This window comes from Rhineura floridana, chromosome 8 (assembly GCF_030035675.1).
Source record: "Rhineura floridana isolate rRhiFlo1 chromosome 8, rRhiFlo1.hap2, whole genome shotgun sequence".
Taxonomy (NCBI): Eukaryota; Metazoa; Chordata; class Lepidosauria; order Squamata; family Rhineuridae; genus Rhineura; species Rhineura floridana.
In genome coordinates this window covers 72,724,721-72,837,822 of record NC_084487.1, presented here as the reverse complement: position 1 = coordinate 72,837,822, position 113,102 = coordinate 72,724,721, and the positions used below count along the sequence as shown (strand labels likewise).

The 113,102-nt window shown below is 42.0% G+C and overlaps 1 protein-coding gene across 1 annotated transcript; it reads left to right on the top strand.

Annotated features, from left to right (window-relative positions):
- The first annotated feature begins 3,888 nt into the window (after positions 1 to 3,888).
- Positions 3,889 to 76,157, top strand: MYRFL (myelin regulatory factor like). Its single transcript, XM_061582740.1, has 25 exons — positions 3,889 to 3,934; positions 9,025 to 9,118; positions 10,548 to 10,615; positions 10,723 to 10,975; positions 12,874 to 12,962; positions 17,555 to 17,699; positions 22,134 to 22,329; positions 26,044 to 26,120; positions 30,204 to 30,314; positions 31,558 to 31,648; positions 43,598 to 43,798; positions 47,096 to 47,204; positions 48,036 to 48,145; positions 57,369 to 57,535; positions 58,429 to 58,483; positions 60,138 to 60,226; positions 61,406 to 61,474; positions 61,790 to 61,836; positions 63,164 to 63,325; positions 66,919 to 66,981; positions 70,514 to 70,601; positions 71,535 to 71,609; positions 73,950 to 74,064; positions 75,791 to 75,865; positions 75,962 to 76,157. The coding sequence occupies exons 1-25, from the start codon at positions 3,889 to 3,891 to the stop codon at positions 76,046 to 76,048; spliced, it is 2,682 nt and encodes an 893-aa protein (XP_061438724.1). The 3' UTR covers positions 76,049 to 76,157.
- Positions 76,158 to 113,102: the final 36,945 nt, after the last annotated feature.

Here is a 113,102-nt window from a genome sequence, read left to right as displayed (position 1 = left end):
CCTAGGGAGGTAAGAATGACCCCCTCCTTGCAGTTCTTCCACCGACAAGCAAAGACCTTCTTATTCCAACATAGTTTTGAACTCTTAGCTATATGTGTGTATGGTTTTAATATTGGAAATAGTTTAATTTTATTTTAATGTAGACTTTGTATGTTTTTAATTATATGTATTTTTATCTGGAAGCCGCCGTGAGTTCCAGTTTTGGAAAAATGGCGGGTATAAATAAAGACACTAATACTAATACTAATACTAATAATAAACTGCTCTGGAGCAGTTCCCACATGGCTGCTTAGCAGGCATCATAGTACTGGCTGTATGTGAATAGGGCTTTAGCATACAGTGTCTCCTGAAATAACTGGTACTCTTGATATTTTTTCATTATTTTTTCACTGGTTCATATATGCTATAAAAACCTCTGTGAAGATATTCTTATGGGGTGCTTTGGCAAGAAAAATTGGACAGTTGTCCTACTCATTTTTGCTATTTTGGCAGAAAATGTATCCATCAGGTTGTCTGTATTGTACATAAAGATACTTACATATCGTAATCTGTTATGAAACATGAGATAGGACAGTAAAGTTTAAATGATTGAAATACACTATAGGTTTAAATAGATTGAAATACATTATAGAAATGGTTTAAAAGAAACCTTTTAATTTTTGAACCATTTTCAGTCATGTAAATTAGAGAGTATTTCTTTCCGCAGCAAACTGTTGAGGGGAGGATGTGTTATCCATCGTGTGACAGAGCAAAAGTTGTGACATTTTCTACATCTGCATGTATGCCATATAAAGAGCAATACAGAAATTTCAGACATGATCATCAGTTACTAACTGCTTCTCTGTTACAGTTCAGTTTTGCACTGGAAGCATGTACCAGACTGAATTGTAAGGATACGCATTGCCAGACCATTGGAACTTTTCCATACAATTGTGTGTGTGGTGGTGGTGGCGGCGGCAGCATTGTGCAACATTGTGTTGCTGTTGTTTCTCCCACAGAGCCAGTGGATGTGTGCTGTAGTTGTGATTGAGGTGAGAGCAATGTTATTGTTTTTACTAAACCATGGCTCGTGGAATGCCAAGACATGCAGTGGGGAGGGCATTGCCATATTACTGTTTTGTTAGGGAATTTTTTTTTTCATGGAAGAGTGGAACTTCTCTAAAGGAATTTTGCAAGAAGATGTGGAGCGGGATAGATAAAAAGGGGAATGGTCACCCACCAGTAATTTAGCATTTCCAAAATAACCAATAGGTGCCTGTGGTTTCTCTCATTGGTGCCTTGTAGTAGAAGGATTTCACTTGTCTCTGTTACAATATTTGATTCTTTGGGAAAGATTCTTTGGCAACAGAAGCACAGCCTCAAAGCAAGATGGCAGGCTGTGCATAGCCAATGAATGAAAGGAAAGGAGCTGCTGTTGAGGGAAATATGTCTAGTGTTCCCACCTTGATTAAAGAGCAGGGATGTATGTGAAAAATGGAAATGGACTGCCTTCAAATCAATTCCAACTTATGGTGACCCTATGAATAGGGTTTGCCTGGTAAGCGCTATTCAGAGGGGGTTTACCATTGCCGTCCTCTGAGGCTGAGAGGCAGTGACTGGCCCAAGGTCACCCAGTGAGCTTCATGGCTGTGTGGGGATTTGAACCCTGGTCTCCCAGATCATAGTCCAACACCTTAACCACTACACCACACTGGCTCTCAGGGGGGTATGTACTATTGTGCTAAACTGAGATTCTGCACCACAAAAACTAAATTCTAATCTAAATACATTGCATGAAGTTGTTGGATTTGTCTAATTTATATTACCGATTGGAGTTTCTTTTTTGCCCTCACCACTACTAAGCTCCTTGATTCTTATTCCTGGCTGTTAAAATGTCTCCTTCAGAATATATTCACCTGAATAAAGAATCTACATGGTTAACAGATTTTTTCTGTTTCCAGTGAGAAATTACAGTGGACTGTAGAGCTGCAGGGTTTTGAGAAGTATTTGGCATTAAATGGTCTCCCTTTCTCTCTGCCTTGAGCATTTTTATGTTGCAATGACATGGTGTCAGCTTTCCCCTTCCTGTTCCAGTTTGTCATTGCCACTGTTTGTGGTACTCCCCCTCCCCACTTTTTGATATTAGTCCTCACTGGGGCTTTCTCAGGGATAGACTTAAAATCTTGCTGGCACAGAGGAGTCCCTTGCTGCCTCTCCAGTGTGACTTGCACAGCTTTCTGTTTACCATACTTGCCTTTCTCTTCCCTTGCCCTCCAAGGGTCTGTCTAGATTGGGGGAGGGAGATTCTTTTCAGCCGGAGGGCCACATGCCGATGGTGGGCAGGGCTAGAGGCAAAAGTCGGCAGAGTCATGAATGTGGATTTTACCTTCGTACAGTAGGCTAGCTTCTACAAACATCTGCACATCCCTCTCTGTTCTCCAGCGAGGGTGCCAAGAAGTATGATCAGAACTCAGGGATGCATTCCAGCCAGGCAAAAAGGGGAAGGTAAAAAGACGGGACTGGTAACGAGCATGTCCTGGGGAGAGGCCCAAGGGCCAGCTTGAGAGGCCTGGTGGGCTGCAGTTTGCCCCTGGACCTCAGGTTCTTTATCCGTACGCTAGGGGTGCTTCCTAGTAAAGCTGGGTTTGGTTCTTTGGAGTTCCCTTCCTTGACAGAAACGTTTAACTGTTCTGTGTAGCCATGATTATTAAAACAAGAAACAAAATTGCAAAGTTAAAAGTTGAGCTCATGTCGTGCATGCATATACGAAAAGTGCGCAGGAATTAAAGCCACCTGCTGCTTTGTTGACTGTTTTCACCAAAGTCAGGGACATTTCTCTCTCTCCCCCCCCCCGATATTTTGAAGTCATAAAGTAAATATGAACTAAATATGGATGGAGAAGAAATTAGTTTGGTCTGCATTTTTAAGCAAACACACAAACTGGAATGTAACTATCAGAGTTCACACTTGCTTTAAGATACAATTATTAACTCAAAAGATGTACCAAAATATGTTAAAAACAAAAATGTCCACAATTGTAGTTTAAGGTAAAATATGAATGGAAATGTGCATATATAGAGATGTTTATTTAAATTTTCATGCAGATTTTTTAAAAATTCTGATTAATACAGGGGTCAAAATGGATGAATGAATCAATTTATTATTACATTATATCCCACCTGTTCTCCAAGGACTTCAAGGTGACATACGTACCTCTCCATGTTATCCTCACAATAGACCTGTGTGGTAGGTTAGGCTGAGAGATAATGACTGGCTCAAAGTCACCCAGCGAGCTTAATGTAAGACCAGGATTTGAACCTTGGTCTCCCAGGTCCTAGTCCAACACTCTAACTATTACACCAGAGTGCTGTAGCTGGTGACATTCCTAACTGACTGATAGTCAAGGAATAGCTGTATCTTTAGACTTTAAAAAAAAAAACAGTGAAAGGAAAAAAAAATCCACCCATACATTCGTTGATAGCGTTTATCTAGTTATACATAAATGCATGAGGAAGAACGAGAGTCAAGAGATAAGCAACCTTTGTTGCCTTCTTAATTGCATGCATGTTGCATAGTAAATTGAATTTGGGGGTAAAGGTCCTTAAGGAAGGAACCCCTTGCTGTGATCTACAGCCGTAGTGAAGAGAAAATGCTGTGTGTAATTTTTGTCCTAAAGTTGTGACAGGATCTTTCCATGTAGGCCCTCAGATCTAACCAGGAGCTTATTTGTAAAAGTATTGGATTCACTGTGGCACATAGTGTGCTTGGACAAAAATGAGGGCAAGGATTTTTGGATGTATTGGCAGCCCTCTGAAAAAGTGTGAGTTGTCCATAGCTAGTTGAGTAAGTGTGAACACTCCCAAGGTGGTGTTTTCTGTTTGGGTGCAAGCTCCTCTCTCCTCCTTGCCCATGGATGTGGTGGGTGAAAATGAGGCTCTTCAACAGTTTTTTGAAGGTAAGCAGCTGGTGGCTAAAGAAAGACAGCATTTTGTTGGCACGTACAGTTTGTTTCATTTTTCATATGCCCCTTTGTCTCATCACTCCTTATTTACATGCACCAAAATATGAATCTAGTTGAATACTTATTTATTTATTATTTGATTTATATCCCACCCTTCCTCCCAGCAGGAGCTATTCAGCCATTTTGCTTCTGAAGTGGTTACTTATACTGAGTGGATGGGCCTATGTGAATTGACAGAAAAGAATGCGCATTTAATAAATTGATATCCTGCCTTATCTCCAAGGAATTTGAGATTTCTTTATTTGAGACAAGACAATGATATACCACTTTCTCATTGGACTGCATGGGGTGTGTGTGTACAAAGCATGAAAACAAACAATCCAAACAAATGCAGACCAAAATGTTTGGGTAAATTAACAATGCCTTTGCCTGGTACCTAAAGAATAGTAGTGTTGGTACCAGCAAATGCCTTTGGGGAGGATATTCTATAGCTAGTGCTCCATGCGGCTGTACAACATAACAGTCCTGTGAGGTAGGTTAGGCTGAGAGATAGTGACTGGTGCAAGCCCAGTCAGTGAACTTCATGACTGAGTGGGGATTTGAACATGAGTCTCATCAGGTGTGCATGCTCATCATAATGTCTGCAGCTACAAGCAATGACTTGATCCAGTAGTGCATGTGTGGAAGAACCAAACTGATGTAAGGGATTTTATATTTTAAATTTTTTTACTACTTGCAAAAAATATTTAAATCAACAATGATATTAAACAAGGCAATCAACTCAAATGTTCATCCTTCTCAGAAAGCCTACAATTTTCTTCCAGCGTCTTATAACATCTCTCTGAAATATAATTGCATATCAACTTTATAACAGCCACATCCTATATATTCCAAGCTGAAAATAGATATGGGATAATTAAGTTGTTTTGAATACTGGGCAACTAATGTTTTTGAGCTGCCAATAAATAAAAGGCAACTTCTTTATGTATCCAGAAGGATTACTTCCAGATTTCAGCTAGTAGTATTATATTGTCTACATATCTTAAATTATTGATATTTCTCCCTCCAATTTTCACACCTCCTTCGTCTTGGTCCAATTAAGTTGCCTTTCACACGATTCTTTTCAATAAAGTGCATAAGTTTTATTGTAAGTCAGGGATGGGGAATCTGTGGCCCTCCAAATGTTGTTGGACTCCAACTCCCATCAGCCCCGGCCAGTGTAGTCAATGGTCAAGAATGATGGGAGTAGAGGAGGTAATACCATCTGGAAGGCCACAGAGTCTCCATTCCTGTTAAAAGTGAATGGCCTTGTTTTAGACATTAAAACAAAGTAAAAATAGATAGAAAAGGAACCAAGCTACCAAGCTTTACAGAGTGGAGTAATATGGAATACCTTTATTTTTTCCTGTCTATTTTTAAAAAATGGAATTCAGTTTGTCACCTGTTCTTCAAACACTTAAGATGGCTAACATCATGTTAATAATAACAAAAAGTAAAAGCATAAAGCAGGGGTCATAATGAGAAGACATGATTCATTAGGAAAGATAATAATGCTGGGAAAAACAGAAAGGAGTAGAAAAAGAGGAAGGCCAAACAAGAGATGGATTGATTCCATAATGGAAGCCACAGAGCTGAACGTACAGGATCTGAACACGGTGGTTCATGACAGATGCTCTTGGAGGTCGCTGATTCATAGGGTTGCCATAAGTCGCAGTCGACTTGGAGGCACAAGAATTTAGCCTTGAAGTTACAGGGCTATGAGAAATGATTGGTAGGTCCACACTGGAGAAGACCACAGACTTCTTACACAATAGAGCGAAGAGGAGGGGGGAGTACCCCTGCCTGCTACTGCACTTTGACCATCCAGGAACAGTGGCGGTACAGAAACACTGGAAGGCTGGGAGCTTATGTGATCAGAGAAATCTAAAACTCCGCAATGGTAGGAGCTGTAATCACTCTTCGTCTTGCAAGTCTAAAGTGGAGGTCATGCATATTGGTTAGTTTGTTTCAGTTGGCTTGCAGTTCATCTGTGCTTCCTTGATTGTGGCCAGAATTGATAAAAATTTAACAGGATTTTCTAAAAAGGAAAGATTATGAAGAGGTCAGGGCTATGCTGTCATGGAGTTTAAAGGATTTGGGAATTATTTTTATTTATTTATTATTTGATTTATATCTTGCCCTTCCTCCCAGCAGGAGCCCAGGGCGGCAAACAAAAGCGCTAAAAACACATCAAAACATCATAAAAACAAAACAACGTTAAAAACATTTTTTAAAAATGCCAATAGTCAGGGATGGTGGGAGTTGTAGTCCAGTGACATCTGGAAGGCCACAAGTTTCTCACCCGTCATAAAGGGAAGGAGTGTCCAGACTTGCTATTTTCAGGTGGGTTTCAACCATATACCAGTTGCACAATTAATGATGATTTGGAGGTCTTGTGATTCGGAATCTTGTGATAAAGGGCAGGTGATACATATGACAATAACTCACTTCCATAAAATATTGGATTTTTGTTGATCAGGAAAGTGGTGGGAAAAGTGTGGGATAACACTTGACAAAACATCGTCTAACCCAGCCTTTCCCAACTAGTGGACCACCAGATGTTGTTGGACCACAATTCCCATCTTTCCTGACCATTGGCAATGCTGGCTGAGGCTGATGGGAGTTGTGGTCCAACAACACCTGGTGGCTCACTTGTTGGGAAAGGCTGGTCTAACCTCTCTGCAAACAAATCAGGACGAATGCTTAATAAACAGGTTGCCTGGAAGCCACCAGAGACTCAAAATCCACCTAAAGTTTATTAGGACTAACCAAAATGTCACAAAATAGTGAACAAATTGGAAAAAATCAGGGTCAGTGTTAAGCATGGGGGGATGAGAGAGAGAAAAAATGGCATGATGATGTAGATCCTAAATCTGCCTTAGTCACAGTCTTTAAATGGAGCGCAGGAGAATGCAAACTTCTTTGGATTAGGCTCTCTGAGGCCCATTTGCACTATACATTTAAAGCACTATCATTATTATTGTTACATTTATATCCCTCCTTCCCTCCCAAAGGAGCTCAGGGGGAAAAGATATCAACAAAACAATTTTTTAAAAAAGCATTATAAAATATTCTAAAACACAGTTACAGTTAAAAATGTTCTTTCATCAGTGATCTTTGGGTTGCCAGGAACAGTCCCAATTTTTTCAAATTCCTCCTTGAAAGTCAATAGTGACAGAGATGGATGCACCTCACTGGAGAGGACATTCCACAAATGGGAAGCCACCACTGAAAAGGCCCTGTCACGGGTCAGCGCCAACAGGACAGCCTTAAGCAGTCATGGCTTCCCCTAAAGAATCCTGGGAACTGTAGTTTGTTAAGAGTACTGACAGTTGTTAGGAGACCCCTATTTCCATCACAGGACTACAATTCCCAGAGCTCTGTGGGAAGAGGGGCTGATTGTTAAACAACTTTGAGCTACGTGTGTACATATACACATAAGTTCCACATGAGTTTTCAAAGGAGAATAACAACCCAAATAAGTAAGTAAGTGTCCTCCTTCTGACACAACAAATGTGGCTTTGTTTGAGACATTCTACTAATCCAAAAAAGAATGGAATTTGGCTTATGGGTAGTAAAATGTCTCACTAAATATATGTGTTAATTTCTGTTGAAAAATTCCTTTAAAGCTATGTGACATGAATTTGAGAATAACTGATTTTATGTTGGAGATGTACATCTTCTAGTGCAGATGATCTTCAGATGTGGTGGTGGCTCCTCCGAATTCGGTCATTTTGGGAGTAAATTGCAAAGATTAAGATTGCTTCATATATAACTCCACTGAGATTTCTTCTGGAGTGTATATTAATGCCATAATTCCATTGGAAACCATGTATTAGATGGCAATCTAATTATCACAGCTTGGACTTAGCAAGCAAGTAAATTGAAAAAATGCCACCACACACAAACTAAAATACTAGAGTATGGACCACATAAAAATGGTTGAGAGAAGGAAGGGGCAGTCAGGAGAATTATTTTAAGGTAGAATTTATTTGGCAGTCTTCGGAACCTGAATTTTATATAGCTATGGGGGACTTAAACAAAATGATGCAGTGTAGAATAGTCAAGTTCAGTTTTATAGCCAGCCATGCCCTCTTTTAGGGTGTTCCAATCCATCCCCAAGTTTTCCATCTCTCTCTTCCTCAACAGTCAGTCAGCATTCTATGCCTGCTGAATATGCTCAGTCTTCCATTTGGATATTTTTGTGGTTTCTCCCCTTAGAATTTTTCCCTAAAGTTTTTTTTTACTTCTGCTAACTTCCCAGGAACACAGGAAGCTGCCTTATACCAAATCAGACCATTGGTCCATCTAAATTGTTATTGTCTAGAATGTCTACACTGACTGGCAGCGACTCTACAGGATTTCAGACAGGGAATCTCTCCCAGTCTTACCTGGAGATGCTCAGGCTTGAACCTGGGACCTCATGCGTGCACAGCAGATGCTCTACCACTGAACAATGGCCCTTTTCCAGGCCTCTTGATACCTCCCTCTTAGGTGTGGATGGTGCTGTTTTGGCTACGTAAGGCCCTGTGCTTGGAGAATTGAGTTTGCTGTTAGGATAAGTGGATGTATTTCATTTTTGAGGAGGTAGGACACTGGTGTACACAGAAGACTATATTTTAACAGCTGAAAAAAACGAGGAGAGGATTGACGGTGAAGCCCAAAGAAAGCCAAATGTACAATGGGAAGTGTTAGAAAAGGGGTCATCATGGACAAGCTAGGGAAGGGGCACTGAAAGCATTTCCAGGGCAAAAAAGGGCTCAGGGAGTAAAATTATGACCTGTGTGTAGGATGTCCTGAAGTGTTCTGGGCATACACACACAAGGCAGACTATTTGAGTAATGGGTTTGTGGGGTTGCCAGGATCCGGCAAAGAGCAGACCATGAGAACTTCCTCTGCTGATGATATCATAGCCTTACCTTGCCATTTGGTACTATGATGCCAGAAATCTTTGATGCTAGAATTTATGCAGTTCCCAAATGAAAGAATGCCCAGCAGCATTTCAACCTAAAACCAGAGCCCTATTCTTCATTTTTAATATTTAGGGCAAGATGTGCACAGAGCATTGGAGAATGCAATGGTGGATACACGTATGTTGGAAGAATTCATAGACAGTGACCTTGAGTCATTTGGAAGTCTGTAAGTATGAAAAGCCCACCATATTCTTCAGCATTTTCCTCCTCCAGCTATTTATTATAATTGTGCTGTGGCAATGATAACATTCCTGAAACAGTGAACTAAAGTTCTGTGCCTTACTGAAAACAGGCTTTTCAGGGACAAATTACGGTTTATTGGCAGGATAGCATGAAAATAAGTTAAGCAGGAGGAACGAGATTTCTTTTACTCCTGCCCCATGTACTCTATCCCACATAGTTTCGGAGGGCCCCATACCTTCTGGAGAGAGTTTTTTTTGGGGGGGGGAAATGAGACAATATCTTCAAAGGCACAAGTGATGCTTAAAATAGCAAGACTGACCAGAGAGCTGTGGACTGGAAGAGAGAGCGATGGGATAATTTGCTCTGAGCTTCTGTTTAATAGGGTCTTGCTAATGATGAGATAATGGCAACGTTATCAGTTTTGGATGATGCCTTCCTCTTCAATAGGCAACACTTGGAGAACATTAATTCATCATATAACTCAGGTAAATGGATTGTAATTAATATAAAGGTGACAGCAGTCCTCATAATAGTAATCTCACTTTGGAGGGAGATTGAAGGAAAGAAAACAAACATTGCTATCTTAATTTCTCATGAATCACCTGCAGTTCTTAACCGTACAGTGTTTATAATTTCTCTCCATTACTTGTTATATTATGGGGTAGGGCTGTGCACTGGAATCACCCGAGTCCTGAATCAAATTGGGATGTTTTTGGGCCTGGGCCAGGTTGGGATCAGACTGCCACGAATCGCCATAGGTCAGACTGGGTCTGACGGGGGCGTGGCATCAGACAGGAAGAAGAGGTAGCCATGGCAGTCCTGCCTACCTGAGCGTTTCCTAACAGGATTGCTGCTTCAGCTCATCAGCTGATGAGCAGAGGCAGTGGTCCTGTAGGAGTGCGGGTGCTAGTTTGCAAGCGGCTTTCCTTGCAAACCAGCAACATGCAGGATCACGATTGAGCCCCGCTCTTGGTTAGAAGGGGGAAAGGAGACACAATGTGGCTGTATGTTTAATTACATTTTTTAAACATTAATTAAACATTAGCTCCATCTCTGAGTGACTCCTAGCCAGGGAGGATGGTCCCCGGGTCAACCCAGGGTGGGGTGGCCTGATGTCCCCCACATACTGGAGCCACAGGGTGGATCTGGAGATCTGTGCACAGACCTACTATGGGGTTTTTGTGTGGCGGTGGTGGCAGGGAGCAGGGTAAGATGTCCTACACATTTATTGGGCCTACCTGGCATCCTTACAGAATGAGACTTCAGTGGCTCATGTCCATGTAGATCTGCATTAAAAGCTATACACATGGCCTTGAAATATCGAACAATAGCTTTTTGTAACATGGAGATGCTACATTTTTGTTACTGGTGTAATGGCTTTCTTCCCCTGCTTATCTTGATTCCAATTCTAGGCAAAACAAGCTACCAGACTCCCCACCAGATTCAGGATCAGAGCCATGTTCCCCACCACAATCCAAAGGTTGGTTGGATGATGATGTGTCCTGATTTCTTGGCATTCTACATGGGCATTAGATGTTCTAGTGAAGTGGTAACACTAATGACACTTTCTCTATCTTTCCCCCACAGTTCCATCTTACGATATTTCATGCCCTCCTGGATTGCGACCTCCAACCTCTTTCCCTTCCTTAGGGCCTGCCAATACGTTTCCTTGCAACATTTTGGAGACTTCTGCTATGACGAATACTACGGGACAAGTCTGTGGTACACTTCAAGACTTCAGTTTGAAGACAGGCAATACTGCAACTCCCTGGAATAACTCTACACTATCAAATAGCTGTGCTTCAAATTGTTCCCTTTTAAAAACCTCTCCTAACCCTAGGTAATTTATAATGTATATTGCTATAACTGAAAGAAAGACACCATTGTTGGGATTATTCACCGGTTAGCAAGAAAAAGCCTGCAGAAAAATGAGTAGGAGTTAAATTCCAGCAGCAGGAAGGGGGGGTAGGGAAACTACCACTTCAACTTTTAATAATAATACATGTATTTTTGTTGTTTGCCTCTTATCTGGAATGCGGGTCCGGAGGCAGACTGCATAGATTTAAAAATGCAAGCATACATAAAACCATGCAGAAATTTAAAAATCCAAAAACATGCAAAGAACTATACATAAACAAAGCCATAAAATCCTTAAAAACATCAGTATGAAGGGGTTAAAACTTAACCAAATGCTCGAATAAAAAGATGGGACTTCAGCAGCCCTCTAAAAATGAGAAGAGAGGGGACTGATCTTACCTCACAGGGGAGGGCGTTCCATAGTCTAGGGGCCAGGCTTCAGATGTAGTAGGCACTCGCAACAGGCCCTCTTTCCTCGCTCTTGTGCGATGGGACTGACTAATGAGGGGAAGGTGGGCAGACAGATACCTAGGTCCCAAACCATTTAGGGCTTTAAAGGTTTTAGAAATTCAAATACTGGCATTTACTTTTGTAGGTGAGAGACAGCTTCATCAGACTTATGACATTAAAGCATGAGAAGTAATATTTAAATTTATCCAGAAGATGGCAGTATTTAAATGTTTAACAGCTCAGTCTTGTGCATGTTTTACTCAGAGAGGTTAATTCCATTGCATTTGGTAGAACTTACTCCCAAGCAAGTGTGCACAGCAATGAAGAAGCCTAAGGGTCTGTGTGGCCTCTTGGTTCTTTGTCTCTGGTTAAGATATAAATACAGATTTTTTTAAAAAATGGACTATTCCCATTTTAGGATTCCATTACGTTTAAGCAAGTAGTGTATTTCATTGAGTGGTGGGAGTTCTGGCTGTATACAGGTGATTATTTATGCATAGAAATGGGAGACAGGAATGCCCTCCTTAGCACTACTGTGGCCCTGGGAAGGTGGTGTTGTGGAGAAGACCTTGGTTGCACGAGAAAACCCTGGTTTGCTCTGTCTTTGTTTCCTAAAGACTAACTTCAGGCTCTCCTTGGTGCCAATCAAGTGGTGAGAGTTTTGCAGTGTAAAATAGTTAGCTATTTAGTTTCAAATCCTGTTCCCAACATTTTAGGTATTATATTATATTATATTATATTATATTATATTATATTATATTATATTATATTATATTATATTATATTATATTATATTATATTATATTATATTATATTATATTATATTATATTAGTTGCCTCATAAAAAATCTGTGTGTGTGCCAGCAGTGTGCACCATGCATAGATGAAGTAAAACAGCTGGGAAACTTTAACTACTTTCAAAATAGTGGCCTGGTTCAACTTCTCATGCAGCGCCAAAGCCAAACCATAGCCCAGCACCACATGCACAAACGGGAAGGAGACCCATCTCCCTAGCTGGATTCTTCAGAGTCCTTTAGCTGAGTCCTAGTCATGGATGTCTGTAGGAATATTTTGTTGGGGGGGGGACGTAAAACACTGAAAGGGGGAGAGGCTAGTTTCTCTCACACACAAACTGACTGTACATTTTGCCTGATATCCCAGGTGCTACAAATGCTGGAAACTTTTTAAAAAATGAGAGGTGGGAATATGGGGATTAAGGTTCATCTGGGAAGGCTCTCAAGTGTGGCACAAGTCTGCTGAGTGTCCCTCCATATGTTAATCTGAGCCACATTTTATACTGTTGGCATTAATTTGAATTGATCCATCAATGCCCTTTTAAAGAAACTAGGATTGCTTTTGTCACATGATCTGTCTTGGCGACATTGTATTCCTGTTTTAATTAATTGATAATACTTTCATGTTTCCCTCTAGTCTTTCCTTGGTATCTAAAAAGAGAAAGCTCTCTGAGATTTTGGAGGACCCTCTAGAATTTCAAACATGGTTTGGCAATGCTGGACAAAGTGAGTAAAATCAGACTTCAGGGCAGACACACAGAACATACCTATGTAAACCTCCTTACATCTGAGACTTTAAAATGATCATATAGTAGTGTTGGAAGGTGAAAACCACAAAACTCAGAATTCCTTGCCTTGAGGAAAGATGTATCTATCTACCTGTCTAATTGATCACCAACATTCCTGAGGTGCCTGTATGGCATGGCTTAGATTTGTTGGCTTAATTTTATCATTTGCTGAGTTTTGTTGGCTAGAGATGGGCATAGCACACACATGTCATGTGTAATGCATATGGATGTGCATTATTACACGAAAATAGAGACCAGTATTAACCTTGGCTAGCCAAATGGCAGCCCTGCCCTTATACAACAAGGCAGTGCATCGCTTCCTTCCAGAAGATGCTTGTCCTGAGTCTGGGCCGTCATTTCACTCTGATTGAAATGACAGGTTACCACAGTAAAGCTGTTTTTAACATTAGCCACACAGCCACTTCTCTGCTGCAAAGTGTCCTTGTGGGAAGCAATCTTCACTGGAGAAGTGGTGGAAATGAAGGAGGTGTGTCACGTTCTTCCTCTGCTTGCCAGTTCTTCTCCTTCTGGTGGGGTTCCAGACCCATATTTGTGCACTAAGCAATACTGTTTGCGATCCAGGAGGGAGTTGAAGTGGCAGTTTCAGGGGGAAACCAGTGGATGGATGCTCCCCTCCCTCCCTCTACTATTTCTCTGTTGCAAATGGCTCCCTCCAGAGGATGTTTTTGCACTGGGGAAGCAGGTGTCAGTCTGACACTGCACAAGGCTGTGTTGATAATGCAGAGTTGGACTCAGGGACGACCAAGCATCTGGCTTTAGAAATTCCAATGGCACATAGGGAAGAATACAGCCCTTGGGGTTATGGAGAGACAGGTTCACTGTGAGCTTCTTAGGTGAGGATCAGCACCTTGAGCTGGGACCTGACAGCTCAAATCCATGAATACAGACAAAGCTTTTGTCATTCAGGGCAGCTCTGTGTGTGTGTGTATCTAAAGTTCAGTTCCTGGGAATATGTGTGTGTGTGTGTGTGTGTGTGTGTGTGTGTGTGTGTGTGTGTGTGTGTGTGTGTGTGTGAGAGAGAGAGAGAGAGAGAGAGAGAGAGAAATATATCTGTACCCTATGTTAGTGTCATGAGAACATAAAAAGAATGCAAGTCTGGAGAGGTGGATTCATTTATGACCATGTAAGTGATTGCATTGTTTGTCCATCTTTCTGTACCTCTGAGGTGCTCCAGTGATGCTGCAGTGTGGTACTCTCATACCCTTGGGCCATGTAAAGCCCTTGAGCTTTCCTGTTAGCTCCTCTTGTCTGACTGAGAGACCTGCCCTTTCTGAAACCTGCCAAGCCATATCTTCTGGCATGGGTCACTGTGGGTCTTTGACCCATTTTCTAGTAATGTGCCCAGAGGTCTGAGAGACTTCTGATTCTATAGCATTATTCTGTGATTGCAGTTTAGTTCTGAAGGGCAGAACAAGTTTTTTTGGCCTTCAAAGCTGTTTCTCCTAGACAGAGAGGAGTATATGCATTCACGCTTTCTCACTCAAGTGGCACCTGGATTTGAAGAACTGCCAGTGAATGACAGTACTCTGAGTTGGCTTGGCAATCCTATGGCTGTGATTAGTGAAAGTGCGTCCATGGCTTTAAAGCAGAATGAGAGAAGTGCTTTTTAGATCGTTTCCACATGTGTGAAGCTTACATTTGCTCAGTCAAAGGTGTCATTTTAGGGGGTGGGGACAGTCCCCGTATGCTCAGCCACGGTTCAGATGACATATGATTATGCTTTAGAATCTGATCACCTTGCTGGTTCTGTACACTAAGAGACTATTCTTAGGAATGACTCAGTAGGATTGTGTACTTAATATACATGCCAAAGATGCATATCCTTACCCTCCCCCTTGTTATTGACAAATACTCTTGTGGCCTTTGAATATTGTTGGGAAATTATAGCACTCATAATTTTAAAGCTGTACCTAACTTTAATATTCAACATTTATACTGGTAAGGATGTGCATTACATTTTTCATCTAATTTCCCCCCCATAATAACACCATTCATCCATGGCACCACAAACATATGAAGAGGCTTAAAAGTCCTTTTTTTAATGCTGCATGTGAAAACTAAATAGTATGCTAAATGCACGACTGAATTTCACATTTTATTATAAGTGATAGCCACGGAGGTGGCAGGGATGGACAAAGCAGCTTCACTTCTCCACATTTCTTCATTAGTATGCCATTTTTTAAAAGAAGTGTCCTTATGAAAGTTCACCAGCATTTTAGTGCAAGTGTCTCCTAATATACACACTTTTTCAAACTATTTCCTCCAATATAATGCATTTTTACATGCTATTTTCACTAATGTATGCATTTTTATGCACAGTTTATCACATCTTCTGCAGCAGAGGAGAGTGCTCTTGTGCTTAGGTCCTGCTTGTGGGCTTCTCACGGGCATCTGGTTGGCCACAGAACAGGATGCTGGACTAGATAGGCCACTGGCCTGCTCCAGCATGCTCTTCTTTTGTTCCGTGCACATTCTTTGGTTGGAGAACTGAATCTCAAAATTTGGAAAAGAGTGAATTTTGAAGGATGGCTGTGTTTCAGTTTGCATATTGTTTTGGAAAGTACAGATTATGTATTATTTATTTATTAATTTAATGAATTTTATCCCGCCCTTCTTCCTGAAGGAGCCCAGGATGGTGAACATAAACAAAACAATTTAAAAAGAAAAAGAAAAGCAAACTAAAAATAGTTTTAAAATATGCCAAACACAATTACAATTAAAAACATTCTAAAACACAGTAAAAATATTCTAAAACACAGTTTAAAAAATTCTTTCATCAGTGATCTGGTTGCCAGGAACAGTCCCCTTCAGCCATCAAATGCTTGGGTAAGCAGGAATATTTTGACATTCCTCCTGAGAGTCAATAGTGATGGAGAGAGACACACCTCACTAGGGAGGGCATTCCACAGATGGGGAGCCACCACTAAAAAGACCTTGTCATGGGTCAGCACCAGTTGGGCAATGCTCTGTGGTGGCAACACTCACAAGTCCTCGCCAGCTGATCATAGGGTCTGCGATGGTTGATACTGGGGAAGGTGCTCTTTTAGGGCTTTATATGCTAGTACCAACACCTTGAATTGGGCCCAGTAGCTCACTGGCAGCCAGTGCAGTGCTTTTAGGACCCGTAATGTATAGTCCCATTGGGCTGCCCCACTTACTAGCCTAGGAGCTGCATTCTGCACAAGTTGCAGCCTCCAGACTGTCCTTGAGAGCAGCCCCACGTACAGTGCATTACAATAGTACAGATGGAGAAAACCCCAGAGCAGGGACAATTGAGGCCAGGCTATCCTGTAGCTGGCAAATCATTCTAAGATGGGCATAAACACTCCTAGCCACAGAAGCCACTTGGGCTCTAGTGACAAGTTGGAATCCATGAGTATTCCCAGACTATTAACCTGTTCCTTCAGGGGGAGTACAACCCCTCCCAGAACAGGTTCCTGGACACAGGAACCATCCACCCACAGTACTGCTGTCTTATGAGCATTCAGTCTCAGTTTCTTGGCCTCTATTCAACCCATTACTGCCTCCAGACACCTGCCCAACACTTTCACAGCCTCTCCTGATTCAGATGGAATGGAGAGAGAGAGTGCTGTGTGTCATCAGCATACTATTAACACCATGCTCCAAATCTCCAGATAACAGCTCCCAGCGGTTTCATATAGATATTAAATAGCATCAGAGACAGAATGGACCCTGTTGGTGTCAAAAGCTGCTGAGAGATCAAGGAGAACAGGGCTGCATTGCCCCTGTCTCTCTCCTGATAAAAGTCATTAGTCAGGGCCACCAAAGCTATTTCTGTGCCAAAACAGGGCCAGAAACCAGACTGGAATGGATCTAGATAATCTGCTTCCTCCAGGCATGCCTGCAGCTGGCTGCACCATCTTCTTGATCACCTGGCCCAGGAAGGGAATATTAGAGACTGTAGTTTTCTAAAACCTCTGGATCCAGGAAGGACCTCTTCAAGAGGCGTCCCACCACCGCCTCTCTCAAGACAGTAGGCATAACTCCCTCCCTTCATGAGGCATTGACCACTCCCTGGACCCTTCCAAGTAGGTTTGCATTAAAACCCAGATTGAACTGAATTTCTCTCTCATCCCTATGAGGGTGGGGAATCATGATTAGGACATAGGGAGGGGAGCTAACCTTTCTCCCCTGATCCAGACAAAAATTGCTTCCTGAAGCTGGTGTTTGCTCCAGGAGGGAAGCTGTCATTGTTGCCAATGATCCTGTCCTTGAGCAGCTATTGTTTAAAAGGAAAGAAAAAATAAACTAGACACATTGAATGCAATCACACATTTAATGTGTCATCTAGTTTGCTTCCAAGATCCTGCTCTTCCAATCCCATAAGCTGCAGTCCAAACATAATAAGCGAGAGATGGCACAAAAGTGTCTCTCTGGTTCAATATGCCACAAGTGGAGGCATTGTGCTTCTAGTCTGACTCGAGCCCCAGACCCATAATATGATGCCGTCGCTTTGACAAGTGAGCTGATCAGCTGATCTCCTTCCAGGCCCTGTTAAGGATTCTTCTCCTGATGTGCAAGAGTATGATGGACAAAATACAGTATCTGCTGAAAAATTCTGTCAGTCCCTCACATGGCAACCGCATCGGGTATCTCCCTGGAGCAGCCTGTTCGACCATAATTATGAAAAACTGTAAGTGCTGTTCATGTCTAGTACTTTTCATTAGGATGCTGAGATTGGTTCAAAAGGTTACAGAAAGAAACAGGCAACATAGGCTTTCTTGAGAAAGCGACTGAACATATGTTTGCACTACAAATTTAAATTGGTTTGATTGTTTTGTTAGGCTGCCCTTAGGAACGCAGAAAGCTGCCTTATCCCGAGTCAGACCAATAGTCCAGCTAGTTCAGCACTGTCTACACCGACTGGCAGTGTCTCTCCCGGGTTTCAGACAGGGGTCTCTCCCAGCCCTTCCTAGAAATGTGGGGATTGAACAGGGGACTTCTGCATGCAAAGCAGAAGCTTAGCCACTGTTTCGGTCTTCGCTTTCCTGAGAATTGTAAAACAAGATAGTTACAGATTGTTAGCAGAAATTCTCAGTGGCCTCACAAAGGGACTCTGACCCCCATGTTCATTTAATGCAGTGGTTCTTAACCTTTTCCACTGCCAGCACCCCTTGGATTTCCAAAATATGCTCTCGTACCCCCTGAAAAAATACCGTTCATTTTTAATTTTAATTTAATTTTAATGTGCATTTTAGCCCAACTTAGCTAAGATAAATGAATTTTTAAAATCTCTTGAACAACACCTTGCACCCCTAGAAAAAGTGTCTCGTACCCCTGGGGGTGCATGCACCCCGGATTAAGAACCACTGATTTAATGTGTATCATCTGAATGTGTATTTTGTTTTGTTTTATGATTTTTAAAAACTGAATTGCTGCTAGCCATCTTGCAAAGACCCATTGCTGGCCAGAAAGTACGCACTAGAAATATTTTAATAAATAAATAGTTTGCATCCTTCCTTATGGTTACTGCTATCATTTCTTCTCTTTCCAATGTTCAAGTGGTGAGTGTCATCGCTTATGTAGCTAAAATGACACCACCCATGCACAAGAGGAAGGTATCTGCAGGCCAGGGGAAGCTCCAAGATTTGCAGAAGTACAAAAATCTTTAAGGGAAGCCCCCCCCAAGAGCCTAATGAGGACTGAGCATGCTCAGTCAGAATGCTGAGTGACTGTTGGGGGTGGTGGAGGAAATAGAATGGAGTGGCTGAATTCCTGAACAGCAACTTTCCACGCTGCAATTTTTGTTTGCAGACCCCACCTGTACACAGCTCTGAATGCAGTAAGCCCTCTTGAGATGTTGCTCCCCAGCAAATGATATATAGAGACAAATGGGTTCTGAACCTGCAGGCATTCAGCATGGAGGCTGAATTGCCTTTCTGGTTTGCCTCTGTATATCATGTGTGGGGAGCAACATCTGGGGAGGGCTAGTGCCTTCCTGCTTCCTTGTGCACTTCTCAGAAGCATCTGTGGGAAACAGGATGTTGGACTAAACACACCTCTCATGTGATCCAGCAGTGCTAATCTTAGTTTGTTTGAAAATAAACATTTTTCATCTAAAAATGTTTGAGGGCTTGAGCTCTATTTTGTAGTATTGTGCAAATCACAGAAAATCATCACCCAGAGGTTTATTGGAGTTATAAAAATGAAGTACAATATTATCACTCTGATGCTCTTGCATCCTGTTAGAAATCAAATGGCTGTCAATGCAGCTATGGTTAAGCATAGTTTACAGTTTCATTGCTTCACACATATTATAGTCCTATTTTTTTGAACATTTTATTTCTTGGAAATCTACTGTATTTCAAAGTCATTCATATCCATTTCTTGATTTTCTGTTTTCTAGCTTTATCTTCTTTTTAGGAATCCCACAATATGAATATCTTAGGAGGGATATGAGACTGGGGTGGGGTGGGGGGTCAACAAATGCAAAGGAGAAGTAATTAATATTGTCTGTCCATACTGTTTCTTTGTTGTCCAAAGCCAAAAATATCTCCTCTTGCATAAGCAGGGTAATATTGGGATTATCAAATATTTACTGTCCAACATAGAAGAAACATTTAAAAATAAAGCCTAATTTTCACAAATGTTTATCTGTTTGAAACTTGATATCCTCTTTATTGTGTGCTTTACAAATCCAGAAGTGATTGGAAGTTATTTATGAGCAAGTTCTTTTCTCTTCTGTAGATCAAAATCTTGTGAAGAAAGTGATGGGTCTCAAAAGGGACCCTTTGCTCTTTATTCACCATCTTGAGAGACTATAAAGTTAAGATAAATCTTTTGCAGAAGTCTATACATCAAGCCCCTTCTAACCTCTATTGGCCAAATGAAAGGATGAATCCTGAAGAGCTGCCTTTTATTTGCTGTGAAGAAAGAGGGTTTCCACAGTACCATATGACAAGGGATCATTGTTCAGTCCTTCTTTAATGAACAAAATGACTCTATATAATGGAGACTTGAAGTCTTGTGCTGCAGCTTTGGAATGATATATTTCTTACACAAACAGAGAGCCATGATTGTCTTAGATAGCTAATTCATTACTTCTTTCTAGAAGATCTTTGAGACCTCTGCCCTGTATAGGAAAGCAGAATATAAGTGAAGTAAATTCATTATCTGTCACATATTTGATATTAATACACTTTTAAATACTGTGTGATAATAGCACTCCTCATGGTGAATCTGTAAATGTCAATAAGAGTGTGTGTGTTTCCCCCCCCAAAATCCACAGTTGGGCAATACTTTCATTAGGACTAACCAAAACGCCACAGAATAGGATATAAGCTTTTGTTCTCCAGAGTTCTTCATCAGGCTGGATGCTGGGGTGGGATGGGGAGTAGGAAACTAATAAACAAAGAACAAAAGTGAGCTTGATGTTATTGCCATAAGTCTGTGTCTAGATTAGGGAATCATGGGAGAATCTATCCATTTTGGTTTCTCTCATTTTCTCTTTTCCAGTCATAAGTTCACTTTTCCACATTTCTACATCAGTTTGTAATTTTTTAGGAAAAAGGTCCTCACAAAAATGCATCAGCGTTTTAGTGTGAATTTCTCCTAATATATACATTTTTGTATGCAGTTTTGTCTAATATATTATTATTTATTCATTTAAAAGTATAATGCTGGTTTTCCATATAAATATGCTCAAAGCAGCTCACAACAAAACAAAAATGCAATTACTACATCAATAACAATCAAATACGAAATCATTGCAAAACGTAACGATCCAACAAATAACTCGGTTGGATTACACAAACATTCTAATATTTCAAGTCACTGTGAGACAAGCCATCAATTGATTAAAACATATCAGTTAATAACAAACATAATAAACATTCCAATACAGAAATGCAAGAAAACAGTTTTGTCACCCCAGCAGCCTCTGCTGACTGCTGTCGCTGTCGTCGTTGCTGTCGCTGCCAGGAAAACAACGGTGCTAAGAGGGTACTGCAGGAACATCCTGCTCCTGAACTTAATTTAACCTGGAGTCCATGTTGAGGTGGATATGAACAATGAAATGTTTTCCTCGTCAGTCTTCAGAGTATCTTCCTTGAGGGGACCAATACACTTATTACTGAGCAGGTGGCAAAATATGTGGATGTTGTCTGTCTCTTAGACCTGTGGTTGTTAGTTCTTAGCTGGCTTTTCTTTTTTTCCCCACAAATGGTTGTAAAAAGCTGTGATTTTGTATTTTGTCTTTCTGGTCAATTGATTGTTATGAACATCTGAATGAGTATTTTACAATGGGGGTTATATGAGAAAATTGGGTAGTCTTTCTCAGTGGTGACTAGGGATGGAAACATATGTCAATTTCAGTTCTCTCAGTTTCTCACTTTCCAATCTTCAATTCAGTTCTGCAGTAATTTGTGAAAATTCTCCAGCATTTTAGTGTGAATATCTGCCACTAATCACGTTTTGCAAGCAATTTTTCCTGATATAATGTATTTTTGTATGTTATTTTTAAGAAATGCATTTTTGTGTGTTATTTTCAGTTACATATTCATGTTATATACATTTCCTCCTAATTTTTATAAACATTGGTTGGCTGGAGAACTGCATCGCAAAATTTGGATAGGTGCGAATTTTGAAGGCTGGCTGCGTTTGGGTTCTCTTATTGTTTCAGAATCTGATAAATTCTGCTTTAAATGTGGACTTAATTGAATTTCTGTGGCTCTGGTGCCTATTGGGACTGGTAGGGCAGAGGGCAGGAAGGACAACAGTAGGTGGAACCGAAGCCAATGACAGGCAGAGACAACTAATACTAGTTCTGTCCTCCTCCTCCTCCCTCTTTCTCCGCACTGTCTCATAGAGGCATTGTGAGCACCAGTGCCCCCTTCTACTTTCTCTCCCTTGAACTATACTTGAGATGCTTAGGTATCTCCATCTATTTCCTCTATGGCACTGAAAGACAGTTGAAAAATGATTGCCTCAAATGTACATATTTATATTTAAAAGGCGTGAGTAATTTGTTACTGGGGTATCCAGTTTTTATCTGGGTGATGCGATTTGCTTGCCAGTGCTGAACTATTACTCCACTCACAGGTATCTTTTGTTTCCTGTTTTTTTCCAGCCCAGATGTGGGATATTACATTGTTACAAACAAAGGATTTAATTTTTCAACAGCAGACGATGCTTTTGTCTGTCAGAAGAAAAACCATTTCCAGATAACAGTCTACATTCAAGTGGTGGGACATCCAAAATTTGTCAAAACCCATTTGGGGTTGAAGCCAGCAGAAGCATTTTACTTGAAGGTTTTTGGTATTAAGGCAAGTGTTTCTTTTTTGCTTTCCCTTCTGTTCTCCTAATTGACTTACTTCAAATTATTACTATAGTCAGCATGGATTTTTTGCATTCCGTAATGTTAAATTGAAAATACTCCCCCATGCCATTCTGATCCTTCACATAAACTCATTTCAAAACACAACCTTACAAAATGTATAGTCTTATAACTTATACAACTCAGAAATGCTTGCTTAACAACCCTCTAAATTTTCATGGTGATACACAAAACAGTCAGAGAGAATTGAGAGTTCAAAGTGTAAAAAGAGAGAAAAAACCAGACCCCTTTTGGACTTTTTTCTGTCTCATAATCTGTTGAAATTAATTAAAAATCAGCCATGTTCACAGAGTACCTGTAATCCTATTACTCACCTTGTCCCATACTCTGACCTTCATCTTCTGCAGTTAAAAAGTTAAAAAAAATGCCTGGCTGATTTTTAATTAATTTAAGAAATTTTGGCTTGAACTCAATTATCATCAGGCATGCTCAGTAAGAACCAACTGTCAGTGTTCTAAAAGCCAGACTCACAGATGCTTGGCTTGGCTAATCGGGGCCACACCCACACCAGACCTTTATTTCACTTGAGACAGTCATGGCTTCCCCCAAAGAATCCTGGGAAGTGTAGTTAATGAAGGGGGCTGAGAAGAGACTCTTATTTCCCTGACATAGCTCCAGTGGCCAGAGTGGTTCAACAGTCAGCTGCTCTGATTGAAGCTCTGTTAGTGGAACAGGACACCTCCTAGCAACTCTCAGCACCCTTCAATAACTGCACTTCCCAGGATTCTTTGGGAGAAGCCATGACAGCCTAAAGTGAAAAAACAGTCTGGTGTGGATGTGGCCAGGGACAGCTTTGGTTTAAATTTGGGTGGGAGGCTACATGTGGCTGCTGTAGAATAAAAAGGTGGGGGAAACCCTGAAAAATAATGATACTGTTCACAATGTTTTCCTTTTGGAAAGGAAGTGCCCACCCAACCAATCTCCTCCCCTCCCCTCCCCCTCCCCTTCCACATGTTACCAAATTCTTCCAAGCTACACAAGAAGTGGATTGGACTGTGAAAGACCAACCCAAATTGTTTGCATTTTGACAAATTTGTAGGTCAGTACAATATCTCAGAGACAAGGTCAGGCCCCCTCTCCCCTGCTGCATTTACTATAGCTGCCCAATTTCCCTGCTTTTGAAAGTTTGATAGAAATATTTGTTGGCCATAGGTACATTCTTAAACCGCAAGGTTTTTTGCCTATTAGTGAATATATCTATGCCACCTTTTAGGTCTGGGAGCCTCAGGTCCAGGGACCATGCAGTCACCCAGGTCCTTGGGATTCTCCCTAGGCCAGACCCCTTCCCAGCATCGCCTCTCCCCAGCCACCTCTCTTCCCAGTCTTGATTTGCAACCTCCTTGAGTGTTCTTAGAGAGCCAGTGTGACGTAGTGGTTAGAGTGTTGGACTACAACCTGGGAGACCATCCCCACACAGCCATGAAGCTCACTGGGTGACCTTGGGCCAGTCACTGCCTCTCAGCCTCAGAGGAAGACAATGGTAAACCCCCTCTGAGTACCGCTTATCATGAAAACCCTATTCATAGGGTCACCATAAGTCGGGATTGACTTGAGGGCAATCCATTTCCATTTTGAGTGTTCTTGCCTGGCTGGAATGTGTTCTTGAACTGTGATAATGCTTCTTGCTTGTCTGGATGGAAGATAGAGAGGTGTGTAGACACTATCAGTGGTAAAATTTACATTCATTGCTTCACTTACTTTTGCCTCTGGCCCCATCCACCACTGGTATGTGCCCCGTGGTAGATTGTTCAGAAGGGAACACAGCCCTCGCAACCTTTTGCAGAGTGGAAAAGGTTCCCCACCTCTATTTTAGGACCAAGTCCTCATAAAGCAGCATAAACATAAAAGTACAATATTCCGTTCCAATAAAATGCATATTATCACCTCAGTAATTATGGTTGCCCCCTTATTAGCGAGCTGAGAAATGGTCAACAGGACTATCTTCTATTTCCACAGCACTATAACTGCTTAGCTATTGTTTTAACTCCCACTCATCACAAGGAATAGGACAAAAAAAAGGATGTAAGCAAAATAAACCCAAAATGTCACCAATAGTCAAGCTGTGTCTTGTGCTATAGGGGATGTTGCTGTCCCTTCCCCTTCCTTAGCCTTTTCTTCTGAAATTATAAGCTCAAATGACTTATTTACTTACTAACTACGCTTCTATACCCCCAATAACGGAAGTTCTCTGAGATCTATTGAAACCAATGAATCTACTCTGATTATAGACCCATCTGCGCTATACATTTAAAGCAGAATTGCCAGAATGGTTTAACAATCAACCCCTCATTCCAGGGAACTCTGGAAATTGCAGCTCTGTGAGGGGAACGGGTCTCCTAACAACTCTCTTCACCCTTAACAAACTACAGTTCCCAGGATTCTTTGGGAAGCCATGAATGTTTAAAGTGGTATGATAGTGCTGTAAATGTATAGTGCAGATGGGGCCTGTGACTAACATGGGATGTCACCCATGAAATCTGAAACAGCACAATATTAAGCCAGAATAATCTGGAGCAAACTCTCAACCTCAATTCTGGGGGAAGACAAATATAACATATATCTGGGCCTTGCACCACTTGGAGGCTGACTTTGCAAAACGTATAGGCAACATATCAGGCTTATCTCTTCCGCAGTCTACTCTCTCCTTGGCATCTCCATATCCTGGTTCAGCTGAGGAAATTTCACAACAGTCCATCAAGCTGAGAGCTTTGGGTGCTTCATTTATTTTCCCAGCCAGAGAAGGAGAGTGTCATGGAAGGTATGAGGTCACACAGTCAGGATGCTAAACAAGAACTTTTAAACATGAACAGAACAGTAATGGGAAGCTCCTGATTCGATCACGAAACAGCTAAGTTCAGTGCCACCTAGTGACTAAGATATTTAATGACACTATCCACACTGAAAAGGTGAAAGAGAGGCTGGCTTCAATGAGCATTCTATTTGTTAGAATGTTTATCTGTCAGTTCCTTTCCAAAAGTGGTCTTGAAGTGAGGTTGAAGGTAAAACACTCTGATCTCTCTTTTATATTATGTCTTGTCTTCCTATGATCTTGGGCGGACCCAGTGTGATGTAATAGCTAGAATGTTTAGCTTGAATGTGGGGAACCTAGGTTCACATCTGCTCACCTATGAAGCTCTCTGGCTGACTATGGACCAATCAGTCAGCCTAACCAACTTTACTGGGTGGTTGTGAACTTTTCGCAAGGCGAGTGGGATTCAAATGTAAAAAATACATTGTAGTCTTTGAGTTCACACATAGATCAAAACCTCATGACTGTATTTCTAGAAAAGATCTCTTATCTAGAAAATGATAAGCTTATATATTTGAGTCCCCAATAATGGATGGAAACCCAATTTGCTCTAATATTATCAGGCCAACTCTCTTTTCACCACTCTTTTTAAAGGGAAGTGCCATGTCTCGGTCACATATTTTCAAGTAGAAGATACCAGGTTTCATTCGTGGCATATCCAGGTAAGCCTGGGAAAACCTGCCTGAGACCCTGGAGAACTTTGATCAACTGAGGTGGCTTCCTAATAGTCCATCCAAAAGCATAAGCTGATGTCAGATAAGCTTACTGTTCATGAATCTTCTTGTACTTAAAAAAGATGTCATAAACTTCTTTTGCTCATTATTCCATATATAGATGGAAGCTCCCAATCAAGTCATCATCGCTGAGCAATCACAATCTGATCGAAGCAAAAAACCTTTCTATCCTGTTAAGTAAGTAACCCTCTCCCCCCACCAGAAACACCAACAAGCCACAGTGTCCTTGGCTAGTATGTATATGTGTACATTCAATTATTTATTGGACATATTGCACTTTTCCTTTTAGAAATATCATAGTCGCTCCTGTTGATCTCCAGTCTAGGAACTTCACCATTCGTGCACACATCCCAGCTTAGTCATTGTAACAGGGTGCTTCCATGTGGCAATTTATTGTGGACTAAGTGCTACTCGTGCATGGCAGGTTTTTGCAGTATCCTCACATGACATTGTCCTCAACAAAATGCGATCCCATGTTTTATCCTCCCCATTTAATCTGGACTTTGTGTGTATGTGTGTAATTTTTACTTAACAAAAATGTATGTGCTGCTTGATTGTAACAAAACCTCTAAGCCAGTGTTTCTCATCTGATACGGCATGCCCCCCTCCAAGGGGTGGGATGTATTTCCAAAAAACCCAACAATATAAGTAAGATTTGAATAAAAATTTTAAAAAATTATAAGTACTTTGATTCATTTTTATTATTAAGCCCAAAATTTAATTTATCATTAAAAGTTACAATATTTTAATCCTCTTGAAAATTAAATAAAATTATTAGGGGAGCCAACTTTAGAGGGATATGTGTGTGGGATTTTCATGTTAGCTAAAAGTGCACATGGCTTGAAAAAGGTTGAGAAACACTGCTCTAAATGATTTACAAGAAATATTAAAATTATCAATAAATCAGTGAAAAACAAGTAATTAAAGCATCTAAAAGACTGTTAAAATTGGCAGTAAATTAAAAAGAGAAAACACATTAACAACTACATATCTGGATAGGCTTGCCTAAACAGAATATATTTTCTGCCTCAGGCATTCTAACTGTTCCTTTCCCACTAAACTGCTTCAGCTGTACACTGCTGTGCAATAAAATAGGTAAAGAACCAGAAAAGCTTCTTGTACTTAGTACTGTGGAACAGACAGAATTCAAATATTCTTAAATTTAACTTCTTCAGGTCCTACATGCTTGCATTTGCAAATAATCCATGGTGTTGGCAGTACTGCTTTTAGGATTTAGGGTGCAAGTGTGTGTACTGATGAACTCAACCCTTTTACAACCTCTTGTGTGTGGATATATTGAGATCCTGCATGAGTAATCTGGAAGCCAAATTAGATGTGACACCATTTCATGCTATTCACAAATGTGCAAGTGGTTGTTAAAAAGTGAATAGCAGGGATGTCCCCCTCTCCCAATCCAGATTTGGACTTCAATGGGAACAGGACTCCCTGTCAAGGTCCCGATCAGATCCCCCCGCACCTGCTGTTTAATTGAAGAAGTCATTCACACAATTGCTAATCATGTGAATGCTGTAATGTCTAATTTGGCTCCAAAACTCTGTTGCAGTTGCTGCCTCTTGAACAGCTTCAGTGCTGTTGCCATGTTTCTCTGCCCATGTCATTGTGATAAGGCCTGGTTACACTTCCACTATGTAGCCTGGAATGAGATACACATCTTTTGCCCAGGGGTATTTAGAATGAGGGAGGCGTTGTTTGGGTGACAGAAAGTAGAAGGGAAGGAATCCAGAACTGCGATATATAGGGCCATTTGAACGTAAGAAGATTAGGAACACATTTGTCACAAAGGAGTTTTCACAAGTTGCCTTGACAATTATTTATTGATAACCTGGCATTATTCTTGCAGTACATCTTCTCACAAATGTAAATGAGTGAACGCTTGAGAGACAGAAATTTATGGCTGACTTCCGGGAAGGGTGACTTAGCCTGTGCCTGCTTTTGAGACGGGCTCCTGCCTCAAAAGAAGCTTATTCAGATATATCAGTCAGTTTTTTCTTTTTTTTTTGACTGATTAAACTTCTCCCGGGTAGGGAGAAACGAAGAGATTAACCTCAAAGCCTATTTTTGTTGGGACGACCAGATCTCATTAATTTATGGGACGAGGTCCAGCCGACGAAGGTGGGACGGATTTTCAACAGCAAGCTCTATCTGTTAAAGCGAACGTTCATCTTATCTTCTAAGAGAGAACGCACTAACAGGCAAGCACCCTTCTTTCTATATTTTTCTTTTACTTGACTTAAATTGTTGCTGTTTAAAAGAGATTTGCCAGATTGATCGGTTTTTGACATCTCACTGGGGAGCCGTAACTTCTCTCTGCTACGCACTAATTAATAGCTTATCTCTGTTTTTGTTGCAAAAAGCTGTCCTGGATTTGCATTCTAAAGATACACACAGAAGAGGGATTTCTATTCCAGATTTTTATTTTGAAAAATATTATACTGTTTTGAGACTACTCTCTTTTTGGTCTATTTTATTTTGACGAATCTGTTTCTTGACGATTGCCATTAATTGCTTCGATCCTGGGAACTGCATTTTGTTTACTTAACTATTGGAGAGATAAGGCTGTCTGCTCTGTTTATACTGTGATGTCACCAAGTTTGGAGTATTAACCCAATTGTTGCTGAAATAAGAAGTGGTTTTCCTATATTTTTCTTTTAAAATGGCAATTAAGAAAGTGGCTGAGAATCTGGAAATAACTATGTTTCAGAGAATAATGAATGAGATTGAGATAACGAAAATTGAATTGAGTAAAATGAAGCAGGAGATTAAAGATATAAGGGTCCCTGTGAGAGAGGTGACCCTGGAAGGGGTCCCTGTGAGAGAGGAGACCCCGGAGATTGGAATAGGGGTCCCTGTGAGAGAGGAGACCCTGGAGACTGGAATAGGGGTCCCTGTGAGAGAGGAGATCCCGGAGATTGGAACAAACGTGGAACAGGAACAAGATTTGGAGTCTATGGACTTTAGAAATAAAATCTATTGTTTGGAACTCAATGTTATCTCTGAAGAAATTAATGAAGACTCTAGAGATAAAGTTATCAATGGCATGGATTATCTTCTGGACTGGAATGATGTGATGGAGCCCAATATAGAGAAAATCTATGGAATTAACTGCAGCCATGTGACAATGGAAAAACTTTTAAGAGATGACCCAGTGTATTTTGAAAAAAAGAACAGAGATATGATTTTACAGCAGTATTTCAGCAACTTATTCAGAATGGATGGCAAGAAAATATTTGGGATAGAGGTAATTCCCATCAGACTCTTATTATATGACTATGGCTTTGACAGCAAGATTATTATGGAATACTGATAATGGAAGATTGGATATTGAAATTACTGGACTTAACAAGACTACTGAAGATGGAAGATGGAAAATGGAACTAATAGAGATAATAGAACAATGGCTACTGAAATTACTGAACCTAACAGATTCTGATGTGATGGATTAATTGAAATGTTTATTTTGACTATGGTTATGACAATAAGATTATCATAATTAGTAATGAGATGGATTAATCGATATGCTTATCTGGAAAAAAAAAATTGATAGATATATTTCTTAAAGAATTGAAACCTCTCTTTGACTTTTTGTGGAAAGAATAAAGTAATGTTTATGAGATTTGATGATTAAGTAAGATAACTACTGGAGGAAAGTGATTTTATAATATGACTTAAGAGACAGGATTGCTATATATTATAGACTTATAACTGATTTGATCTTTGACAAATGGGAAGTCAATATTTTACTCTTTATTTTTTATTTTTGTTTTTTTTTTTTTCTTCTTTTCTTTTTTTCTTTTTGTTTAACTATTTTTGATTTTGTTTTTTGTCTTTGAATGTTTTATGATTTTGTCTTGTATGTTTTATGAAAATCTGAATAAAAATTATTGAAAAAAAAAAAAAGAGAGACAGAAATTTATTTATTTAATTATTTGTTTTATTTCATTTCATTTATAAACCGCCCATAGCCAATGGCTCCCTGGGCGGTGTACAACATACAAATTGGGATGGGGGGAGCAAAGTGGAGAGCCAAGTCACCTCTTATTACTGTCAGCTCAAATCAGGGGTTACTTACCTTGAAGTAGGGAAAAGGTTCAGTTACAAGTAGTGAACTATAGTCTGTGCACCATATGGATTCTGAACACTTATCTCAGTTCAGGTCAACCTAATAGGCACCTTGTGGATAATTTGACAAGAGCTGATAGTTCAGCTAAAATCTGTCTGCTTTCCCCTTTTGTGTTACAGAGTCAATCTGCCAGCTGACCAGGTCACCACAGTAACCCTGGCAAGATTACACTTTAGTGAAACAACGGCCAATAATATGAGGAAGAAAGGAAAACCTAATCCTGATCAAAGGTATTGTGTTTAACAGCAAGTGTTTCACACATTATATCCAGTCCTTACATTTTCAGGCTCTTTCCTCTTCATCTCCCTTGTCATCTCCCCTCCTCTTCCTCTGTTCTAAGAAATTTAATCTACCCTTACCCTGCTTATTGAGAAACAGTGTGGTGTAGTGGTTAAGGTGCTGGACTATGACTGAGAGACCAGGGTTTGAATCCCCACAGAGCCATGAAGCTCACTGGGTGACCTTGGGCCAGTCACTGCTTCTAAGCCTCAGAGGGAGGCAATGGTAAACCCCTCTGAATACTGCTTCCCATGAAAACTCTATTCGTAGGGTCGCCATAAGTCAGAATCAACTTGAAGGCAGTACGTTTACATTTACACTGCTTATGAAAATCTGGGGGGGGGGAGTGTATGTGTAACAACCCTCTAATAATCTCTCACTTCTGCTATGTCACTGGTAGTGGCAACAAGTAACTCCTTTTCTGTTTGCACAGGCAGGGATTGGCGCAGTCCTCATATAGGATGCAGATAGGGATGGATGGATTTGTCAGTTTTGGTTTCTCTCACTCTCTCATTTTCCAGTCTTCAGTTCTCCATACTTCTACATCAGCTTGCTTTTTTTAAAAGCATGAAAATTCATCAGCATTTTAGCATACTTTTCTCCTAATCTACACAATTTTGTAAGCACATTTTCTTAATATAATGCATTTTTTGCATGTTATGTTCACCAATATATGCATTTTAATGCATACTTTACCCTAATCTATGCATTTTTGTACACATTATTTGGCTGGAGAACTGTATCCCAAAATGCGGAGAAGTGTGAATTTTGAAGGAAAGCTGTGTTTCAATTTGCCTATTCTTTCGGAAAGTGCAAACTAGATATGTTCTTGTTAAAATTTGCACTGAATTTCTCTCCCGTCCCTATTTGCAGGTACTGGATTTTCAAACTCAACGTGCCTTGCACTCAAAAATCCTTTCTCAGGCTTCTGGCTATATCACTTCTACATTTTGTACTGCACCTAGTCCCATTGCTAGTACAAATTAAATATTGGGCAGTAGCCATCAACATATCTAGAAACCTTTTGAGCTGAATCTGAATGTTGCCAGGAGTGAATGAAGCAAAATTCATATTAAATACATATGGGGAGAGTCCGGTTTTAAAAAATGAGGAGAAATGGAGTTCCTTTTGTAGCTATGTCTGTGATTTTTATGTTTGAAATGATTGTCTAACTTTTAAAACAATTCAATTTAGATACTTCATGTTAGTGGCTGGATTATATGCTGTCAGTCAAGGCCAGTCTTATTTGGTGACTGCTCATGTCTCGGAAAGGATCATTGTCAGGGTAGGTCCAACTAGCTTCTATTACCTCAAGTTTTTTAAAAAAATTCTAGAACATGAGTTGATGGCATCTTGGAAGCGCTCTGTACTCCCAACACACTTTATCTGTGAAACAGTATCGTTAGGACTCTTTGAGATTCTGGTATTCAAAATGTTTCAGAAAAAGTTTCTCCGATGCTCTTGATAAATATAAGTGCCTTACCATTTTCATTTCAAAGGAAGCCTACTTTCCCCTTTAAATGAATAACAACAGAAGACATGCCTGGCACAGGGATAATGCCAACATGGTGGTCTAAGAGCAGGCTGCAGGCTGATTTTCCCTATGAGTCCGGCCATCACAGTGGGGTATTAGCTCCACCTATCGTGCGAAGGCAAGAATGTCTTTGAAGTCAAGACTAGGGGCGTCAGGCCCCTCCCACTCTCCAGTTCATTCTTGCCTTCGTACGAACAAGATTGAGATACTATAGCGTAGCATTTAGCTAAGTTTTTTCGTGATTTGTCTGTTTATTTGTTCTGACTGGGTGCGAACCTAGTGTTACTTGTGTGTCTCCCCAGTCCATCCTTTCCCTGTTTTTCTGTTTAACTTCATTTAAGTTTATTTCTACTTCTTTTGAGGGTTCCCTCAGAGACCGCGGCTGCGGTTCTCCAAGTTTTTTGTGTTTAGCCTTCCATTTACTTTAATTTCCTTTGCTTGTCTGAGGGTCCCCACAGAGACCGCGGCTGCAGTTCTCTACCTTTTTTGGCTGTTTTGGAGCCTTTCATTTACTTTTATTTCCCTTGCTTGTCTGAGGGTCCCCACAGAGACCGCGGCTGCGGTTCTCTACCTTTTTTGGCTGTTTTTGAGCCTTTCATTTACTTTTATTTCCCTTGCTTGTCTGAGGGTCCCCACAGAGACCGCGGCTGCGGTTCTCTACCTTTTTTGGCTGTTTTTGAGCCTTTCCCTCCCTGGCTTTGCCATCCATCGGATCAAGCCGCGCTCTGTGGAGTTTTTGAAGGGACCGCGGCTGCGGTTCTCTTCCAGGCGGGAGCTTGCGGCTGCGGCTCCCTGCCCTTTTCAGCCTGCCGCCTTAATTCAGCCTGCCGGGGTTCTGCCTCTCCGGAGCCTCTATCTCCGTGATTTTAATTTTCGCCGTGGAGAGCTCTGTAGCCGGCGGCGGCAGCGGCTTGCCTTCCTGCTCCTCTCGGCAGTCTCCTTCTTGGGGTTTTTTAGAGCCGCAAGCGCAGCTATCGCCCCGCGGCTCCCCCAGCGAGACTGTGCTGGGCTACCCTTCCCCCAGTTCGTTATCAGACGGCTGCCATTGCTCCGTCTATCTCCGCCATTTTTAGATCATTTTTCCCGCCCTTTCTTTTCCGGGCGCCATTTTTGTGGGATTCAAATTTCCCGCCTTTTTTGTTAACCCCTTTATTAACCAACGAATACCTTCTCTGCAAGCTATCTGTATGTGTGTTGTCTGTGTGTTGTAGACAGACTTACACAGGGCTTCCTCACACACAAATTTACTGTGACTGTATCATCAAGGCTGGAGTTTTAATACAGTGGCTGCCTTGTACTAAAGTCGAATGATATTCAGTACCATCAAGGCTGGAGCTTTAATATCAGTGGCTGACTTGTACTAAATCTGACTTGTACTAAATCTGAATTATATTCAGTATCATCAAGGCTGGAGCTTTAATATCAGTGGCTGATTTGTACTAAATCTGAATTATATTCAGTATTATCAAGGCTGGAGCTTTAATATCAGTGGCTGACTTGTACTAAATCTGAATTATATTCAGTATTATCAAGGCTGGAGCTTTAATATCAGTGGCTGACTTGTACTGAATCTGAACTATATTCAGTATTATCAAGGCTGGAGCTGACTTATACTAAATCTGAATTATATTCAGTATTATCAAGGCTGGAGCTTTAATATCAGTGGCTGACTTGTACTAAATTTGAATTATATTCAGTATCATCAAGGCTGGAGCTTTAATATCAGCGCCTGACTTGTACTAAATCTGAATTATATTCAGTATTATCAAGGCTGGAGCTTTAATATCAGTGCCTGACTTGTACTAAATCTGAATTATATTCAGTATTATCAAGGCTGGAGCTTTAATATCAGTGGCTGACTTGTACTAAATCTGAATTATATTCAGTACATCCTGCCCCCTCTGTGGCCGTGTACCACGCCTGAAATCCAGCCTACAGCACTAATCTGAACTATATTTTGTACATCCTGCCCCCTCTGTGGCCGTGTACCAAGCCTAAAATACAGCCTATATTATACAGCCTATATTATCCTAACGCTGATACCACAGTGCATCCTGCCCCCTCTGTGGCCGTGCACTTAGCCATCTGCCAGTGTATCCTACCCCCTCCGTGGTCATACACTGTGCCAGTTCGGATCTTTACATCCTGCCCCCTCCGTGGCCGTGTACTGCACCCAAGTTAATATAAGATGGCAGAACAGCCAGGCACGTCGCAATCAGCCAATATGATGCCAGATCAGCCAGGCATGTCACAAACAGCCCAGCCGCAACAATCTAAGGCGACTAAGTCTAAGCATGTTAAAGCAATGGCTAAGACAAAACATCTTTCAAGCCATAGCAAACCAAAGCGGCCACGCTATGCCTCTGTGCCAACCCCCACTACTACCACAGCAACTCAGGCACACATAAGCGATATACTTCATTCCCCTGCTGCTTCCTCTGACGAGGAAGGTTTTGCTGGCTTCTCCACTCAGCCTTCGCCTAACCAGCCTCCCTCCGTTTTACCGTCCCAAACATCTGCTCCAATAGCCACTCAGGCACAAATATCTACCACAACTGGGCTGCTGCCGTCCCCTGATTTCCTCTTCCAACTTCAAGCCATGCTGGCATTTTTCACCCAAATGCAGTCACCACCACAAGCTTCTGCCATACCCCAACTCAACATGGACCAACGTGCGTGTCATGAAGCTCATCCTTCCTGTTCACCTAACCCCTTTGATGTAGCCAGAGGCAGAGTTTTTGACGAAGCCTCGTATGCGGAGGAGTCATCCTTCACTGACCACGTTGAAGGAGATGACTGGAGTGACTATTCAGATCATGAGGAGGATACATCGTATCGCTTGTTTAATGCTTCAGACTATCAGCCCCTGGCACGCAGGGTAGTTAATACCCTTGGTCTCCAGACTGCGCCTTCAACTTCCTCCACCCCAGCCATCAAAGGGGCCAAGGTTCTCAAATCCCCTGCACCTACTGAACATTACATCCCGGTGCCGGACCCGATTGCCAAATTGGCCTCTAAAGAATGGGCTCACCCATTCCATTCTCGACGCTTCAAGGACCTGGCTGATAGGTTTTACGCCCTAGCTTCGGACTTTGCCACCAAGTTAGACGTCCCTGGCATAGATGAACCAATCGCTCGCCTAGTTTCACGTTCTCTCTTGCCCAGGGAAGGGGATTCCCAACTAAAGGACACTACTGAGCGACGAATACACTTCGCCCTCCGCAAAAATCACGAGGCCACTGCCCTTTCCACGCGTGCCTCCGCTTCAGCCTCCATTTTCTCCAGAGCAGCTATGATGTGGCTAGATAATCTTCTAGAGGACACTAGCCCTGATCCTGTCGCCCTCAGAAGGTCACTGGTAAAGTTGCGTAAGACAGCAGCTTTTGTGGCCGATGCCACCTTGGATACCACTCAATTGGGGGCACGAGCCATGACGGCTCAGATAGTCGCTCGACGGACCCTCTGGCTTCGCCACTGGCAAGCTGATTCAGCGGCCAGAATGAATCTGTCCAGGGCTCCTTACTCCAGATCGTTACTCTTCGGCGAGGAAGCTCTAGAGGCACTGCTGGTTGATCCCAAGGATGCCCACAAACCGGTTCTGGCCACTGTCCAGAACATCGACCACAGGCCTTTCAGGCGATCTCCTTCCTTCCGTACTAACCAGCCCTTTCGAGGAACGCGGCCAGGAGGACGAGGCCGCAACTTCAGATCCTATGACCCCAATTCATTCAGGGGCTCCTGGAACTGACGCTTCCAGGGCAGAGACCTATGGCTGGCTTGTCAACTTCGACAAAAGCCATCTCCAACCAACTCAATGCCTACTACATCTAGGGGCAATGTTGGACACCCTGCAGGCAATGGTATTCCTGGCTCCAGATCGCATCACTGCCATCACAAGCATCGCAAGGTCCCTGATGCACCAAACATTAGCTTTGTTTGTTTGTTTGTTTGTTCGTCATGCTTCTAGCCAGGGCGCTCGGAATGTTTATTTCTACAATCCATATTGTGCCATGGGCTCGAGCCCACACTCGGCATCTTCAATGGACTCTACTGCCCTTTCAACAGGACATTGCCAGCTCCAACCATCGCAAAGTTCGCTTGACCCCCGCGCTGCACCTATCATTCTGCTGGTGGACGAGGTCCCAACGCCTCTCCAAGGCCACGCCGTTCAGAGAACCACACAGAACTGTTGTAACCACAGATGCCAGCCTCATCGGCTGGGGAGCCCACTGCAACTCCCAGTACGTTCAGGGGGTTTGGTCCACCACAGAGCAGACTCAAAGCATCAACTGGCTGGAGCTAAAGGCTGTACATTTAGCTCTACTTCATTTTCAGTCTCTGTTCCCTTTGGACCATGTCCTCATTCGAACAGACAGCACGTGTGTAAAATCACATTTGAACAGACAGGGGGGCACCAGGTCTCGTCCTCTGCAGGACCTAGCCTCCCTCACCTTTGTCTAGGCAGAACATCATCTACAATCCCTGAAAGGAGAACATCTCAGAGGGATTTGGAATGTGACAGCAGACTGGCTCAGCAGACAACAGGTTTTTCCGGGGGAATGGAAACTTCACCCAGCCATTTTCCATCATTTTCAGAGTCGGTTCTGCGAATGCTCAATCGACATGTTTGCCTCCAGTCGCAATTGCCAGCTTCCCAGGTACTTTGCCCGATACCTGGATTCAACAGCGGAAGCAATGGATGCTCTGACAATACCGTGGCCAGACTGTCTCTTGTATGCTTTTCCTCCAATACCATTGTTAGCCAAAACCTTGAGGAAGGCGCGAACCGAGAGGGCACAGCTGGTTCTGATAGCACCATTTTGGCCACGTGGTTCTCACATCTTCTGGCAATGTCAATGATGGAGCCTTGGACACTTCCAGTCAGGCCAGACCTCCTATCCCAGGGTCCAGTATGGCACCAGGACCCTACTTGGCTCAATCTAACAGTGTGGCGTTTGAACGGGGACATTTGAGGTCAGCTGGACTGTCTGACGCTGTGATTGATATTATTTTGGCCTCGAGAAGACCATCTACCACTCGTATTTATCAACATACCTGGGTGGCTTTCTCCAAGTGGTGTCAGTCCCACCACCATGATCCATCCCAGGCCACTGTGCATCAGGTGCTGCATTTTCTCCATAGTGGCTTTAAGATGGGACTTCGACCCAACACTCTACGTCGACATGCGTCCACTCTGTCGTCCATTCTCTCAGTGTCCTCTCCTGGAGCTCCTATTTCCTCACATCCGTTCATCAAACGTTTTTTGAGGGGAGTCGCCCTACGCTCTCCGGCTGTTGTCCATCGGTTTCCCTCATGGAGTTTGCCGAAAGTTTTGCAGGCTTTGCAACGCCCTCCGTTTGAACCCATCAGGACTGTGCCCCTACGTATGCTGTCCTTCAAGGTCTTGTTTCTGATCACAATCACATCTGCCAGACGAGTTTCGGAGTTGGGCGCATTGTCTTCTGCTCGACACCTCTGCGTCTTCCATAAGGACTCTGTTGTGCTGAAGACTGATCCTTCCTTCCGTCCCAAGGTTGATTCGGTTTTTCATTGCAACCAGGACATTGTTTTGCCTTCCTTTTGCCCGAATCCTACCCATCCTCTCGAGAAGGCTTGGCATTCGTTAGATGTCCGGACGGCTCTCAAGACCTACCTGTCTAGGACCCAAGAGATTCGACGAACAGAGTCTCTGTTTGTATCCTTTCATCCAAGGTCTATGGGACATAAAGTATCCAATTCTACCTTATCCCGTTGGTTAAGGGCATGTATTACTTTAGCATATGAGTCTCTGAAGCTGTCAGTTCCAGCTAGTATAACTGCTCATTCTACCAGGTCAGCTGCCACTTCGGCTGCTTTTGCCACTAATGCTCCTGTTGCCGATATTTGTAGGGCTGCAGTCTGGTCTACCCCACACTCGTTTATAAGGCATTATAAAATTGATCGCTATGCCTCTGCTGACGCTTCTTTTGGCAGACGAGTGTTGCAACAGGTTCTTAATGACGATTAACACGTGGGTGGTCCCTCCCTGTATGGGCTGCTCTGGTACATCCCGCTGTGATGGCCGGACTCATAGGGAAAATGGACCATTGGTCTCACCTGAAGGGTGATTTTCCTATGAGTACGGACATCACGACCCTCCCAGTTGGAGGATGACTATATATTTTCTAATGTGTTATATATTACTGTTACGCTATTATATTTAAATGTAAGAGTGAAGTCAAGACTTCTAGTTCTGTTATACCGCTATGTTGGAGTCATGTTACTATGCATGGTACTATTGTGTTATTTTCCTGCTGCCAGGCCTGTTTGCCTTGTTCTTGTATTTTTAGATATTTCTCCTTAGACTCGCTGCGAATGAACTGGAGAGTGGGAGGGGCCTGACGCCCCTAGTCTTGACTTCAAAGACATTCTTGCCTTCGCACGATAGGTGGAGCTAATACCCCGCTGTGATGTCCGTACTCATAGGAAAATCACCCTTCAGGTGAGACCAATGGTCCAACTGCTCACCTTGCCAAGGATGGCACAGGAAAGGGAGAATGGGGCATAAACATCTGGGGAGTGGGGAGGTGCAGCAAGGGAGCAGGAAGGGGTAGTGGGGGCTGGGAGATCAGCAATGGCAGGTGTTGTGAAGGAGTGGGGATTGTGTTCTGTGTGAGGAGCTCACACTGCGCAGCTTGACTGAGGTTGGAGGTCCCCTTTAGGGACCATTGGAGCCAGATGCAGACTGGGTGCTGCTCACTGACCAAGGATAAACGAGTGTTGAATAAGGTAAAGGCAGCCCTTCTGGTTATTGTTACAGAGCTGACCCACAAGCCCAGATTCAACAAAAGGGACCAGGAATGTAGTTTTGAAACTCTGAGTGTCAGAGAAAACAATGTGTGTGTGTTCACTGAGTGCAAGTGCACATGTGTGAACCTGGATTTTTTTTTTTTAAAAAAAAGATCTTTCAGGTATCATGTCAATCCTCCTGCTTTTGACTGTGCTTCCTGGTGGCATGTAGCATGGCCTTGCATTATAAACAAGGGACTTACAACATAGTTTTCCATGCAGTGTGCCCAAGAGCAGCAATTATGTTTGCCAAAAAATCCTGTAATGTGTAACAAACACAATACTACAGGCTGCAATGTGGATCTGGCCCTTGGAACAATCATGGTGGTTGTTAGGATACAAATAGGATCATCCATGTGTTCTACTTTGAGCCCCTTGAAAGTGTCAGATACAAATGTAATTAAAAATTGAAATGCTGTGACTGTCATGTAAATAAAGCCCTGTTTAGGCATTTTTACTTAGTATCTATGGAGGGGCACAGGACCACCATTGCCAGCCCAGCCCCTTCTACCCTTGTCCTTCCTCTGTGGAGTGGGATGGTCTAAAGGGGTATTCTAAGTGCACTTAACTGAGCAGGCTTTCAATCCCCTCAGATGTTTGTCATCATCATCACATTTATATCCCACCAAGGATCTCAAGGTGGCGTACAAACATTGTTCTCCCCTTCCTGATTCTGTCCTTATAACAACCCTGTGAGGTAGGTTAAGCTGAGAGACAGTGTCTGGCCCAAGGTTACCCAGTGAGCTTCATGGCCAAGAAGGGATTTGAACGCTGCTCCTTGTCCAACATTCTAACCACTACACCACACTGGCTCACACTCAATGCGGGAAGGTCAGGAGTGGAGGGGCCAAGGATAGCATGCAGAGCCCTGCACCCTTCCATGGTTACAAATGAAAAATGCCTGAAGTGGGCTAAGAAATAAGATCTTGTGCATCTAGAATGCCTGCTTAACCTGGTATGTGTAGCAAAGACCTGTAAGGGAGTGCCTGTGATCAGCTTTAACCTACAATATTGGCAAAGTTTAGAAATCTACTCATTGAGTTGTGGTTAACAGGCTTCATGCTCTAATTGTGAGATGCTTGGCTCTGTGTACTACAGATGGCAGAACCCAGGTGAAAAGCAAGCTAGCTTTTCCTAATAAATTTAATAAAATAAAATAAATAAATAAAAATAATAAATGCCTAGTTTCTGTGTTACAGTTTTGCTTTGATACAAATTGGAATGCTTGAACTCCATGCTGATTATTCTGTCTTTTAAAATAAAAGTTAATAAATTAATAAAATCTTAGCATTTGCACCATTATGTTTTGTAAACCTGCCTGTATTATGCATTCTCATTCCTGGGCTGTAAGAAGTTCTAGGCCAATGTTACAGAGTTTACACTGTATGCATGTCTACTTAGAACTAAGTATGGCTGAATTCAGTGGGATTTATTCCCAGGTAGGTTGTGCTTTGAAGTGCTTTGAGGTGAAAGCTGCTCTTAAAATTCTTGGAAGAAACAAATCACCAGGAATAGACAGCATACCAATAGAGTTGCTACAAGCTACTGAGACTGAATCTGTCCAAATTTTGACAAAAATTTGTCAAGAAATATGGAAAACTAAACAATGGCCCACAGACTGGAAGCGTTCAATATATATCCCACTTCGAAAGAAAGGGGATCCCAGAGAATGCAGTAATTACTGAACTATTGCCTTAATATCCCATGCAAGTAAAGTAATGCTCAAGATTCTACAACAAAGGCTCTTACCATAGATGGAGCGAGAAATGCCAGACGTCCAAGCTGGATTTAGAAAGGGAAGAGACACCAGAGATCATATCACAAACATACGTTGGATAATGGAACGGAGCAAGGAATTTCAGATGAAAATCACCCTGTGCTTTATAGACTACAGCAAAGCCTTTGACTGTGTAGATCATGAAAAACTATGGAATGCTTTAAAAGAAATGGGGGTGCCACAGCATCTGATTGTCCTGATGCGCAACCTATACTCTGGACAAGAGGCTACTGTAAGGACAGAATATGGAGAAACCGATTGGTTCCCCATTGGAAAGGATGTGAGACAGGGGTGTATTTTATCACCCTATTTGTTTAATCTGTACGCAGAACATATCATACGGGATTGGACCAAGATGAAGGAGGTGTGAAAATTGGAGGGAAAAACATCAATAATTTAAGATATGCAGATGATACCATACTCTTAGCAGAAACCAGTAATGATTTGAAACGAATGCTGATGAAAGTTAAAGAGGAAAGCACAAAAGCAGGACTACAGCTGAACGTCAAGAAGACTAAAGTAATGACAACAGAAGATTTATGTAACTTTACAGTTGACAATGAGGACATTGAACTTGTCAAGGATTATCGATACCTCAGCACAGTCATTAACCAAAATGGAGACAATAGTCAAGAAATCAGAAGAAGGCTAGGACTAGCTAGGGCAGCTGTGAGAGAACTAGAAAAGGTCCTCAAATGCAAAGAAAATCAGAAGAAGGCTAGGACTGGGTAGGGCAGCTGTGAGAGAACTAGAAAAGGTCCTCAAATGCAAAGATGTATCACTGAACACCAAAGTCAGGATCATTCAGACCATGGTATTCCTGATCTCTATGTATGGATGTGAAAGTTGGACAGTGAAAAAGGCGGATAAGAGAAAAATCAACTCATTTGAAATGTGGTGCTGGAGGAGAGCTTTGTGCATACCATGGACTGTGAAAAAGACCAATAATTGGGTGTTAGAACAAATTAAACCAGAACTGTCACTAGAAGCTAAAATGATGAAACTGAGGTTATCATACTTTGGACACATCATGAGGAGACACGATTCACTAGAAAAGACCATAATGCTGGGAAAAACAGCAGGGAGTAGAAAAAGAGGAAGGCCAAACAAGAGATGGATTGATTCCATAAAGGAAGCCACAGACCTGAACTTACAAGATCTGAGCAGGGTGGTTCATAACAGATGCTCTTGGAGGTCACTGATTCACAGGGTTGCCATAAGTCGTAATCGAATTGAAGGCACACAACAACAACAACAAAGTTGTGCTTAGGACTGCAGCCTCACTTTTGTTTTGATCAGTGCTCTCAATACGCTGTGTCAGTATAATAATTGTGTTCTTTACAAATGTACAAAGAGCATAGTGAATGCAAATAGGTATTCTGATAGCAGGCAGAATATTTGCAACCCTGTTTTCAATTCCCAGAAAGAGCCCTTGCACCCCAAAGCTTCTTCATTTCTACAGCTCTCTGTCACTATCTCTAGACCAGTTCAGGCAACACAATTTTCCTCCAGGCATACAATGAACATGCACATGACAGGAGATGGCAGGTTCTGTCACCTGATGTGTGCTCAGGTGTATGTCTACCATTAAACTGAGTTTGTTGGTAGAGACTGGAGGGGGGACAGGGAGTAGTTTTGGAGGATGGAGTTGTGTGTGCCACTTGGCATGTCCTGTGCCCCCTAAGCTAGCCTGTTGCCCTTAGGATGGTGGCGGATATTGTCCCATCACCAGTGATGAAGTAAGATTCAAGTGCCAGTGTGGTTGGCTCTCCATGTGAAATGGGGGGGCACCATCTTGTCCTTTGCCTCAGGCTGCTAATCCTGCATTTTCAAAGTTCCTGATCATGGAAAGGGCTGCCTGTGTGGCCCATGAGCACCATCTCTCACCCTATCTGCATTCACCGGATATGTGGAAGATGAACCATCTGTTGTCTGAGCGGTGTTTCTGTCTCCTTTTGTTCTTCTTCTGCCCCCTCCCACTAATAGAAAGTACCATCTTCTTAAAGTATGGGAGAGATTCTCCTGCCCTCAACGTATAGTCTTTTATTAAATTTCAGAGCACACATTAAGGATATATTGAGTAATCATTTCTGACCATTAACAAGGTCATTAACAACTTAACCATCTATGGCCAGCGAGGATCCCTAATCCCATATTTTTTGGGGAAATGTGTGCTTTGGGGGAAACTACTGGAAATGACAGCTGTTTTATTGTCAGACGCAATTGTGTTGCAGATGATGATTTCTCCAGGAACTGCTGAATAAATTCATTCAGAACTCTATATTGATGCAAATATGGTATGCATTGGATTACAATGATTTTCTTGTCCTGGTGAAAAGCATAATTTGTACAGTAGGTTGAGGAACAGAGAGTCTTGTGGCATAGCTACCGCTCTAGAAGTTATTGCCATGCTTTAAAAGGTTGGGGCGGGAATAGGAATCTATATTTACATGTTACGAACAACTATGTCATTTGCTACTACTAAACAACATTTTTTTAATGAAAGTTGATTATCAGATCTATTTCCCTCCCTTTACAGATAAAGTAATAATATTTAAAATTTGAAAATACTTCTGCAGACTTACTTAAATGGGCTTAAACTAGTGATACTCCTATCTCTCAGTAGTTTAAAATGTACTATTAAACTGTTGAGCTTTATATTAAATTGTTTTTTTATTAACATGTTTAGCCATTTCCCTAACATACCTGTTATCCAACCATATTTGTTTAGTATTGTTTGCTCACTTTTAAATGCTACTTTGATTTAGTAGATAGATGCTCCAAACCATATTTTCCCCTTCCCTCTCTCGTGAGATTCAGTGATGTGATCTTGAATCTGAGGTTGCTTCAGGCCTTCTCATAAACCACCTGCCCTGTCCTCTGTTGTCCCATCAACTCAGCCAAATCTTTAAGGTATCTCAGTCAGCACATATAGACTTCTGTTGGGGGAGATTATTTTGTTCAGCAGTTAATTTTGCTGCGTCAGAAAGAAGCACAAGGTTGCATTTCTTAGGAAGGATTTTGCGTGGTGGTAATTTTTCACTTAGAAAATGAGTCTCTGCATTTGTATACTATTAACTTTAAAATGTTTTCAGGCCTCCAACCCTGGACAGTTTGAGACAGACAGCGATATGCTCTGGCAGCGAGGACAGGTTCCTGAAAGCGTCATTTGTCATGGCCGAGTAGGAATTAACACAGATGCACCAGATGAAGCCCTGGTTGTCTGCGGAAACATGAAAGTTATGGGAGCTGTCATGCATCCATCTGACATTCGAGCCAAACAGAATATCCATGAGGTGAGCGCAACAGAGAAGTAATTCACAACACAGCAGCACGTGTGTGCATGAACACTGAGACTGACAGGCGTACATACATTGTGAAATAACCAAATGTTTTTAAGCTTTTGCCTATGGCTTAAAAACCAGCAAGGTGTCAGGGTGGAGAATCAGTAGGAAAGGAAATAAGAAGATGCCTTATACCTGGTCAGAGTATTTAGGCAGATTCACACCTTACATTTAAAGCACATCCTATGCACATTTAAATCACATGACTTCCCCCAAAGAATCACGGGAGCTGTAGTTTGTTAAGGTTGCTGGGAATTTGTAGGTCTGTGAGGGGGAAACTACAGCTCCCATAATTCTTTGGGGAAAGTCATGTGATTTAAATGTGTGTTAGATGTTCTTGAAAAGTAAGGTTTTGTCCATCTAGCACAGTATTGCTAACTCAGGTTAGCAGTCGCTATCTGGGGTCTCAAGAAGGAGTCTTTCCCATCACTTACTACTTGACCCTTTTAACTGAACGTGCCAGTTAACAAAGCAGTACAATATTACAAATTCACTGATTTTTATTTAAAGATTTTCTACTTTGTCCTTTATGGTCACATCCACACCATATATTTAAAGCATGTGGTTGCTCCCCAAAGATTCCTGGGAACTTCAGTTAGTTAAGGGTGCTTGGAATTGTAGCTCTCTGAGGGGTAAACTCTCAGGATTCTTTGAGAGAAGCCATTACTGTTAAAGAGGTATAAATGTGCTTTAGATGTAAGGTGTGGAGGGATAAAAATCAAAGTACCTCAATTAACAGTGAAAGAGGAGGGGATAGACCAACCTTCCTCAACCTGGGTACCCTCCAGATGTTTTGGAGTACAACTCTAATCAACCCCAGCCCCATATTTCAGAGGAAACTATTTTGGATACTCCAGCTGAAGAGGTTATCTCCAACAGATTTTCACGAAGATCTAGATTTTTCACCACTGTTGTAGCTGAAAATATGTTTAAGCAGTAATAACAACACTGATAAGAGAATAAGATAAAAAAGAACCTTGATCCATTTTAGCAGTAGACTACTCATAGGTTTAGTTGTGCATTGGTTAAATTTCTTCTGACACCATTGTGTGCCATAATTATAATGAGAATGAAGTCGCCTGGACCAACTTACCAGGTTATTTGGAAGAGCTTCATCTTCCACTGAATTTTTTCATGAAGTTAGAAGCTTTTGTTTGCTTTGCCTTCACACTGCAAACGGATTTTAAAATACCAAGTTTTTTGTAAGATAATTTTTTTTGGGTTGCTCCTTACTTGTTATATAACATTTTGGGTTGTTCCTTTTAAGTGTTATGTTTGATTGATCAGCATTTTGTAGTATTTGGATATTTAAGAAGTTTTTATAATGGTATGTTTTATGCAATTTAGCAATATATTATAAATTTAGGAACATTTTCTATTTATATGTTTTAGTAATTTAGCCATTTTTATTTGTTACAGATTGCCCTTGAAAAAGGGTTGTTTAGACCTGAAATGTGTTGGGCTTTAATAAATATTTTCTGTTTGACTACAAAAAATATCTGCACTTCATTTTGACTGACCTTGGTATTCTTGAGGAACTGGTTTCCTTTAAAAATAAATAAATCAGTGGCTACTAGCCACAATGATTATACTCTGCATCCACTGTTGAAGGCTGTATGCCTCAATACCGGTTCCTCAGGAGAGTGCCGTTGTGCTCAGGTTCTGCTTGCAGGCTTCCCATAGGCATCTGCTTGGCCACTGTGAGAACAGGATGCTGGACTAGATGGCCCTTTTGGCCTGATCCAGCAGGGCTCTTTGTATGTTCTTATGAGGAATGTGTTATGAGTATCAGTAGCAGGAAAAACTGATCTGGACAATACTTTGAAGTTTCTCTTTAGGCTGAAACTCCATGTGTCAGACAGTTGTATCTTCCCTCCTGACCTTTTTTAAAAGCAAAAGCAGGCTCAGTAGGCTGCTGTCTTGAATGAAGGACTAGTAGGGGATTGTCTGCTTTCCCTTTTCCCTTCTGGCCATATATTTGTCTCTGTGAGTGGGAAACGCAGCTTGTTGGAGTGATATTGAGGAGTACAAAAATGTCTAGAGAGGAAAAGGTTAAACAGCCCCATCTCTGGTTCTCCACTCAATATTGCAGTCTCCTATGGCTATTTATGATGATGATGGGGATGATAAAATAAAAATGGGGAAAAGATAATAACTACCTATGATATAATATTTCAGCCTTACAGTTCTTAGGAAAAGTTACTTTTTTGAACTACAACTCCCATCAGCCCAATCCAGTGGCCATGCTGGCTGGGGCTGATGGGAGTTGTAGTTCAAAAAAGTAACTTTTCCAAGCTCTGCTTACATCACTATTAATTACACTTCCTTTTGATTCAGTGTCTGCTGTCTGAATCCTTGCTCTATCCCTCTGGTCAGTTTCCATGGGGAAAATGCAGAATGGAGTGTACCTATTGCCTAGTTCCTGTGATGTTGCCAATGCACCTGCCTTCCTGGAGCACTTTTGTAGCCATTAAAAAAAGTTTATAAACTTTAATTGGTGAAATGAATATATGAGTACTGAGCAATACATGTGCTGCTTTTAAAAAAAAAAATTAACAACTCATTGGATGCCACAGCAGCAAAACTGAAAGTCCGTCCAGCTTGTGAGCTTTTATGTTTGTAATTCAAGTTGCAAAGCTGGAATCACACAGTAGTGAAGAAGCTATCATGACTACTCTTTAAAGTCAGTGGGCTGTATTCAGCTAAGTCCTACTCAGAGTAGACCCAATGAAATTAATGAACCTAAGTTAGTCATGACTATTAACTTCAATGGGTTTACTCTGAATGGGACTAGCACTGAATACTATTCTATATCTGGGTTGCATCCAATGGAGGTTTTGCACTAGTGGAAAGCACTTTTCTGCTTGTGCAAAGCAGGGTACCTAGTTTTCATCAGTTCACCCTACTCACTGCAGTCCCTTCCCCCCTTGCTCCCCAAAAAAGCTGTTCCTGAGGGGTGGAGAACAGTTGGTAGGGGGTTTCAGCAGGTAGGGGGGAATCAGCAAAATCTGGGTACCCCACCATGCTCAAGGGGAAGTGCAAAGTGGATATACCCCTCTGCCTTCACCCCAAGACATAAATAGAAATATTGGGGTTGGGGATGTGGTGGTGGAAAACTGGTAAATAGCAACTAGGAATATTAACTGCAGCTGTCTCAGACTTCAAAAGCATGTGCACATTAAAGCCCTTTGACATGACTTGGCTCTATTAAATATTTTAACATGCTAAGCCTTGTCTTTGGTCACTCAGGTTGATACGTATGAGCAGTTGAGAAGAATAGCACAAATAAGGCTGGTTGAATATGACTACAAACCCGAGTTTGCATCTGTTATGGGAATTAACCAGCTCCATGAAACAGGTATTCAGTTAACTCATCTATTTTTAGATCTTCAGGCATAATGAACTTGAATACCCACTGGCCTCTTCATCCTTTGTAATTTCCTGACATTTGCCTTGGCGTTCAAGTATAACACATTAATCCAATTAATTAATTAATTATAATGTATTTTTAGGCTGTCCTTCAATCACTTCCTCAGAGAGATTAACAACAGAGTAAGACAACTAAAACAAGTTCAGGCAATAAACTTTTACAAACGACCACAAGATCACAAAAGTATAATAAAACAATTCAATTAAAATTGTGTCTGAAAAGCTGGGGAAAATATAAAAAATTATTTGCTGGGTACTGAAAAGGCCCTGAAGTAGGCACCAGGTGAACCTCTTTAAAGAATGTGCTCCTCAATTGTGGTGCCATCACCAAGAAGGCCCTTTCTCATATAGCTACCTCAGGAGGCCTTCCAGTAAAGAATAAGATGCATAATGTGCAAGGTGGTCAAGGCTGGGGGAATAGTCCCCTGGGCTACATGCAAGTATTATACCTAGACAAGTGGAATCTGCAACAAAATGTTGAAGTTTGGAATGCTCCTGTTCAGGATTCTGGCCAACCAGCCATGCCCTCTTTCAGGATAGTCCATTCCATCCCACCCTGTTTTCCATTCTTCCCTCCACAATAGCAAGACAGTATTCCATTGTCTATTAGTATATCTTGGATGAACAGAATTTTCAGTGCAGAATAATAAATTAATACTTGCAGTTTGTAGGCAAACCAAGAAAGAGAGACTTCAGAAGGCACCTTCTGTGGGAAACGTGCTGCTTTTGATTGCACTCCTTTCCTTATTTTTGTGAGTAGGAGTAATTGCCCAGGAAGTGCAAGAACTTTTGCCAAGAGCTGTACGAAACGCTGGACACTTTACATGTGAAAATGGAGAAAAAGTTGATAATTTCCTCATGGTTGATAAGGTAATTTTGTTTTTCATAATAGTTTTTCCACAGGACTGTGAAAAAGCTTGCTTAAAAAAAAGAGAGCTGCAAGTTCACTACAATGGTATTTTGTTCATGATCAGACATTATCTTTTATTTTCACCTTTAGGAGAAGTTTCTGCTCTTTGATTGTTCTGTGTCTTAATTAAGCAGTGATTAAAAACAGGAACTAGCCAAGCAGGGCAAGTGAGAGTGCAACACCAGAATGTTGGATTTGGGAGACTAAGGTTCAAATCCCAACTCAGCCACGAACTACACAGGAGGCCAGTCACTTTCTCTCTCTCAACCTGACCTACCTCGCAGGCTTGTGAGGAGGATAAAATGGGGGAAGAGATCCCTGTATGTCCTTTTGAGATTCTTGGAGGGAAAAGCAGGACATATATTAAACATAAATAAAGATGTAATAATGATCTAGCCCTTCTTTTCATTTGAATCCCCTTTTGACCAACCAGGATCACAACAAAATTGCCAGCTGAATGAATTATTTAATCCTGCACCATTGGCATGAAATGGTCAATTTGACAGTGACCTTCACAGGACCAAGGGCAAACTTTAATTAAATGCTATATCTCATCATGTAGATCAAGGGTGGGCAACCTTTGGCCTTCCAGATGTTGCTGAACTACAACTCCCATCAGGCCATTGGCTGTGCTTGCTGGGACTGATGGGAGTTGCAGTTCAGCAACATTTGAAGGGCCAAATGTTCCTCCACCCTGTTTGTTTATTGTATTTATTTATGTATTATTACAGCCAGTGTGGCATAGTGGTTAAGGTGCTAGACTATGGCCTGGGAGACCAGGGTTCAAATCCCCACACAGCCATGAAGCTCACTGGGTGACCTTGGGCTAGTCACTGCCTCTCAGCCTCAGAGGAAGGCAATGGTAAACCCCCTCTGAATACCGCTTACCATGAAAACCCTTTTCATAGGGTCACCATAAGTTGGAATCGACTTGAAGGCAGTCCATTTCCATTTTCATCTCACCTATCCTTGAAGGAGCTCAAGGTGGCATTCATGTTTCTCCCCATCTCCATTTTATCCTCACAACACCCCTGTGAGGTAGATTAGGCTGAGAGATAGGGACTGGCCCAAGATCACCTAGTGAGCATTGTGGCTGAGTGGTGATTTGCAGATTTTTTGGGTAGATTTTAATGTGAATTTGCACAGTGTTCCAATGAATAGGTACACTTAGCTGGCTGCAAGCTTTGGGGCTTTATGAGATCTTGTGAATAAATAAAACTCCACCTTTCCTTCCTTTCCTCATACAAACTATGCTTTTGTGAAGATCTGGGCATGACTTGAAGACTAGCTGGGAAAGGCATTGGATTCATATCTCTTATGCAGGGGACAAGAGGCCATGCCCCCAGTTGAGTGGCTTCAAGCGCATGAGTATTTTGAAGATACTCTTCCGTGAACAAATGGTGGAATGTCTTGGGTTTATTAATTGTGTGGGCTTACCTAACTGTGTAGGTTTTGTTTATGCTACATATCAATGCAGCAGTACAGTTTGGACACCATCAAAATAGAACATCTCTGTGTGGCATGTACAGTGGGGTTCTGTATGGCTTAAATGTACTGTAGCAGCTTAAGAGCATGTGGAACAATGATGCTTTATTCAAAGTCTAAATGGCAGCTTTCATGTTGCACATTAGCGTGGGAAAGCGCTGTGCTAAAATGCAGCATTATAAATAGTATAGTATAGTGTTATGGGGGCCTTGCATATACAATCACATATGAGTGGCTGCACCTCTGTACATAAATAAAAGAGAAGATGCATGTATTTTTGTGATGAGCAAGACAGAGTGAAAAACGGGAATGAAAGGCCATCTTGCACAAGGGATTACAGCCTGTTCACACAAACGACAAGCATCTATGAAGAAAGCCAGGATCCCGAGGAAGTGGACTGTGGCCCTCTCAAACTAACCACCTCACAGGGTTGTGGTGAGGATAAAATGGGGAGGGGAGAAAACCTTGTACACCAAAGTGGGATAAAAATACGTACATACATACATTAAAAATAGATTAATAGATTAAAAATAGATTAATGCAGAAACAGAACAGAATGGAGTTCTGGGTGAACACACAAGAAAGTATCATGGACTAGAAATAGACTTGTCCTAGCTCCTCTCTCCACGCCCCTGCCAATGCATTCTGATGCACTTTGAAACATGTGTGCTTTGGGTGTTCCATGATGTAGTCACATGGCCATTTCTTCACGTGTTCAAATTCAGACTATATTCCCTCAGTCCTTGTTCCCTCAGTCCTGGCAGCAGTAGCTGGGAGGAACCAGCCACACATATAAAGTCAGAGCACCCTAGCGAGGGAGCCTGCTCCATGAGCTAGAGGGAGCCCCAGCTGACAAAGCGTCAAGGTGAGTTAAGCAGCAGAGCGAAAAGAGGGTAAGTAGCTCCCATTTATTCCATTATTTAATTGAATTAAAACAGCTCGGAGCAATAAGTAATAAGGGCAGCCTAAGGTCACCCTGAGCTAGGAGCCAAATCCTGAAAGAACCTATATCTTAGGAGGCAGATCCTAGGAGAAGGAAGCCTATAGAAAGCTAGTTTTCAACACCACCCTAGCAGGAAAGCTTCAGGGGACACTGTAAACAAGGCTAAATTCCAGTCGGAGAGAAGGGGGAAAAGGAAACTCCACCGATACATACAGGGAGAGAGTCAGCTCAGTCCTTGCTAAAAAGGGCAGCTTTAGCCTTCCTGAAACACAACCACAAGCTCTGTTTCCCTAGGTTAAAGAAAGGTCAGGCTGTTCTAGGTGGGAAAACAACAAACAAAAAAGACTTGCCTGGAAGTCGCAGCCCCTTGCTTAGATTAAAAGCATCCAAAAGCTTAAACAGCCCTGCCCCTCGCTCAGGAAGGAAGCCTGCCTTCCTGCCTTCAAAGGAAGGAAGCCTGAGATAATACTAAAGAGTTAAGCCCCAGCTGATAGTTGAGCCATCAGCCTCAAGTAACACATCATTGGCTGGCAGCAGTAGCTGGGAGGAACCAGCCACACATATAAAGTCAGAGCACCTAGCGAGGGAGCCTGCTCCACGAGCTAGAGGGAGCCCCAGCTGACAAAGCGTCAAGGCGAGTTAAGCAGCAGGGCGAGGAGGCTAGGGCCCCCCACTCTGCCCGTCTGTTCCCTGACCTCAACTAAACCACAGTCTCCAACCCATTGACGTAATAAACCTTAAACAAAACTATGCAGGTAAGAAGCCAGCAGGGGTGTGGGGGCTTTCCAGTGTTTTGCACCGCCTGCAGCATGTACGACTATCTGCCTGTTGGACAGAAGTCGTGGGTGTGCTCTTGGTGCAATTTGCTCCTGGCTCTCCAGGAACGACTTCATTTCCTTGAAGCCAAGGTGGCGGACCTGGAAAAGCTGAGAGAGGCGGAGAGGTGTGTGGAAGAGGCCTTCAGGGACGTTATAGCTGTGTCCCACTCCAACGATGATAGCTCTCCTGCTATCATGGAGAATGATGGTCTCAGGGAAGGAGAGCATCCAGCTGAGGAAGAGGGAAACAATCCCTTATCAGGGACCCATTCCTTGGGGGATGAGCAGCTATCCTCTCATGCCGAGGATATATCTCCAGAGGGTAGAGGGATCCTTGTAGTGGGTGATTCGATCATTAGGAACATAGACAGTGGGGTGTGTGATGGGCGTGTAGACTGCAAGGTGTTTTGCCTGCCTGGTGCGAAGGTTGCGGATATCGCCCATCGTTTAGATAGTTTGGTAGACAGTGCTGGGGAGGAGTCAGTGGTCGTGGTGCACGTTGGCACCAACGACATGGGGAAATGCAGCCGTGAGGTCCTGGAAGCAAAATTTAGGTTGCTAGGTAGGATGCTGAAAGCCAGGACCTCCAAGGTGGCTTTCTCTGAAATGCTACCGGTTCCACACGCAGGACCAGCCAGACACAGCTTTGCAGTCTCAATGCGTGGATGAGATGATGGTGTCGGGTGGAAGGGTTTGGATTTTTTAGGCACTGGGGAACATTTTGGGACAAGCCGGTCCTGTACAAAAGGGATGGGCTCCACTTGAACCAGAATGGAACCAGACTGCTGGCACTTAAAATTAAAAAGGTAGCAGAGCAGCTTTTAAACTGACTGAGGGGGGAAACCCGACAGGAGCTGAGAAAGGTCCGGTTCGGAATTGTCAGGCCCAGGATGTGACTCAGGAACCAGACCAACGATTGTAGTTAATTCGTGTTTTATTAGGGTAATGTCCAAACAAAGACTGCGTTTTCTCATGAAGCAATACAGGGATACAGGTCCTGCGGCATTGGGAGAAAGTTGACAGAGCAAGGGACTTCTTCCCGCCTGTTCTTTAAGAAGGGGCCAAACGGGCGCGCAATCTTTCGCTCCTCCTTAACTGCCCCTCAGGTACTGCCCGCCTTCCCCCCCTTCTCTCCTGTCTTTTCAGCTGTCTGCGTGTGCGCGGTGAGGGGGGAAGCATCACCCCCTCCTCTTCTGAAGTTTCCGATTCCAGGATGGGGGATAGGGGAGGGGCTGATGGTAAACTGCCTCCCCGCTTTTCGGCTGTGAGCAGCCCTCCCTCTTCCCCCTCTTGCTCTGAGCCTGAAAGAGGGGGATGCGTGAGAATGTCCAGGGAGGGCTCAGGCTCCCCGTTGCTAAGCGACCTTATCACTGGCAGTTCCTCTGTTTCGTCTTCGCTCCAAAGGGGGGAAGTTCCTCCCCCTTCCCTCTGCCATCCATCCGAATACTCTTCTCCCAACTCTCCGGGATCCAGCTCCCCGGGATTGGGACCCCAGCTCTGCCTTCCGACAGGAATAAACCTCCCCCCTGGGATAAAAATCAAAGAAATGATGAAATTTTAAAAGGGGTAGGCCTAGAAGTAGGCATTGTGAGAGCAGGGGCACAGGATATAAATTCAGGAAAGCAAAATTACCACAGGCCAAACCACAAGTGCCAAAGACACTTGAAGAGACGAGAGACACTGCTTACAAGTGCCTGTACGCTAATGCTAGGAGCCTCCGAACCAAGATGGGAGAACTGGAGTGCTTGGTCTCAGAGGAGAGCATTGATATAGTGAGCATAACAGAGACCTGGTGGAATGGAGAAAAGCAGTGGGATACGGTTATCCCTGGATATAAACTATATCGGAAGGACAGGGAAGGACGTATTGGTGGAGGAGTTGCTCTATACGTGAAAGAAGGCGTTGAATCCAGCAAGCTCGAAACCCCAAAAGAGGCAGACTCCTCCACAGAATCGTTGTGGGTGGTGATACCATGCCCCAGGAGGGACTTAATACTGGGAACGATCTATCGTCCCCCTGATCAAAATGCTCAGGGAGACCTTGAGATGAGATATGAAATTGAGGAAGCATCCAAACTAGGAAATGTGGTAGTAATGGGTAACTTCAACTACCCGGACATAGACTGGCCGCATATGTGTTCCAGTCATGTCAAAGAAGCAAAGTTTCTAGATATTCTAAATGACTATTCCCTAGACCAGTTGGTCATGGAACCAACCAGAGGGACGGCAACCCTGGACTTAATCCTCAGTGGGGACCGGGACCTGGTGCGAGATGTAAGTGTTGTTGAACCGATTGGGAGCAGTGACCACAGTGCTATTAAATTAAATATACATGTAAATGGCCAATTGCCAAGAAAATCCAACATGGTCACATTTGACTTCAAAAGAGGAAACTTCACAAAAATGAGGGGTTTGGTAAAAAGAAAGCTGAAAAACAAAGTCCAGAGGGTCACATCACTCGAAAATGCTTGGAAGTTGTTTAAAAACACTATATTAGAAGCTCAACTGGAGTGCATACCGCAGATCAGAAAGGTACCGCCAGGGCCAAGAAGATGCCAGCATGGTTAACGAGCAAAGTCAAGGAAGCTCTTAGAGGCAAAAAGTCTTCCTTCAGAAAATGGAAGTCTTGTCCGAATGAAGAAAATAAAAAAGAACACAAACTCTGGCAAAAGAAATGCAAGAAGACAATAAGGGATGCTAAAAAAGAATTTGAGGAGCACATTGCTAAGAACATAAAAACCAACAACAAAAAATTCTATAAATACATTCAAAGCAGGAGACCATCTAGGGAGGTGATTGGACCCTTGGATGATAAGGGAGTCAAAGGTGTACTAAAGAACGATAAGGAGACTGCAGAGAAGCTAAATGAATTCTTTGCATCTGTCTTCACAGTGGAAGATATAGGGCAGATCCCTGAACCTGAACTAACATTTGCAGGAAGGGATTCTGAGGAACTGAGACAAATAGTGGTAACGAGAGAGGAAGTTCTAGGCTTAATGGACAATATAAAAACTGACAAATCACCAGGCCTGGATGGCATCCACCTGAGAGTTCTCAAAGAACTCAAATGTGAAATTGCTGATCTGCTAACTAAAATATGTAACTTGTCCCTTGGGTCCTCCTCCGTGCCTGAGGACTGGAAAGTGGCAAATGTAACGCCAATCTTCAAAAAGGGATCCAGAGGGGATCCCGGAAATTACAGGCCAGTTAGCTTAACTTCTGTCCCTGGAAAACTGGTAGAAAGTATTATTAAAGCTAGATTAACTAAGCACATAGAAGAACAAGCCTTGCTGAAGCAGAGCCAGCATGGCTTCTGCAAGGGAAAGTCCTGTCTCAGTAACCTATTAGAATTCTTTGAGAGTGTCAACAAGCATATAGATAGAGGTGATCCAGTGGACATAGTGTACGTAGACTTTCAAAAAGTGTTTGACAAGGTACCTCAACAAAGACTTCTGAGGAAGCTTAGCAGTCATGGAATAAGAGGAGAGGTCCTCTTGTGGATAAGGAATTGGTTAAGAAGCAGAAAGCAGAGAGTAGGAATAAACGGACAGTTCTCCCAATGGAGGGCTGTAGAAAGTGGAGTCCCTCAAGGATCGGTATTGGGACCTGTACTTTTCAACTTGTTCATTAATGACCTAGAATTAGGAGTGAGCAGTGAAGTGGCCAAGTTTGCTGACGACACTAAATTGTTCAGGGTTGTTAAAACAAAAAGGGATTGGGAAGAGCTCCAAAAAGACCTCTCCAAACTGAGTGAATGGGCGGAAAAATGGCAAATGCAATTCAATATAAACAAGTGTAAAATTATGCATATTGGAGCAAAAAATCTGAATTTCACATATACGCTCATGGGGTCTGAACTGGCGGTGACCGACCAGGAGAGAGACCTCAGGGTTGTAGTGGACAGCACGATGAAAATGTCGACCCAGTGTGCAGCAGCTGTGAAAAAGGCAAATTCCATGCTAGCGATAATTAGGAAAGGTATTGAAAATAAAACAGCCGATATCATAATGCCGTTGTATAAATCTATGGTGCGGCCGCATTTGGAATACTGTGTACAGTTCTGGTCGCCTCATCTCAAAAAGGATATTATAGAGTTGGAAAAGGTTCAGAGGAGGGCAACCGGAATGATAAGGGGATGGAGCGACTCCCTTACGAGGAAAGGTTGCAGCATTTGGGGCTTTTTAGTTTAGAGAAAAGGCGGGTCAGAGGAGACGTGATAGAAGTGTATAAAATTATGCATGGCATTGAGAAAGTGGATAGAGAAAAGTTCTTCTCCCTCTCTGATAATACTAGAACTCGTGGACATTCAAAGAAGCTGAATGTTGGAAGATTCAGGACAGACAAAAGGAAGTACTTCTTTACTCAGCGTATAGTTAAACTATGGAATTTGCTCCCACAAGATGCAGTAATGGCCACCAGCTTGGATGGCTTTAAAAGAAGATTAGACAAATTCATGGAGGACAGGGCTATCAATGGCTACTAGCCGTGATGGCTGTGCTGTGCCACCCTAGTCAGAGGCAGCATGCTTCTGAAAACCAGTTGCCGAAAGCCTCAGGAGGGGAGAGTGTTCTTGCACTCGGGTCCTGCTTGCGGGCTTCCCCCAGGCACCTGGTTGGCCACTGTGAGAACAGGATGCTGGACTAGATGGGCCACTGGCCTGATCCAGCAGGCTCTTCTTATGTTCTTATGTTCTTAAGTTTATGCAAATAGACCCAGTTCATAGGTAAGAGACAGCCTACAAGAGGACCTGGTGTTAGTTTATTCAGTGCTATTTATCCTGCTTAGCAAAAAATACTTTCCAAGCTCCTGTTTCAGAAACAGCATAAGGGACTCTCGTCTTCCATCTGTCTTTTTCTCCCTAGGGAAGTTGTGTTGGAGTTGCAAGATAAATGGTTCAGCTGAGCCTGTGTGCACCATCTGATCTGCACAGAATGTACTGTGTGACAGGGAATTATGGATCTGTGTATGGGAAACAGTTTGTAGAGGAAAACATTAAAAACCTCAGATGCCTGCCACGATCTATTTAGTGTTGAGGCACAACATTAATTCACAACAAATGTTTTAGCGTGATGGTGCATGCTGTCCTCTAGTTAGTCACTGCCTTTCTTGCATAAGTGCTCACCAGCAATTGCCTGCAGATGACACATAATTTTATATCTGATGCAGCAAAATGGCATTCTATTTATTTTGAATAAAGGTGTTGGTATTACATACACTTGAGCTCTCGTCAGTGTAGGACTAAAGAATGACATACCAAGGCCAGTGTCCAAAGGTCTATGCAACTAGTTCCGTATGCCCAAATGAGTTTTGTATCCATGTTTCCTGAACAACAGTCCCTTACAGCACATGGCAAAGCACTTTTGAAACTGGTGAGTCTTAAAAGCAGCTTGTGGTGTGGTGCTGAACTCTGCTCTCTCAGTTCTCAAAGGTTTTCATCCCCTTTAAAAGAGGCTCCCATCTTTCTGCCTCATACTCACAGCGTGAGGGAATTTCTTTGGAATTCTGGGGGATGAGGATTTTGAGCTTTGTTGCAAGGTGGCTGAGGGTGGTGTTTCACTTTCTAGCAAACATTTCTCCAGTACGCTGCAGCTCCCTGGCTGCCTCACTGATCAAAACACCCCTTGACTATCTCAAAAGTCAGGTAAGACCAGCAAAAACTCTGCACTCCACCCATGAGAATTTCACTGAAATTTTCTCTATCCTTTGACACTTTTTGAATGCAATTTATTTTCTCATTAATTGATGGAGTATGGTTGGAAAAAACATTGGACAAACCTTTTGGCACACCACTAGATGTGGTATACTGGGAGAGGGATTTGCAGTTTAAGCAAACAAAAAGAATGCATTCAGCAATCCTTCTAGAACGCTCAGCTAAAGTAATTTGTGTTTTTGCATCTTATTAATTGATGGGGTTCTTTGTCTCTCTGTTGCTCCCTAGGATGGTATTTTTATGGAGAATGTAGGTGCAGTGAAACAACTTTGCAAATTAACCAACAATCTGGAAGTTAGGATAGAAGAGCTGGAAGCATGGAATAAAAAACTGGCCAGACTGAAAAGGATAAATAGCTTGAAGTCAACTGCAACTAGTGAAAAGAATCCAATAAGGTATCCACGTTTCTCACCAGGCATACGGTTTGAAGAAAATTATTTAACCACAATCACTTCTGTATAGCTAAAGGTAGAGTTGAATTAATATGGTGGCAATTTCGTGTTACTACAGGAACATTTTGGGGTTTTATTGTTTAGGCTGCAAATGTTTTCACCCTGCTTTCAAAATATAAGATTAAGGGAGCATCCGGGGAGGTGTGGAGTGATGGATTCTCCAGTGCATCCATAGCCTTGCTGGCTCCTGCTGGCCAGGGAAGAACAGGGGGGACATTTAAAAAAAAAACTTTTTCTGTGCCAGTTCCAGCCTGTCACAGCACAGGGGCCCTGATGAGGCTACTCCTCAGGAAATGGACTGGCTTTGGATCCACTGGATCCATTATCAGCCTTGCTTTGCCCTCATATAGCTCCATTTTGGAGCCTTATCCACTGGCAGTAGGGTACACTCTGTCATATTTTTGGTGGGCGTAGCATAGCCCAATGGACACCTCCACAGCCTCTTGGCATACCAGCAATGAGGATTGGGCATTAGGATCTACTCATTAGTATCTTCATTGTCAGAATGGCACTACAGTACTAAAGTTTTCTGAAGAGTCTAGTATTCTGACAAAACTGTACTTAATCACATACCATTTCCAAGCAAATGGAATGCATTCCAAATGTCCGTTGCAGTGTCTATGGAGGAAATGGGGATTTGTCATTGTAAGCAATGTTCAAAAATGAAAACATTGTTTGATGGCATTCATCTGAACAAGCTAATAATAGACTTCACCACCTGAAAAGTAGACATCTATGAATCTTCAACCTTGCTGATTTCCTCCACTAACGTTCTTTTTATTACTTACTGTGATGAATTCAGAAAGTAAAGTGTTTTAAAAATCTATATATTCCAGGAAATTTAGCCAAGCTGCTTCTTGTTTACCGTCAAGGAAATCAGTTCCCATAAAGGTGAGTAAAATTAAGAATATAGATTGTGAATGATTTGACGAGGCTTAGCTAGAAAGACTATCACTTTAAAAAGAAAAAAAAGCCTATTTAATTTATTATAATATCTTAAGCTGAAAGGTAGGCACATCTGAAAATCACCTGGCTTCCAGGTAGGAACAACCATGGGGAAGGGCCATAGCTCAATGGACAGAGCACATGCTTTGTATGCAAAAGGTCAAAACCTGGCATTTCCTGATAGGGCTGGGAAAGGCACCTGTCTGAAACCCTGGGAGCAGTGGAGACCGGTGGCTCCGATGTCAGTGGAGTAGTGAATCTGCTGTGGGGTTTAGTCCAAACTTTAAAGGAGCTGCCCAAGGTGCTGGAAGTACAACTCTGCACTAAACAAACTAGTCTAATTTAAGGATTGCATTATTAATATGCTCTAGAGCTGCAGTCCTATGCACTGGGTCATACGTTGGCACTGCAGATTGCTCAAGCAAGTGAGCTATGCTGCATGCTGCAGGTGAAGTCAAAATCCAAAGAAAGAGCAATATCCTTTCTTGGAAAATGCAGACACCTCTGTCCAGCAATTGTTGGTTGTCTCAGGCAGCTGATTTTGGGTTTCATTAAAGGGCAACTAACAGTTTTTTTGTTTTTAGTGCTTTACTTACGTTTACAGTAGGTCTACTGAAATTAGACTTAAACCTCATTGATTTTGGTAGGTCTGCGCCTAAGCATGGCTTTCTGCCTCCACCCCACTATATTTTTACTCCCAGGGAGAAGTTCTTATGGGACTTTCTGTTTAGAGGTGCCAAAATAACTTGACTGACTTTGGGTGCTATGTGCCTTGCCTTTGAGATAGTGGGTAGGCTACCATTTCTTCAGGCATCAAAATATCTTGGACTATAGCAATGTGGTACCCTATAGATGTTGTTGGACTCTAATCCTCAGCAGCCCCAGTTAGCTGATGGCACCACATTGGTTACTCCTCTATAGGATCCTGTGGTTTGTGGGCAATAAAAGAATCCTAGTTTTCTCCAGAATATTTTAAGCATGTGCAAATGTTGCATTTACCGAAATTAGGGATGGAGAAGAAATTTGATTATTTGCATTTAAAGGCAAACTTACCCAGTTTGCACTTTCTGAAACACTACATGAACACAGCCATCCCTTGAGATTAGCATCTGTCTAAAGTTTGCAGTACAGTTTGCCTGTCAAGTAATGTGCACAAAAATACATACACTAGGGTAAAGTCTGGATATAACGTACAAAAATGCACTATATGACAGAAAATTTCTTTGCAGAAATGTGTATATTAGGAGAAATTAGTACTAAAACATTGGTGAATTTTCACGAGGATTTTTTTAAAAAATCGCAGACTGGAATGGATATGTGGACAACTGAATTTAAGATTAGAAAAACCAGTTAACTGAGAGAAATTGAAATTGACAGATTTGCCCATCCCAAGCAGAAATAGGCATAACAGAATTGCAGAGTAGCTAATATCTGTCATTTCAGACTGGCTATTGATATCTTAATGCAGGAGTTACATAGATTTCAGTGTTGATTTTGAGCTGCATTTGTACAAAAATATATTGCATGGTCCTAACGATGCACAGTGCCTGTTTCATGTAGGCATTCTGGATTAGGCCCACACTCCTCCCTTCTCTCTCAGGTGTGTTTTCCAGAGAAAAATCAGTCATGGTCCAGTTCCAGGATTTTCCAGATAACTGTAATTGCTTTGGTTGCTGTTATGGCACTCTGGTAAGGAAAACCATATTATTAACTAGCTGTTGGGTCCCTCAACCCTCTGAACTAGATTTTGAGGGTGCCCAGAGGGCTGCAGGGGAGAAGAAAGGTAGAAGAAATTCTGTTGTTTAAGTGGAAGTTTGTTGCACAAGTTGAATTGGATCCATCCTGTTGTTTTTCATCAGCCCACTCATAAAAGCTTTTTTAAAATGAAACATCATTTATCATTATATGGGAGAACATGTACTTAAAAATGCATTTATATGTAAGTACATCAAGCAGTAGAATAATAAAACAGAGATATCTTCTGTGATCCTAATCATAAATATTGGTTGAGTCTAATGAATTATAACTGAGGTTCTTAAGTGAGGGTCTTAAGACAACTTCAACAATGGGAAGGAGACATTTCGGGACAAATGCAGAGGCAAAGGCTGAGATCCCAAATGGGAGCTTCCCATGCTCCTAAGTTTCTGGTTTGGTAGCTTAGCGCACGAGTTGAAGTACATGAAGTACTATGGGGACTCATAATATTCAGGTCATTCAGCTACATTGATTGGCAGTAGATTCAGGACAGGCAGAAGAAAGTCCTTCACACAATACATAATTAATTTGTGGACCTCATTGCCATAGGGTAAGGTGATGGCCACTGGGCTTAGGTGGTTTTAAAAGGGGATTAGACAAATCCATGGGAGAATATCAGTGGCTATTTAGTCATGATACCTACATGGAAAATCTGGGTTTATTGGCAGTTGGGAAGCAATAGTGGGAGAGGACCGTTGCCTTTTGTGCCATGTTTGCAGACTTCCTAGAGATAGCCGAAGGAAGCAAGATGTTGCACTAGATAGACCTTTGGTCTGAGCTGGCAGGTCTCTTACTAGCGGGGATTTAGAACTCACGGAGGCCACCATTTGTGTTTCCAAATACCCTTGCACTACTGTGGATCATCAGCATTAGGTCAGCAGAGATGCCATGTGGCTTGTATGTCTGAATACAGCATCCTAAAAACAAAATCAGGTAGTTATGGCCACAGAGAAGCTTTCTTACAAAGCTTTCCCAGCCCATAGAACTTGATGCTATCAAAGGGATTTATCTTATGCATTTGTGAGGAAAAAATAGTGGAAGCCTTTCTATTTCTTCTGTACTCTCATTGTATATGATGACAGATATTAATCTATGGAATAAATGTCTTTACAGTGTTGTGACGATATCCACCCTTTATGTACTTAGTATACCAGAGCAAGGCATTGCCAGTTCTGCACACAGGCAAGTAATTGATCTGATACTCTTCTCGACTTAAATTCTTTCCTCTTTGTAATGCTCTGGGCTGGGCACATAGTGACCTATGTAAAGCATATAAGAATTTAAAGCATATAAGCATTAAATGTATAGGATTGGCAAACCCCCATGGTCATACAATTGCACTCTTGAGTAGCAGCCGCTTTTTATATGCCCTTGCCCCATTTTGGTGTCAGCATGGCATACCTGAATATGCTTATATACCCTCCTTGTAACTGCTATGCTGGAGTAATATCTGCATGTTTTTATTCAATAAAATGATTTTTTATCAACCTTTCGCAGCAATTCAACAAGTCTGATAACACTCCCTCCTTCCACCACTCTGACAGGTACCGTGCTTTAAGCTATTAACTGAAAAATGTAAACAGAGATAAAGAATAAATCTAAAATTGTACTCTACGCACATGGAATTTGGCAGGTGGCACAGAATTCTGCACCCCAAGAATCGTAACATTCTTTCTTTGGTCTTTTAAAAGCCCATGGAGTAGACCCAATGTAGTGTAAACAGGTGCCCACTCATCCAGCAGGGTTTTTCCTTCCTCTTCTCAGCCCTGAAATCTCCACATGCCCCCAAATCTGCTCCAGAGAGTCAAGGGGAGGGTAAGAGAAATGGGAAGTCTTGTTGCACAAGGGGATTTCCCCTGCGCAAGTGGCGGATATATTTGGATACCGCCCCTGTTTCTGGGCCTTATGGCTGAAGATGTACACGTAAAAACATATGGGTAGTGCTAGATCCCATTTCTGAAGCCAAAGGTGTGGGTCTGAATTACCCATTGGCATGGTGTGCATTGCTACTCCCTGTGGAGGGCAGAAGCAGAATAAATTAACCATTGAAAAGAAGCAAATCTGAGTAATTTGTTCAAGCTGTAAAACTATATTATCTTTGACATATCTAATTTGGTTTTGTTAAAACTGGTGATATGAGTGTTAGGGCTTTTCCACATGGAAGCTTTACTTTGTACTAAAGATACTGTTTTTACCTCTGTTGTTTATTTGCACTGTCTACAGTAAGGGCTCAATGCCAGCTGCAAACATGGTGTTTTCTATTCACACTGAGGGAAAGGATCAATCATGCAGTTTCCTAATGACCACACCCTCTAAGTTAACATTTCCACTCCCCCTGGTTGCTTGGCAACCAAGCACGCTGCAGTGGGTTCCTTTAAAACAAAAACCTGGAAGTGCAAATATCTGTGTTTTCCCTGATAGGATACAGCTGAAATACAAATCTTTGTTTGAGCAGTTATGCTTTTGAGCACAAGTTAGGGGAAAAAGAAAATAAAGGCACTGTTTGCAGCAACATAAAAAAGCAGGAGGAGGAGAGCAGCCAGAAGTTGCTTTTCAGCCTACAGGAAATAAAATGAAGCGAGGAGAAGGGAATGAGCATGGAGAGAGGAACGATTGACACACCCACCTAAAATCATTGGAGCAAAGTGTCTGCAAGCACTAGAGATAAAGAGTGAAGACATTTTTTCCTTCCCTTTTTGTATTATCAGAGGAATGGGTTAGTATGGATTTACTGGGGAAACTGCGTGATAGCTTCTGTTTGCTGGTAACATCATGTGAACCATGCGAATTAAAAGGACATGTGAGTAGCACTAAACACATAGTAAACCACCATGTAAATAAGCACTTACTCATGGGTTTCTTCTGTTGTAGTGACCAGATACAGTACAATGTCTTCAAGGCCTGACCCTACTGATGCCATTCCTGAAGTGAATTTCTGTGGCATTTTACCTTGTCACAAAATTTACTGTTGTCCAAGTCATCAGATAGCAAGAAAAAATCTAAATTATCAGAAGATGAAGGCCAAGGAAGAGAGTAAGTTAAATCATGAGTGGATGTTGCTACTGTTCAAGTGGAGGATGAATACTCTCTGTGGTGATTTCTGCTACTATAGTGACTGTAGTGTATTTTTTTAGTCACTGTGATTGTGAAAATGGTTGCTGAAGAGAGATTTCTCTATGTAGTTGTGTCCCTACACATGCCCAATGATGTTCATGTGGAGACAAATATAGAGCTGTGCTGAGATCTGTTCTCCAGTTTCATAAAAATTTTATTTCTCTGAAAGATGCTTCAATTTTTCCGTCTGATTTTCAGGACACTTAAAAATTCCTTCCTTTAGAATTTCAGTGGGTGGAAGGTTTTGAGCTTACCTTACTGTTACAAGGTGGTCAAAGGTGATATGTGTCTTTTTCTTTCCATTAAACATTTATACTGACCTCTGCAGCCTCCCTGGCTAGCCCATGCTTCCTGATCCTGGGCATTCAGGAAGACTGAAGAGTGCAGACTACTGTTGAGATGCTTTGAAGACTGAAAGGGCACTTACAAACACCCCTTGGACACTTCAAAAGTAAAGTAAACACGACAAAAATCCTGCACCTTGCCCATTACAATTTCACACCATTTTTCTCTCTGATAATTTTCAAATACAATTTCTTTTCTTATCAATGGATGGAGAATTGTAAACAAAAAATGCAGAATAATTCTATTGGCACAGCACTAGAAAAATAGCCACTTAAAAAGAAAGTGTGAACTGACTGAGAGTTGTAAGATGCCAAATGATCAGTCTGTTATTCTAAGAATGGGTATCCTACTGCAGTATTCGTGACTGGTCTTGCCTTTCCTTGAAAAGGATAAAATTTCCAAACCCTTGTTGTATGGTTTGCCAAATGATATGGCATTTTAAAAGGGAGCTTTTCTCTTTAATGTGGTAACATTCTAATTAAAATAACCTATGATGATAACACATGGAACACACTCCCCTTCGGTTGCACTTTGCAGGAGAAAAGTTGTAGTTGACAGTTGTCTTTTCAGAGACACTTTTGAATATGAATGATCTTCTCACTGAGGAACCCTGATAGGCCTCCAAGAAACCCCATTATTGCCCAGAGCACAATTTGAAAACTTCTGGTATAATGCACATACAATTCCAGTCCTGTATGTATATTTCTTTCAGAGTTATGAATTTTAGCTGACCAATCCCTTAATGAGTAAGAATTGTAATAACCTCAAATAATAGTCCTGGGGCCTTCTGTTTGTATTTTTAGGTTAGTTGTCTCCAAACAAATGGTAGCCATTATATATTTCAGCCAATGTTACCTCACCTTTCCATTTTTGCTGCAAAAATCACCTTATACTAGATCACAACATATCTTTAATAAAAACATAAAAGCATATACATAAAATAATAATTCCAACACTATAGTCAAACAGAATCGGAATTTGACCAAAGAAAACAGAATCAAAATATGGACTGCTTTCATCAAGGAAACACTTAAGAGAAAAGAGAGGGCGTTTCTTTTTTTCTTATAGCGTAAAAGAGAGCAAAGATGGTGCCAATTAATTTCTTTGGGCAGGGCTTTCCAAACTACTACCATTGGAACCACTGTCTCCTGTTGCTCCCTACCCTAGAAAATGGAGAACATTAGCAGGGTCTCTACATGTGATCTCACTGAACGGGCAGGTTCATACAAGAGGAGATAGTCATTCCAATTCTCTGGTCTTATTCCATTTAGGGCTTCAACACTGCAACTCTAAGCACATTTACACAAAAGTGAGTCTAGTGAGCTCAATGAGCCTTACTCTCTAGTGAATGTGGTTAGGATTGCAGCTCAAAGGACAAAACCATCACTTTGAATTGTGTCCGGAAACAAACAGTTAATGCAGGTCCTTCACTGTTTCATTGCATATCTGGTGAGTGTAGGAGGTCCCTGACAGAAATCATGACACTATATTTTTGTATCAACTGAATTTTCTAAACATTTGAAGGTAGTCCTATGTAGAACACTTCTCAGTAATTTAATTACAGTCTATTCAGGACTTCCCAAGCTACTTGGAATTGTATTCGGAAGTTACTCTGTCCACAAGAAATGGGAGACCAATGGCCAAAACATTTGTGTGGGTGACTGTCATCTGCATTTGTAAGAGAGTTTTAGGAAATGCAGTTGGAATTTTTCTGTGCTGCTGATAGCTGGGTTTTGAGGAGCAGAACAGATATGTTTTCAGACTAGCACCAGGATTGGCTCAAGTTATTTTGCTACCTGAGGCAAAGGACAAGATAGTGCCCCCCCCCCCATTCCTTGTCTTGAAAGCTGGCTGGATTGATAGTTGAATCTTATTTCAGTTCTGGCAAAGGGACAGTATCTTCCAATGCACTTGAGGGTGGCAGGCTAGCTTAACACAGTGTTCTTCAATCATGGGTCTCCAGAAGTTGTTGGGACTGTAGTTCCCATCATTCCTGACTAGGGATGGGCAAGAATTCCACTGAATTTGCATTTAGCGCCAGATTTTTCAATGGTCCGTATATCCTCCATCTCTGTAGAGCAATCCTGTTTGCTTTGAACTTCAGCAGCTTTCCCCAGACACAAGAATATATTGCTCTTTTATTGATTTTACACACAGCACAGCAGTACCTCTCTCTCTCTCTCTCTCTCCCTCTCTCCCACCTCCCTCTACTTGAATAAGCCAAGCTCCAAGCGGGGAGGAAGCAAGCCAAGCCTATAACAGCATGTGTTTTTAAACTGCTTTTTTAAAAATGTGTTTTTAAATTTGTATATTTGTTTTTAATGTTTTTAATTGTTGTAAACTGCCCAGAGAGCTTCGGCTATGGGGCGGTATACAAATGCAATAGCTAAATAAATAAATAAGCGGAGGAGGAGGGGGCTGCTTTCCTTCCAAATATTGGTAGTTCCTTTCAAAATATCAATAATGATATTTTATGGGAGGAAAAGAAAACATATCGATAAAAGGAGCAGATAGTGGCAAAGAACAAACTTGAATTGATACTGCCTGTTAGGTCAATGGAATGCTTCTAGTGGCACTAGCCAACAGATCCCATCCCTGTCCCTGACTACTGGCTAAGATGGTTGACGGTGATGGGAGTTATAGTCCAATAACATTTGGGGACTCAAGGTTAAAGAACACTGGCTTAGGGGGTGCAGTGTAGGCCTCATGGGACACGCAGCTCAATTCTCCAGTGCCCCACCACCACTACCTGCTGCCCATCATCTCCTGTCTGAGAATGTCACCACACTCTGCTTAATGGTCAGGCTGACCCTGACTTGCAATGTCTGTGCTTGCTGCTGCATCCCCCAGTAACTTATCATGACTGATGTTCTAGGACAGTGGTTCCCAAACCATTTTTCCCTAGGGACCACTTAAAAATTGCTGAGGGTCTGGGTGGACTAGTTAATGATTTTTTCTGTCTGTTGTATCAACTGAAATGTGCTGTGCTACATGCTGTATGATTTTTAGTTGTATCTTTACAATGCCACGGACCACCTGAATGGAGCTTGTGGATCACAGGTTGGGAATATCTGTTCTAGGAAAAGTCATGTAGAAGTTCAGCTTGCTGTATTTGTTTTTGCTGTAGAATTGGTATAGTTTGTAAAGGCCCTTTGTTCTTCCCTCAGGACTGAAAAGAAATGGACTGTTGGGGAAAAAATGGATTGAAAAGCCTGACCTTGGAAATGACTGTGAAGTTTTTTTTTAATTTCCTTTAAAAATAAAATCCTTCGAAAGCACTTTGAATACTTCAAAACGTCTATTGATCTAGTTTAGGGAAGTTATGTGTATAGCTTGTTGCCAGGACAGCTTGTATATCTAAGTATCTGTGGTACGTTATGACTTCCTTGTATCAATAATTCCAAGGAAATATATTAGATCTACTTTGCAAATAGTTATTCTTGGGACATCACCCACTACTTGCTTTGATGTGTGGCCATCTTCTCCTTCTCTACCCTCTACCTCCCTGTTACCAGTTGGGAGGACAAGAGATCTGATTCAGTTTGCATTTAAGGTGAACTTACCTAATTTGCACTTTCTGAAACAACACGCAAACCAAAACATAGCCATCCATCAAAATTTGCACTTTGGCAAAGTTTACATTGCTGTGTACAAAAGTGCACATGCAGGGGTAAAGTGTGCATAGAAACGCATAGGTTAGTGAAAATAACATCCAAAATACATTAAGGAAAATTCCTTTGCAAAAATTAGACAAATTGCATACAAAAAGGCATATATTAGGAGAAAATCACACTAAAATGCTGATGAATTGAGGACTTAAAACTTTTTTTTTTGCACAAACTGATGCGGACACTGGAAGAATGAGAAACTGTGAGAAACCAAAATTGTCCGATTCATCCATCCCTAGCTACCAGCTGCTGCTGTTTGCTTCCAGCATGTATCCATACTAGGGTTGCCTGGCCTGGCCTACCAGAGGTCTTCTGTATCTTTAAAAGTTGTGCAGGGGGGAGGCAGAATTCCACCTTGTGGTTTTTCTCATTACAGCATTGCAAGAACACCTGCACTTGGCTGACTTTCTATTCTCCTAAAGATACAGGATCAATCTCAGGCCAAGAACCTGGCAACCCTAATCCATACCACTATCTCTTCTATCCCTCTGTAACATGATTTTAGGTGCATGTCATTGCTCATTAAAACAAGGTCAGCAGAGTGCTGTTGTAACTTTGCAATTCTGGTTTTAAAGGCCCAAGGATTAAACCCCTAAGGGTGAGCAGTTTCTTTGTGGTTGCTGCTGTCTGCATAGGGAAACAATGGCGCTGGAACAGCAGAGAGGCTGATGCAGGGTTCTTGAGATGTGGACTGGAGCCAAAATATTGTTGTATGATAGATTAATGTATGGATGCTTTATGTTCTGTGCCTCACACTGCTATCGATAAAGGACAGATTTTATAAGTATTTTTTAAAAATAACTAAATAACCAAATTGTGCTCTTGCACAGCCATTCATATATATATTTTCAAAATTGCTTTTTTGAATTCTTAAAGTATGACTAAAGTGGATTATGCATTTTCCCTAGAATCCCTATAAAACATTGCTGATATTCCTGTCCATTTTCATAATTTGTTTGTTTATCTGTTTATTATTTTTATATCCAACCTTTCCTCCAAGGAACTCATGAATCTCCCTCTCCACCCTACATTTTAGCTGGCTTTAGTACAAAAATCCATTTATCGAAATAGCAGTAATCTGGAAAAATCATGAGAACATTTGCAGTGCCATCCAATGCATGTCTACTCAGAATTAAGCCCCACTGTGAAAAATGGCATTTACTCCCTAGTAAGTGTGTTTAGGATGCAATCCTACGCCCACTCACTTGGGTGTAGGCTCCACTAAAATCAGTGCGACTGCTTTCCAAGTAGACATGCATAGGATTACATTGTTAATCTCTCACTCATTCCTTACCTATTTTCGATGATATCTCTCAATTTGCTACTCTTGGGAAGATAGTGGCACTACCCCAAACACTATATCATGGTTCTCAGTTAACAGCTTCTCAGTTCTATACTACTTTTTCCAAACAAATAAAGAGCACACTCAACAACACATTAGGTTAAATATGTAGTGTGCAGCTGTGAATCTTTTTTTAAAGTTTTTGAGTTTGGGTTCCCCTAGTCTGGATCAGGACTGCAGCATGCAGTGAGGCTTTCCCCCTTGTTAATCCTTTTATTCAGTTTTAAATAAGGGAGGAGAAGTTTCATCTTTCCCTCCCCTTACTGCAATTCCACTCCTCATGCTTAATGTTGAAAGGGAAAAAAACCCCACTGCGGCCAGTAGGTTTTTTTCTCTTTCTCTATTTGAAGCCTGGTGAGGATTTTTTTTCATGATTGTAGCCTTTCTCAGGGATATTTTAGATATATGTGGTGATTTCCTACTCAGAGCAGAAAATTACACTGGTAGATCTTCAGGGATTCTCCATATGTTTTTCTATGACATATGTTTCTGAAAGGGTAACATATTTATGTAGTGACTGGACCATGTTTTCACATGGGGTATAATTTGGATGAAATGGAGTATGTGTGAATTAGGGATGGGGGAGAAATTCGATTCAGTTCGTATTTAAAGCCACACTTATTAAATTTGCACTTTTCAAAACAACATGAAAACTGAAACACACCCATCCTTTGAAAGTTGCACTTATCTGAAAGTTGTGATGCAGTTCCCCAAATACTATTGCTACTACTACTACTACTACATTTATATACCACCTTTCCTCCAAGGAGCTCAAAGTGGTGTACATGGTTTATCCTCTCCATTTTATCCTCACAACAACCCTGTGAGGTAGGCTAGGCTGAGAGGCAGTGACTGGCCCAAGGTCACCCTGTGAACTTCATGGTTGAATGGGGATTTGAACCCTGGTCTCCCAGGTCCCAGTCCAACTCTCTAACCGCTACATCACACTGGCTCTCAATGTTTGCAAAAATGCATATACAGTATTAGGGGAAAGTATGCCTAAAATTGATATATTAGTGAAAATTAACATATAAACATGCATTATATTGCTTATAAAAATGTGTACATTAGTCAAAACTACAAAACTGAAGACCTTCCTCTTTCAACAAGCCTTTTAAGTAGAGACCTCATCCCAATTTGCATCTGTGTTGGAACTGATTTTTAAGATGTTTTTAGAGTTATTTTTAAAGGTATTTTGTTTTAATACATTTTAAAGTCTATTTTTAAGATGTTTTAGAGTGTTTTTGTTTGCTGTCCTGGGCTCCTGCTGGGAGGAAGAGCAGGATATAACAACAACAACAACAACAATAATAAAGTGTGTTTAGTAGGAGAAATATTCACTGAAATGCTTGAGAATTTTCATGAGGTTTTTAAAAAGTCATAAATTGCTGCAGAAATGTGGAGAACAGAATTTAAGATTTAAAAAACCAAAATTGGCAGATCCATCCACCCCTAGTGTGGACTGGAGTTACAATATCAGAGAACTCTTGATATTTAGTGTATAGTCTATGTTGGTAATTTCTGAGCTTTTCACGAGAAGGCTGCTTCATATACAATTTCCCATGCAAAAACTATAAGGCAAAGTCACTATCTTGAGGGTGCCTTTGACCAGTGGTGGGTGGAGAGCTGAGGGTAGGACAGCTAATGGTAGAGGGAGCCGAGGTAACAACGTTTTCAGATAAGATCTTTTTTTTTAAAGTGTCTTTCATGCCAAGTGTCTCTGCCTGTGAAAATGATTCTTCTTGTTTTTAGGGACTGATACAACAATCAGTTCTATGCAGATCCTAGAGACGCAACAAAAAATAGATCATCGTTATTGCAGCAAAAATCTGCAGTGCAGGTGTGTCAAATGATTTTCTTATGACTCCTTTGAATGATGCAGCACAGAATCTCAGTGAGTTGAGTTTGGCTAGCAGTGTTACGTTGCTACTACAGCCAGGCAACCCTGTGAAACCAGAAGATCTGTTCTCAGTCAGTCTTATGTTAACCTTTGGGAGAAGGGCTGTAGTTCAGTGGTAGAGCCTCTACTTTGCATGCAGAAGGTCCCAGGCTAAATCCCTAGCATCTCCACGTAGGGCTGGGAAATACTCTTGCCCAAAACCCTGCAGAGCTGCTTTTAGTCAGTGTAGATAATGCTGAACCAGATGGACCAGTGGTCTGACTCAGTGTAAGGTCCCTTCCTGTATTCCTATAGTGAACTCCGTTAGGATTAGCTCCTTGGAGGCATCTGTCTTATACACACTTACCAAGGAGTAACATTCCAGTGAATTCACACTTGGGAGACTTATCTGTACATGGGGATGTGGAATTTTCAGAAAGACAAGATTTTCTAAATGGTGGTTTTGCATTTAAGTTCAGGTCCTACCAAATTCGTAAAAGACTGGCTGGTTATTATACACAGAGAAATGCTATTGCTCATTGCTGTCCTTCATTTAAACAGCACACTGGCTCGTTATTCTACTCAGTGCAGGTTATTGTTCAACAGGGTCTCCCATCCAGCTTGCTGACCACCTTGCTATTGTCATGCTACTGGGCTATTGTTCATTGTTATTTCCCATTAAAATAGTTGGTTAGCTTAATTAAAGCTGCACATCACAGTTCCCCGTTCACATACCCTAAGTAGCTTGGTATTGCACACTGTTTTCACTCTAATTGAAATTTGTCTAGAATTTCAAAATATTACATTATTAAAAGCCCTGGGCTCCTACTGGGAGGAAGGGCGGGATATAAATCTAATATAATAAATAAATAAATGTTGTCACTATTATTTTAGGTCTGGAAATTATAGTTACATGGTTCCCCTTAACAAACACACACCTGTCAAGGTAAAAATCTCACTGGAAATCAAGTAAGTACAAATGTTTGGCTATTGACAAAAAAAAATTAAATTATGCCTGTAGTATTTTGTGTACAATAAGAATGAAGGTTATGTCCAAGTCTTAGGATATCCTAAGCAAAACTGCAAGAGTGAGAAACATAGGACAGAAATTTATGGATTAATTTCCTTTACTGAGTTAAAAGTATGGTGACATTCAATGGAAAACCTCCATCGACCTTTAGGGAGCGGGGTAGCATCCTTTGAACCAATTCGTGTGTTGTAGTTGGCTGCTGATATTTTCAGCTGAGAAGTCATGTGAGAGCTGTATTTACACAAGCAATGCAATGTTATAGACTGTAAGCAGAGAATCCACTGAACCAACCTGAGACATTTTGCTGCCTGAGGCAAGGACAAGATGGCATCCTTGCCATTCCATGTACAGAAGATGAGTGCACTGGTAGTTGAATCTAACTCACTCAACATTGGTGATGTGCAAATGCATCTGTAACATGGCAGTCCACAGCAGCTTATTCTTTGGTTCCAAATACTAGACTGGGAAGTTGGTGAAACCAGTGAGGCTTGCTGGGAAGCCCCTCCCCTACATTCGAGTTTCAAGGTTAGGCTGCCTAGCTCTACATTTTATGTTGCAACAATACAGGAATTGGCTAAATGAAAAGGCTGACCTGGTCAAATTCCATCAGGTAAATTGACCCTTTAGGAAGTGAGATTTCCTCTTGCCAAAAACAGAATCCACCTATAATGTAATGAAGGCCTTGGGTAACTAAGGCAATACCTTTTCTTTCCAAAAACACCCCAGTCCTGGGAATCCAGCAATCAGCATGCAAACACCCCACCTGAGGCATGATAATAATCTCAGTCCCACTCCTGAAAGAAGAGTGACTACTATGGAGCAAACCCCACCCCTCTCCTCCCTTTCATGCATTTCCTATGAGACCAAATGTCTAGAAAAAGAAGGCAAGCTCTTGCCCATGCAGGCTTTCTTTCTTTCTTTCTTTCTTTCTTTCTTTCTTTCTTTCTTTCTTTCTTTCTTTCTTTCTTTCTTTCTTTCTTTCTTTCTTTCTTTGTCTGTCTGTCTGTCTGTCTGTCTGTCTGTCTGTCTCTCTCTCTCTCTCTCTCTCCATTGGGCTCTTCAAACCCACATCAGACACCATCACCTTGAAAGGAACATCTCAGCGCAGTGCACCAGACCAGGAAACTATCGGGTAAAGGATTCCATGGCCTAGCTGTGAACCTAATTCAGAGCAACTGCATAGCAGGGCTTGTGAGTCTAAGAGCTGAAAATCACACAAAACCCTGAATTCCTGGCTCTGCTGGTTCTAGCATCAACATACACACACACAATCACTACCAATTAACAGCCACAAGCAATCCTCAGAGTGCTGGGTAGGTAAATCTTTAATCTCTTTTCTGTCTTTTTGAGCTTTGTGCCAAACTGATGTGCTCCCACCTCCTTTTTTTCATTTCTTTAGTTTAATGCTTTTTCTTTCTCTTCTGGGATTATTCTCTCTTTAAGTTTGTGAATGTATTAGGGTATCAGATTAAACGCACAAGTATTTATTGCACCATTTAATGCACCAAATTTGTTTAAAGTGCAATTAAATTCCCTTTTTCAGCCTGCTTTAATAAATGAATGTTCTGGCAATTCAAAAAAGTCTTGGTATAGGCATGAATTTCTGGATTCTGAACTCCCTTAGACACCTGCCCAGGACAGTGCACGATTGACCCACATAAAAGATTTCCTCTCTGGCAAGTGTGTTTAAGGGTCAAGTGTGAAGTGCATGTGAGTTCCCAAGAGACATGTGTAACATATCCTCCACTACACCTGAGGGCAGCAGACTAACATAGGAGGCCCTCGATTTAGAAGGTCATCTAACACTTTTCCTCTATATCCATCACTCGAAGCAGCTGTTTCACTATGTCTAGTGGCAAGGCTGGCCCTGTAAGTCCATCATTCAAATGCTCACAAAAGTTGATCTGCCACATTGATAGGCTATGCAATGCCCCTGGAAGTAGATCACTCACTTTAGTGGTGAAATGTGGATATAAGCAGCCATATATAAATTGGCCCATAGATCTTAAACTCAAAAACATTTCCATATTTCTGTGATACCATTTCCATGTCTCCATGATGTCCCCTGAGCATCATTATTGCTAGAATTAGCACTGTCTTTCAGAGGAATTCTCTCTTCTAGTAACGAGCTCAGCATTTGCCTGGTATGTTTTGCTTATTTGTCCCAGGAGGATGTTTTAGTTCCATAGGTCTTCTTTCTTAAGATTTTATATATATATATATATATAAAGCAATATAATATAATTTACAGCCTTTCATATTATCCTTATTTTTTAAAGTACAACAGAACCACTAATTATCTTTCAATGCAAAATCACCTTTGGAAAGTCATGCTCATGTAATCCATCACAACAAACCCGTAAGAAGAAGGAACCTTTTCAGGAAACCACACAGGTATTCAGTTCTGTTGCCTTTTCCGTAGGAGTAGTCTATTAAAAAAAAATTAAACTAAAAGGAAGCACACAAAAATCTCCATTTCAATGACCGTTGGGACAAGGAGAAGGAACATCAATTTAATGATGTCACAATATGATTGACTATGTCAGGGATGGTAGACTTTGGCCCTTCAGTTGTTGTTGGACTCAACTCCCATCAGCCTCAGCCGGCATTGCCAATGGTCAGGAATGATGGGAATCCAGCAGCAGTTGCCAATTGTTCTTCTTTTTGAGAGTTAGGGAGGGTCCAGATTTTAGAAAGGACACGGGAAAGGGTTGTAAACAAGTGAGACACATTTCTCATGAGCCTAGGATAAAAAGATAAAATTATCATTCTGACTTTGGCAAAAGCTCTGTATCAACCTCAGATATGAGCCTGAGAAATGCACTTAGACCAGTTCCAGACCATTGCTATTTTGGGGTGATATTCAACCACATACTGCTAGCAAATTCAGGTTGCACAAATTACGGTTGATTGCGAGGTCTTGCACAACAGACCCGCTTCCCCAAAAGATCAGACTTTTTATGATAAGAAAAGTGATAGGAAAATGCAGTGGAAAGTGTAGGGTACCACTTGCTTTGATGCAAATTAGAAGGAATGCTCATTAAATAGCCAGTGTTGTCTAATCTCCCTGCAAACAAATTGTGATGAGTGCTCAATAAACAAGTTATCTAGAAATGCCCTGAGATACTGACCAAGGAACAAACCACAGCTAGGGGAGGGATAATAGCTTAGTGGTAGAGCACATGCTTTTTATGTAGAAGGCTCCAAGTTTAATAGCCCACATCTACATTTTTTAAAAAAGGATCTTGGGAAGCAGGTGATAGGAAAGACCCTTCTCTGTCCACTGCCAGCCAGAGTAGTTAATACTGGGCTACATGGACAAATAGGTAAAAGGCAACTTCCTGTGTTCCCACAGGATTGAATCATAGAACCTCAACTTGTGGATTGCTGCTTTTAAAAAATTGTGGTAGCCACAGCTCAATTTATGCCAAAAGAGATTTGATGTACATTATTGCTGGTGCTGCTGGTGGAGAACAAAGCCTGCTTTTCATGAGCAGAGAACTGCTACCTTAATCTTCCAAAGAGAAAATGTTGTCAGAGCACAAGACCAGCTACCCAACATCCTGTGATCACTCTTGACCATGAGTTTCTACAATTTAAGACTTGCATTTTAAAGACTATGGCATAAGTTTTTGTGAACTACGGTCTACTTCAAGCCACGAAAACCTATGCCATAATAAATTTGTTTTTAAGTTTTTAAGCTGCCACAAGACTATTTGTTGTTTTTGATGTGACAGACTAGAATGGCTACCCCTCAGGATAAAATTAGTCTGGTTTTAAAGTTTCATGTGATTTCCCCATTCCTTTAACTCATGATGTCTGAAAGCTTGTTTAATCTCAATTATGCCTTTATGTACAAAGATATACATACCCAGGAGCTGACGGAGGACTGGCTCACACATTCCAGTTATGCTACAACAGGGTAACGGTCATGTGATGGTGATGGTGGTGGAAATTCGGTGTTGAATGAAACGTACAGTCACACAAACATTTTGCCATAATGGCCACATGCTTAGAAATGGCTCCATACTGTTGCAGCTTCCCCAATATGTAACCATAGCAAAATAGACACCCATGCAAGTTTCCTCTCTCTCTCTCCTTCTCTCCTTTTGTCATATAGGGATTCCAGCATATTTGGGCTCTCCCTGTAGGCGCCTTCTATGATGCTGCATACCATTTTCGTGTCGCTGTTCCAGTAAGTCTTATTTCAAAAAGAATTCTGACTAAAAGAGAAAAGAAATTAGTTGCTATTTTCGATTCTTTATCTGCTTGTAATTTTTTGTCTCACCAGGATCTTGCAGACTGTTCAACAGATCCTAATTATGCCGGGATATTTTTCACTGATTACTTCTTCTACTTCTATCGCAACTGCATCTGAAAGGATGGCTTGAACTCTTTTTTTGGGGAAAAGGGGGGGACTTTTGTCCTGCTGAGAGCTTGTTTGTCACCTTAATTTTTTCTGGTGAATACTTACTAAAATTCTATTCTAATGCCTTTGTTTTGGAAATAACAAATGGAAGCAAATAAAACTGAAGCATTTTGTTGTTCTGTGAGGTCTTCATAGTCACTGCTAGTAAAACTGGGTGATTGCTGACAATTCAGAGAACATATGAGCCAACTTCATTTTTAGCTGATTTCAGTCGGTAAGACTCAATTGGCTTGAATCCAACTGTCTGTCTGATCTAGTTTGTCCACTTGGCTATAATCATTCATTTTAATGGTGCTATAGAGTAACAGAGCAATTGGACAGAAACAATTGTAATTTGCAGAGCCTCTCAACATGTTTAACTGCCCCCTAACCAAAGAGAAGCAATTGGGCTTTTAATGTGATTTGTGCCACATGCACAAGACTGTGCTCTTGCAACCTATGCTAATCAATCGGGGCAGAGGGTGGGGGGAGAAGCCTACCATGTCAACCAAATAGCAGTACTGACTTTTTCTTATTTCACTCATAAGTGTGCACTGTAAGAATGAAGTCTGAGCTGATGCTGTTACAGTCCTTTCCTGGTAGTACAGTCATACCAGTCTCATGTTGAGATATGTTTTCATTGATGACCAGGTCATGGCAGTGCAAATTATGCATGTCAACTGATCATCTATGTGCAGCCCATGTCCTTTAGACCCTCATATTTCTGTGAATGCTTAAAAACCTAATCTTATATTTACAAAGCGAGCATTTATAATAATAATAATAATAAATTTAATTTCTTCGTCGCCTATCTGGCCAATGGCCACTCTAGGCTACTTACAAAATTATTAAAATACAATTAATAAAATACAGTAATACAATAAAAACAATAGATCTACAACAACAATATTAAAACTGGGTAGGAGGCATTACAATTATATCGATTAACCCTCCCCGGATACCCCGAAGGCCTGCTGAAAAAGCCAGGTCTTTAAGGCTTTCCGAAATACATTTAGGGAAGAGGCATGCCGGAGATCTTGTGGGAGGGAGTTCCAAAGAGTGGGGGCCGCCACTGAGAATGCCCTCTCTCTTGTACCCATAAGTGCAATTCAGTTTTGGTACATAAACTGCCTTGGTCACCCTGTATGATGACCTGTGTTGGAACAGATGGGGTATGCTTAAGGGGACCGTGCACAGTTAATTCACTCTGCATGAATAAAACAGTCCTGACCCAATTCTCCCAGTTACTAGTGACTAAAGAACTGATGGAGAATTGTTGAAAAACACACAGTAAATCAATGTGGAGCAGGAATTAAAGCCTTTTATTTCTCTTTGGCTTGAATCTAGAGAGCACTTGTTTCTCCTGACAGCTGACTATGGTTTCAGTTTGTTGAGAAGGAACAGCAATGAAATCGAGGTCATCTTTATATTTTAGTTATCCACACAAGGCTTGCTTTAACCGATCCCACCTACTTCCATTTAGAGTGGCAGATAAGAAAGAGGTGCTGGCTGTAGGGTTGCCAGGTTCTTGGCCTGAGACTGATCCTTTATCTTTAGAAGAAGAGAAAGTCAGCCAAGTGCAGGTGTTCTTGCAATGCTGTAATGAGAAAAACCACAAGGTGGGATTCTCTCTTCCCCCTGCACAATTTTTAAAGATACAGAAGACCTCTTGGTTGCCAGGCCTGGCCTCCCAGAGGTCTTTTGTATTTTTAAAAGTTGTGCAGTGGGAAGGGAGAATCCCACCTTGTGGTTTTTCTCATTACAGCGTTGCAAGAACACCTGCACTTGGCTGACTTTCTCTTCTTCTAAAGATAAAGGATCAGTCTCAGGCCAAGAACCTGGCAACCCTACCTGGCTGTTGTACCTTTGTGTAGATTTCAGCAGGCTTAGTTATCATGGCAAGGTACACTTGCTGAAATCCCCTTTTCTATGCAACAATTAAAGGTGCAGGAGTCCTGTCCTCTTTCTCACCTAGCCATGCAAATTCTCCTAGATCACTTACAATTGTTAAGTGAAGAACCTGTTGCTAGTTTGCTCCTTATGTAAATTTTGAGTCATTAAACTTACTTCATTTACTCCTTTCACAATCATCCTGGTGCCTGCTATTTATCCCTTCAGCCAACAAAGCAAGTTGCTATAAGATTCTAAAATCAGATATAATATGGTTTGTGCTAGGATCGTTTGTGTTATGATTCTATTGTCAACATCATTTTTTTTATTTTCTTAATAAATAAAAATACCCCCCAAAGATAAAAAATGGTTTGTTAGCATAATAAGTAATGGAGGGTCCTGTGTATTAATGGAATTCATTTTGATATGGGGAGGGGGAGTGCTTCAGTTTCCACTTGTTACACCTATTTCATCAGTGTCCACAGCACATACTAACACAAGAAGCATTTGTAAATTTTAGTTTCATGTTTCAGTTCAAGGATAGTTTTGAGTTGCATAAGCAAGGATACTTTGTTTTTGGTGCTTTTTGTTGTGTATTTTTCTCATTCTAGTTTTATGTTGTAATACCTCTCATGAAGCCAGAGGATGCTGATTAAGTTACTTTCCTGCTTTTTATACTGTGCTTGAAATTATGGGAGGGTTAGAGGGAACTTACTCCCCTTACCATTAGGAGAGGCCCTCTTAGCTGCTGCTTTTAAGAAGACACAGGGTTGTCATGAACTTACTAAAGTTAGGAAGAATCCCATAATTTAAGCATGTTTGGTATATTGTATGCTCACTCCACTTCCCCAACCAGCTGAAAGTTATCACCAAAAAACCCACAACCCTACTTTTTTTCATGGCCCCGTCAGAGGACTCATCAGACGAGGATGACTCAGGAGTAACAGCAGCAGACCCAGAAGGAGAAATGGAGGAAACTCCTGAGAACCCAGCTCCGCCTCCCCCTCAGCTGCAGAGCACCCCAGACACAGCTGAAGCCCTTCAGCCAGATGCAGCCAGTGAACAGGATACTCCCCCCTCACCTGCAGAATGTAGACAACAGAAGGTCAGGCAGAAGAGGGGCAGGCCTGGCCACTTAAGGCCAAAACACTGATGGCTCACACCTGCTGACAAACCTGCTCCTTAAAAGTCAAACCTTGGGTTCAGCTTGTTGCTGACTACAACGTCAGGCGTGACCACTGTGTGTCTTCCTATCCCCTGAACCTTGACTTGGACTGATCTCTCAGCAAACTAGACCTGGACCTTCACTGACGTCTCTTCTGGATTTCTGGCTTGGCACGTAAGCTTCGAACGGCCTCTGCCCTTATCTTGCTTCCTCCTTGCTAGCCTGGCAGATTTATAGCCAAGCTGCCGGCTGAGGACTTACGGCCTGGCAATTACCAAGGAATCTCCAGCCCTGCCTGCACCCCCATCGACACTGCTGTCTCAGTGAAGAGCTGACACTTTTCACACCAGTGGTATATCTGTTCCACTTCTCCTAACAACAAGAATAAATATTTGCTGGCATTGCACCACTTACCCAGTCTGGTTTCCTATGGAAAGAGGTCACTGGAGGCTTTATGGTGTTTTGTAATATTTGAAGCCCCTCTCCCTCACAAGAATATAGGTTAAGCATTGGTGGAAGCATATAGCTTAAACATTCCAATAGCAAATTCCACTGACCCAAGTTGGATCTTATCCCAAAATTCTTCCACACTTACAGAGCTCAAAACCCAGCTCGCTCCCTGTCTCTCTCGCTCCCTGACTCAAATTGAAATATATCTGTCTTTCTGCTCCATTCAGGAAGCTTGAGGAAGATCCAGCCACTGAGAGCAATCAAACAGCAATCTCCCTAACAAAAGACGTGCCTGCAACTTTGCTACCAACTATTAGGAAGTTTCAACAGTCTTTCTGGCTCCCTTAGCCCTCTATTGTACAAGCCCCTCAATCCGGCAACAATATATTTATGTATTGACTCTAGAACAGGGGCAGAGGGAGTCTCTGGCCTTCCAGATGTTGCTGGACTACAACTCTCATCAGCCCCAACAATCATAGCCCCTGGCCTGGGTTGATGGAAAGTGGAGTTCTACAACATTTGGAGGACCAAATGTTCCCCACACCTCTCTAGAATCACCAAGGCGCCCTGTTTCATTAGAAAGTAAAATTCAGCAATTATATCTGATATTGGAATGATTTTTTTTTTGCCTCTTTTGACAACAAGGTTTTAAGGAGCTGATTAGGATTGTGACAGCCTGAAGCTGTAATAAATCCCTGCTGTTCACTGTGCAAAGCTTGTGTCTCTATTGAGAAGAAAAGGTGCAATATCCCTTCCAGTGGGGCAACTCTGCATCCATTATTGGAAGAAACTAAACCTAGGTCAAATAACAAACTCCGGCAACTTGGGAATCCAATGAAATAAATTATTTATTCCTCTGCTTTCTGCCAAATCAGTCCTAAAGTTGCTGCAGTTGTTTCTGCTCTGCCTTCTGTGAATGTCAGGGCATATTGTCTGGTGTCTTTGGAAATCATAATAAAACCCCTCATTCTTTATTCTATCAAATAAAATATTTGGCCAATAAATGTCACTTCCTATTATTTTAAATACTTCTAGTCATGATTATGCAATATTTAATGCTGTAAACACAGGAACTAATGTGAACTACAATGCAGTAGAAGCCAAATTCATTTTGTTTTCTGACCTTGCAAGAAAAATGATGACGTTGGCATCTGGTTGGCTGCTATGCAAACAAAATGCTGGACTAGATGAGCCTTTGTTCTGATCCCACAAGGCTCATCTTATGTTCTAAATTAAAAAATAATAATCATTCTGTGCTGATGTTATATTTTATCCTTACTATTTCCCCCCAGATTACACCCAGATTATTGGTAGAGGACCACCATAGTGCAGGCCAGCCTTTCCTAACACGACACCTTCCAGATGTTTTAGACTACAACTGCCATAAGCCCCAGATGGCACAGCTGTGCTGGTTGGAACTGATGGAAGATAATCTTAAATGTTTGGAGGGCACCCAAGTAAGGGAAGGCTGGTGTAGGCTTTCATTAACTATAAAAAAAGAGTAACGTGTGAGTAATTCAGCAGTTCTATGCAATTTTGGAATCAGACAATGCTATATCTACATATATTTATAAGTCCCATTGGTTTTAGTTGAACATGCATATTAATTGGGTGCTTGGGAGGGGCAATAGCACGATAGGAAACCCTGGAGAGCTGCTGCCTATTAGTGTGTCTGGACAACATGGACCACACTTGATACAAGGCAGCTTCATATAGATTGCTTCTTGTGTTTAGATCAGCTCTGGGCTCACACTGTATAGAAAACTTTAATCACACGGGAGGGATTTCCCAATTTTTAAAGAAGTTGTTAAGCAATTGTAGGTTAGGTTTAGGGCTGGTCTGATAAATTTTGCTGTCTTATGCGAAGGACAAGATGGCACTTCCACTGCCAGCTCTCACAACCAGAATCCAACTAGACTGGCAGCTGGCTCTTATTTCAGCACATGGGTGACAGGACAGTGTCCTCCCCCACAGCTGGGGGCAGTAGACAAGCTTGGGTGGTGGGAGTGCAAGGCAGGCTAGCTTAGAGTGCTCGGGGCAACAGCAAGGGGCTGGTGCCACCTCTCCCCCTTCTAGCATGCACGGCAGAGGTAACTGCATCAGTCTGCCTAATGTTAGGGCTGGCCCTAGTTGGGTTCCAGTGATGGTTTTGTAGCTGGATAGATCTCCTTCCTTGCTATGGTCCTAGGAATACTATAGCGACAATGTATTCAATTAGCAGTAAAATCACACATCAGCAATTTATATAGAACAGATTCTAGTTTGCTTGTTTCAACAAAATATGAGAACATGAAACAAGAATAGGAAGAAGACTCCAACCTGTGTGAGAAAGATTAAAATCTTCTCAGGTGCCCTATGATATGTGATTGCATAAATCTATAGCAGAATTTTAATCTCTGAAAGGTGGAGTTCATGATTCCCTAGAGGAAAACATTGGCTTGTGAATGTTACAAAATGTCAGGAATTGAGAACTCCTTGTGTGTAGGGATAGAGGAGAAATTTGATTCAATTGGCATTTAAAGCTGAATCTATCAAATTCGCATTTTCTGAAACAATATGAAAATAGAAACACAACCATCCTTTTAAATTTGCACTTATCTGAATTTTGTGCTGTTATTCTCCAACCAAATAATGTTAACAAACATGCATATAAGTGTATATAAAAATGAATATATTAGTGAAAATAGCATTCAATAATACATTGTCTTGACAGCGAGGACATTGAACTTGTCAAGGTTTATCAATACCTCAGCACAGTCATTAACCAAAATGGAGACAATAGTCAAGAAAGCAGAAGAACAGGGGAACAGCTGCAGCACTAGGGAGCTGAAGAAGACCTGCCCTGGGAGTGAGTGAGCATCTGGGTGCTTGCTGCCCGCTCCTTTGGGATGCTGTCTTTCGAGACAGCTGAGGTCACCAGTAAGTACTGCAAGGACTGGGAACCCCTGCCTGACTCTGGCTCCAGAGAGAGGCTGCAGTTAATCTTGCAGCCTCTTGCATCAGCTGCTGGCTGGGTCAGGAGGCATAAAAGCCCAGCTGCCCTTAGGGAGTGTCCGGTTCAGAGCGGGAACCACAAGTCGGAGTCGAGGGTGCAAGGAACTCTTGCTTTATTAACGTGATGGATACATCAAAGGCTGAGCACCTCATAGAAAAGACCCTATGCTAACTCACTGCAAGTCCCTAACTACCCTCTAGACATGCTCTGCAACGTGTGATGAAAGTTGACTCAATGCCCCTTTCACAGCATGGCAGTCTTAAATAGGAGAGGTCTTGGAGCGTAACCTCTCACTCCTTCGCACACACGCCCTCTGCCCTGTCTGCTTCTCCCTACATCATGAGTGCGGTGAAGGGGGGTGAGCCTCCATGGGCTCATCTGACAGAGCAGGGTCCTCATCTGCAGGCGGGGAAGCAGAGGGCTGGGAAGCGTCGGGCATCTCTAGGATACTGCTTGGCATAGGAGGAGTTACTGCTCTTTCAGAATCCTCCCCTAACGGCTCCGTGGGGGTGCTTGATGGCTGAGCGCTGTCCCATTGAGGGGCAGGGCCATCCGTGGGAACTGGTGGGGCGGCTAGCTCGCTCTCTTCCTCAAGGTCTGGGCTAGACTCAACAACAGCTGGATCGTCCATGCCTGCTGACGGCTGAGGCGCCTGCAACTCATGCCTTCTCCCTCCTTGATCCTCAGGAGAGAGGCTGGGCTTAACACCCCTGGGCTCAACAGGGAGTCCCAAGGGTGAGGGCGCTACCCCTTCTATTACCTTTTCTTTTTTTAATTTGTTTTCTGTTCAACCAATCTAGAGGAGATTGATGGTGGGGAGGGTGTGTTGTGCATGTGTAGTTCCTGCACAGGGTGAGAGCCTGTGCAGTGAGCTGAATGGTAGGAGAAAGTCGCCAGATGCCTTCAGAGTGAGAGTCTGTAACTGGCAGAAGGCTGGCCCTCCCTGGGCGTGAAACAGGAGCGGGATGTGTGAAAAAGTTTGAATGGGTATGACTGTTCCCAATTCTCGCAGAGGCTTTTTGGGATAATTGGCTCCGGCAGGTTTTGTTGGTGGGCTTGTGTTGGGTCCATATCAGTTGTTTAGGAGGAGTCTTATTATGGAGGACCATGGGTGATGCTACCCCAATTTCAGTGATCACGGGTAGAGGGAAATATAGCCATGGGGATGTGATGAATTACCGTAGAAGATGAGGGCAAGGCTATCTGAGCCTTGTCCTTGCTGCCACTCTGCTGTGCCTACTGGCCTGTGTGTGTTGTTGTTTAATGCCAGATCGGTACACAATAAGACCACATCCACAATTTGATTGTGGATGAAGGTGCCGATTTGGTGTGCATTACTGAGACCTGGGTGGGTGAGCTGGGAGGAGTTGATCTGACCCAGCTTTGTCCACCTGGATACTCAATGCAACACCAGCATAGGCTGCAGGGACGGGGGGGAGGAGTTGCTGTGGTCTACAGAACTTCCATCTCTGTCACCAGGAAACCACTCTGTCTTGGAGCTGGCTGTGAGGGCCTGCACCTGGTGTCAGGCCGAGGAAACAGTAAACTAGGGTTGCTGCTGGTGTACCGTCCACTCTGCTGCCCAGCAGCTTCTCTGACTGAGCTGGTGGAGGCTTTCTCTGCTGTGGTGTTGGAGGAGCTCAGAATGATAGTGCTGGGTGATTTCAATGTCCATGCTGAGGCTGCCTCTAGTGTTCCGGCTTGGGACTTCACGGCCTCCATGATGACCATGGGGTTGTCTCAAGTTGTTACTGGCCCGATGCATAGGGCAGGACACACTCTCTACTTCATTTTTACTCCAGATGGAGGAAGGGTTGCTCTGGAGATAGGTAGGGTGGATGTCACCTCATTGTCATGGTCAGACCACTTCTGGTGAAGTTTAGACTTATGGCCCTGATCCTTCCCTGCAGGAGTGGTGGACAGATTAAGATGGTCCGCCCCTGGAGCCTAATGGAATCCACAGGATTCCTGAATGCCTTTGGGGAGTTCCCAGTAGATAGAGCAGGTGACCCTGCTGAAGCCCTTGTCGTGCTGTGGAACAGCGAGGCGTGTTGGGCTCTTGACATGGTTGCCCCCAAGCGCCCTCTCTGGCATTGTGGAACCTGGTTTGCACCTTGGTACACCAGTGAGCTATAGGCAATGAAACAGGCTGGACGACGGCTAGAGTGCAAGTGGTGAAAGACATGCTATGAGGCTGATCAGGCACGAGTAAAACATCATAACTGTACCTACTGTGTGGGGGTGAGGGCGGCGAAGAAGGGCCACTTCTCTGCCTCCATCATAATCCTCAAGTAGCTGTCCAGTGGAGCTTTTCCGTATTGTCAGGAGTCTGTTGACATCAACTCCAGGAAATGGAGTGTTAGACCCATTGGAGGCCCACTGTGAATTGTTTGCTAGGCACTTTGAGGGTAAAGTTGCTCGCCTCTGTAGCAGTCTTGATGCCCCATCCACATCTACTGTATTCCCCAATGAGGTGTCCAGTGCAACCTCTGCTGCAACTTCTTGGGAACGGTTTCAGTTGATGCGGCCTGATGATGTGGACAAGGTGCTTGCGATGATGCGGCCAGCAACGTGTCTTCTCGACCCTTGCCCTTCTTGGCTTATTAAAGCTTGCTGAGGGGGTTTGACCAAGTGGATCCAGATTGTGGTCAACGCATCATTGTGGGAGGGAGTGGTTCCAGCCATCTTGAAAGAGACAGTGATCCGACCACTCCTGAAAAAGCCCACCCTGGACCCATTGGTTTGTGACAACTACTGACCAGTTGCAAATACCCCTTTTTTAGGGAAGGTGATTGAGAGGGTTGTGGCACAGCAATTGCAAGTACTCTTGGATGAAACAGAATTTCTTGACCCATCCCAGTCTGGGTTCGGGCCTGGTTATGGGACTGAATCGGCCTTGGTTGCCCTGATGGATGTCCTTTAGTGGGAGAATGACAGGGGGAGTGTAATCCTGTTATTCTTACTTGATCTCTCAGCGGCTTTTGATACCATTGATCATGGTATCCTTCTGGGCCGACTTGGTGAGCTGGGTATTGGAGGCACTGTTTTACAGTGGTTCCGATCCTATCTCCAAGGTCGCTCTCAGAGAATAGCATTGGGTGACTGTCTTTTGGCCCCCTGGCAGTTGTGCTGTGGGGTACCATCTTGTCCCCCCATGCTGTTTAACATCTATATGAAGCCCTTGGGAGCGGTCATCAGGAGATTTAGGGTGAGGTGTCAGCAGTATGCTGATGATACCCAGTTCTATTTCTCTATAACGTCTGAATCGGGAGAGGCAGTGCAAGCCCTGGACCGTTGCCTGGACTTGATGGTGGGCTAGATGAGGGCCAATAAACTGAGTCTGAATACTAGCAAGATGGAGGCACTATGCATTGATGGTTCCCAAGTTCGGATGATTGGTCAGTTGACTGCTTTGGATGGGGTCGTACTCCCTCTGAAAGAGCAGGTCCGTAGTCTGGGGCTGATCCTGGATCCATCTTTGTCACTAGAGGCCCAGTTGACCTCTGTGGCTAGGAGTGCCTTTTACCAACTTTGGGTGATAAGACAGCTGTGGCTGTTTCTGGACCAGGATAGCCTGACCACTGTTGTCCACACACTGGTAACCTCCAGGCTGGATTACTGTAATGTGCTGTATGTGGGGCTGCCCTTGAGGTTGGTCCAGAAGTTGCAGCTGGTGCAAAATGCAGCAGCAAGACTACTCACTGGGGCAGGGTATTGCCAACATGTCACCCCTCTCCTGAAAGAATTGCACTGGCTGCCCATTTGCTACCGGGCCAAGGTTCTAGTTTTGGTGTACAAAGCCCTATACAGCTCGGGACCAGGATACCTGAAAGACCGTCTTATCACTTATATACCCAGCCGATCACTGCGCTCTGCAGGTGAGGGCCTCCTGCAGATACTATCTTATCAGGAGGTCCATTCTGTACAACATAGGAAACGGACCTTTAGTGTGGTGGCACCTACCCTGTGGAATTCCCTCCCCTTAAATATTAGGCAGGCGCCATCTCTGTTATCTTTTTGGTGCCTATTGAAGACTTTCCTCTTTCAACAAACCTTTTAAGTTAAGACCTATCCCAGTCTGCATCTGTGTTGGAACTGCTTTTAATATATTTTTTAAAAAACCTTTTTTTCCTAAACAATGTTTTATTAATCCTTTTTATTTCAGATGTTTCAAAAGCTTTTTAAAAGAATGTTTTTAAAGTTGTTTTGTTCTAATGTATTTTAAGGTCTGTTTTTATGATGTTTTAAAGTGTTTTTACTGCTTTTGTTTGCTACCCTAGGCTCCTGCTGGGAGGAAGGGTGGGATATAAATAAATAAATAGAAGGAAAGAAAGAAAGAAAGAAAGAAAGAAAGAAAGAAAGAAAGAAAGAAAGAAAGAAAGAAAGAAAGAAAGAAAGAAAGAAAGAAAGAAAGAAAGAAAGAAAGAAAGAAAGAAAGAAGGCTAGGACTGGGGAGGGCAGCTATGAGACAACTAGAAAAGGTCCTCAAATGCAAAGATGTATCACTGAGCACTAAAGTCAGGATCATTCAGATCATGGTATTCCCAATCTGTATGTATGAATGTGAAAGCTGGACAGTGAAAAAAGCGGATAAGAGAAAAATCAACTCATTTGAAATGTGGTGTTGGAGGAGAGCTTTGGGTGTTAGAACAAATTAAACCAGAACTGTCACTAGAAGCTAAAATTATGAAACTGAGGTTATCATACATTGGACACATAATGAGAAGATGTGATTCACTAGAAAATACAATAATGCTGAGAAAAACAGAAAGGAGTAGAAACAGAAAGACCAAGCAAGAGATGGATTGATTCCATAAAGGAAGCCACAGACCTCAGGCTTACAAGATCTGAACTGGGTGGTTTATGCTTGCAAAAATGTGTACAAAACTGCATACAAAAATGTATTTATTATGAAAAATTCATACTAAAATGTTGAAGAATTTTATGAGGATTTTTAATTTAAAAAATTCATAGATTGCTGCAGAAACATGGAGAACTAAGTTTAAGATTGAGAAACTGAGAGAATCATAATTGACAGATCTTTCCATATCTACTTGTGTGTGTGTTGACAGACACTGACATCTTGGGAGACAATTCTGGGTTAACTCTAATCGAAAATTGAATGTGTAAAAAAACCTTTATAATGCCAGTGTATTTTTACCATGGTCTCCTTTTTAGGTAGGTCTTAGTGGTCTTAGGCACCAAAATCAGCAAGAAAGCATTTCAGATTCTGTTGGCAAGGACTCTCCTGCACAGCTCTCTGTTTGCTGCCTGGAAGATGAAAATGTGTAAGGGCTCAAACTGAAAGCATCATTTAAATGTTAATCTGCCAGGGCTTCCTTAGTGCCACCGAGGTCAGTTTCTGTTGCTGAATGTCATGACAGATGGAGTGTCCTCTGTGAAATAATGCAGTTTTGCCAAAAACTGTCAGTACATGAGCTGGCTATCTTCCTGCACATGTTCTCACCGTGCACCCTGGTGAAAGATGTCCAATTGACACTGCCAGAGGTGCTCTTTTGAATCACCCATTGCAAGAATGGAAAAATGCAAAATTAGATATGCCCAGTACTCCTGATCTTTCATACTCACACGCTCATGCAAGTAGCTGGATTCAATAACACATGCTTCCCATTTCTTAATTTTTTTAAAACAAACAAAAGCTCTGTAAGAATGAATTTTAAACATGTAGCAACCTATGTTTAAACTTCAAAGTAAGTTTCACTTAGAATAAACTTTTCACATTCATTCTCTCAACAAACCTGTGATGCACATTACAGTTCTATCTATTTTAGAGACAGGCAACTAAGGTGTCCAGTGACATGAGGGTAGAATGAAGGCTTTTACTCAGCAGGGCTCCATTTTGGAGCATATGGTATAGGATTTATTTATTTATTGAAGTCATTTATATACTGCTTAATTATTCACATTTCTAAGCGGTGTACACAAAAACTAAATAGGATGTTGATGCATTCAAGAACATAAGAAGAGCCCTACTGGATCAGGCCAAAGGCCCATCTAGTCCAACATCTTGTCACAGTGGTCGACCTGATGTCCATGCAAAGCCTGCAAGCACGACCTGAATGCAACAGCACTGTCCCCACCTGTGATTCCCAGAAACTGGTATTCAGGGGCAGCCTTCCTCTGACATGGAAGTAAAACATAGCCATTGTGGCTAGTAGCCACTGATAGCTTTATTGTCCATGAGAATGTCTAATCTTCTTTTAAAGCAATCCAAACTGGTGGTCATCAATACATCATGTGTGAATGGATTCCAGAGTTTAAGTATGTGCTGTGTGAAGTACTGTTATAGGATCGAGGGGGGGTTGGTTTGGATAATGTCTGTGGGTACCTCCAAGCCTGTAATTCTGTAATAGAGAAACCTGCTGAACTGGTCAAGTCAGTTTCTTTTTTTAGTTGATGGACCTGATTTACATGTCTGAAGACTTGGTGGACAGTAGATGTGTTACCATAGGAACAAGGGTAGCCTCCCCCCAATCCTAGGGGGAAGAGATTGTTTTTGTGTGTTAGAGTCTGATGTGGAACTGGGAGCTCTCTGTGCTGAATCCTAAGCTGTGGCTTTGGGAAACCTCCCCTAGAATCTTAATGGGGAAGCAAGATCTCTTGGGGTGTTAATGCTGTGAGCCCCTCCATTTTATGCTCAGGTTGGATATATGTGTAAAAAAACCCATATATCCTAAAGACACCACAGTCTCTGCTGTCCTTCATTCCAAGGAAACCTAACCCTGGGTCAGTCATGGAACCCCTAGAAGCCTCTCACTGTTTGGAGACTGGGGTGTGAGCAACAGTACTTTCTTTTGTCTGACCCAAATATTCCAAAATTCAACTTCTCCCTTCCCATTTTCTCAAAACCATGCATAATTTTATACACTTCTATCATGTTCCCCCTTACTCATCTTTTCTTTAGACTAAAAAGCCCCACATTGTTGTAACCTTTTCTCATATGTAGCTATCCCTTGCTAATACAAGAAATTGGGCTAAGAGACCAGGCTACAATCATGAGGTCTCCGGTTCAAATCTTGCCTCTGTTGTGAGTGCAATAGGTGCATTGGTTTTCCTATTATTGTTTTGTAATAAATCTGCCTTTGTGCTCATTTACTGATTGTTCTGTTTTACTTAGCCGGCTTAGATGTAACTCCCCCACCCACCTTGAACTAAAATGATTTTTTCTTAATAACCATTTAACCAGGCTCAGGGAGCCTTTTTCTTAAAAAGAGCTTGATTTGAGGATTAGGTCATGCTGCATAGTTAAATGCATAAATATTTCAAGGTGATGGCGCTCAAGGAGCAGTAATGCAAAAGTGAAAAAGCACAGCAATTATAAATGGTAAGTGGATGTTGTTTCAGTGCCATAGATGACACAATAGCACAGTATCATTTAATTGAGGCTTCACAAAGCCACTGATGGTTGAATACTGCAGACACAGTAGCAATATGAGCTTGAGGTTTGCCCATAATGCTCATGTTAGGATTCTGTTATTTTCTGTCTCTTAATGCACACCTTCCAATGTTTCACAAATGAAAACAGAGATGTGCTTGTAATGCTCCACTTCCAATACTAAGGATCATGTCAAGAGTTCTACCCTCTCCAATGTATATAGGGAGAGTGAGAGTTGAAGATTCACTGCTGCCTACTGTATTCATTTACTTTGATATAGCCCATCCTCCAATAATATAAATGCCCAAAAGGTTATTCTTCTTTTGGCTGGAGAGGGGGGATTGTCCTATAAATTATATTACTGACAGTTCAAAATACAGTACAGCTGCAGTTTTCAAAGTGGCAGGCTTTGTGTTACATGTTGCTGTAGCTGCAATCCTATACCAACTTACCTTGGAGTGATCCCCAGTGCATTCAATGAGACTTACTTGTGGGTAGACTTCTAAAGGATTGCACTCTTAGTGTTCATGTGCATGAATGCTTAGTGGTAAAATCATTCCATTCCCCCATCTGAGAGTTAACGCTGGGGAGAAAGCTAAGAGCAAAGATACACTTCCTGTTGTGCCGGTTCCAGTGCATCTCCACCTCTCTTTTCTGAAAATGAGGGCACACAATGCTAGTTAAACTCTGCCCCTTTTTACTCTAAACCCCTGGGCAGATCAGCTTGAGTGCATTTTTTAAAAAATTCTTCAGCTTCAGGCAGATTTTGCAACTGATTGGTAGATCAACTCATTTGCCTTCCAGGTGTGGCCAATGGAAATACTTTTCTGTAGGCTCAGGCAGACAGTGATTGGCCCAACACTTTGCTGTGGGCAGTCCTGAAAGGTCTGGAGTGAGCAGTGGGGAAGGGAAGTATGGCCAACAGAGGGCAGAGTTGTTTCAAAACACAGCCAGAAAAACCATTCTGGCTACTTTTGAAGCGACTAGTGTGCCCAAGCCTCAGTCTAATTTCAGGCCTAGCACTGATATGAAAACAGCTTTGGTCTCCCTGATGCTCGGAGAGAGGTCCTGAATTTCTTAGTGGTATTCAGTACTATCATCCATGCTAGGCACAGCCAGCATGCTGTCCTCCATATGTTGTAGTGCTGTGCTGAAAAAAAAATCCTGCATTTCCCCCCAACTATTTTCCATCAGTGAATGAGAAAAGGCATTGCATTTGAAAATGATCAAAGGAGAGAGAATTTTTCAGTGAAATAAAGTAATTACAATTTAATTGATTTCAGTTTCCTGTATCTTGATTAACCATTCATTTTTAACGGTTCCTGTGAAGTTTTCCAATATTTCCCAAAGAGAAGTCTAGCACTAGCTATAATACACTGCCTATCACAATATTCAGAAGATAACTGCTTCCTTTACATCAGGAGTGGGCAGACATCCAGGACTTCTTTGTGGGATGTACTTTGCTATTTTGCTACACAGAACCCTGAAGTCCACCAGCTGGAGCCAGGTAGCAAATAGCGGCTCAGGTTGGCAGACATAACTGAAGCCAGGGAAAACTAATGTGGTGTCCTCTAGGTGTTATTGGGCTACAGCTCCCATTATGCCTGACCACTGGCCATTCTGGCTGGGACTAATGGGAGTTGTAGTCTAACAACAGTTGGCGACCACCACATTGGCTATTCCCCCTGCACTAGGAATTAAAGACCAGGATACCCCTCAGCCCAGAATGTTTTGATCCATATCACAAGCTCACAAACCCTTTCATACAAAAATCCGGTACTCTCCACCCCCTGCCCAAGTGTTCTTTTTCAGAAATCTAGTAAAGAAAGAAAAAAGCTTTTGTTAGATAAACCCCTTTCGGATTGACTGAAAAATCACCTAGAGATCTACCAGTACAACAGCCCAATCTTCCTTCTGTCTGTTCCTGCTCTACAGAAAAATATTGAAGGATCCAGAAAGAGAGAGAGTGGTGCAAGATTTCATAAGTGTATTAAACACCGCTTTTCAAACCCTCTGGCCAGGCAGCAACTGAGTTGTACAGCACTTTTCATCGGATAAACGAAGGCTGCAATCCTAAAACATGCTTACTAGAAAGTATGGGTGGTAGTTCATGCTAATCTTACTCAGAGTAGGCCCATTAAAGTTAATAGACATGGCTAACTTAGGTTCATTAATTTCAATGGGTCTCCTCTTAGAAGTTGACTACAACCCAATATAAAAAGAGAGCTCCCAGTCTCATTCAGTTCACCAGGGCATGAGTGAATGTTTAGGGCTGAGCTGTAACTTCTAGTTCCTGTATGTCACAGAACTGTAGAGCTGGGAAGGCCCTTGGGCGACGTCATCTTGGAGGGAAGCCCACTGCTCGGTGCAGGATCTATAGCGCAGGAGACATTGATAGCATCCCTGAAATGGCCATCCAGCCTCTGTACCTCTCCAGTGAAGGGGAATCTGCTGCCTCCTGAGGGAAACCATCCTGTATTTGAATGTATCCTTTGGGGTTCTAGTTACTAACAGCTGCCCAAATTATTGATTCAGAACTTAGGAACGAAGGAAATGCCTTCTATTGAGTCACAGAGTTTTTCTGTCTAACTCCAGCCTCCCCCAATCTGCTGCTCTCCTAGTGTTTTGGACTACAATTCCCATCAGCCCCAGTTAGCACAGCCAATGGTCAAGGATGATGTGAGCTGTAATCAAAAACATCTGGAGGGCACCATGTTCGGAAAAGCCCATCTACTAGTGGCAGCTCTCCAGACTTTCAGACAAGAGTCAGATGCCAGAGACTGAACCTGGAAGCTTCCATATGGTCTGCCACTGAGCCACAGCCCTTCCCCAACAGAATGCAGTTTCTGTGTTTGTTCTCAGTCTATAAATCAAGTGCCAATTCTGTGTGGACACAGGGAAGAACTCTCCCACCCACCCCCAATGTGAATGAAAGCAGGAAATCCCCTCCCTTTTAATACTAACTCAGCAGGTCTTATGTCTGGGCTGCTTGTTGCCCCTAAAAAAAAGTTGACTTAAGAGAAGCAATGTTTTGTTAAACTCTGAATTTTTTAACTGCTTTAATTTAGAAGATTAAAAAATGACCTCAGAATCTGACATCCAAAGGCTGTAAATGTGCCAGTGACGTAGAACTGTACAAAAACATGATTTGCTTTGCTGAGAAAATAATAATAGTTAATGGGCTTCAATGGGAACAATGGTATCAGGGTCTCTCACTTCATAATATTCCTGGAAATAGGTATTTGAAATACGCATATTGCTTAGTTTGTAGCCCCATGTCCTAGAGACATGTATATGGATATTATTGCAGACCTGTGCGCAGTGCTATGCATGGATATCTCACCGGCTGAACTGATGCTTGGTACTGTCAGTCTTGATGACTGGGGAAAGAAGGAAGCAAAGAGGTACCTGAAATCCTTTCCCCCCAAACGGGGGATGCCATCTGCCAGTGCCATCTGTCTATTCAACAGCCCATGAATAGCGAAGGAGCACAATGTGCACACATGCATACACTGTCTAGGGCTGGATAGATATGGGCTTTCTTACCAATGTAGCATGTAGCACACTAGCATCTGTGGGACTATATCCCAAATGGCAATCTGTTTCCACATATTGAATTCCACTGGCAAGTTGGGACTTATCAATACCAGGCAGATTATTTGACCTAGGACAGGGATATCGTTGTCTGGGGTCTCAGGGGGTCTTAGATCCCTTACTTATTTGGGAGCAGGGTCCCAATGTCTCCAGCATCCTATGAGCCAATTAGTATGAAAGTGGAGTGGTAGCCAATGAGAAGAGTCTTATAACATGTTTCCTTGTCCTTTCTTGATGATTGGATCCAATCAGGGTGAAAAGAGGTGAGTCAGTCACTGAGAAGACTCTTCTCAGTAGCTAACTCTCTCTTCTTTCATGCTGATTGATTCCTAGGGGTGTTTGTTGTGAGAGAAGGCATTAACAAGGATCTCATTCTCAACCCAGCAGCAAAATGAAATGAAATGAAAAATGGGTTTGGTCATGGATATCTGAAAGACCAGCTTCTTTCTTCCATTCTGTCATGATTTAAGATAAACCAAGATCGTCCTCCTGGTTATTCCTCCAATGCACAAAGTCCATGCAATTGTTATGGTTGGATGTGGAGGTGCCCCAACAGATCAGTTTGGGCAGAAGATGATGTCCCCACCCCTTCTCCCCCAGGAACCTCCAGTGTTTGTCCAATGGTTTCTTGGAGGACCATCCTGAATAGGGAACACTGTGGTGTATGGGAAGGGCTGAAGGGGACTCCCTGAAAATTAGGTCGAATATCTCAAAGGGCTGTTGGAGGGGAGAAGGGGGCAGGCAAGTGACCTTTTGCCCACCCTGTTCTGCTGGCATTTCTTTTCTTTAGATTCAAGCTAGTAACTGTAGAGTTCTTGGTACCTGCCCCACAGAGACAGTATCCTCTCACTTTCAAAACTCAACTGTTAAAGAGCCTGAACATAATTTTAAAATGGCAAGTTTAAATTGCTGCTTGATGGGATGGGGTGGAAGGTGGGAAGCTGAGCTTCAGATTTTAATATTTATTTGGGGGAGGGGGAATTGGCTTTTAATGTGAAGATTCTACAGTGAGAGGAATTATATGGTTTTGGTTTTTAAACTGTTCTGATCCTCTTAGCCTATGTGATGTGACAGGATCAAAATATAAAGAAATAGAATTTCACAGTGTATCCTCCTGCTTGAACTAATACGAAGGTATTTGCCTCCAGCAAAGTAATTACAAATCTGATTCTAAACCCCAATGCTGATTTAGGAAATTGATTGGCAAGCACAGATGGAAGTCATCGATAGGAAAGAAGAATGATGTTGCCTGGCAGATTTTGCCTCTTGCACCCTCACAAGGTGTAAGAACTTTCTGGATAGCATACGTTATGCATGTGGTGAAAGAATGATATCTGAATGTGAATTCTTATTTAGAGTTCACATGTTGACAACCAAACCTGGTAATACTCTCTTCATCACCAGACTCCTTTAACTTTGGTTTAATGTCCTGGAGGCTATTTGTGGATAAGTACTTATTCCCAGAAAAAGGAGGATTTGCTACGCCAGAATTTTTTAGTCAAGCATTCGTTCTGTTTGGAACTGGATGAGGCATGTGCCGATAAAATAAACTCAGCATTTGGATCCCTTCCATAAACAATACATCATTTTATTATTCACCAACTTTTCTCCTATTGAATAATTTCACACCAGTTTCTGCCCAAATCATGTTTGTTCTCCTGAAGGGAAAGCTGCATTTCTACTTTTATGCAGTCTCTCTTGCTAGGCTTTCAGTTATATGACCCTGCCTTGAAAATGATTTGCACCAATTTACTAGAAATAATCTAGTTTTGTTCATTTTGAAATTAATCCTATGCAATCTTTTCAGCTGAAATGAATGACACAGATGTTCCTGCCAGGTACTGAACAAATAGAAGCGTTCCTGTCTTCAAACCAGGGCACGTTATTGTTGGCTGCCAAGAGAGGAATATGTAGCTAAGAGATCAAAGAACAAGGACTACTGAACTGGAGGATTTTGGGTTATAATCCATACACAAGAGATATTGTAAAGGACACCTTGAATGAACTGATCATTCTTCATTTGCCTCCAGTCAGCCTTGTGATGGAAGAACGGAATGATCCAGACATGAAATGGAAATGGACTGCCTTCAAGTCGATTCCAACTTATGGCAACCCTATGAATAGGGTTTTTTGGTAAGCGGTATTCAGAGGGGGTTTACCATTGCCTCCCTCTGAGGCTGAGAGGCAGTGACTGGCCCAAGGTCACCCAGTGAGCTTCATGGCTGTGTGGGGATTCAAACCCTGGTCTCCCAGGTCATAGTCCAACACCTTAACCACTATGCCACACTGGCTCTCGATCCAAACATATGAAACCTTAAAATCCTCTTTAAAGATGAAAGCAAGTGCTTTGCTAGCCCATTGTCTTGTGTCAATGAGGAATTGTGCCACCAGTGTGGGCAGACCAACTCTATGGAAGTTCCTCCCCATGAAATCAGGCAAGCCCCATCCCTGCTAAATTTCAGGTGCTAGGTTAAAATGGTTTCATTTCCGGAGGCCTGATCATTGTGAATGCTGTTCTAATCCTTTTTAGTTCTGCTGTTTTAATCTATGTTTTAGATTTCACATATTATAAGTTTTAGTTTTAATGTAAGTCGCTTTGAGATATGTAGTGGAAAGAGGGGTATAAACTAAGCAGGTAAAACCCATGACAATCACCTTTATTCAAATTCAGGGGCCAGTGTGATACCAGATAACTTCAGAATGTGCATCAGGAATGCATTAACATAGTAGGGATGAGCAGAAGTAGATTGTGATCTACTGGTAGATAGGGATGTAAGGATCTGTCAGTTTTGGTCCTCACTTCTCCAGTCTTAAATTCAGTTCTCCACATTACTGCAGGATTTTTTTTTTTAAATCCTCATGAAAATTCTCTAGCATTTTTGTGCAAATTTCTCCCAAAAAACATATTTTTGTATGCAAAATGTGACTAATGTATCCATTTTTGCAAGCAGTTCCTCCTAATATAATGCATTTCTGTAAGTGACTTTCAAGAATATATATTCATTTTTATGCACACTTTCCCTTAACATATGCATTTTTGTAAGCGCTGGTTGGAGAACTACATCGTAAAATTTAGATAAGTGCAAATTTCAAAGGATGGTTGGGTTTCGGTTGTCATATTGTTTCTGAAAGTGCAAATTTGATAGATATGACTTTAAATGAGAAGTGCATTTAATTTCCCCCCCGTCCTATTTGTAGATTTCTTGGTGATTTGCAGTAGATCAACAAAGGTTTCTGACTGCCAACTGTGTAACAACAGCAACAAGTAAGAACGCCCTCCCCCAACTAGGTTGCTGAAAAAGAAAGGTGGTGGTGAAGAATCCAGGAGCTGATTTTTTATGGACTTGTGGACTTGGTTCTGGTATGGATTACAAATTTCTGGCCTAAGCATGGGCTCAGCAACATCCTGTCTTTAATTCTTAACACACCCTCAAAAGCCCCCTGCTCCTCCTCCTCACCAAAATCGCCACCTACCTGCTTTCTTTGGCAATGGCAGTAATGAAGAGGGGTGCTGTACTGAGGATGTCTTGCTTGTGGCTCCCCATCACCTCCCCAACCCCCCCCCAGAACTAGAATTTGTGTATGGATTATAACCCCAAATCCTCCAGTTCAGCAGTCCTTTATTGGGGGCCTAATGATTTCAATACCCCCCAACTTTTGAACTAGCACTTGTGTCATTAGCAATCCTACTAACCTCTCAGGAGTTGCCAACGTTGTGCCTGCAGAGCCCATAGATTCTTCTCCCTTGCCCTAATTCCTGATGAAATGAGGTCCTAACTGTGCTACACAGTATGATGATACTTTAAACAGTAATGGCTTTCCCCAAGGAATCCTAGGAATTGTAGTGTTGTTAAAGGTGTTGAGAGTTGTTATGAAACCCCTATTCTCCTCACAGACCTACAATTTCCAGAGTTCCTTGGGATGAAGGATTGATAGTTAAACCATTCTGAGAATTGTAGCTCTGTGAGGGGAACAGAGGTCTCCTAACAACTTTCTGCACCCTAACAAACTACAGTTCCCAAGATTCTTTGGGGGAAGACATGACTGTTTAAAGTGGTATGATACTGCTTTAAATGTAGGTGTGCCATAGGCCAAAAAAGGTTGGCGACCACTGAACTGATCATCTGACCTCCCAAGAGTCCCTCAGTGAATAAGACACTGCATAGCACTGAATTTCTTTTTAAAGTTTTCCTTTCCTTCCTTCACTAGTTTTGCAAGGTTTAAACTTGGACCCCTGAGCTTTGTCCCTTGTTTCATTCTGAACGTTGCTGTCCTTTATTTCAGAGTCCACAGCCACAATATTTTATTTTGCTATGAATCATGCACAATTTAATGTTACTAAGTATAGTTCAGAATTTTTTCTGGGATTTAATCCAATTCTTTATTTGCTCTTTGGGGATCACTTAATGCATTGTAGGGGATTTCTCCCTGAAGTCGGTATTTCTCTTTTGATGTTCACTTTGGAATTGTATCAGTGTCCTTGCTGAAATCCATGCAATATTCCTACTAATATATAATATATATGGGGATGCTGGTAAAAATTAAAAGTATGCTGTTAATAGTGAAAGATATAATAATGCTTTATTGGCATTGGCAGAACAGTCCTGTGCTCTACGTGACCCAAGGACTGTTTCTTCTGGGAAGACTGTAAACAGATTCTCAGGAGACCTACATGATGCTTTGTTGTATTTTTCTGTGCTTTTTTTTAAAAGCAGCTATTAAAAGTATGGTGACAGTAAGTATTGTGTGGGCTTCTTGAAGGCATCTGGTTGGCAACAGTGGGAAAGACGGAGACTGGACTAGATAGATCTTTGGCCTGATCTGGCAGAGGTCTTCATGTTCAACTATATCATTGTGTGCAACCAGTGGACAGGCTGGAATTCTGAATACTCTGATAATGGCACTGCTGGTCACTTGTTTAGATGTGGAGAGTAAGAGGAGAAAAAGGATTCAGTTTCCCTCAAAAACGGATTGGTCCCGTTAGACCTGACCATCTGTTAGAGCAGAGGTGAGAAACATGTGGCTCTCCCGATGTTGTTGCCTCCAGCTCCCATCAGCCCCAGCCAGCATGGCCAATGGTAAGGGATGCTGGGAGTTATAGTCATGTAACATGTGGGTGCACAAGTTCCACACTTCTGTGTGAGAGGACTGTATACCTTTGCATTTGCTGGGTGCTGAACTATAAGGGACAGCTATGCTATTGTCCTCCCGTGTTGTTGTCCTGCTTGTGGGCTTCCAGGAAGCATTTGGCTGGCTGTTGTTAGCAGGATACTGGACGAGACAGATCCATGGTCTGAACCAGGAGGGCTTCTTATGCACTTATATTAAAGAACATAATACAACAGTGATGAGAAATTTCCAGATGTGGATGGACTTCAGCTACTATCAATCCCAGTTAGCAAGGCTAGGATGATGGGTGTTGTAGTACAACAACTTCTGGAAGGCCACAGGTTTCCCATCACAACCAGAGCTTGAAAGCAGTAGTTGACGTGCGTTTCAAAAATAATGTGTCAGTCTTGTTAACACTGGATAAGCCTTTCAAAAATGTCAGACTAAATACTTTGTTGTGACTTCAACTGATGTCCATGTGATGCACCCTGGGATCTTCTGGAGAGTCCTTACAGCTTTTCTTCACTTAGCCTCCCAGGAGGTCACGAGGCAAGCCAAATTAAATGAGTGCCTGTCCAGCTTTACCACTGGGTGTGAATCCACAATAAAATAGCCAATTAAATTAATAGCTGCCACCACCTATTGAGTTAACAGAGCAGTAGGACCCTTAAAGTTTTATGGGAAGGTGATATTTCACTGGGACATTACCAAGTCACCACCCTGCCAGCTCCCTGTCCTTGCTCATTGAATTCCCCTAAATACATGCCTCTTCTGTAGCTTGACTGAGAAGACCAAGGAAATCATGTGGGGTGAAATAGGTTTAGAATCTACTCCGATAAGATTTTACTCAAAGAAGGAGACTTATAAATCAGAACACACAGAATGTTGTGTTGCAGTCAATTAAACAAAGAAAATGTTTCTAACATCTAAGACTTGTAAACTTTTAAGACTTGCCCAAGACAAACACTTTCCTTCCTGCATTCTACACAAAATCCATTTGAAGAGCTGCATCAGGAATAAAAGGTCTCACTTTTTCCTCCTGCCACAGAACAGCATGGATTTCAGAGAGCAGGACTACCTAATTTCAACTGGGAAGTGGAGACTGTGGAACCAAAAGACATTCTGTATGTGTGTAAATTAAAAGACAAAGGGTGCAATGGGGATGAGAACTTTCACTTTGCCTCTGGTTGCTGTTCCAGTCACTCTCCGCTAGAAGTGGAAGGATCTGTCAGTTTCGGTTTTCTGTTTCTCATTTTTCCAATCTTAAATTCAATTCTTGTTTTTGCAGCAGTTTGCGGTTTTTTTGAAAAAAATCCTCATGACAATTCTTCAGCATTTTAGTGCAAATTTCTCCTAATAAACATAGTTTTGTATGCTGCTTTTGAAAGTAATTTCTCCTAATATTCATATTTTCATGAATATATTTATTTTTATGCATGTTTTACCTAATATATGCATTTAAAAAACGTTAGGTACTTATGAATTTCAATGGCTGTGTTTCACTTCTCATATTTCAGCAAGTGCAAATTTGATAAATTCAGCTTTAAATGCAAACTGAATAAAATTTCTCCCCCATCCCTACTCTCCACAAATTGACAGGGGATTGTCTGAAGTGGGGAACCTCCTTGTGCATTTTAGAAAACTGGTAAATCAGGGTTCTAAAAGGCATGAGTAGCCTCCATGAGTACAGGAGGCTGCCTGCTTTGCTTGATTGCCATCCAGTTTCATGGAGGGTCATTGGAACAGCAAGAAGAGGGGGATGGAGTTAGTGCATTCATCCGCACTTCACCCCCTCACATGTTTACTTTACTCACATACAGAACCCCTGATGAGAGCTGAAGCTCTCTACTTACAGGAACTTGCCTGTGAAATTAACACAGTAGTGAGACCTATTTCAGGATATTAGGCACCATTGAGTCCTCAGGAATGAAGGTGTGAAACAATGTTGGAGCCTGGTAGCAACTACACACATTCACACGCACACACACTTTAACCCCTTGTATCCCAGCTCTCCATGTCACAGCCAAATAAATACTTTTCCATTTTATTCCAGCCTGAAAATAAAAATGTGCCTTTACAATACATATTTACAATACAAATGTTGAAAATAGGGGGTGGAGGAGGAGAGTGGGTGAGAGGGGAAAGGATAACAAATGCAGAGTGTGGAGGAATGGGAGAGGGTAGCAGGGGAAGGATGTGGACAAATGCAGAAGATCTATATCTATATATAATGGTTGGAGAGGAGAACAATGCATTCTAGCAGACAAATAAGCAAGTAAACGCTCTAGGACAGGGCATGGTGACTGTTTTGTCTTCACAGTGCCACAAGGAATGTCTTTAAACTGGCACTGCTGAGATGCCACAGCTGGTATAGCACAGTGGGGAGGAGAGCCTGGCTGGGAGTCCAGAGTCTGTGAGTTCAAATCCCCGCTGGTGTCTCCTGGGTGTCAAGGGCCAGCTAAAGATGACCCCTACAGTGAGTAGCCCTGCCTCCTGTGGGCAAGCTGCATAGTCCCAAGGAGCCCAATTTGCCCCCCAGCTGGCAGCTGCAGACAAGGAAGGGACTGGCTTGTGGAGCTGTGGCAAGCTGAACAGGTCCTAGCTAGCTGGGGAGGACTAGCCTCAGAGGGAGGCAATGGTTAACCCCCTCTGAGTACCACTTACCATGAAAACCATATTCATAGGGTTGCCATAAGTCGGGATCGACTTGAAGGCAGTCCATTTCCATTTTTTGCTGAGATGCCACTTCACCATCGCATCATGGGATCATGACACACACTATAGGGTTGCATTCAACTAAGTCCTACTCAGAGTAGATCCTTTGAAATTAATGAACCTGTTAATTATGTTCATTAATTTAAATGGGTCTATTCTGAGTAGGACTAGCATTGAATACCACCCATTGTATATGACAATAAGTAGGAAGTGTAAATAGTTATCATCTATAGAGATGGCCAAATCTGTCCATTTCAGTTTTATCTCGATTTCTCATTTTTTCCAGTCTTAAATTCATTTTCATTTTCAGTTAGTTTCTGCATCAGTTTTCTTGCTTTTTTTAAGTCCTCAAAAAAAACCCAGCATTTTAACTGGCATATTCTGTATACAGTTTTAGTTGGCATATTCTGTATATATGGCAAATAACAATAATAGTTAATCTTGGGTGGGCTATGGATGCCTTAATTCAACACCATTAGTACCATATTATCTCAGGCTGCTGCTGCCCTTGTTTCTTTCTCTGTATAATACTGATATGCTTTATTGTTTTACTATTTTTACTTGTTATAGTGCTGGTCATTGACCGTAATAAATGATGATTGATTGATTGATTGTATACAGTTTCCCCCACTGTGCACATTTTTAGAAGCAATGTTTCCTAATATGATTACTTTCCCCAATATATTCATTTTATGCACACTTTCCCCTAGTATGTGTGTGTGTGTGTGTGTGTGTGCGCGCGTGCGTGTGAACTGCATCACAAAATGTAGAGGTCTGCTGTGTTTTGGTTTGCATATTATTTTGGAAATTGGAAATGAGGAAGGTTCACCAAATTGAATTTCTTCCCCATCTCAATTCATGTAGTATTAAAGTATGTCAACATGACCCTAAATGGGAGGTGTGAAGCACAAGAGGATGGGAGGAAGGATTGCATCCCACAAAGTCATCTTCTTTGTGCAGGGACTCCCACTTACACAAAGAAACCTTCCCTCTCCTTGCACCCTTGTATCTGCTCTGCATGGTTTGAAGAACAGAAGAGGGTGGTGTGAAGGAGGAAAGTTCTATTGCACAAGTGGAAGTCTTTGCATGAATGGGATGCCTTTGTTGGATACAGCCCAAAGCCAATGGGAAATATTAGCTGTGGGCTCTTCTGGATTCTACTCCCTACCACATTAAACAACTATTTACAGACTATTTGATTGACTGTTAGGGCTTTGGACTTGATTTGTGGCACACTTGCAAAAAAAATGTTGATGACTGATCTAAGCCTTATCTTCTGAACTTGAGTCTGCAATTTCAGACCAATAAAGATGCATCCCTGTATCTTTTTCCTGGCATCTGGAAAATATAGGATCCCCCCCCACACCCTGTTAGCAGATATGCTTGGTGTATTGGGATGGGGATAGGGCTGGCTGATGTTTTAGGATACCTTCTAATCCTTGAGCCTTAAGATTTACGTGAAAAGTGGGAGGAGAAAGAGAGACATCAATGAAAGTGAAGTTGGAGACCAGATAGCAATGCATGGAGAAAGACAACCAGTGATATATCAGAGTTTCTATCTCTTGGACAACATTTGAGAAGCTTATTTATTTTACAGCAAATCCTCTACATGTCTACTCAGAGAACCAAGCCCGATTGAGCTCAATGGGATTTACTCCCAGGAAAGTGAATATAGGACTTCAGCCCAAATTTATTTCTCTACTTCCCCACCTTTCCACAAAAATTCAGAGCAGCTAACAAACAAACCGAGTCACTAAAAATGTAACTAGACCATTTAGGGACATACATACATACAAACATATACATAGAAAAAAGCGATCAGCTGAATAAAACCTCATCCATAAGATGCAATGGCCAAGTGCCATAAAACAAAAACATGGAATGTTCACAACATTCTCAATAAACCAACAGCGGCTGAACAATATTAATGCCACACCATTGGCAAAACAGATGAAAACAGGGCTGGCAAATATTTCATCGAAAGGCCTTTCTAAAAATAAAGGTCTTCACTGTACAGCAGAAGCCCATGAGAGAGGGAGCCAGACAAACCTCTCTTGGGATAAGCAGTGCAAGGTTAAAGACTCTTTCTTCCAATTCAGCAAAAGACTACTTCTTGAACTCAGTCCTTGAATATATTGTTTTACCTATATCTTTAGCTCATAAACCATTCTCAGTGTCCTTAGCAAGCTAATTTATATGTTAAAATGCAGCCAAAAGCTTTTGCAGCAGTATAATATTGATCTTCTGATTATTAGGTCTTCCTTTTTATTGCTCTTCTGTGCCAAATGTTATTTGCAAATAAAATTGCTGAATGCATCCTGCTCCAGACAGATACAGTTACCACATGGCCTGTTAATAAGAGCTGTTTTTAAGCCAACAACTTTGGGAAACTCGTTTATAGACACAGGAGAGGCACCGGTCCTTGTAGCTTCTTTGGCAATGTGTGAGCCTTTATTAAAATTAAAACAGTTTGGTGCTAGTTTAAAGGATGCTGTATAACATGCCTGTTTTTTGTACTGTGACTGTAGACTGCTTCAGTAAGAGCTTCAGTATGACCTTTGATGCAATACATAAAGTAAACTTAGTGAATTGATGTTTTTTTATGGCTGCAAGTGTATTTAGAGAGTTGGATTAGAACAATGATAGGGAACCTCAAGCGCATGGGCTTAATTAGAACCAAGTATGATGTCATCTGTAGGGCAGGTAAAAACACAACAGGGCCAAAGCTTTGTGCATGGTCCCCCACATGGCTCTCTGCAAGCCCCAACAATCAGCTGATCATCATTGCTTGCAGAGATCCGTGTGTGGCACTTTGAAGCCCCAATGCTCAGCTGATTGCCTTGCACTGTATGGAGCATAAAATGGGTCATGTGGTGTCATTTTGATGTCAGGTGATTGGCAGGTTGGTAGCTCCACACAAGTCATACTTTCTAACATGCTTTTTTCAGGGCACAGCTTTCTCCCAAAGCTTTGGTCTACCACTTGGGTATAGAAACCAGGAGCACTGGTTTGCACATTATTCAAAGGCAGGCTCTGGCTGGTTTCCTCCTTGGCATGGTGAAGGAAAGAGTGGGGGAGGAGGGGAGGATGTGTTCACTTTAAACCCTCGCTTATTTTTAAATTATGGTTTCAAGTGATGTGCGAACCAGGTGAACAAATGCAACAAAACCATTAATTAAATGCAGCAGCAGTTAAAAACATTCAAGCGCAATGAACCAGAATGGGGACTAGAACAGAAATATCTTCAACTTTATGTTAAAACCCAGGTTGCAAGGCCTGGAGAGAGAGTTCCAGTGACTTCTGTTTGGAATCCTGAAAGCTTCTGCCAGTGTGAGTCAATGGTACTGGGCTAGATGGGCAAATGGTCTGATCTATATAAGGCTGCTTCCAATGTTCCTGTCTCGCACACACTGGATTGTATTCAACTAAATCCTACTCAGAGTAGACCCATTGAAATTAATAAAACTAAGTTAGCCATGTCTGTTACTTTCAGGAGTTTACTCTGAATAGGACTAGCACTGACCCCCCCACGATCTTAAAAATAAACAATGGGACAGATAGAAGCATCTGATACCATATGCATAAGAGCATCTTGTGTCAATTCACAAGTGGGTTTTGGTGGCAAACGATCAAAACTACAGTAAATTGTTCGCAATTTCATTGTTGTCAATTGGCTTCTAGGCCAATTTCAAGATGTCGTTCTATCCCTAAGAAATCTATGGGTTCTATAATGCTTAGGGAGCATGTTTTCTTCTATGTACCTACCTACGTCATGAAGTCAGCAGGTGAGGCTCTAATTCATAGTAAAACAAGATAATAAAAAATCCGCTTATAGTCATGGCATCTATACTTTGTAACTTTACCGCACTTAGCCACCAGGAAAATGTGGTTTTTGTTTTTTTATGATGTTCACTGGATTTTACTGAGTTTAAATGCCATCATTGTCACCTCTCACCTGTTATTGGAACTGATTTTGATTTTAAATCATTTAAGATGTTGGGAAGTTCATGTTGTAGTATAATGGATATGTCATGTTTGGCATCACTCTTGGGAGAGAAAAGAATTGAAAATTCCAATAGAAATCTTTAGATAAATAGTTTTCTGAATGAAGTGTGACAGTAAGGCATATTGGTTGCATTCCTAGGCCATTAAGAACATTTCCGGTACATATCAGGTGCCTTGCACTTACAAAACAACATAAAAACTGTTTTGTGGTTATGAGCGGGGATCTTGAAATCTTTTTTTTAAATGTTATTTTTATATCCAGTAATCTGCCCTAGAATCTTCTAGTGAAGGTGGAGTAAGAATTTCAGTAAACAAATAAATATAATAAAAACTCAGCATAACCATGGTATGGGGCAGATAAAGTCACAGGTGGGCAAAAATGGAGTTTGCAGGCACCTCTGATTGGTTGATTGCTGGCACTTGCAAAGCCCTGTGCATAGCACCTCCTATGGCTCTTTGCAACCACCAATGATCTAATCAATGGGCACTAGAATAAATAATGTACAAGTTTTTTAAAATACATCTAGTGGGGAGCTGTGAAGGTTTTATTTGTAGCTTGTCTAGAAAGGGTGTGTGAAGATTTAGGAGAGCCTAAAAAAAATAACTTCAAAATTAACTTCAAATAGCTGACCCTGATCTCTGCTTTGCAGGGCAAGAATACTCCAAAAAAGCTCCACTCTGTGGTTCAGCCTGCTAGCAGAAACAATGCAAAGTGTGTGTGTGTGTATGGTACTATGCTGTACAGCAGCCTTTGCCAATCTGGTGCCCTCCAGATATTTTGGACTACCACTCCCATCAGCCCCAGCCAACACAGCCATGTTTTTATGGTTTGCATGGGTGAACACAGAAGGGATGTTCACATGTTACATTCAATAAGTGTACAATCTGTTGTACACAATAGCTGGGCTGTACAAATCAACACGTGTGCATTCTTTCCCACACACACTTGTACATGTGCAGAGATAGCTTATACCTGTGTTCAGTGTAATGTGTGAACAAGCCTAGATGCTATGTAGGTTGCAGGAAGAATCTGATGTACTCAAATCCGCCCTGGGCTCCTACTTGGAGGAAGGGTGGGATATAAATCAAATAATAAATAAATAAATAAAATAAATCAGAAAGAGAGACAAAACCAACAATACCACGTAGAACTACTCCAAACAGGGCTCAATTGTTGTTTGTATTTAAAAGTAAAAGTCAATGGCACTTAATTCTTAGTAGACATATATAGGACTTGCACAGCAAAATATTAAATATTGGAGAGATTAATTTGGAATTTGTTAACGTTTGGAACATGTACATTCAGCATGCTTTTTAAAAAATACTTCAGTTCTCTGTGTTTATAGGTTGAGGTTTCTATAATTTCCAGTGACCCTCTTTGGCTGTTTTAATCTTCCATCCTAATGGCATCATCAGGGGGTCTTTAATGCGCATGCAAGGCCTATTGCACCTGCGCTGCAATCTCTCTGCTATTGCTGTTCCATTTTGTAATGGGTTTTTTGAGAGCTTAATTTCTAAGTTTAACATTTTAATGGCATGTTTATGGCAGAGCTGGGCTGTCCTAGATTGTGTAACTGTTTGCCTTGTTAAAATGTCTCAGAATAATACCCATATACGTTCATGTGAGTATATGCATGTATGTATGTCTAAGTTGATATAATTCCTGATTCTTCTCTGTGGTTGCAAAATGTATTTTTTTGGGGGGGGTGTCATTTATTGTTAGGCTCTCAATGTGCTTACTGTTACCAGAACAAATGGTAAACATGGCTTCTCATTCCCCCCCAAAAGAAATCCTAATAAAAACAATCCCTGGGGGGTGAAATGGACTGATTATACAAACCAGGGCCCCAAACCACCAATCCAACCTTGGCAATATTTTTTTATGGTGCTGTGTAGGGTCCACATTTAAGGATTTGGCTAAATAGTACAGCTCATTAAATTCTCATGATATGGACTCAAGCAGTACCCCCTGCTGTTAACACAACTATAAACATTACACATTACAGACTTCATATATCTAGAGGTGCTTTTACAGCATAGTAGACTGCAAACCTGCAGCAATAAAGGCAAACTGCTGTATACCACAATGTCACAAAAAGCTATTGGTGTTGAAGCTTGTTGAAAGCATCTTCACTCTCCTGTATTCTCAGTCTTCTCACATAGCAGACCAGGTCCTGCAACTGCTATTATATCCGACTAGGGATGGGCCAATCTGTCAATTTTGGTTTCCTCTTAGATTTCTCATTTTTCCAATCTTCAGATCAATTCCCTGCATTTCCAGCTGTCCATTTTTAAAAAAGAGTCCTCATGACAATTTACCAGCATTTTAGTGCACATTTATCCTCATACATACACTTTTGTGTGCAATGTTGTCTAATACACACAGTTTTGCAAAGCAATTTTCCATAATACAATACATTTTTGTATGTTACTTTTATTAATAAATGCATTTCTGTACATGCCTTACCCTAGTATATGCATTTTTTGTACACATTGTTTTGCTTACTTGGCTGGAGAACTGCAAAACTCAGATAATTGTGAATTTCGAAGGATGGCTGTGTTTCGGTTTGCATACTGTTTTGAAAAGTGTGAATTAGGTAAGTTAGCCTTTAAAGGCAAACTTAATCAAATTTCTCCCCCGTCTCTATCCCTGACCACTGGCCGTACTGGCTGGATCTGATGGAATGTGAAGTCCAACAACACCTGGTAGGCCACAGGCCTTACATCTCTTCTGGCAGTTACTCTGGAATAGGATTGGGTGAGAATTTTGGTTCAGTTCACATTTCAAGCCAAATCTATCAAATTCACAATTTCCAAAACAATATGATAATTATTTGAATTCACTTATTTGAATTTTGTGATGCGGTTCGCCAACCAACCAATGTTTACAAAAATGCATATATTAGGAGAAAGCTTGCATAAAATGAATATGTGAGTGAAAATAACATGCAAAAATGCATTATATGAGGGGAAATGGCTTGCAGAAATGTGGACACTAGTCAAAACTGCATGCAAAAATGTGTTAATTAGGAGAAATTCGCACTCAAATGCTGGAGAATTTTCATGAGAATTTTTTGTTAATTGCACATTGCTGCAGAAATGTGGATAACTGAATTTAATGGTTGGAAAAATGAGAAACTGAGAGAACCAAAACTGACAGATCTTTCCATCCCTACTCTGGAATAACACATTAACTTCAGTCACCTCTTTCCATCTTTCCACAAGCCTTCTCTCAAAAACTAAACAAAACCATGCAGGAGATGGACATCATCCAACATATTATCTACCGCACCTGACCTGTATCAATGCTCAGCCAACCCAGGCAGGATTTATATTGGTGTTATACCATGGTTGCAATAGCTATATTATACAGCCACGAGAGTGGCTGTATACTATAGCCAGCGGGGATTTTTCACATTCCGCAATGTTCAATTGAAAATACCCCCCATGCCATTCTGAGGCTTCCCATAAGCTCATTTCAAAACAAGACCTTACAAAACATATAGTCCTGAACTCAGAAACACTTGCTTAACAACCCTGTCAATTTTCATGGCGATACACAAAACAGTCACAGAGAATAGACAGTTCAAAGTGTAAAAAGAGAGAAAAAAACCTCAGAGCCCTTTTGGACTTTTTTCTCTGAGAGTTCTCATAATCTGTTGAAATTAATTAAAAATCAGCCATATTCACAGAGTACCTGTAATCCTAATACTGACCTTGCCCCATACTCTGACCTTCATCTTCTGCAGTTGAAAAGTTGAAAAAATGCCTGGCTGATTTTTAATTAATTTAATAAATTTTGGCTGGAACCCAATGATAACGCTGGGCATGCTCAGTAAGAACCAACTGTCAGAGTTCTAAAAGCCTCACAGCTGCTGAATTTAGCTAATTTAAACCAAAGCTTTCCCTGGCCACATCCACACCAGACTTTGATTTCATATGAGACAGTCATGGCTTCCCTCAAAGAATCCTGGGAAGTGTAGTTTGTGAAGGGTGCTAAGAGACTCCTATTCCCCTGAGAGAATGGTTTAACAGTCAGCCACTCTGATTGAAGGTCTGTGAGGGGAAATAAAGGCCTGGTGTGGATGTGGCCAGGGAAAGCTTTGGTTTAAATTTGGTAGGAGGCTACATGTGTCTGCTGTAGAATAAAAAGGTGGGGGAAAGCCTGAAAAAGAATGATTCTGTTTACAATGTTTTCCTTTTGGAAAGGAAAGGGGTTTCCCTTCTGCCCAGTGCCCACCCACCCAATCTCCTCCTCTCCCACTCCCTGCCCCTTCCCTGGGTCAGTGTTGGACTACGACCTGGGAGACCAGGGTTCGAATCTCCACACAGCCATGAAGCTCACTGGGTGACCTTTGGCCAGTCACTGCCTCTCAGCCTCGGAGGAAGGCAATGGTGAAATCACCTCTGAATACCATTTACCATGAAAACCCTATTCAAAGGGTCGCCATAGGTGGGGATTGACTTGAAGACGGTCCATTTCCATTTTCAAACATGATTGCATATAAATAAATCCCATTGAACTCAAAAAGTATGCAAATGATCAAACCCACCCTCCCTTCTCCTCCCTCCTATCCCCTCCCTCTTGCCCCTTCCCTCCCCCTTCCTTTGCCCCTCCCTCCCCATCCCCTTCCAATACCCTCTTTCCCCTTCCACCTCCTCCCCTCCCCCTCCCCTTCCCCCTCCCCATGGTCAGTTTTACCTATCCTAAGCATGATTGCACGGGAGTAAATTCGCACTGAATTTAATAAACATGCAAATGATCAAACCTGTCCTCCTCCTCCCCTCCCCATCCTGCCTGCTCCCCTCCCAGTCCTCCCCTCTGCATTTCCTCCCCTCCCTCCTCCTCCCCTCCCCATCCTCTGTGGTCAGTTTCACCTGTCCTAAGCATGATTGCAGGGGAGTAAATCCCATTGAACTCAATAAGCATGCAAATGATCCATCCATTCTCAGCAAACTTGCACAGGATCCCATTTCTTACCTCCTGGATTAAAAAGCAGGGAAATTCACTAATAGGCAAAATACCTTGCGGTTTAAGAACGTACCTATAGCCCACATGTTACCAAATTCTTCCAAGCTACACAGCAAGTGGATTGGACTGTGAAAGACCAACCCAAATGGTGTTTGCATGTTGACCAATTTGTAGGGCAGTACAATATCTCAGAGAGGAGGTCAGGTCTCCTGCTCCCCTGGTGCATTCACTATAGCTGCCCAATTTCCCTGCCTTTTAAAGTTTGATAGAATAGCTGTGGGCTATAGGTACGTTCTTAAACCGCAAGGTTTTTTGCCAATTCGTGAATAAGAGTAAATCTGTCCAAGTGTTTGTGAACTGCTATGTCCGTCTCAACTGCCATGTCCAGTTTTATTGGTTTCTGTTGGTTGAAAACATGTATTTTAAAAGTGCACAATTTAGGGCTACAATGAAATTAGCAATTAATGGTAAACTGCAGAAAGTCTAGATTATTTATTCTGGGAGGGAGTTGCTTTGGCAAGGGCCTGATGGTGATGGGACATAATCTGAAGAGATTGCTCTGTTCCTTATTGTGCGACACAAGGACATGAGAACATTTGATTAAATTAAAGGGCAGTAAATTTTTAAATGCTGCTTTGAGCTTCAGGCAGCAACCCTCCCCCGATACCTTCTATTAAGACAGGCTGCTGAGACCTGACAGTTTGCTGTGGTTGAAAGTGTCTGTAGAAAAGAATATTATAATAGCAAGGCAACGATGGAACTTTTGCCCACTCTTCTGCGCTTAACCAGATCACTGGACTAACACCTTGTGCAAAAAGAGCTTCATCGGGATATTTAGAATTCTGCCCTAAGCCCTTCACATCCACACCATTAAAGCACTCTTATATCCTTTTAACAGTCATGTCTTCCCCCAGAGAATCCTGGGAACTGTAGTTTGTTACAGGGTGCTGGGAATTGTAGCGCTGCAAGGGGTAAACTACAGCTCTGATGATTCTTTGGGGGAAGCCATGACTGTTGGTATAATGTGCTTTAAGAATGTGGTGTGGCTGTGATCAAGATCCTGTAGGGGAGGGACAGTAGTTCCGTGCTTTGCGATGCTGCAGCTCCCACCATCAATCCCTGGAAAGTTCTGCTTTTCATAATGAGGGTGAAGTAGCAGGGAATGGGAAAGACCCTCTGCCTGCGAGCCTGGAGAGCTGCAGCCAGTCAGAGCAGCAGCCAGTATTGGCCTGGATGAACCAACCGTCTGACCTGGTAGCAGGGTTGTCGCAAGGGGGTGGCTCAAGGGGCCCAAACCCTCCCCCCCAGACCCTGGATCCCCTGCCTGGGTGGGTAGAGCTAGTTACATAGTTTAAATTTTAAACTTTTTATTTTTAAAAAATGTTTTTGTTTTACTTTGCTTACAGGGCGGCTGGATGCACTGCCATGAGCGGTTCTGGAGAGGTTCCACCCACCTGCCACCTTTGTTTACTCAGAGACATCTATACATATAAATGAGAACAGATAAATATTATGCAAATGTGTGGCATTGGCCTGTATCCCACATCCTTTAAGTATCACTGTGCAGGTAGTACTAGAAGGCAGCTTCCTAGACACCCTTTTTTCTCCCCAAACTAGGAGCATCTCTCTCTCTCTCTCTCTCTCTCTCTCGCATTGACATCCCATCTGCCTTCCAAGGAGCTCAATGGGACACACACTCCCGTTGCTGTCCCCCTCCTTGTTTTATCATCACAACAACTCTGTGAGGTAGGTTAAGCTGAGAGACAGTGACTGACCCAAGGACACCCAGTGAGCTTCATGTCTGAATGTCTCCCAGGTCCTAGTCTGACACTCTAACCTCTACATCACAGTGGCTCTCAGAAGGCTGAGGCAGCTATCACACTTCTCCCGCCAATACTGGGGTGGCTATTTTTATCAACTACTTTTACAGCCATTAACTTGTGTTAGAGTTTCTAAGAGTGTATCGGGGTAGGAAGCACTTGCAGTTAACTGCCTTAACTGGGAACTGGCTCAAGTGTACAAAGCCCCTTCAGCTTAATACAAATGACTGCATTAGGTATCCCAACAAAGACATTCTGCTCCAGGAAGCATAAGGGACTCTTAAATGAAAAAGCACTACATGCTGAACATACACACTGATAAATTTCCACCCTCCCTCAGTAATGAATCAGCAACTGTCCTCACTCAGAACTGTGGATGAGTGATGACAGCATGCACCGATTTCATGAACGGATAATTCCATTGCCTTGTTTTAAAACTGACGGTAATTTGAAGATGGAGATAAAACAGGCAATGGGCCAAAATATCCATTTGTGATGCCCTTGTGCACTCGTCTTGCCCAGCTATGGCACCATTTATATCCTTCTTTAAAATTCAAAATATTTAATGTGGCTGTTGAACTATCTTACATGCACTTAATGAGGAAGAACTGTGGAGGACATGAAAAATGATATAACAAGAAAGGTAACTTAAGGAGGTAATAGCAAGCTTTACTGGGTCTTTCTAACTAGCAACACATTTTAAAAGTGGCTAGGATTAAAACAAATGCTTTTTCCAGAAGTAACTAGTGTCTCCCTCTATGCTTCAGTTCTGTAGATTAAGCCAATAGTATGAACGAAGGAACTGTTATCCCATCTTCATGCAAAGCAGGTGCTGCTATGACTATGAGACTATGTAGACATTTCAGCATGTTTGCAGCTAAACTCACCTAGAGCTGTGGATATTCTTTTTTTT

Bases quoted from the DNA above. Each gene is read 5' to 3' on its own strand.
- MYRFL (XM_061582740.1), top strand. From the start codon at position 3,889: ATGGATGTGGTGGGTGAAAATGAGGCTCTTCAACAGTTTTTTGAAG. The intron at 12,963-17,554 runs GTGAGTAAAATC...ATCTCCTTCCAG, and splicing joins GTTTGGCAATGCTGGACAAA to GCCCTGTTAAGGATTCTTCT. The intron at 30,315-31,557 runs GTATTGTGTTTA...AATTCAATTTAG, and splicing joins AAACCTAATCCTGATCAAAG to ATACTTCATGTTAGTGGCTG.